Here is a 144,179-nt window from a genome sequence, read left to right on the forward strand (position 1 = left end):
AGCCAGTGCTGTGGGAAAGCCCAACCAACCCACACCCACACCCACTCTGACTTATGCATGTAACTGAGCCTTGTCTGCCCTCATCGCAATTCATGCTCTCTAGTGGAGTGGTGCTCCAGTAGGGGAGCCCTCCACAGGCCCCCTACAGGCTATGCCCCCACTTGTCTTGGTCTCATGTGTGCTGATTAGGTGCTGCAGTCCAGTCTGGCATGGCCAGCCTCACCTTGGCATTTGCCAGTGGGTGCTGTAACCTGGCCGGACCCAGCACATCCTAATTCCAACTCACACTGGTGGGGCCTATACCCTTGGCCAGCCTAGCTGACCCTGAGTCCTGTCCCTCATGTAAACTGGGTTGTATTGTGACCCAAACCAACCCAACCCATACTCCATTCTGGCACATGGATTCACCAGTGGGTGATATGAACTGGCCCAGCCTGGTTCACCCCTGGCCTATGCCATATATATGCCGGTGGGTACCTTTCCCTGGCCCAGTCTTGACTTTTCCGTATCATCGTTCTTGTGTTCACCTGCAGGGACTGTGTCGCCACAAAGGAGTTGGCCAAGCTCCTCCATCAGAACCTCTTTGATTGCCAGATCTCATGCCCATTGGTGAATTATTGGGTCAGCCCTACTTAGTCCACCTCCTATCCTAGCAGGAACAGTGGCTTTTCCTGCCTGGCCTTTACCAATTCTGGTTTTTACTGTTGGTTGTTACAGTCTAGTCAAGCCTGGTCCACACCCAGACACAGCTCACACGTAGCTCAGTAGGGGCAGAGACCTAGCCCATTCTACACCTGGTTCTCATGAGCACCAGTGGGTGCTAGAGTCTAGCTCAGTCTGTAACACCCCAGATCTAATCCACACTTGTGCTGAGAATCACTGAAACCATGTCCAGACCAGACAGCAGCCCCCAATCTGGCTTTCGCACTCACCAGTGAGACCCTCAACCTGTCTTGGCCTCTGCCTTTGGATGCTTTGGTCTGGCATGACCCAGCCTGTTCCAAGTCCCAAGTCTCGCTGGTCAGTGTTGAAACCTGGCCACGCTCAGTCTGCTTCCATCCCTGGCTCATGCAAACTGGTAGGTTTGACAGCTTACCCCAGCATGACCTGCAATCCAGCCTGGTTTCTGCTTTTGCCGGTGAGCTAATGTTTGCTCAGTCCTGTCCTATAACCAGATCTCATGGGCCAGTGGGTGCTAGGCCCTTTCCCGGCATAGCCTGTTTCTCCATCTAAGCCTTGTTTGAACTGGTTAATATTGTGCCCTGATCTGCCCCACGTCCTGTTTTAGGATGCACATGTGGGTGCTGCAGCCTGGACCTGCCCAGACTATTCTCAGTCCCTGTATCTGTGAGTGTGGCAGGTTCCATGGTCACACCTAGGTCAGTCCATCACCACCCCAACTGTTGAGCTAACCAGTGGGACTTGTATTTCCACAGGTTTTGGTCCCATATTCTCCACAGAATCTACCACCTGACCTGGTTTTCTCGAGTGCTGGTTGATGACATGACCCTCCCCTTTTCTGACATTCAGTCAGATACTGGGACCTATCCCTGTTATACAGACCCTCAGCCCTAGCTTACACATGGACTGGTGTGTGGTGGTCAGCAATATTCCATGCTAATAAGCCCAACCCAGTACTCCCATGTAGGCTGGTGCATCAGTCTGACCTATACGAATCTTATGGTTTCCCCCTCCAAACCATCAGATATCAGTCCTCTTGCTTACATTGGCTCTGTCATTTGCAGTCCCTCAGGATTCTTTCTTCACCTACATGTACAGTTGCTTTGTCCATGAATATCCCTAGGCAGTAATTCCACCCCCTCAGGAACCCAGAGCTCACTGCTGGGCAGCCAGGCAAGCCTCAGATTTTCCCACTGCTTGGCAGTGGTGGCTTGGGCTAGAGCTCCCAGCATTGAGTTCAACCTGGCTCATATGCCCCCAGCAGTTGCTATGCTGCAGGGAGACCTGTCCATCCAAGCCCTGAAGATGAACTCATCTGCCCCCCACAAGATGGCAACGGTGGGCGGAGCCAGGCATCCAGGCTGCCAAGTTCCTCTCACAGTGTATATGCTATGAAGGGAGAAAACTCTTCAACCCAGGCAAGCCCCAGATTTGCCCACCACTTGGCAGAGGTGGCTGGAGCTAGGGCCCCAAGCATTGAATCTAAGCTGGCTCAGATTCCCCCAGCAGCTGTGATGCTGCTGGGAGGTCTGTCCATTTAAATCCCAAGGATGAACTCACCTCTGCAACTTCAGTTTTTAAAGTATTTCTGTTGCAAACTCAGATTTTCAAAAAAGTTGTTTATTTTTATTTGAAAGGCAGGTTTATAGGAGGTGGTAGATGGAAAGATCTTCTATCCACTGGTTTATTTCCCAAATGGCCTCACAGGTCTTAGCTGAGCTGATTTGAAGTCATATACCAGAGGCCTTTTTTAGGTCTGCCACTTACATGCAGGGTCCTAAACAATTGGACCTCCCTCTCCTGCTTTCCCAGGCCACAGTCAGGCAAGTTGATGGGAAATGGAACAGCCAGACCACAAACCAGCACCCATGTGGGATGCCAGTGCTTGGCAGCAAAGTGTTAGCCAGTTGAACCATTGCTCAATAACATGGATGTTTTTATAAAGGGAGTCTTGTTAAAAGGTGAAATGATATGGCAATGCCTCTAAAGTTCAGACACATGCAACTCAGAAAATAATCATTTTCTATCTCTGTGTCTTTATGAAGATAACTAGTTATAAAGGAACAGGTAGTCTTAAAGATCTTCCTGGAGACATCTGTAAAGAATATTGGAGTACATGGACTTACTTCATGAAGTGATGTTGGCTCAAGCAATTTTGCCACTGCCAGCTACCTGGACCCCATTCCCAGCTTTGTCCCACTCAAAGACCAGCCATTGTGGGCATTTGGGGCAATAAACCAATGGATGAGAACCCTCTGTTAATCTATTAGTCTAAATGAAAAGAAAAAATACAGAATATACCAACATATTCCCTAGTTTCTTTCCCATAGTTTGAAAATGCCTTATTCTATGGATTTTTTATTTTGATTAGTATTTCTTATGGAAGATTCAAATCAGCATTCTCTAAGTCCATGTTCAAACATCCTATTTTTTTTCAAAATTAGTCAACTACTGTTAATGTTTCTTTGACAATTCGTTATACAAAACACTTAATAAGATTGAGATGTGGCCAGCAGCCCTGTGCTTGTTAATATATGGTGTTTAAGGGAATGTGACACCACCATTATTACTGGAAGTGGCAAGTATTACTGAAAACCGAGACAATTGGGTCAAGCATGAAATAAAGAGAAAATTTACGAAGCAAGACTGGAAAGTCATTGCCCTAAACCTACTAAAAGATTAATGAAGTCCTATAAAGAGATGGCTACAGTTGAGGTTTCTGAGTAATGGGACAATTTTTAAGAGATACTGTAGATGATATTAAAGGGCTACTTACACAAAGAAAGGTTACTCACAAATATAGGAAATCCAACAAGGACCAGAAAAGAAATAGAATGTTAACTTTGTCTAATGAAAGTGAAAGTCCTTCAAGATTTTCAGTGTAATTCAGACAAGCTTCTTATGGGTATCAGTGGGTTTTGTGTTTCTGTGTGTATGTTACATATGTTGTATCTGTGAGTGTGTGTGTGTGTGTGTGTGTGAGAGAGAGAGAGAGAGAGTGAGAATGTAGAAATTTATAATGAACAGCTTGAAAATTTGTATAAAAGCTTAAGACATTTCCTATTATAATCATTTTAATTTATTAACTAATCATGTTATGCTAATGAGTGCATGGTTTAATTATCCTTTATGTTTCAATCACTGGATAAAATACAAGGAAAAACTGACCTTGCCATTAAGGAGCTTAACATCTATTTGGCTATAAAATATAAAGCTTTTGTTTTTGATCATTTCCCTTTGTTATTCTAAAAAAGTAATTCATAGGAAACCTGAAAAGTAGGGAAATTCGTTTTCCTTTTAAATGCTTAAGGGGAATGTATAAAAATGCTTCCTTTATACAAAAAAAATTGGCTAAAGGACAATGCAGTATGTTTTATCATGCTATTAGAGTCAAATTTATTCATCCTCAATATGCTGTAATGTTATTCAGAACCTATTTTTATTCTGCTAGATATTTCAATCCTAAAATTCACATGACCCGAGGGAAAAGCACCCTGGGAATGTATCATCTTTTTTGCTCTGCAGTTAGGCTGCTCAAGTTCCAACAGCTGAATCGTGGGCCTACTTTGCATGATCTTGCTTTATCCCTTTGGCGCCCTTTAGACAGTTCTCATTCCCCAACCCTATTTGGAGAGAAGTTTGTAGCATCTGGGAGGTAAGACGTACATGTAACTTAGAAGTAGATTATTTTCATTGTTTCTTGTCATCAGCACTCTAGGACTTCTAGTGTGGTCTAATCATGTGAGGTTTGGTGTTATGGTTGGCAGTGGAGGTTTGTAGGTTGCTCAAGTAAAATTGAATGAGGTGGTATGGAACATGACAATTTTGATGAAGGTATTGAAATTGCTTCTGCCAGAGAGCAAAAAGTTTAAAATTGGGAATTATTATGATGTCTCTTATGGTTCCAGTAAATTCTAAGGAGTGTGAGGAAATAGCAGTCAACTTTTGTGTCCAAGATATTGGAAGTTCCATAACCTTGCTGAAACAGAAACTAGATGACTATCTATAATCTTGTAAAGTTGAAGAAGAGGGTGTTAGATGACAATGTAGGACTTGCATGATATTTGAGATAAGGATGGTGAATGGATTTAAGACCTGTGCAAAGGTTGATCAAATTGTAGAAGTCCCGTAAGTGTTGCAAGTCTGTGGATCTCAAAAACAAGGAAAATGTTCATATCTTTTTTTTTTCCTCTCTGGGAGATCTCTTCATTATGCTCTTCCCTGTTAACTTCTATGAAGCTAAATAAAACTTGTTACTACTGTTAGCTCAACATGTGTACTGTGCTCTGGTATTCAAATTACAACTTTTTATCCACATGCCATATTATTTTTTATTTTATATTTTATTTGAAAGGCAGAGTTCCAGAGAGGAGGAGAGACAGGGAGAGAAAAAGAATCTTTCTTTTGCTGGTTGATTCCCCAAATGGCCATGACAGCCTGGATTGGGCCACGAGCCCAGAGCTTCTTCTAGGTGTCACACATAGGTGTGCAGGTCCAAGGACTTCAGCCACTTTCCATTTTTTTCCCAGGCCCACTAACAGGGAGCTGCACCAGAGATGGGGCAAGCAGAACCCATACGCGATGCCAGAATCATAAGCAGAGGTTTTACCTTGCTTTGCCACAAAGATGGCCCCCATTTCTTGTTATTGTCCCTAAATTCTGGTAGTTTGTTACTCCTGGGTGGCTAAGTGGCCTTCTTTACTTGAACTTATAAGAATTTTGCTTTTTGACTTCATTAAATTTCCAGGAGACAGTCACATGCTATAACATAGTTTGGTTCCCATCCCCACCACTCCACTGAAATTGCCTCCGCCAGTGATGCCAAGAAAGTTGTCTATATTCCTAAAATCAAAGCACACTTGACAACTTAAACTGGTTTTGTTTTTGTCTCTTCCTCTGTGTTTTTTTCTGATAAACCTGTTTATTCCCCTAATTTTACACATTACTTTTTAGTAAACTTTACGCTGATCCAAGGACCAGAATAAAATTCACTTAAAGGGATGATCACTTATTTAATTTCATAGGTTTACATGTTATTCTTGTATGATAAATCCAAAATTTCTTATTTACAATTTGCAAATAACTTTAATTTTATGATCCTACATGATAACTTCCTTGAAGTTATTTCTCAATGATTCACAGGTATCTCAAATTTACCGCTCAAAATGGATTCTTGATCTACCCTCAAGTTTTTTCTCCCTGTCTTAATTTAATTACCCCACCAGTCAGCCAATTAATAAGCTAGAAGACTTAGTATTATTCTTGATTCTTTTCCTGCTCTTACCTTCCACTTCTTCATCATAAATATTCATGAACTGCAGTTTTAGTAATGGTTATCTTTGAGGTAATGTAAGGCAGTTAGATTTTGAATATATTTTGCAGGTAGATCCAGAACGATTTCTTAATAAATTTGATATGGCAAATGGGATATGAAAGAAAGATGTTAAATAATTGAAAAGCTTAAGGAATGAAGAACAAAATATTATGGGATTATCATCAAATGAGATGCAAAATATTGAGGAGGTTTAGAGGGAAGACCCTAAAGTTTTAGTTTGGTCATGTTAAGTTTGATATTCCTAGTAGACATCATAGTGAAAATTCTAATGCAACAGTGGGAAATGTATTTGTATATCTGTAAGAGCACTGACCTGGCAGCTGTCAGCAAATCAGTAGCATTTAAGTGCAGGTGACACCTGAATGAAATCATTAAAGGAATTAATTTTTCCAAGGGAAGTATTTTATTAATTTATTATTTTTTCTCATTGTATAAAACTTGTATGAAGAAATAAAAGTGGCAGAGACAAAAGCAATTTTGTCATGTTCTTAGAATTGTATCTACAGGGCCCGCTGCAGAAGCCTAGTGGCTAAATTCCTCTCCTAGCATGCGGCAAGATCCCATATGGGTGCCGGTTCATATCCTGGTTCATCCACTTCCCTTCCAGCTCTTTCTTGTGACCTGGGAAACCAGTAGATGACAACCAAAAGTCTTGGGACCCTGCACCCATATGGGAGACCTGGAAGATGCTCCTGGTTCCTGAGTTTGGATCAGCTCAGCTCCAGCTGTTGTGGCCACTTGGGGAGTCAACCAGCAAATGTAAGATCTTTCTTTCCATCTCTGCTTCTTTGTGTAAATCTGGCTTTTCAGTAAAAACAAGTAAATCTGAGAAAGAAAGAAAGAAAGAGAGAGAGAGAGAGAGAGAGAGAGAGAGGAAGAAAGAAAGAAAGAAAGAAAGAAAGAAAGAAAGAAAGAAAGAAAGAAAGAAAGAAAAAGAAAAGGAAAGAAATAAAATAAATGAATTGTATCTACAGGGCCAGTGGAACTCAGGTCAGCCCTTTCTGGGGGCTAGGGATTTTTGCGCTGCTCTGCCTCCCCTACTCCTGCTGCGTTTCTGCAGCCTAGGTGCCAATGGTGCCAGGCAAAGCCCTCGGGGTGCCTGGTGGCTTGCTCTAGGGAGTTGGTGGTATGGGTTTATAGGGAGTCTGGGGGATGGCACAAGTTGGGGTGAGCAGGGACCTGAGAGTTCATGTCCAGGTGAGGAATGGCATCTGAGAGACTTCCATGAACAATGCCACTGTATTTTCAAGGCTAGATCATGGAACCCACCAGTGAGAGTCGGAATAGAGACCAGGTATTGTGAGGCTGTGGCATGACACTATCCAGTACATGTGTGAATCAGGTCTGGAAAGTATGTGGGCTCATCCAGGTGGAATAGCAATCTCTGTGCAAGATCTGTGGCTGGGAGCATGGCTGGTTGGGGAACTAGGAGTATGCCTCAGCTAGGTTGGGGTTCTCACTGATGAGCACAAGAATTGGAATGGGGGCAGTGGACTGGGCTGGACATAGCTGAAGTCTCCGTTGTCATGGATGTGAACTGGGTCTGGGCAAGATTCCAGTATTCACTAGTTACTCACTAGTTACTTAACTAGCCAGGTTGGGTATAGAATGGGCTAGGCTATGTTTCAGCTCCTGCTGAACCACATGACAGCTTTGTCAGCATGGACCTGATATGGCCGGGCTACAACACAGCACTCAGTAGTAAGAGCTGGATTGGGTTATATGCTGATTGGGCAAGATCGTTTTTCCTGCCAGTGCAAGAGGTGTACGAAGCCAACCTGGACCAAGGACCCACTGGTGTGCACAAGATCTGCCACTGGGAGGAGATCTAGTAGAGGAACTTGGGGAAATTCTTTGCTAGAATGTAGTCCTGCAGGTGAGCACAAGAACCAAGGCTTGTAGCAGCCCATACCAGGCTAGGTTACAGTACCTGCGGGTATGCATGTAGTTTAGATTTGGGTGCAGGCCAGGCTGGCCCAGTTCAAAGCATTCACTGATTGATCTGAGAACCAGGAGGGGCCAGGTCAGGCTGCAGAACCATCCAGTTTATATTAGGGCTGGGACTGGGGGTTGACTGGGCTGGGTTGGGTGGCAGTACCCAGCAGCAGGAGCTAGAACTTGGGGCAGGCTCAACCAAGCCAGGCTGAAGTACCCGCTCGTGGATGCCAAGGTGAAGTGGGCTATGCCATTCTGGGTGCGGTGGGTTCTGGATCAGTGAGCCCCAGGGACGGGGGAAGGGAGGTGTGTTGGGGCCTAGGTCACCTGGCTTGGGTTCTGGATCTGCTTGTGAGAACTGAATCTCAGTGGAAAAGCAGAGTAGTGATGGTAGGCCTTGACGCACATAGAGGAGTTGGCAGCCCATTGGGGCCTACAGAGAACATTCGGTAGATAACAGAGGAATGAGAACAGAACAAAGTAGACAAATACCCCTGCCAAATCATGATAGAAAATATCTGGGCACATGGAAACTCTAAGGTCAACTATGTTAGTCAATGGACACATTGGAAGGATTTCCTCATGCATGCATACATCGGTGAGATTGAAAACATTTCAGAACTACTGCAACCACCTGAGCAGAACCCTCAGAGCGTGTGCCACATTAAGACCCTGGGTTAATATTGGGTGGCCATTCCCCATTCCCCAGTACTGGGACAGTTGGGAGGCTGGGTAAGGCTTTTCTCCTTATCTCCCCTTCTTCCCAGAAATAGGAAGAAGAAATAGAAAATTTGGAAACAATGATCACACCCACTTTTCCCTAACCTTGGATCCTTTCCATCCATATTGAATCTGTCAAAAATTAATTTAAAAAACCCTGAAAAGCGGAGAGAAATTAGAAGCAATCTTCTTCTCAGTTTGCATATTAGACTGAAGACCCAGCCTCTACTTTTATTGTAGTATTGTAGTCCTGGAAGAGATACTTCAAGGATGAAATCCCTTTTTAAGCCATGGGTAGATTCCTAACTCAAATTTTAATTTTTTTATTGGTAAAAAAAATGTCTTTTTGCTATTAGCCATTCTGTCTCCATCCCAGCCCACACTCTCCAGTGGAAGTAGCTGTCCGGCGAGGGGACCAGCCCCTTAATCCCCCTGCCAGCTCTGCCCCTGCCTTCCTGGATCTCACGTGTGCTGGTTGGGTGTTGCAGTCAAATCCAGTACAGGCAACCTCGCCCTGGCATTCCATAATGTGTACTGGTTTTGTTGCGACCAAACCCGGCTCATCCCACACTCTGTTCTGGTGTTCGGATTTGCCAGTGGATGACATGAACTGATTCAGCCTGGTCTGCCCCTGACCCATGCCGAATGTGTGCCAGTGGGAAACTTTCCATGGCCTATTCTGGGCTGTTTCCTATCATGCTTCTTGCGCTTACCTGCAGGGACTGTGTCCTGCCAGGCTATTAGCCATTCTAACAGGAAGTGAGGAGATACCACATTGTGGATTTGATTTATATTTCTATGCCAGACCCTGTATTAGCAAACACACACAAGAATCAGGTCTGGGATGGTGCCAGATGAGGTTTCTTGGATGATTCCCTACCAATTGAACTGCGTTTCTCTGAGGGCTAGAGATATTAACTCAACTCTTACATATCTGTTAGCTATTTGTATTTCTTCTTTTGTAAAGTGTTCATTCAGTTTGCTTCTTAACTGGACTGGTTGTTCTTTGCTGAAATTTTTGAGTTCCTGATACAGTCTGGGTATTAATCCTGTGTTGAATGAATACTGCAAATATTGTGTTTTCTTCCATTCATTCAAATGTCTCTTGAGTCTTGTTTCTTTCTTTAGCTTTGCAAAAGCTACTAAGTTTGATATAAATCCATTTACCTACTCTTAACATTTGTTGCCTGTGCTTTTGTGGTCTTTCAAAAGGTCACTGTCAACCTCAATGTACTGAAGTGTTTTCTATGCTTGCTTTTAGTAATTTCATAGTTTAATGTTTTAACTTTAAGCATTTGATGATCTTGAGTTGATATTTATTTGTGCTGAGAAGTAGGGATCAATCTAATTTTTCTCCTCTACACATGTATGTCTTGTTTCTCCAACATCATTTACTGAAAAGATTATTTTTCTAACTGTGTTCTTTGCACCTTTGTCAAAAATTAATTTAGTGTATATGTCTATAGGTTAAATTCTGTTATGTTCCATTAACGTATGTGGCAATTTTCAAGTCAGCATCATGCTATTTTAATTATTGTAGCTTTGCAGTGTGATTAGATTGCAATGCCTACAGCTTATCTTATATGTTTTGCCTAGAATCTCTCTCTCTCTCTTCTAAATTTTTTGTGATCCCATCTAGATTTCAAAATTGTCCTAATTCTGCAACTGCTTCATTGATATCTTGATGGGATTACATTGAATGTGAATGTTGCTTTAGGTAACATAGTTATCTTAATTATATTAATTCTTCAAGTCTGTGAGCAAAGAATATATTTATTTTTGTGCCTTTGATAATTTATTTCATTACCTTTTTGATTTTAATTGATGTTTTCACTTCTTGATTTAAATTAATTCTTAAGTGTTTAAAAATTTTAAGTAGTTGCTGTGATTCTGTTTTCCTTTTCAACAAATCATTATTGATATGTAATAATATTGCTTTTTTGTCTATTGATTTTGTACCTTGTGGCTTGGCTGCATTGATTCATTGATAAAAACAGCTTTTTGGTGGGATATCTAGATTTCTCTCTCTTTTTTTTCTGAAGATTTATTTATTTTTATTATAAAGTCAGATATACAGAGAGGAGATACAGAGAGGAAGATCTTCTGTTTGATGATTCACTCCCCAAGTGAGCTGCAGCGGCTGGTGCTGTGCCGATCTGAAGCCAGGAACCAGGAACCTCTTCCGGGTCTCCCACGCAGGTGCAGGGTCCCAAATTGGGCCGTCCTCGACTGCTTTCCCAGGCCACAAGCAGGGAGCTGGATGAGAAGTGGGGCTGCCGGGATTAGAACCGGCGCCCATATGGGATCCTGGGGCACGTTCAAGGCGAGGACTTTAGCCACTAGGCCATGCCGCCGGGCCCTAGATTTCTACATGTACAAAATCATGTCATCTGCACACATAGATATTTTGACTTCCTGATTTACAATTTTGATAGTATTTATTTCTCTGTCCTGCTTAACTCTTCTTGCTAATACTTCCAGTGCTATATTGAATAATGGCGTAGCCAAGTAAAAAATGATACTGACCAAAAGTCATTTGAGAAAGTTAAATTTAACAATAGTATCAAGGAGTTAGGGGGCCCTTAAAAAGGAGCAGTTTTGTTAGAAGGCTAACAGGAATGACTTGACTCTACTGTGTGGTTTGGAGAAAGGATCATCAAAGAAGTGTCACCAAGCGAGCAAACAAAAACAACTGCAGATATGTTTTCTGGATCAACATAATAGCTTTTAGGAAATGTATGTAAGAGAGGAAGGTACAATATGCAATAACCTAAATCCAGATGCTGGAAATTTTGACAAAGTAACTTGTTTCTTCCACAAGCACAAGAATGAAGGTGGGAACAATGGAGGAAGTAAAGCGATGTGAGATTCGACTAGATTTAGGATCAAAAGAGATTTTGTGGGCCCGGCGGCATGGCCTAGCAGCTAAAGTCCTCGCCTTGAACGTGCCCCGGGATCCCATATGGGCGCCGTTTCTAATCCCAGCAGCCCCACTTCCCATCCAGCTCCCTACTTGTGGCCTGGAAAGCAGTCGAGGACAGCCCAAAGCCTTGGGACCTTGCACCTGCGTGGGAAACCCAGAAGAGGTTCCTGGTTCCCTGCTGCGGATCGGCGCAGCACCACAGTTGTGGCTCACTTGGGGAGTGAATCATCAGATGGAAGATCTTCTTTTCTGTCTCTCCTCTCTGTATATCTGACTTTGTAATAAAAATAAATAAATCTTTTTTTAAAAAAGAGAGATTTGGTAATAAGCTCCCTGGTCTTCCACATAGCTACCAGGGCCCACGCACGTGGACCATCTTACTGCGCTTCTTGGACCATTAACAGGAGTTGGATTGGAAGTAGAGCAGTTGAGACTTTGAATAGGCATCCGTGTGGAATGTGAATGTCACTGACAGCAGTCGTATGCCACTATGACAGTCTTTTTTATTCTTTAAATATTTTTGCTGAGTTTAATAGTGAAATCATTTAGACATAATGGTTTTTTGGTTTCAAAAAATGTTTTTAGAGACAAACATCATCTTTTAAGTAAATATATAGCTATTCAGATTACATATTTCTTTTTGAATGAGATTTAAATTCTGTGTCTTGTAAGGACTTTTTAATTTCAACTAACTTGTTTTATCATTGAATTTGACATGTTTGAATAAGTTGTTCTGCTTTTCTTTTTAATATTTATAGAATCCAGACCTTTGGTTTGAATTTCCATTTTGTCAGTAGTGTCTTTTATAAAATAGATTTTATTGATGCATCATAGTTTATCATGTTTTTTTCTTTATGCACTATGCTTTTAGTATTGTATCTAGCGACATGCTTAATAAAAGGTCATAAAAATTTTATCTTGTGTTTTGCTATGGAATTTTTATGCTATACATTGTGATCTATGAGCCAAGAATACCAATATTGTGCATATTTCAAAGTCTAATGAAGTGTTTTGAGAGATGCTTTATAAAGAATTTTACTAATTTATACTGCCATCAGCCTCACATGACAATGTTTCAACAACTGCCAGGATACTGAGTATTACTCTGTTTAAAATATTTACATCTAAATTTTTTATTAATGGCAATGTGCTAGAAGTTTTTTTTTTTGGTAATTAATAATGTATCTTTGTCTTTTTTAGTTTTTAAATTGTGTCTTGGGTGTTGCTACATTTTTTCTGTATTGTATTCTTCATATTTTTCTTTTAAAACTGTAGTTTTAAAAATTTTTGTTTTTATTTTAATTTATTTCTCATTTTGCTTAATCAGATAAGACTATTTCCTCTCATCTAACAAGTTCAGTAATCAGATTGCCAGCTGGTACAGTACTCAAGGGCTACTTTCTTCATGCTTAGTTGATACTAATGTGTAATTTCTACCTTCTGTGGTTGAATGACCATCAACAGCAAAAATTTCACGTTTCAGGAAGAAATAGAGGAAGATTTGCAAGAGGTACATACTGAGAAATCCTTTATATAAGCCAAATGTGACTTCCCTGGAAGCCCCATTCAGAGAATGTCACTTAATTTTTTTTTTCCTTTGGCCAAACTTATTTCCATGTACATTAACATTACAGCAAGAGTAGAGAAAATAGTTGGCGTTTCTGCCTAAACACAATATGGGTTCTTCAAATAGCGAAACAAGAAAAAGTAAGCTTAGGATAGGCTTTCTGAAAATCTACCACGAGAATATGTTGTTCTTTGTCAGGCTCATGGTTGAAGAATCCTTTCACATTTATTTTTTTTTAAATGTGTGGCATTTTTGATATAGAAGCTTAGCACAAAGAAGATTTTAACCAATACATAAAAATTATGCATATTTTGGGATTACCATGTGGTGTTTCCATGTACGTACATATTATGTAATATCCACTCAAGGCAATAAACATATCTATTTCACCAAACATTTAACATTTTGTAAAAATAATTCCAATTCTTTCTTTTAGATTTTTTAAAATGTGGATATCTGCAGTATATAGTTTTGATTACTTGATCATCCTTCTGTGCAATAGAGCTTAACTTCTTATCTTACTACTCATTTAACAACCTAATATTTGTTAATTAAGGCTTCCTATTCCTTCATTCTCCTCCCTCTACTTTCTCTAACCTCTGATGATCAATGTGACATTTCTAACTTTTTGAGATCAAATTTTTAAATTCCACATATGAATGAGAATATGTGGTACTTTGTCTTTTGGTGGTTTCCTTATTTTAATTACCACAGTTATCTCCAATTTCACCATATTGTTAGAAAGGATAAAATTTCATCTTTTTTGTGAATGAGTAGCATTCCATTATGCATATGTAACATTTTTTCCTCCATTCATCGTTGCTAGACAATACTCAAACATATGAATACTGCAGTAAAAATGGGAGTGTGGATATCACTTCTACAGACTGATATAATTTCGCTTGGATATATATACTCAAAAAGGGAATTCTGAATTATGGTAGTTTTACTTTTATAGTATTGAGCAACCTCTATATTATTTTCCACATGGATTAACTAATCTATAATCCCACCAGCAGGTCTGAGGCAGAGAAATCCTTGCCTATTCCATTATCTTGAAGTATTTTTTTCTGTTTTCTTTCAGTATTTTCAAAGTTCAAATAAATTATATTGATTTTTTATTTGTAAACATAGGATATTCCCAATTTCGTTCACTCCCATATTTTTCATCAATGCTTTTTGATTGTCATCGTAGAGATCCTTCACATCTTTGATTAAATTTATTCTTCAGCATTTTTATTAGGTAGCTATTAGAAATAAGATTAATTTTGATATCTTTTTCAGGTATAACCATAATACTGATTTTTTGTTAACTTTGTAACCTGACATTTTGTTGAATTTGTTAGCTTTAGTCGTTTCTGTGAGTTGCCAGAATTTTCTGTATATAGAATCATGCCATTGTAAAAAGTGGCAGTTTGATTATATCCTTTCTGATTTAGATGATGTCTATTTGTTTCACTTGACTAATTGCCCTGACCAGGACTTCCAATATCATGTTGAATAAAAGTGAAAATGGGCATCTTTGTCTTGTTCCAGATTAAAATATGAGGACTTCATCTTCTGCCCTTTTAATAGGATAGCAGTTGTTGGCTTATTTTATATATCATTTAATATGTTGAGATCCATTTCATCCACATCTAATTTGTTCAGTGTTATCATGAAAGGATGTTAGGTTTTAATTAAATGCCTTTTCTATATTTATTGAAGTGGTCATAAGATTTTTATCCTTTAATCTGTTACTGTTGCATGTTATATTTATTGTTTTGCATTTATTGAAACAATCTTGTGTTGCTAGAATGAATTCTGCTTGATCATGCTGTGCAATCTTTTCAATGTGCTGTAGGATTCAGTTTGCAGCATTCTGGTAAAGGATTTTGCATCTGTATTCATCAAGGATATTGGCATTCTTTCTCCATAGCTTTCTTTTTCTGTTTTTTTCCTTGTCTGGCTCTGCTATAAGACAATGCTGTTCTTTGAAAAAAAAAATTGAAAGAATTATCTCCAATTATGTATTTATGTATATGTATGTATGTATGTATTCAATTTAATAGCTTACAAAGAATTGATGTTAATTCTCTTTTAAATGCTTGGTAGAGGGCCCACACAGTGGCCTCCTAATGGCTGGAGTCCTTGCATTGAACATGTTGGGATCCCATATGGGCACCGGATCTAATTCAGGCAGCCTCCCTTCCCATCCAGTTCCCTGCTTGTGACCTGGGAAAGCAGTGGAGGACAGCCCAAAGCCTTGTGACTCTGGGACTCTGCACTCGTGTGGGAGACTGGGAAGAGGTTTCTGTCTCCTAGCTTGGGATTGGCTCAGCTCCAGCTGTTGCGACTGCTTGGGAAGTGAATCAATGGATGGAACATCTTCCTCTCTATCTCTTCTCCTCTATATATATCTGAATTCATAATAAAAATAAAGAAATCTTTTTAAAAATGCTTGAAACAATAGTTGGTTAAGTCATGTGGTCCTGACTTGAGTATTTGTTATAGAAATTTGCATGATATATAGTCCAAATTACCTAAAGGAATAGTCAGATCTTAAAAAATGGTTTCATGTGACAGACTGAAATCTTCTAATTCTATATTGGAAAAACTCATTAAGGAATTGTCCTGCCGTAGCAACCATTCAGAGTGTATTATGAGAAGCAGTGGATAAAATCTGTCTGCCTCAAAGAGCAGCAGCATTGATACGGTGAAATCACAGGTTATGCTTACCTTTTTGCTTTTTGAAGAGGTATTTGAGGTCTTGCATTGGTTCACTGGAATAGACAGACTTATCTTTCATGTGCACCTTGCACAAAAGTCAGCAAAGATAGTTACCTAACTTGCAATGTCTGCAATGAGGCCAGGGGATACAATCTCTGGTCCCTGAGATTGGAGAGCCAGACGTATCTGAAGCCAACAGAAGATATAAGGCTGGCCTGCTTTCTGATGCCAAAGGCCATTGTTGGGATCAGCAGCAATTCTGATAAGGCTAAAGATTTCTGGAAGGCTCAGGTGACCAGCCTCCAGGACACAGAGGAAACACAGGGGACAATACCCTTCTCAGGCTTTTCCCAGGAAGGCATGACAGTACCAAGACAATCTTAGCCAATGGCTCAGGGAAATTTTCCATTTTCCTAGGTTTTAAAATTTACTGTTGTACATATTAGTCAACTTTTAATTACTTTAGGTGTTTGAGAGAAGTTTCTTAGAAAGCAAAGGTTTATTTGGAATTATAATTGGGATATTTAATGTTTAGGGTCCTGCATCCTTATTAGTCTGCTCTCTGATGGAAGCTGACAGTGGTGTATCATGTGCAGTGGAGTGTTAATACTTTGAGAGAGGAAGCAGAGAAAAGTAACTATGGAAAATTCATCTAAATAACCAATCCTGTAGTTAGAATCACTTTCTGGAAAATGTCTGTTGAATGTCCAGTGACCTAAAGACCATGCCAGGCCAATTTCTCAGATGTCATAATTAGATCAAGTCTTCTCACTTATCCATTCACCACTGACTTCAGAGATCAAATATCTGCTTAACCCATAACACCATTAAATTGCTCATAATAACATCTAATAATCATTTGAATTTCTCTGGCAATATTTATTTTTTATTTATCTATCTGAAAGACAGGCTCAGTGAGAAAGAAGAAGAGGGAAACAAAGAGATACAGATGTTCCATCCACACATTCTTTTAATAAATGACTGGGATGGCCCAAGTCAGGAACCAGGTGCATTTCAGGGGGCACAAGTTCGTGCAGAAGCCAGTAGGCCATGGTTTCACACGCTACACCACAGGGCCAGCCTCAATCATTTGTGTTTTTGTCACCAGATTTAATGTTTCTCTTTTTATCTTTGACTTTATTTGTATCTTCCTTTATTTTTTCCATCATCCTATCTAAGGGCTTCTGATTTAAAAAAAATCTTAATAAGATGGCCAAATAGGGAAAAGGTGTGCTTTTTGTGACGATGGAAAGCTAGCAAAAGAAATGCAATAAGTACTTTTACAATGGGAGAGTTGGAAAAATGTTTGCAGTGGAAATTCTACAGAAAGTGGAGAGATATCATGGAGAAGTGTGGACGACTAATCCTGCCGCAGTGAGCAGAAACACCATGAGAAGAGACTGGAGTATACAACAGATTCAGAGAAGGATTAGGGAAGACCTTCACCACCAGTCACTGGCGATGTTGCCTGATGTACAGTCCTTTAGACCACACTGATTCCGAGTTCACAATGGAGCCGGAGCTGGGGGAAAGGGTGGAGTTTCACAGGAGAGGAATAGCGTCCTTCTCTCATACCCTCACAAACAACCTAGACCAATGGGGAAATGAACCATTTTGAGGGGGCCTGCACCAGTCAGCAGAGACCACCATAGATCATGGTGGCTGAGACAGCTATAAACAAACATCTGGCGCTGGGCATTCAGTGTGTCCGACATCAGAGGCTAACAGATCTGTTTTCCTGAGGTGTATTAGTGCAGAGCTTGTGCTCACACAGAGAACTGGATCTTTTGTGTTATACACATACTGGCAGGAGTGAGGCTGTGGCCATCAGGGACTAGCCTTGGGAGAGCACCATGGAAGATAGGATGTAAAGCTGTGATTGTTCTGAGTGTCATGACCATTGTTTTCCCCACACTGGCAAAGAGTGCCTGGTTAAGGAGGAAAGAAATAAACTAGAGAAAAAATAAAACTGAAACAAAAAAAAAATCAATATAGGAGAGTGAATCAAAGAGCTTTTTTATTTAAAAAAATAATTAAAAATAGAGGGAGAAGATCCCAATTATCTCAGCATCTGGATTGATTTAATATCTTAACTATTGCGGATTGAGCTGCAATAGACATGAGTGTACAAATAATTCTCTCTTAGGCTGATTTCATTTTGTTTGGGTAAATTCCTTGGAGTGGGAAGGCTGTATTATGTCGTAGATGTATATTAAAATTTCTAAGGAATTTCCACTTGTCTTCCATAATTGTTGTACTAGTGTAAATTTCCACCTACACTGGATTAGAATTCTTTTTCTCCCAACATCCTCATCAGCATTTATTTTTTGAGTTTCAGATGACAGCTATTCTAAATGGGGTGAGGTAAGATCCCATTGTGTTTTTTGTTTGCATCCACAATTATTCATCTACCACTGTGAAGAATATGGAAGGTATTTTGATTGGGATCTCTTTGAATCTATAAATTGGTTTTAGTACATAGACATTTTGATGATATTAATTCTGTCAATCCACAAATATGGAAGATTTTTCTACTTTTTGGTATCTTATATGTTTTTTCTCTAAAGTTTTGTAACTTTCACAGTGGATATCTGTCACATTTATTAAATGGTATTTTTTTCTTTGCAGATACTGTGAACAGGTACTCTTTCTCAGCCATCCAATTGTTTGCAAGTACTAAGGCTACTGATTTTTGTGTGCTGATTGTATATCCTGCAACTTTATCAAGCCCTCTTTTGAGTTCCAGTAGTCTCTTATTGTAGCCTTTTGATTTCCCCAATATGTAGAATCATTTCATCTGCAAAGAGACATAACTTGATTTCCTCCTTTTCAGTTTTAATCCTTTGATTTCTTTGTCTTCCCTAAGAACTATGACTGAAATTTCCAGGTCTGTTTTGAATAGTGGTGGTGAGAGTGGGCAGCATTGTCTGGTTCTGGGTCTTAGTGGAAATGCTTCCAACTTTTTCCTTTCAGTATGTTGCTGGTCACAGGTTTGTCATATAGTGCCTTGATTGTGTTGAGGAATGTTCTTTTCCTAAAATACTGAAGATTTTTTTAAAAGATATTTTTACTGTTATTTGAAAAGAAGATTTACAGAATGAAGGACACACACATATATGAACACACACACAGAGGGAAGAGAGAGATACACCTTCTAACTGCCATTTGACTCCCCAAAATGATCACACTGGCCAGAGATGTGCTGATTCAAAACCAAGACACAGGAGCCTCTTTTGGTCTCCAATATAGGTGCAGGGTACCAAGGACTTGAGCCATCTTCTGCTGCTTTCCCAGTCAATAAGCAGGAAGCTGGATTCGAAGTTTAGCAGTTGGAAATAGAATTGGTGGCCATATAGCATATTGAGCCACCATGCTGAATCTATACTTAAGGATTTTATTGTGAAAGAATGTTGTGTTTTATTAAATGCTTTCTCTGCATATATTGCAACAGTCATATGGCTTTCATTCCTCACTTGTTAATGTGGTGTATCATATTTTTTTATTTGTATATGGTGGACTTTCCCTGCGTGGAAGGGATTAATTCCAGTTGGTACAGGTGAATGATCTTTCTGGTGTGCAGGTGGACTTAATTACTAAGTAGTTTGTTGAGGGTTCTTGCATCTGTGCACATCAGGAATATTGGCCTATTGTTTTCTTTCTGTGATGTATCTTTTCCTGATATCTAGATTAGGGTGATGCTGGCCTTATAAAGATAGTTTGAAAAGATTCCCTACCTTTCAGTTTTTTTCAATTTGAGAAGAATAGAAATTTTGGCTCCTTGAAAAGTTTGATAGAATTTAGCAGTGAAGCCAGGAGTCTTTTCTTTTCTTGTAGGGTCTTTATTCCTTATTATATCTCCATTTTAATTAGTGGCCTATTTAAGTTTTCTATGTCATTTTGACTTAATTTTGCTAGATTTTATGTGCCCTGAAATCCATCCATTTATTCTAGATGTTCCAATTTATTGGCATATAGCTGTTCTGTTAATACTAATTTCTAATGATTCTTTGTGTATCTATTGTGTCTGTTGTTAAATCTCTCTTTTCGCATCTGATTTTGTTGATTTTGGCTTCCCTCTCTTTTTTAAGGTTGGTTGATTCAATGTTGCATCAATTTTATATATTTTTTCAAAACTCAGGTGTTTTATTTTTTCCCATTTTCTTTATTGGGTTGTCATATAGATCTCTGAAATTCATTGATTAGATAATTCATTTTATGACTTTCTAGTTTCTTGATGTAGGCATTAAGGATGTAAGCTCTCTTGATACTGCTTTTGCTGTGTCCTATATGTTTTTTAATAGTTTATTTATTTATTTATTTATCATTTTATGATACAGTTCCATAGGCTCCTGGTATTTCCCTTATCCCAACCCCAATTCACCCCCCCCACCTAGTTCCTCTATATCATTACTAAAGTATAATTCTTCATACACAGTCATCTGTCCATCATTGGGGGAGAGAGTCCAGCATCCTATTGTAAAGATATAGTAAACAGTTTCATTCAAAGTCCATCTTTGTCTGGAAGTGGAAATGCATACTACATTGTATCCTCACACCCAGATATGTTAGTCTCCATCTCACAGCTACTGTAAATCCCATCAAATGAAAAGTCACAATAAAAATCGAAGATAGGTAGAAATTTACAATGTCATGAAGTTAAATAACATGTTACAGATATGACAGTCTCCATTACACAGCTACTATACATCCCCTTAAATGAAAAGTCACAAAACAAAATCGATACCAGAAAGAAAAAAGAAATTAGTAACACCATGAAGTTAAATAACATGTTACTAAATAACTAACATGTAGCTGAAGAAATGAAAATTACGAACCTTCTTGCAGAAAATGATGGTTCTGTATGATCTATGAGTTATTGAAGAGTTTAATCAGAAGTGTTTTGAAGAGGTAAAACTAACAGAAAACATTGAAACCCATGTGATATAGTTCCGCTGATCTTTGTTGGTGAACTGTGCCTCTTCTAGACAATAAACAGACGGATTTTGTTTTTTAATCCAGTCTACTAATCTATGACGTTTGGTTGAGCTTAAGCCATTTACATTCAGAGTTTGATATGTATGGGTGGTACTTTGGTCCTGTCATTTTAGGAATGGATGGTTCATTGGTTTAGTCTTCTGTTGTCATTTTAGTGGGATGTTCCTCCCGTTTGCCTTTGGTTTTGGTAGGTGCTACTCCTCTTCTCCGTCAAGAGAATGTATGGAAGTATCATTTGTAGGGCAGGTTTGAAAGAGGCAAATTCTTTTAGCTTTTCTTTACTGTGGAAGAATTTTATTTTATTTTCAAAGACACAAGAAAGCTTTGCTGGATATGTTATCCTAGGCTGACAATTTTTTTCTTTCAGAATCTGGAATATGTCACTCCATTCTCTTCTTGCCTGTGGAGTTTCCTGTGAGAGGTCTCCTGTGAGCTTAATTGGCATTCCTTTATATGTCAATTGATTTTTTTCACGTGCACACTTAAGGATCTTTTCCTCATGTTCAATTGAAGAGAGCTTGATGACCATGTGTCTTGGTGAAGATCGCTTTTGATCGAGCCTGTTGGGAGTTCTGTGCCCCTCCTGGATGTTGTTTCCCAATTCTTCCTCTAGATTAGGGAAATTTTCCTTTGTCATTTCATTAAATATATTTGTAAAACCGGTTTCTCTTTCTGCACCTTCTGGGACTCCCATAACTCTTATGTTAGACCTCTTAATAGTGTCTTTCAATTCTTGAATACTTTTTTTGGCCTGATCCAGCTCTGCTTCCAGCTTTTTGTTTGCTTCCCCCTGGTGACAGGAAATACCTTCCAATTGTGAGATTTTTTTCTTCTGCTTGCTTCATCCTATTTTGGAGACTCTCCACTGTATTTTTAATTTGCTCTACTGTGTTCTTAATTTCTGATATATCAGCTTTCATTTGATTCATTTCCAGTGTGACATATTCCTTAAATTCTTTGAACTCTTGTATGTGCTCCTCATTGTTGATTAGGAGCTTTAAAATGAGTTTTATGAATTCTGTATGCCCCATTTTCTCGATGTCTTCCTCAGTTAACTCTGAGAATGGCATAGGGTTCCTTTGCAGGGGAGTTTTCAGTAATATTCATGGTGCCTTTGTCTCTTCTTTTGCTCTTGATCATTGTACTTCCGGTTATCAGAGTCTTCTCCTTGGGGCAGGTTTCTAAGCTGTCACCCACAGGTCTACAATGCAGTTTTACTTATTGCAGTTGGTACACAACTTTTTGCTTGTAGCCACTTGTGCTACAACCTCCAGCGAGTTCTAGCTCTGGGTTCTTATGTCAGATTTCCACCGTGGTCTCCACAGCCCCAGCTCCTGGCTCACCACTCTGCACCTCCTGTAATACCGTGCTGAGGCTGCACCGTTGTCTGTACAACCTTTCTCCCACTTCCAGTTGGAGCAGGTCCCAGGAGTGGAGAGACAGAAAGTGTCCTATACAGCTAGGTTGTTGGTGGTGCTGATCATGCTGAACCTGCTGGCCGTTAGGTCTGGTTGCTACACGGACCCTATTTTGACCTGTACGATGCCACAACTGGTATTATTTCCTGTGAGAGCAGTGCAATCCACAGAACTCAGTGAGTTCTCACGAGCTCAGGACATGCGCAGTTCACTGTTGTCCCCTGCAGTCCTACATAAAACTTTTTTTAAAGATTTATTTATTTTTATTACAGTCAGATATACAGAGAGGAGAGACAAAGAGGAAGATCTTCCATCTGATGATTCACTCCCCCAGTGAGCGCAATGGCCGGTGCTGTGCCAATCTGAAGCCAGGAACCTGGAACCTCTTCCGCGTCTCTCACCCGGGTGCAGGGTTTCAAAGCTTTGGGCCATCCTCAACTGCTTTCCCAGGCCACAAGCAGGGAGCTGGATGGGAAGTAGAGCTGCTGGGATTAGAACCGGCGCCCATATGGGATCCTGGTGCATTCAAGGTGAGGACTTTAGCTGCTAGGCCATGCTGCTGGGCCCAGTCCTAAAACTTTTGCCACAGTGTGAAAAATGGCGCCTGAAGTGCTACCCAGACCTGTCTTGGGTGGAACATGTAGAATGCCACGCTGATGCAGTTCACTGTGTCAGAAATGAGTTCACTCCCAGCTCAGCAAATGCTCAGTCCTTTCCCTTGCCTTTTCCCCCTTACGCAAAATGGCGCCCAATTCGGCTCTAGGGGGCTGACTGGGCTGTGAAATCCACCCTGTTCTGGCACTGTCCATCTGGGATGTGCTGCTCTGTCTCTGCTCCTGGTCAAATCAAATGGACCAGCAGGATGGACAGTTCTTTGTCTGGGTTCACCTCCCAAGCTCCCAGTGAAAGTCCCTTCCCACGTGGTTGCTGGTGGCGTTCCAGCTGCTGGTGGAGTTCAGATAGCCATTAGCTGAATGCTGCTGGAGTATCAGTCACTGCAACACCACACTGCTGTGCCCGCTGCTTTCCTATGTCTGTCAGTCTCCGGGTACCCCTCTGCTATTGTTCTGTCCTCTCCTATTTCCTGGAATGTGTCCTCTCTGCTTCATCCTGATTAAATGTTTTTCCGTCTGTTTAAACATGTCCTTACCCTATTCCGCCCTCATGAGGACTCCTGTATTGTATATGTTTTGATATGCTATACTGTCAGTCTCATGCATTTCCAGGATTTGTTTTATTTTCCCTTTATAGTTCTTCTAGAACACACTGTTTTTTCAGTAGTATGTTACTCAGGTTGCATGTGCTTTCATATTTTTTATTTTCTTAAGTTGCTGATTTCAGGCTTCATTCCAGGTGGTCAAAAAAGACGCATGGTATGATTTAAGGTTTTTTAATTTGCTGAGGCTTACTTTATAACCTACTATATTGTCTATCCTATAGTAAATTCCATGTACTGATTAAAAAGATGTGTATTCTGCAACTATGGTATGAAAGATTGTATATTATTTAAATGTATTTTGTTCATGGAACAGACTAGTTTTGCTGTGCCTTTGCTCATCTTTTTCTAATTGATCTGTCTATTAATGAAAATCGGATGTTCAAGTTCCCCATTATTATTGTAGTGGGGGTCTATTTGTCCTTTTATATCTATCAACAATTGTCTTAAATTACCAGATACCATGACATTCTGTGCATATACATGAACTGTAGTCTTCAGGTTAGCTATAATTCTTCTGGTTGAATTTACCCCTTAATTATCATATAATGCCCTTTGTTTCTTTGTATTTATTTCTGTGTTAGGGACAATTTTCCTAATGGCAGCACCTATTCATCCTGTTTGTTAGAATGGAATATCCTTTTTTTAAAAAAAAATTCTTTCTTTTAGTCTGTGTGTCCTTGTTGGTGATAAGTGCTTCTTGTAAGCAGCATATGAGTTATTTTTTTAGCCCATCCAACCAGTCTGTGTCTTTGATTGGGACGTTAGGCCATTTGTGCTGAGTTATATTGAAAAGTAATGACTTGATTCTACTGTTTTTTTTCCTATAAATATTTTCATTCTTTTTTTTAGTTTCCTTTGTGTTTTTACTCGGAAATTTTCTACCATCATATTCTGTCACTATAGTGACTATGGTTTCCTATTTCTATGAGGCATTCACTGTTTAGTATCTTTTGTGGGACTGTGCCAGTGGTGGGAAATTCGTTCAATCTCTGTTTGTTGTGGAAGTTCTGTATTTTGTGTTCATTTGCACGATATGAAAATCTGCTGTGTCAATTTCTTTCTTTCAGGAACTTCACAATGTATTTCCATTCTCTCCTATCCTGTGGGGTTCCTGGTGAGAAATTAGCTGTTAGTCTGGTTGGGGAGCCTCTGGAGGAAACCTGTTTTGTTCCCTGTGCTCATTTTAGCACCTCTGTTTTACTACTTGAGCATCGACTATAACGTGTTGTCGTGAAGATGGTTTCTGATCATGGCTATTAGGAATTCTGTGCACTGATCATATTGGGATGTCTCTTTCTTTTTCCACATTAGGTTAATTATTTACTATTATATCATTGAATAGACCTTCTAATTGATTATTTTTCTGCACCACCAGGAATTCCTAGGCTATATCTGGTCATTTGATAGTGTCTTATGAATCTTGATCACCGTTTTGAATTTTTCTAATTGCTTCTTATTGTTTTCTGTTGGAATAACACATTTCCAGGGATTTGTCGTCTAGTTCAGATAGTCTGTCTTTTGCTTCACCAAGCCTGCTATTGAGACTGCACACCATAATTTCTTTCTTTTTTCTTTTTATTTTATAAAAAAAATATTTTTATTTAAAAGGCAGAATTACAGAAAAAAGAGAGACACTGATCTTCCATCTGCTGGTTCACTCCCGAAAAAGTCACAGTGGCTGGAGCTGAGCAAGTTTGAATCTAGGAGGCAGAGCTTGTTTTGGATTTCAAGGATTTGCACCTCCTTCCCTGCTTTTCCATGCCATAAGCAGGGAGCTGGATTGGAAAATGAGAAACAGGGACATCACATGCAGAGCTTTTGCGTATTATAGACAGTGCTAGCCTCTCCTACAGTAGTTTATTTTCTTTAAAAAGAAATCTCTTTGTTCATTTTGTTTTATTGGAAAGTCAGATACATATAGAGAGTAAGACTTTCTGTCCACTAATTCACTCACCAAAAGGCCGCAATGGCCATAACTGAGCCAATCCAAAGCCAGGAGCCAGAAGCTGCTTCTGAATCTCCCATTTGGGTACAGGGTCTCAAGTCTTTGTGCTGTCCTGACGTGCTCTCCTAGGCCACAAGCAGGGAGCTGGATGGGGAGTAGAGCAGCTAAGGTATAAACTGGTGCCCATATGGGATCCTAGCATGTGCAAGGTGAGGACTTTAGCCACCAAGCTACCACACCTGACCAATCCCACTGTATTTTCTATTTGACATATTGAAATGTTCATTTAAAATATTTCTCTTTGACTTCTCCTCAAAACCTCAATCTCTGCAAAATTTTTCATCTCTGTCCTGTATGTATTTATTTCAGTAATATGTTTGTGTGGTTTTGAGTACTGCTATGATTTTTTCATTCATTTTCAGGCATTTCATCAATTGCTTCATCTTTACATTCTAATATTGAAGAATCATATTCTCCTTTTGTGAGATCATAATGTCTTATTTGTTTCTGTTTCTTATATTTCTGAATTTACTTGTAGGTTTTCCTGGAAGCAATTGTTGATTTTCTCCCCTGATGGTTTTTACCTTTGAACTATGCTTCTATGGCTTTGTGGAGTGGCTCTACCATCCATGGATGTTCAGAAGTGTGTGCTGGGTGCAGCCAGTGTACTCAGGTCAGTGCTTAAATATGGAGCGACGCTCCAGTGTGACACTCAGCGTTGGTCATGATGAATCTCTTGTCAGCATCAGGAAGGCAATGGTCATGACTGTTCGCATAATCTCAGCCTTTAGCTCAATGTGTTTAATGCCTACAGTTAACCCACAATGGTTACAATCCTCAATTTGCCAGTATGTGTATCACACAAAAGATCTGTGCAGTTCTCTGTGTAAGCACAAAGTCCTGCAAAGATTCACCTCAGGCAAACATGGATCCCTTAGCTTTTGCTGTCACACACATTGAATGCCCAGAAAACAGTAGACACTACACACTAATGTGTAGTCACAGAATTCTTATATACTTGACATGCAACATCACAGGATGCTGAATATCGTTCAGCCTTGCAAGCCTGCTTCAGCCACAAAGACAGCAGAGTTGTTGTCAATGCCATTAATCTATGAGTGCTCCATCTTAGTGGATTGTACATCAGAGCCTATAGAGCAGTGGGGCTGTGTGTAAACCTCACAGATATGTGCATAGCCCTTTGCTAGGCCACGAGCCCAAACCCAAAGCAGGGCATAATGTAGATTTATCTCTTTGATAGAATGACATGATGATATGCACCCACTCAAAATCAGGTACACACCATAGCTGCCACAGCCAACATGATCCTTTGTTTATCTTAATATGGTAGCCTCTCCTGGCTGGTCCAGGCTCCCTTCAGTATGTGCCTTTTCCCCATGGTCCAGGCCCCTTGTGTGAGGACTGGAGAAGGAAGTATGCTCCTTCTGGTGATGATCTCCCAGGACACTTGTCCCAGTTGTGGTTCCAATGAACTCAGTGTGATGCGTTGGGTTCTACATAGGTATTTTTTTTGCCAGTGGCTTTGGCTGCCACAGGGTACTCTCACCTTTCTAGACCCACTATCTTCTCTGCTCTCTAGTGCTGAGTCTCTGTTCACTGATGAAGGTTTATGATGCTTACAATTCCTTTTTTTAAGTTTAAATTTTATTTGTTCCTATTTTGGTCATTATTTCTTGCCTCCGGCTGATTTTGAGTTTGCTTCATTTTTGTTTTTCTAAGTCTTCAACATAGATCACTAGATTTTTTTGTGTTTTTGTCTTTAGGATTCTGTCCTAGTTTTAGCTTTTGGAAATGATATGTCTTGGAAAGATTATTTTTTGGTTGAATCAGTTTGGCGTTCTTTGAGCTTCTGCCCAGTTCTCTTTCAAGACTAACTTGGGAAATTTTCAACTATTACTTCATTTGACTTAGCAGATTCCTAATGCCTTTTTTCTTTTATTTTTCTTCAGGAATATGTACAAATATGAATATCTGATTATTTACTGATATCTCATATTTTATGTAGAGCTTTCATTTCTTTTAAATGTTCTCTTTATTTTTTTTTTAGTTGGATTGCTCCAAAATTTTGTGCTCTAGTTCTGACATTCATTGCTATACTTTGTTTATTTTGCTGTCAAAATTCTCAGTATTATATTTTATTTCATTTATTGAAGATTTCATCTCTAAAGTTTCTGTTTGTTTCTTCTTAAGGAATTCTATCTCTTCAGTAATATTCTCTTTCACTCATTGATTTCCTGATCTGTATAATCTTTCTATTCTCTTGCAGTTCATTGAGTTTCCTTATAATCAATATTTTGAAGTGGTGTAATTTCGTAGATTTCCTTCAGTTAAGGATCTGTCTCTGAAGAATTGTGTTCATTTGGTGGTGCCACCCTACCTTGTTTCTTGTGTCCCTAAATTGACATGTGTGCATCTCTTATAATCATCCCTTCTTCTTTATCTAATAGGTTTTGTTGGGAAAGAGTGTATGGTTTTGCTGGAATGCAGGAGGGTCTCCCTTGTCTTGTTGATTTGACTGGGGTTCTAGGTATGCCCAGGAAAATAGCTCCTGAGTTATTTCTTTTATCTTATTCAGCGTCAATTGTGTTTAAGTGACATAGTGGTTAGACTTGCAGTTCATACAGGTTAAAACATTTATTATTCACTTGAAATCAAGGGGAACAGAGATATCATCCATTTGCTGCAGCCAGGGACATTAAACCCAATCTGGGTCTCCTACATGAGCAGGGGCCGAAGTATTTGGTTCATCCTTCAGTGATTTCCCAGGGTCAGCACCATGAAGCCACATTGGAAGCAAATATTTGCGTCATCCTTCAGTGATTTCCCAGGGTCGTCAGCATGAAGCCACATTGGAAGCAGAGTGTTGATTATTCAAACCAGCACCCCTATATGGAATATGGACATCTCAAGCAGTATCTTAATCTACTGTGCCACAGCACCCATCCTGTAGTTTCTTATTCTAAATTCTTAAGACTGAATTTATTGGATAATTGTTGTCTGACCAACATAGTAACCTCTTAAATGCATTATGAATTACACTGATTCTGTGATACATTTTGTCACATGTAAATGAGCACTTACAAAAAATCCCAGTCCAGCAGATCTCATCATATAATTACTTAAGAACACTTTCTCTTTCTAACATTTGAATCTGATTGCAGTTCAGTTTAGAAGTAGGCCATAAAAATGTCTTGAAGTGTTCTTTATGTATGCTATGGTTTTTTAAATAAAAATAAAACTAACAGAATATTCTTGCTGGTAAATGGACATATAACTTAACCTATTCAATAAGCTAATATATTGGCTCATGAACATGAAAAGTCTGGTTTCATTTGATTGAATGGTTTGATTTCAAAGGTCTCTAGGGGCTGTCAAATCTCTAGAATCACTTCTCTGTATGTCTTATGACTCTTTCCTTCCCCTCTTGGCTATTTTTACCCTTAGTCCAGGTTTTTTCTTAAAGTAAAACTAGACTTCATCATCTGAAGTCTTTCAATTTTACTTCATACTTTCTATTTGAAAATATTGTATTTCAGTAATGTCAGCAAAATATAGAGGGTTATTTCTTCTGAAAAACTCATGATGAGGCGAATGAATGGTGCTAACCAGCTTACAAATCAGGAATTTTCAAGCTAAGCATGCTTAAAGCTACAAAGATTGGTGGTATCCATTATTCATTCTGTGGCACACCCTTTCATGTATACTGCAAAATTTGCATAGTTAAGATAACTTCCTAGGGTGTTTTAAACAATATGTTTTTTTCAACAACTGGCATAGTGTTATATCAGGCTAATCTTCTGTCTGTGGTATCGGCATTCCATATTTGCGCCTGTTCAAGTCCTGATTGTTCCACTTCCGATCCAATTCCCTCCTTATGGACTGGGAAAGTAGCCGAGGATGGTCCAAGTGCTTGGGGCCTTGCACCTACATGGGAGACCAGGAAGAAGCCCTTAGACCCTGGCTTTGGATTGGCTCAGCTCTGGCCATTGCTGCTGTTTGGGGAATCAACCAGTGAATGGAAGATCTCTCTCTCTCTGTCTCTATCCTGTTTCTTTCTACAAATCTGCCTTTCAAATAACAATAAACACACATTTATATATTCTTCAAATAAAATTATGATTATAGCTATCTCTAAACGTAGACCCTGCATGTGTTAACGTTTGTCTACTGTCAGTTATACTCATTGATTTCCACAGATCAATGAGAATTTTGTCTGTCCTAATTTTTCTCTAAAGGTATCTGGATTCTTATGGTATTAATTAGGAAATTTTCACCTAAGCTTTCACTTTGTGCATCTTTCAGTTGAAGGATATTGATTAATGAATTTCAATGCTATTACTGTAGATATCCAGATTATAATTCCATGGAACCAAGATTTGATGTTAGGAATGCTGTTAGTTTAATAGTAGTTCACTTGGCTAACAAAAGTGTATGTTAAGCTCAGCAGGTGTTTTTCATGTAAACTTATAGACATGTGGCATAAATTATTCCTTAATATTAAAGCCAGTTACTTAGAAAGAAATGAACATTTTAATGTCATCATTATATATTCCTTTCTCATTTTCACTTCCAGAAATCCCAGAGTAAATACAGAACCCCAAATTTTATGAATTAAGCCTTGTTCAGTGCTATAGGAATGTGGCTCACCCTGTAACAGTTTTGCAACACATCTGGCTTCTAATTAAATGCTTGTATGTGTATATATAGTTCTTTATTTTGATAATGAACTTCAGAGAGGCAAAAATATATATTATATAGTATATAGTATATATATTTATATATATAGTCTATATATAGTATACATATATTTATTTACCTCTCTCAAGTTCTTTATGAAAATAGAGTAGAAATGTTGATACAGACACAAGTGACAAATATCCTAATACCTTTTCAATTGAAATGTTTTTTTTTTTCCTACTTTAAAGTATTTTGAGAGCTTATTGATAGATTCTAAGCTTCCAGTGGGTCTTGCTTCATGCTGTTCTTTTTCACTGTTTGGTCAGCAAAGCTCTGGCTTGGTGATTATAGGGATCAAATTAATTAGGTTACAGCTTCACAGAGCACAGCAGCTGCTGGGGATAAAGCCTCAGTGTGGGTAGGAACACACCAATCCTAAAAACCAAGAGCACTTCCTCACCAGAACATTTGCTTCTGGATTTGTCTTGTTTTCTGTCTTCACATCCTGGTGATGGGAAAAGGTAATGAGTCAATGTGTTTCTGTGCTCTTGTCTTTTCCATAGTCTTTTTGAACAGTATTTTTAGTCATTTGTTTTTATCTACAAAGATACTAGCAGATAGAATGCTTGTTCATCCCTCACGTAATTCTGTCCAACAGCTACTGAAGTGGAGAGCTTCCCAGGGGTGTGTTTGCAGGGCCAGCCAGTGAGCTGCGGTGCCTGGGGAGCTGCTGGGGAGTGAAGCTAAGATCTCCTTCACAGACTTGGCTGAAGTTCCTCTTTCATGATGACTAATCTGAGTTCTATAATGCTATATCAAATGAAGAAAACAAGCATAAAATGGCAACAACAGGAGTGCTACCTACTGACATCTAACTTCCATCATTTTTAAATGTACTTTTAAAATTTGAAGTTGCACTAAATAGTTTTTCTACTTTTAAAAACCAAAGCATTATAAATACAACCATTTTTTTAATTGATCTACTGCTTGGATTAGTTTCTTCTTGCTGCTGTGCCAAATTGCCACAGCAGTGATTTAAACATTCTGAATTTACAATCTTACAGTTTTAGAGTTCAGAAGTTTAAAATGGGTCTCAAGGAAGTGAAGCCAAAATTTGGATTGTGTTCCTTTGGAGGCTCAAAAGGAGAATTGGTTTCATCATCCCTTCCTTTTTACAGGGCCTGCTAACATTCGTTGACTTGTAGAACCTTCCTTCATATTCAAAGCCTATAACAGAGAGGCAAATATTCTCACATTAAAATCTCTGATAATCTCTTCTACCTTCTTTTTCCTCTGTTAAGGACCTTTACAATTACCTTGGGCACACCAGATAGTGGCATGTGATTTTACTATGCTAAATTCAGCTGATTTGCAATCTTAATTTCATCAAACTTTCTGCCATGTAGCCTTAATACTCACGGGTTCCAGAGATAAGTGCGTGGACATCAGGAAAGTACTGCTTTGTATTACAAACCCATCCTATTACTAGAAACAAATTTGTTATCCCTTTGGTATGTTTCTTACAGATCTTTTCCTTCACAGTTACAAAAAAATATGTATGCATCCAAACATTTATAAATATTTTTTGTTTGAATCTGTACCTTGCTTTGACTTCACAGTATGTCTTAGAAAAGATTAATTTACATCATATTTATTAAACTGTAATTTATTTTAACTGTTGCATTAAGATTACATAACATGGAGATACCCTGGCTTATTATTTATATTCCCTCATCTATAGACACTTATGTAATTTCTGATACTCTTAATCACAATCTCTTATGAGCCACATTGAATGCATCTTCTAGAGCAAGTGTAACTTCATCAGTGAGATACTGACAACTTGGATGTGGGATGTGAATTATTTTACATTTGAACAAATGCCGAAATTTTGCTTCTGAACAGGAGGTATCAATTTGCAAGTGTATGCTATTATTCATCTCACAGTTCTTAACAATACTGGGTAACAGCAATTTAATTTTTGACAGTTTGCCACATTGTTTTGATAGGCATTTCAGTGTTTGCTTGTAAGGTTGGGTACTGATTTTCTTTCAGGTGCATTATTGTTTATGCTTCTTGTTCCCTGAAGGGCTCATTTTTTTTGGAAGGAGTTCTCTGCCTTTTTCTCATTGAAATAGAAATATCATATATATTCAGGATACTAATTCTTAGGTTATCAGTCAGTTTATACTTTCTTTATGAAAAAAAAGTTGTTTTTATTGTTGGGGCTTTTCTTCTTGTGTTGTGTTGACAAAGTCCATCACTGACTCAAAGTCAGAAAGATATTTACATATATTTTCCTGACATATCAGAGAAACTATTTGCAGTTGGTAACTAAACTGGATTTGAGTCATTACCTTTATAATATTCTATATTTTCTCATTTACATACATGGTTATATTTCAAGATGCCCCACTGTACCTCACTGATTTATTTGTTCCTGTTTAAGTATGTTTCCTGTTGATTTTCTTTTTTAAAAAATTCTTTATTTTTCATGACACAGTTTCTTAGGCTCATGGATTCGCCCTTCCACATAGTTTAGTCCCTCAACAACAATCACAAGTCTATCATTCTCCTATTTAAGTGTATCCTGACATTGTAGGTACAGAGAATGTTATAAAGTCCAACACTCCTGTTGTCAGGATATATTTAACAGTTTCATTGGGATTCCATCTTTTATGCAGAAGTAGAGATACATAGCTGGAATGGAAGTCATTATGTTGAGTGAAATAAGCCAAGCATAGAAAGACAAATATTACATGTTCTCACTCATATAGAGTGTAAAATATAGGTAATGACATAATAATTCAAAATATAATGATTATCAAAGGCTAGGGCTACAAGTGGAGATGAAGGGTTCTTGGTGGATAGTAGAATACAGCTGGACCGAGATAAGAACTTCTAGAGTTCTTTTGTACTGTAGGGTGGCCATACATAATACAAATTATATATTTGCATTATATATGTGTATTGTATGTATATGTATATGTAAATGTATATGTATATGTATATGTATATGTATATGTATATGTATATGTGTATGTATATGTATATAAGGGCCAGGCTAAATCCTCATCTTGCAGATGCCAGGATCACAAATGGGCACTGCTTCATGTCCCGGCTGCCCCACTTCCTGTCCAGCTCCCTGAGTATGGCCTGGGAAAGCAGTGGAGGATGGCCCAAGTGTTTGGGGCCCTGCACCCCTTGTGGAAGCTCCTGGCTCCTGGCTTCGAATCAGCTCAGCTCCAGCCATTGCGGCTACTTGGGGAGTGAACCAGCAGATGGAAGATCTTTCTCCTTGTCTCTCCTTCTCTTCATAAATCTGATCTGTCTTTCCAATGAGAATAAAAACATCTTTTTTTTTTAGATTTATTTATTTTATTACAAAGTCAGATATACAGAGAGGAGGAGAGACAGAGAGGAAGATCTTCCGTCCAATGATTCACTCCCCCAGTGAGCGCAATGGCCGGTGCTGTGCCAATCCGAAGCCAAGAACCAGGAACCTCTTCCGGGTCTCCCACGTGGGTGCAGGGTCCCAAGGCTTTGGGCCATCCTCTACTGCTTTCCCAGGCCACAAGCGGGGAGCTGGATGGGAAGTAGAGCTGTTGGGATTAGAACCGGTGCCCATATGGGATCCCGGGGTGTTCAAGGCAAGGACTTTAGCTGCTAGGCCATGCTGCCGGGCCCCCCAAAAACATCTTTTTTTTAAAAAAAATCCCTTAAGACAGTACTTTGTATACCTTCATTGTAAAGAAATGTTGAATACTTGAAAAGATGTATGTATTTACCCTGACTTAAAATTTATGATGAATGCATGTAACAAAACATCACTTAATATCCCATAAATATGCAAAATGTTCATGTATTTCTTAGTTTTCATAAGAATAAAAATAACAGGAAACTTTCATTGTAAAAGGTTAAATCATGTCATTGTGATGTTTTAATATAAAAGTATTTGCCGAGAGACTGATAAATGATAACTGCATTAGGCATTTTTCATCTTTTTGTTACAATTCATGATTTTTTACTAAGTAACTGTCCTTTTCCAGGTATTTGTCTTATTCTGGTTTTAGTTTTAGTTTAGCCACTGATAACCACAAAATATGAGATAAAGATTCCATAAGTAAACAATTTATAAGTTTAAAATATCTGAGATTGATTATGTTTCAGTAAATTCATAAACTGATATTAGAATGATTTATATCATTCTAATATAGAATGTACTATCTATGAATGTGTTATATTTCTATTCACCAGATTTTCCTCTGCATATTTCATAAAATTTTCCAGTTTTCTCCATAAATGTCCTGTATTTTTCCAGTTTCATATATTCCTTGGAACCGATTAGTTTCTGTTGTTCTATGAATATGTTTGTCCTTTGATTCTCTTGCCTTTCTTAGGTTGTTTATTGAATTATACCTACAAAAACTGAGTTCTTAATCATTATTTACATCTTTGTACTTCTCTCATCTCTTTGCTTTTTCATTCATTTTTTTCCTGTCTTTGATCTTACTGTCTTAGTTATATTACAGTGTTAAATGGTGGGGTATCAGTGTCTTTCTATTTGTATCCTTGGCTTTAACGTAATGTCGTTAAAGTTTCACTGCAAAATGAATGTTTGCTAAAGTTCTTAATGATTATTTGGAATGAAGAAATTTGCTTTCATTTCCTAGCTTACCTTTTTTTTTTTTTGAAAAGTCAAAAAAAAGAGAGAGAAGGAGATACAGAAAAATCTTCCAACTGCTGGTTTACCCACAAGTGGCTGTAACAGCCAGAGCTGAGCCGATCCGAAGGCAGGAGCCAGGAGCCAGGAGCCAGGAGCTTCTTCTGGGTTTCCCATATGGAAGCAGGGTCCCAATGCTTTGGGTTGTCCTCGACTGCTTTCCCAGGCCACAAGCAGGGAGCTAGATGGGAAGTAGAGCAGCTGGGACACAAACCATGTGATCACAGCACATGCCTGGTGAGGACTTCAGTTGCTAGGCCACCATACCGGGTCCTACCATAATTTTTAAATTAAGATTTGGGTGTTATTCACTTAAAAACTATAACAATTTTATATATTTAAAAAAACTAATTTACTATAAACACGATATATTTTTAATGTGAAATTATCCCTGCATTTAAGGGCCGACCATTAGTTAGTTCTTTTTTATGATTGATTATTAACTTTTCAGTGTGTTAACATTTGATTTATAGATGTTTATATCTATATTCACAACCTTTGTCTTTCCTCGTGATTTTACTACTAGAATTATACTTGTCTTAGAAATGAGTTTAGGACCTTTTAGTATTATCATATACTTTTCAGGTAATGATTTTGTATTTTCTCTTTTTTGTTAACCAAATGAATTTTCTTAGAACTATTTTTCTCTCTCCTAGTTTAAAATGTTTACATGTTCTTTTAATTTCAAGAAAGCAGATTTTAATTCTCTTTGTTGTATTCATATAAAATACAGAAGTACAGGTTTATGGACAATGCATACTATGGAAAAACTAAGAATGGAATTCAGTACCTTTTGACACTGAATAAACAGCTTCCAGTTCTATTTTTTCCATTAACTTTTTCAAGTACTCACATACTTTGTTTGAACACAGCTTTTCCCTAGTTAAGGGCCATCTGTCCTTCTAAGTAAAGAACTTACTACCAATCCCTTCCTGCTTTGCAGTAGACCCAGTTCCCTTTTGTGCAGGGATTGTAAAACTTCCATCAATCAAGAGGGAGTGAAGACAGTTTCGGATTGAACAGATTATAGAAAGACCAGCTAAATGCAGCATCTCTTTCTTTTGCTCCACAAACATTGACCATTTTAGCAGCTCACCATTTAAATTAAAAACATTTCCCTGCTTCACTGACCTTGGGACACTTTATTCTTGTTCTTTGCAGTAGGAATGGTCTGTATAATCTCAGCAAGCAGTGGATTAGTGAATATGGAGCTATTGCAACAAAAGGAAAACAAAGTTATATTCCTATATGTCTTTACTCACAACATTTTCATCAACAGAAATCAGCTTTGTATTATTTTGGCTTGTCTGTCAATGCATATTAAAATAAATCTGTCTCATCAGGGTTGGAAACTATATAGACCATTACCTGTACAATGCAAAGTAATTACTAAAAATTTTTTTTTCTGAAGCTCCCTTGTCTACAAAACCTTTTATCTACAATCTCAACAATTTTTCACTCTATGCTTTTAAAATAAAATAGGTGAGCCTTCTGCCACCAGTTAAGAAGGTTTTATGATATCTTAAATTTGTGTCATGTGATCATAACTTTTGTTGGCTTTCACTCACAGAATTGCTGTGTACTGCGCTTTTTAAATTCAATTGTCGTCAATCAAAGGAAACCACGATTTTGTTATTTTCCATATTTATTTTATCTTTGTCATACACAGTAGATGTTCCTGTAGCACTTCTAGAGGAGCATAATGTTTTGGATAAACATACTATTGATTCATTAGCATTGAGTCCATGGCCTGTGTACTATAACTCATGCCTAAACGAATCTTATATAACAGATCAATTTCTCCATAAAACACATGACACGGTCTTCCTGTGATCAGAAACAGTGGATAGCAGTTAATGCTATGCTTGGAGGCTGCTTTGAGCAGAACAATCACCAAACAGAAATCACAACAATGTGAAAAATGTGGTGTCCAATAGGCTTCCAAAATGTCATTTATTTACAGAATGAGAGCTGAACCAAGAAGACAGATGATCTTCCCATTCTGCCTCAGGTGGGAATATGCACATCAGTAGAGTCGGATTTTCAATATTCTGCTCATTCCTGTGAAAGGGCAAGGACAGAATCTCAAACATTGATTTTGAGATTACACGTAAATTTTAGCCAGTGGGTTAATCTTGTGAAAACAGTGTCTGTGAATGGGAAATACAGTTTCCATCTCAATGTAGTCATTATATAAGACCCATTGCCACAACTCCCCATTATTCTTTGTATAATGAGTCTTTAAAGGATTGTTGCATCATTTAGCATCCATAAACCAAATGGATATTTTGGGAAACTTAGGACACAAAAGCCTTCACTAAAGGGAGAACACATTCAACTGCCCTCCCTCCCCAGTCTCTTAAAGAGAAGATAGCTGGGGGTAAAGGTATGTTGTGGGGTGCTTATAATAGATGAAAGGGACTTCTACTAGCATTCTTGTCATTTGTGAGTGTGCAGGGGAGAGAGACAACCTACTTGGGTGTCAGACAGTATGAGTTTAGGTAGTAACTATTTTCCGATATCTGTAAAATTTAGCAGCTCAGCATCTGGGAAGGTTGGGCATTGCAGGAAGCTAAAGACCCTTCTCCATGTGAATGAAAGTCGCTGGTCAAAAGGAATGGTTCATGTGTAGCCTTTCCACTGGGATAATGCAGGAATCCAAGGTTGCCACTAATCAGTGTATGTCCATGGTAATTTTTAAGTCAAATCTACTCATGGAAAGATTGGGGTAGGTGAATTGTTGTTTGTACCAAATTTTCAGATTTGAAAAATACCATTATTTTTAATGCATTTTTTGTTGTGAAGTTCTTAATTTTGCTTATGTTAGACTGAAAAATATAGAAGTAAATTGATCTCAGTAACCCAGCCTGATATATTACTTTATAGTGAATATTCTATATTGAAAACTGCTGTAGAGTACAATATTATCCAGGCTATGTTATTTAAGTTTGCTTGCATTTTAGCTAATAAATTAAACAATTTCCTTTAAAAATGGAAGTGAATACAAATGAATTTATTCCAACTGTCCCTATAGCAAACATCTATTCAGTTTTACAAATTAGCTAAAAGAAATCTTCAAATAAAGTTAACCTATATAACATTGTTGTATATTTCTGCATTTCTGCAATATTGTTCAAATTTAAGTTTTAAATTTTAATAGTTTATACTTTCAAAATAAAGGAACTTTCCATTGCTTTCACTGTAAATTTCCCCCAAATAATTACATTTTATTAGACAAGCTCAGTGGGGCGTGTCAGGACCACATATTAGCCAAAAATCCAGATTCCAGAGTTTCCAGTTCATTCCCACAAAACCGTAAATTTCCCACCAAAATTTTGGCCTTGACAAGTAATTCTTAGATAACTTTTGTTAATAATATAAAATCCTGAAATGATTTCTTCCTTTACTCATTTATTAAACTACTCTTGTTCCGAATAATCCTTTAAAACAAATTTAAGCCAAACATACACAAACAATTGTGGATTAAGGCTTTTCAATTTATGACAACAGGGCAACTCTTTAAGTTCATTTCAGTTCAGGATCCTTGGCAGCAATGGTTCTAGAAAATGAAATAAATAAATAAATAAAAAGCTCTTAAAGCCCTTATCAGCATAGCCTGAAGACAAACGATTCTACAGTTTTTTACAGCGAAATTTTAAAAGTACTTTGACAGTAGTTTGAACATTGAAAATGTTGTCTTTCTATTTAGAAACAATGAAATCATCGGTTTTACTAATCTTGGTTCTAATTTCCTGTACTTTAGTCATCTTCCTTAGAGGCTAGGCCTTGTCTCACTAAGCAAGATTTGAGCCACACTTATTTAAAAAGATAAAAGAGAATTAGTCAGTGTTTAAAATTTTGTCCTGTAACTAACACTGCACTTAGAGTTACAACTTTTTACTTTAAAGTACTTTACATGAATTCCGTCTTTGTTAGGTTATTCCTTCATGGAGGATCAATAAAGGTACGGTATTTTCTCATTCTCTCCTCTTCAACATTTGACGTTCATCCAATTTCCCTTGTTTTTAAACCTTTTTATTGCTGACAATTCCCAGAGATTCCTTTTAGTTCCTCTGAAGGTAGATCTCTCCTCCAAAAGGCAGGTTATCATCGGAGGTGTCTTCTAACCCTAGCCACCCCAACACTTGTTCTTGTTGAGGGCAGTCCAATAATTAGCATCCGTAGAGTCTGACAGTCCTCGCTGATGTACATTCTGTGGTTATGCTGGGACTTACAGGGACTCCAATGACACAGAGCCATGGGTGTGGATTTTCCAGTTGTATACAGCCATTGACAGCCACTCCCCTTCCTGTGGTTTAGGAAAAGAACATCCATTCCTTCTTTTGTGCTTGAAAGTCACATTTCTTCCTATTAACGTCTTCTCTGTCACTTCCAGTACCAAATGACCTGAAGTGTTTGCTGCAGTGATCTGTAAGAACTCCATAAGCTGTCTTTTGTCCCTGGGTCCTTTGGATTCACTCTTCACTTTGAGCAAGCCCTGCTTATTGAACCTCTGTTATTCCTGAGTATTTTTACCCTCACCAGCACTTCTGACAATGACTCTAATTCCGTTAAATCATGATTTTATCCACTGATTCTTTCAGGGCTATGAAGACATCTCTCAAATTTTGCATCTATCAAGATAGTGAGTAAAAGTTTTATGAATGTAGATGTTGCAACCCATTCTGACCATCCATCAGCAAAGAGTAGTCTATCCCTGTCTTCTTTTGCAGGTATTGTTCTGTTTTCTCTACATTTCCCTTAATGCAGGTCAAGTTGTAGTGCTAATTTTTCTTGCAGAGACCAGCTCATGCTGTGCCTATGTGATGATTTATTGTCTCCTTGAGAAATTCAAGTGGTAAACTGATATGATCATTTTAGTCCTCAGCCTAATTTAGATCACCAGAAGACTGAAGTTTAACTACCTGTCGGATGTGATAAGGAAATAAACACATAAATGAAAGAACTTACACTATATTCTGTTTTTTTTCTTTTTTAAGCAACAAGGCTGAGGAGAAGGCGGGGTAAGACATAAATGAATTGAAAGGAATGCCTGACATATTATCCACACTAAAAAGTATATATGGAGAAAGAAATTATATATTATTTCCTGATAATATCTTGATTTTATAAAGTAAAATAAGTGCATTTCACAACATATGATCCAAATTTCTTCCTTTAAAATCTGATTGTTGTCTTGGCGCAAACCTGTTTCAAATCTCTATCCAGAGCCCACAATGAGGTAAAGGCAACTAGATCACATATAGTCCCATTGCTAATTACAGTGTGTGTTTGCTCATGATTTTCCCCTTTTTGATGCTGGAGACAGAATGAAGGTGTCTAGGACTAGAAATACTGAGGATTTAGTCCCAGGTACCCACTGAGGTCCAATAGTATTGTTAGATGACCTCGGGGCATCTTCTGGTCACAGGTCTGTAGATCTCCTTCTGCTTCCCTCTTCTTTAAAATTTTGATCTATTCCTTCATTAAGTATTGCTGACCTATCCATATTCCTCAGAATTCACTTTACACATTTCATTTTTCCTGACTCTGACATTTTTTTCCTTCTAACATCATGGATTTTTTTCCCCTGATTCTCTTTCTGATGGATATTACTCATTTGACATAACTAAGGTGGTAAGTGCTTTCAATGATGTGTGAAGGAATTGCTCTGTGGAGTCAGAGCACAAATTATCGGTTGTGTAAGCAAAGAGAGAATTTGAGAAATTTCCTCGATAATTTAGCTTATGAGAAATATTTGCTGGCTGTACCCTGTAGGTTGTGAGGGGCCTGATGGACAGTAGGAGCAAGCACAGTGAGGTACAGATGAGGAGGGTTAGAGTGCAGCCAGACAGCAGTGAACTAAGGCAGAAGCGAAAGACCTCCAGCTCATGCTGAAGACTGCACTTCAATACCGTCAGGCTGCTAAGCAAGTTAGTAGCACCCGAAATATACAACCAGGCCTCAAAAAAGTTGAAAAGAACAAGCTATTTTAATGCCAAAAGTTTTGCAAATAGTGCATATGAAGGATATTCAGAAAGATCGGTTGTGAAAAAGCTGCGCACAATCCAGCTCCGTACAAATGTGTGGCTTCTGGCTGCTGTGACTTTGTCAGGAGTGAACCACTGGATGGAAGCGCTCTTCTCTCTTGCTGTAACTCTGCCTTTCAAACTAAATGAATGAGTGTTAATTTTTTTTTACCATTAGTACTATGGTAAATTATTTTAAGAAACACTGTATGTAGAACTTGCACAAATATTTTACACAAAATTAGCATGTTTAATTACAATTTCCACATACCTTTTTGAAGTTCTCTGATATGTATTAAAGACAAAATCCAGGGAGAAAGAAGGAAGATTGCTGGGTAAATGGAAGAGATTGGAGCCAAGAGATTGGTTAGGCAATCCTCATTCCCCAGAGCCATGTTTGCGGCTTCTCTCCTCTGCCTGTCTGTTTCATCTGCTGTAAAGCTCTGCCAGTCTTCAGGAGCAATGATGTGGGAAGAATGGATATGCATGGCTTCATATATATATATACATATATATATGTGTGTGTGTGTGTGTGTGTGTGTGTATATATGAATTTACAATTATATACAATTTCATATGTATATATAAAACATAAAGGCTGCTAATGAGCAGGGACTGAAAATTCAATTCTAGTTTTCTGTTACATGAAGTCTTCAATTGTTAAATCTAATTGCATTGTAAAATAAAGTTCATATATATGAATTCTTATGTATTAATATATACATATATTAACATATATTAATATATATGAATTATATATGTATATATTCATACATTCATTCATTCATTCATAGTCACATATACACATATATTCATACATATATAATTCATATATATTAATATATGTTAATATGCATATATGTATATATTCATATACACATATCTAATGTGTGTATGTGTATATGTGCATATGTATAATACAAATATGTCAAATTCATATATGTGTGAATTTACAACTATATACAATTACACATGTAATTGTATGTAATACACACACACACACATATATATATCTTGACTAGAGATCTGGCACTGGATCAGCTTTTATAGTGGGGATTTGCAGTTGCAATATCTATAAGGAATATAGTAGCTAACGTATCAGAAGATATGCTCAAAGATTTTATAGAATGAATGAGCAAATGGGAAGGAAAAATCCTTTGCTGGCATAATTACACCCACATTTTTCACACACCCCTGTGAAAAAAATTCCAAAGATTCCCCTCAAATCTACTTTCACTAAGCCATATTTCCTTGAGAATTGCCCACATCCTTCTTCTGTTTCAGACCACAGGTCCATTAGAAATAGCAGATTCAGGCCTGGATGACCAAGGTTCCGGTCCTCAATAATCATGCACACTTCAGTCCTGTGTGTATCCTGTTGAACCACTGTTTCCCAGTCTCCACCCCTTAGTGAACAGACTGGTAGGGAAGAAAAAGACTGCGTTTGTGATGCTTACCTCAGGACTTGGCTGAAGCTCAGCCAGAGGCACATGGATTACATGCACAGAGTGTTAAAGCAGAATTACATCAGGGTCACCGGCCATTGCACCTCTCTTTTTCTCCACTGCTGTCTTGAGCGTCTCCCCTCTTTGAGGCTAATGTGAATTTGACATGATCAGGCAGATTCTTTCCATATAGCAGGAAAATACCTCAGTTAAAAATTCAGTTGTGTGAGAGACAGTTACTTTATTTTACAATGCAATTAGATTTAACAATTGAAGACTTCATGTAAAGGAAAAGTAGAAATGGATTTTCAGTCAATGTGATGTCCCTGCTCATTAGCCGCCTTTATCTGTAATTGTATGGAAATCAAGGGCACATTGTTGGGAAAGCACATCTTTTCTGATAGGGTGACAGTTATTCACCATTAGCAATGGTTAGAATGACTTCATTCCTTTTTTGTCTTAGTGCTAATGACTGGGTACTTTCTTATTCTTACCCCATGCAGTCATTTTTTTGGGGTCATTTCATTTGGTTCTGAGAGCAAAGGAAGTATCCTGAGCCTTTTAATGAGCAGAGATCTTCTGTCCCACACAGCCATCTCTTCTGCTTGTACATGGGACCATGTGGGAACATGGGAGCTTTGTTGCTTTTCTGTGACTTCCCTAAAAACTGGGCATAGATTCCATACAAACCCTGCTGGATAGGGGTATGAAAAAGTCAGGTCTCAGCACTGGTGTTATGACATATGGGTTGAGCTGCTGTCTGTGATGTTGGCAACCCTGGTCATATGGCTATTGGGGAGCAAAGTAGCATATGGAAGATCTCTCTTCCCCATTATTTATTCCACCCCCTCTCTCACTGTAACTCCACCTTTGTAGTAAATAAGGCAAATATTTTTAAAAGTATTTATTCTATTTTTATTTGATAGGTAGAATAACAGAAAAAGGAGAAGAGAGATCTTCCATCTCTGGTTTACTCCCCAAATGGCCACAATAGCCAGAGCTGGGTCAGTTCAAAGTCAGGAGCCTGGAGCTTCTTCCAGGACTCCCATCTAGTTGCAACACACAAGGACTTGGGCTATCATTTGCTGCTTCCCCAGGTACTTAGCAAGGAGATGAATTAGATGTAGAACAACTGAGCTTCAAGCAGCACTGCAAGACGAGGTTTAGCCTACTATGCCATGGTGCCAACCCCAACATAAATCTCTCTTTTTTTAATATTGGAAAAGTGATTTATGTAGAAAAGGAGTGACAGAGAGAAAGTTGGAAAGGCACAATAACAGAGAGCAATGTCTAAATGGGATCCCAGAGCGTACAAGGCAAGGATTTAGTCACTATGCTACCACGCCAGGCCCAATAAAATAGAGCTTAAAAATAACTAAAAAGCACAGTCTCCTACCTCTAAGCAGGCTAATCCTAGGAACTCTCATTCTGCATCATCGTTTTCTCGACTTTTGGCTTTACAGATTGTTTCCTCATAATAATCACTTTTACTGGGGCAGAGCACAATGATGTAATTGGCCAATCCTCTTGCTTCAAGTGTCAGGATCCCATATGGGCTTTGGTTTGTGTCCCTGATGCTCTACTTCCCATACAGTCAGTCCCTGCTTGTGGTTTGGGAAAGTAGTAGAAGATGACCCAAAGCCTTGGGACCCTGCACCGTATGGGAAGCCTGGAAGAAGTTCCTGGCTCCTGGCTTCGGATCAGCTCAGCTCCAGCTCTTTCAGCAGTTGCCGCTATTTTCGGAAGTGAACCAGTGGATGGAAGATTCTTCTCTGTGTCTCTACTCCTCTGCACATCTGCTTGTCCAATAAAAATAAATAAACCTTTAAAAAAAATCATCACTTTGCTCTATTTTCAGAGTCTACATTTTTAAAACTTAAAAGCTTAAAATAAGACTTCTTTTCTTTTCAAGGCAAGGAATGCTTATGCTTCTGAATTAGGACTGGAGACCAGAGACAAGCAAATATTGAACCTTGTTATAGTAACGTCATTTGTTCCATTTTCTTTGGTTAAACTATCCCTCTTTATTTCTCCTACTCCAAAACATTTTACCATTTGGCATTATACATCATTGATTCATTTTCTCTTCATTGCCAGGGGAATTATTCCACCGTTGACCATGGTAAAGTAAGAAATACAAATCTAATCTTCAACATATCATGAAAATTGTTTTGAGTTAAGTTGATGAATATTCTAAAATTATATCATACGTGTTTTGGTGTGGACTGTGTCTTAAAAGACAAAAAGATATATTGAAACCCAGTCATCAAACATTTGATTTAAGGATAAGAATTTGGGTTCTTTTATTTTTTTGATCCAGTTGCCAAATAATAATATATTTTTTGCCAAAAATCCAAATAAAATTATGAAACCTGGACAAATGTCAGCATATTTTTCTTCTTAAAAAGGTCTCAATTTTAAGCTATATCTCCAAACATAGAATTTATTGGAAACTTGGCTTTTTCCATGCATTAATTTTGTTTATAAACCATTCTGTAACTGTATTTCATAAAAATATTTGAAAATTTAATTTATAGGACAAAAGTCAGAAAATCTTAAAATTTGATTTTCCCCAGAAATACTTTTAGTAAATAAGAACTAAGAAAAAGCTTAGAAAATGAATGAAATGAAGATTTTGGTACTTTTGTTAGATTATCATAATCATATGGTTCCTTTAGCAGAATAAAACAGCTTTGCCCAAAATAAGTCTGTCATGCCACCAATATATAAACTGAATATATGATGACTTGAAATGTAAATTTTTAGCACTAATTTTTGTTCACAGACAAAGGTCTTTCAATGTGATGTCTGAATTTATTTTAAAACTTACACATAATTTATTGTCAAACATGCCTTCTGGCAGTAAGATTGAACTTGAACTTGATGTTTTGCTTCAGATGCAGGTTAAGCTCTAATCTATGCTGATAGGTAGTTTATATCAAAGACTTAATGAATTCGGGAGTTTCTGCAGATCTCAATAGCTCCCACTCTTCATAAGGAAAACCTAAGAAAGACAAGTTAGTGCAGAAAAGTACAAGATTCTTTTATGAAATAGAACATTTAAATGTAGAGATATCTATTCATCTTTCATATAAAAATGATTAAAATGGGACATCAGTCTTTCCCTACCCAACACTTTTAGCACTAAGAAAATATTCCAGGAGCTAAAAAGTCAGAAAAGATTCACAATACAAAGACCTTAACCATCATTCAATCTAACTCCCTAGTTCCACAGTGTTAGAAATTAAGAGGTGTAACTAGATTAGCAGGGATTGCACAGTGTTTAAATCTGGGTGATCCAGGGTTGGGTCTGCTGTTCCTTGATTCCTAGACTGTGATCATCACAGCATTTTCATGCCTTGCTCCTTTCTGGATTTACATAGAATTATTTGCAGTTTAATTGTCTCACTCATGAGAAGTAGAAAAAGATAGCTACACAGTATTTTCACCCTTATAATTTTCACTATGATCCTGAGATCCCAAATAATCCCAAGTATAATACTTAACATGCTTTATCTCTTTTATTGATCATTGATATCTGCATTCAACTTGTATAAATAAAGTTACATTCTAACTTTTAGTTTTTTTATGAGCAGTGGCATATTTGAAGCCTGTTATTTGGCTTATTGAGTCCTGTAGACATTCTCTAAAGGAAATATTGGTTATTTTTTTAAAATAGTAAACTGCACAGTTCTTAGTTTTTAGTGTCCATGGTAAGCCTTATGGATGTTTGAAAAATTTGTAGACCTGGAAATGGTTTAAGATGGTAAGATTGGAATGTGACCTATTGTTTGAAACCAGACTGAATATCTCAGAGAAAAGTGTAACAAATCTATTTAATTACACACTGATTCACCTTTCCAATTCATTTCATCCATATTATTTTTGGCCAGCAGGTTGGGTTTTAGTGCCAAAACTTTCCTTGCAGTGAACCAAAATCATGGAAGAAAGATCGGAAAACCATTTTAAATAGAAATGTAAGAGCCTTTTCAAGATTTGATAAGCCATTCCTTATCCATCTCCTTGTTCTCCAGCTGTCAAGCTTACATACATAGTAAATGTTAAAAAAAAATGGAGCTGTATTTAGTTTGACACAGAGTGCCAAAGAATAAATCGAGAAAAAAAAATCCCAGAAAATTTTAAGCACTGCCTTTGTTATTTAATATGAAGCAATGTGGCTAAATGGGTAGGGATTTGTATTAAAAGCTTAGAAATTGAAATCTAAAGTTATTTTAGAGAAATCATAAATGTATTATAGTTGCTACTCTGCTAAAAGATTTCTACATTGTATCTCATCTAGGAGTGAAGAAATTGATGGCAGGGGAATTTTTGTGCTGTATTTGTTCTGTTTGTTTTACTACATTATATTAATCTTCAAATACGCCTGTGAGATGGATTTTACTATCTTTATTTCAAAGTTCAGGCGATGCTGAGATAAGTGAAATACTTTGTGGAAGACCACCAGTTTCTTAGCTACTTCTCTATCCTTGCCTTTTACCATTCTCTAATGCACCTGCTTCACATGATCATATCAGCATCTTTGTCCTTGGACATCCTGAAACATTTTCCTTCATGTGATTTTTGCCCTTGCTGCATCTTCTTCTCAGGGTTTTCTGCTCTCAGCTGGTAATTTGTTTGGTTCCTTCACTTTATTTGGGTTTCTGATTGCACGTTACTAGAGAAAGGCCAAATAGAAAATATCTTAGATCATATGCTACAAACTGCATACCCTTTATTCTTATCTCATATTTGTATGCTGTAATATTAAGGAAATAGTATTCCCAGGTAAAGCTTTGGAGGAGTGATTACATTATAAAGAGAGTTTTGATGAATGGAATTATTGCCATTATAAACCAGGTCCAAACAAGACTCATATCTCTTCCACTGGGTGGCGTGATAGTGAAGACAGCTGTTTATGAACCAGGCAGTGATTCCTCAACAGAATTGGCTAGTACCTTGATCATGGATTTCCTAGCCACCAGAACTGTAAGGTATAAATATCTGTGCATATAAATGACTCAGTTTGTCATATTTTGCTAGAGCAGCCTGTAAAATATTGCCCATCAATGTCATTGGCAATTTTGTAAGATACATCTTGACTTCAGAGTTTTAAAGCTCATGCATGAGTGTGTGTATAAGTATGAGTGTGTGTAGTTCTTAGAATTAAAATACAGTGCCACTGTCTGTATCTCTAGTGTTTCCTTGTTGCAGAGTATTTCTCCTTGCAGGGGTTGTCAATATAGAACATAACATTTTGTTTATTGCTATTTCCCTCTACAATAGATTTTATCAAAATAGGAACTTTGTTTTGTTCATGACTATTTGCAGACTCTTTCAGTTAGGAGTCACATTGTTACAAACTCCTGTACAAAAATATTATAGCTAGAAAGTGAAACAGTCGCCACTTACCCATATGCCTCACCAGGCCTTCTGTGGTAAATTCATATTTTCAATTCTTATTTACTCCTCTCTCTTTACTTATCTTCCAATCATAGAGTCAGTCACCAAACAGAAGAAACTCAAAGGTCAAAATGACAGTGATAATTTAAGCCACCCCCCATTATTCAGCTGCTGTGACTTTCTTTGGGTTGCAATGGAAGAGGGAAATACATATATATATTTTTAAACCACTAAAATTTAGACTTTGCTGTTGTAGCAGCTAAATTATTCTAATATATTGTTCTGTCTGCAATCCCCCAAACTATGCCTGGCACAATGTAAGCTTTTGATGGTTTATAAGAGTATGGAGAATAAACATCTTAGCAGTTTTGTGGAGAAAAATGGTTGATTTTGGTTGACGTAATGATACAGTTCTAATGTGAGTGAGAAAGCATGAGAACCAGTAGATCAGGTAAGTTTCAGTCTGAGTCTACATGTCTGAAAGCAGGAACAAAACCTAAAAAACAGACAGGCAGCTGGTGAGGTCTCCCTCCCTGAGCCTGCGGCGCTCTGCAGGCTTCAACCAATTGGCTCACAGTCACCAACATGAGGAGGACAATGTCCTTTTCTGAGTCTACTAATTTAGTTGTTAATTCCATGCTGTCAACTGAAAGCACTCACTTTTACATACCCAGAATGTTTTATCTAATATCTGGGCACAGAGTCAAGATGACACATAAAATTGCCCATATTAGACTGTGAGATGAACCATTCATGTGCATAATTCTCTCACAAAGCTTAGTGTTCAAAATGAATTTTCAATTCCTCTTTTTTATATAATAGTTTTGCAAATTTATGGGCTCTTGGTGATTGATAAGGTTTGTGTGTGTGTGTGTGTGTGTGTGTGTGTGTGTGTGTGTGTGTTACTGTGTGTCTGTGTCTGTGTGTGTGCATGTTTGGGTGTGCTACAGTGCAAAACAGCTTTATAAGCAGGTATAATCCTATCCAGAAAGCTGTTCAAGAAGTTTCCAGTGTTTCTCCTTAATTTACTTTTGTTTCTTTCTTACTGCTTGTTTTGGAGGAGGGAAAAAATTATGATGATGTCAAGAGGAGAAACTTTTATTTATTCCTAATATGCTCGGGAAATACTTACAAGATTGGGAAATTTCAAAGTCATAAAAATAGGATTAATTTCTTTTGTTCTCGTCTTGCAGAATTTAGTGTACATATGGTGCCTTCTGGGAAGTGCAACCAAGTCCCAAGGCTAGATTAAGTGCCTGCTCTGACATTATTCCAACATCCATTGCTTCTCCTCATAAAAGATGAGCTCACATCAGGGATCATAGAGTCAGAATACTTCTCTTCATTGATTCTCCATGAATAGGGATTGAGAAAATATCCAATAAACGTCTTATGTGCAAATGATTAAACGAGGCTGTTTCTGGACAGTAGAATCGTCACTGAAGAGAGTGATTAGGTCATGTCAAGTATTGCTAATCTGTTTTCAAAAGAAAAGGTTTTAACCAAAGCCAACTACTTGGACTTGAACATTTATTTCTAGTCAGATGTTCCTTTCTGTATTTTTGCATTATTTCCACCCTACTCAGTATGAGCTTATTGGAATCAGCTCCCTTCTAATTTGTAACACAGATTGAATAGACATTTGGCACAACTTCATTCTAATCCATTTTATCTGCTAAACTTGCAGATTTTATCATCTTTGGCTCTTCTTAGTTTTCTATCTAGTGCTTTGGGCTTCAGGCCATTGAAAAAGTTTCAGTTTTAAAGGGAAAGTTTGAGTTGTTTGCCATTCTGAGATAAAACTGCCTTGAGTTGGTATTTCAAACCTATTAAGTGCATTCCAATTGTGGTAGCTAGAGAAAATAACACTATATCCTTTATAAGAACTTAACTAAATGACAGCCTAAGGTCCTTTTATCTCTTCTGAGGCAGGGTGATAGGCCTAGGTTCATTGGACTAATCTATCAGGATTCTGGGTATGGGAGTAAAAATGTGGAGATATAAAATGGGATAGTAGGATGAACAGGAGAGAAGCAAAGTAGGTTGTTGAAAATATAGAGCACTAGGATTAGGAATCAGTGAAAGGGTAATCCTAAAAAAGAAAAGAAAATGAAAAGATTAACTGTTGCTCTTGCAAATAAAATAGATATATGAATGGAAAGAGCATACTTCTATATTTATATTTATAACATAAAGAGTATTTGCATACATATGAAGACTTTCATTTCAAAAATTACATAGAAAGAAGAGATGGGTTCATCTGAATGGTTCTGTAAATCAAGGTGCTGGGTACACTGTAACTCACAAGATGGCACAGGATCTAGTATATGTCAGCCTCTCAGAAAGCACTGGTTGGGTGCTTTTGTATTTTGATAAAGTGCATTTGGAGTTAGAAATAAGATAGGGAGAGATTTAAGGTGATTGAGTAGTGAAAAACTATACTGATCTTAGCTACAATCTCAGAAAAGCAAAAATTACCATGTTCCTGCAGAACTGAATGAGATACATTTTTAGTTGAGAACCTACAGAACAGAGCAGAGATTCAGGGAAACAGTGAGGAAAGGACAGCAGTGTCACACTGACTTTTGTCAGCCACCTCTGTATCTGCATGACTGACTCCCAGTTGGGAAATGCAATCTTACCAAGACAACTGGGAAAGAAACTACAATGGCTCTTCCAAAGGCAGCATTAACTGAGGGACAACTGCACTATGCCCACTGACTTCAAGTCCAATTTCAGGAAGTGTCAGGGGTCTGGGCAACTACTTTTCTTGGCAAATGGAAGCAATATTGCCTCCCTCTCCCACTAAAGTCCCAGAACTGATTTGCTGTGGTACAGTTGCTGTTGAACTCTTCCTCTCAGGGGACTGAAAGAAATCCCACTGCTACCAGCAGCCACCAGACTCAGAAACAGTGCAGTTTGCAAGGGGAATAACTGAACCTCTGCACTCTATGACTTTAGTGGTTCTACAATAAACCCCAGAGCTCATAATATCACAGGTTATAGTTAGATTTTTATGCACTCAACCCGTCTCACTGCAGAGATCAAGAGTTTGCTGAAGTGTGAGGACAGGTCTATTAGTGGAGTTAGGGAATGCATTACAGAGTGAGTCAGTGTACGGTGTACATGCCTGGGTGGGTGAAGTATTCTGGCACTGTGAACTCACCCTAAGCTGTGAGCTCACACTCGGAGAAAAGGTGGAACTTAAAAGAAATAAGTTGGCCCCAACTTCCATTGCCCCACCGACTAGCCAAAGGTGCTCCACCATGCTATCCTAAGTGTCACTGGCTCCACCACAAGGACTGCCTGGCTTCATCCAGCACACATATTTGAGCTCAAGTGTAAGCCTTGGTGCTCCACTGAGCTGCAGAGACAAATTTTCTGGAACAAAGTGTCCAATTAAAAAAAAAAAACTGTAGGTTCAGAACATGGCTTAGTGGGTAAAGCTGCTGCCTGAGATGCCATTATTGCATATGGGCAGCAATTCAGGTCTCACTTCTAATCCATTGCCTGTTAATGGCATAAGAAATTTTAAAAAGCAGGATTATCAATACATAGCAGAAAAGAAACATTAACACAAAAACTATGAAAAGGGAACCCTACTCCACTGCTGGTGGGGCTGCAGGCTGGTACAGCCTCTATGGAAATCAATATGGAGAACATTCAGACAACTCAAATTCAACATACCGTATGATCCAGCAATAGCACTCCTAGGAATATATCCAGAACACTTGTTCTATGAGAAACCAACATGCACTCCTATGTTCATAGCAGCACAATCAGTAATTGCAAAAACATGGAAGCAGCCAAAATGCCCATCAGCAGACAATTGGATAAGAAAGCTATGGTTCATCTACTCCATGGAATACTACTCAGCTATTAAAAAAAACAAAATGCAGTTCTTTGTGGCCAAATGGGCCAAACTGGAAACCATAATGCTAAGGGAAATGAGCCAATCCCAAAAGGTTAAATACCACATGTTTGCCTTAATTTAAGATGACACGATGTTATGTATAACATGTTATGTTAGGTTTGTTATACGTTGTGTATAAACTAAATTGAAATGTCAATGAGGTGGTCACAGAAGGTGGTTAAGAACTTGCATTTACTTTTACCATATTGGTTACTCATTACTGTGTCAATTAATTCCATATTGATGTAAATTTTTGCTGATGGTATGTTGGAGCTTTCAATTGATCGGGATGATACTCTGCTGGCTCTGTCTTCAGACCAGAGAGGGTCTGCCTAAGAAGCCGTTGAACTTGACTGGACAATAAGATGCTGGACTCTGTGTTTGGTATATGCTTGCAATGGGGGAATCTCAACTGAACTTGAACTGTGGTTATGCAACAAGGTGGAGGAATCCACCATGGTGGGAGGGTTTGGGGAGGGGTGGGGAGAATCCAAGTACCTATGAAACTGTGTTACATAATACAATGTAATTAATGAATTAAAAATAATAAATAAATTAAAAAAAGACAGACATCAAGTAATGATTAACAAATCAATTCAACAAGGACATGTGACTACAGTAAACCTATATGCACCAAGTGATAGGGAACATTATTGTTATGTTTTTTTTTAAGATTCCTACTTCACACTCATTTGAAAAACAGAATTACAGAAATAGAAGGAGAGACAGAGAGAGAATCTTCGTGTGCTGATTTTACTCTCCATCTGGGCACAATGTATAATGGCCATGGTTAGGATAGACCAAGGCCAGAGGTCAGGACTTCTTCTGGGTCTCCTATGAGGATGTAAGGACCCAGGAATTTTGGCTATCTCCTACTGCTTTCCTAGGTGTATTAGAGGTGAGCTGATTGGGAAGTGGAGAAGTTGAGATTCAAACTGGTGCCCATATGGAAGGCCAATGTTGTAGGCAAAGACTAATGCACAGCAGTGCTAGTTCAAGGTGCCCAGTTTTCCAAAACAAATGTTTATGGAGACATAAGCTTAAATATACTAATAATGGAAAGTTTCAATACGCATTTTAATCAGTGGACAGATTAACCAGATAAAAACCAACAGGTAAATAACAGATTATCTATATCATAAATTAAATGTACCTAGTAGCTATTTACCTAACACTCCATCCCACAGCTGAAGAATACACTCTATTCATTAGCTTATAGAGTATTTTTAAGATAGATCATACGGTAAGCCAAAAATGAGTGTCAACAATTTTTTTAAAAATGAAATATTATCTTGTATTTTTTCCAGGAATGTAATGGAAATTGTAGATTACCAACAAAAGAAATTTCTAAAAAAATACAAAAACATGGATCTTGACGAATATGCTCCTGAATGAACAATTAGTCATAGAAAAAGTAAAAAAGGGAATTAGAAACTCCTCATAGTGAATGAAAATGAAAACACTATTGTCAAAATTTATAGGATCTTTGGGGCGGGTACTGTGGTATAGTAACCTAGACCACACTTGTGGTGCCAGCATCCTGAATAGGGGCTCCTTTGTGTCCCAGCTGTTCTGCTTCCTATCCAGCTTCCTGCTAATGACCCTTGGGAGCAACAGAGGATGGCTCAAAACCCTAGGCCCCTGTACCCACCCAAGGGACCCAAAAAAGAAGCTCCTCGCTCTTGAACTTGTTTCAGCTCAGCTGTAGGTGTTGGAGCCACTTGGGGCAGTGAACCAATGCGTGAAAGATTCTCTCTCTCTCTGTCTCTCTTTATCTCTCTCTCCTTCTCATTCTCTCTGTAAAATCTGTCTTTCAATTAAAAATAAATAAATCTAAGAAAACCTTGTAGATCCAGTAAAAGCAGTATTAACCGAAAAGTTTAAAGCAATAAGAGTTTACATAAAAAAACTGGAACAGTATTAAATAAGTGATTTAACAGTATGTCTAAAGAATATGGAGAAACAAGAATAAATAAACATGAAATTAGTAGAACAGACATAATAAAAACTAGAGATGAATTAAAATTGAAATAATAAATTTAATACATTGACCAGTGAAATGAAGAGCTGTTTTATGAAAATTGAAGTAAAATGATAGACCATTTGTCCAGCTAACCAAAAAAAGGAGAAAAACAAAAGTTAATACAACCAGAGAAAAAAAAGAAGATATTACAGCTGATACCAAAAAATATAAAGAATCATTTGACATTATTCCAAATAACTATATGCCACCAAACTGGAAAAAAAATTCAGAAGGTATGGATAGACTTCTGGATACACAAAACTTACCAAAATTAAGGTAGGAAGACAGAAAACTTGAATGTGCCAATAACTAAGTATGGGGTTATATCAGTAATGAAGACCAAACTAACAAATCCCAAGACTGTATGGCTTTACTATTTACTTTACAAAACTTCTGAAGTTGAACTAATACAAACTTTTTTCCTCAAAGTATTAAAAAGCTACTGGAAGGAAGAGAACCTTTCCAAAATCATTCTAGGAAGCAAGTTTTACATTAAATAAATCCAGACAAAGTGCAACAGCAACAAAAACACTATATATAAATATCCCTGGTGAATACACATGCGAAAATCCTCCACAAAATACTAGCAAATCTCATCCAACAATACATAAAGAGCATCCACCCTGACCAACTGAGATTTATTTCAGGTTTGTAGAGATGTTTTAGCTCATGCAAATAAACAAATGCAATACATTAAATCAACCAAATCAGGGCAAAAACAATAGATTCAGAGAGCGCATTTGATAAAATATAATATCCATTCATGACAAAGGCATTTAAAAATTGGTTATAGAAGGAAGACATCTAAGCATAATTAAGGCAATGCATGACAAACCCACAAGAGAACATCAACTGAATGGGAAAAACCTGCAAGCATTTCCACTAAGATCTGGAACCAACAAGAATGCCCCATCTCACTATCTATTAGTCAATATTCTTACAGAAGTTTCAACCAGCCACATTGGACAAGAAAAACAAACAAATAAATACACAAATTAGAAAGAAGGAAGTAAAATTAACCCCTTTTGCAAATGATGCAATTTTTAAATCTAGGAGATCTAAAACACACCACTAAGAAACAGAACTCATAGGAGAATTCAGATTTGCAGGATATAAAATCAAGACAAAGTCAATGGCATTTTTATATACCAGAAATACTCTAAGAAAGAACTCACAAGATCATCTGAGGACAATAACTATAAAAATCAGATACATTAAAAATAAAGGAAGCAATTAAAAAGTGAAGAGGCAACTGAACTAATGGAAGAAAATTTTGTGAACTGTGCAACCTGTCAAGGATTAATATCCAGAAACTAAAGGAGTTTAAGATGTGAAATAATAAGAAAGCAAAGAATCCAGCTAAGAAATAGGCAAAACATACTCAGCCATTTTTCAAGTGATGAAATGCATATATCCTGTCACAGATGAAAATGCTCAGGCTGACTAGACATCAGGAAAATTCAAATATACATCACAATGAGATGCCATCCTGCTCCAGCTGGAATAACTATAAGCCAAAATAAATAAATAAATAAATAAATAAATAAATAAATAAATAAATAAATAAATAGTGGTAAGATTGTGAAGAAAAATATACTCTAATACATTGTTGATGGGAATGCAAGTTGATACAATCATTATGGAAAAGGACATGGAGATTCCTCAAAAAACTAAATAAGAATGTTATATGACCTAGCTGTTTAATTTCTGGGAATATATCCAAAGAAAACAAAATAGGCATATGAGAGAGTTAACTATACTCTCACATTTGTAGCAGCTCAATTCACAATAGCTAGATATGGAATTAACCTGTATGCCCATCAGCTGACAACTAGAAAAAAATGTAACTCATACACACAGTGGAATATATAGTCATAAAAGAAATTGAACCCTGACATTTGAAACACAGTAGATGCAACTTGTTGTGGAAGTTGATGGAATAGTTTTAAAATACAATAAGAGACAGAGAACGTCAGCCTGGAAAAGGAAGCGATCATAAGTCCGAGTGACTCAGAGCTTTACTAATATCTTAGAAATCAGTGAAGTGTGAGTTAAAAATTAGATGACTATAAATCCCAAAATTTTATGATTGATATTTTAAATGCAACTTATAGTTTTCCCAAGACCCACGCTGGCAGCCAGGTTGCCGGGTTGCTGTTTCCCAGGAGTGCCTGTTGGATGTTGAGCACTTGGTTAATACCAGTAACTGAAAATTGTGAGGCGAGTGATGACTGACAAGAGCACTAATATAGTTCATGGTGATCAAAATATATCTATTTCCTTAGTAATTCTAATTTAATTTAGCTGCTTTATTTTTCTTCAAGATAGCAGTGTTGCAGGCTGCATTTTACTATATGCCCTTTTTAAAAAGCTGAAGTTGCTGCTTAGAGGCGCAGATAATTGATTATTGGCTCAGTCAGAAAGATTTAATCATTATAAATCCTGGCCAGCCATCCTCCAATATTTTCAACTAAAACGTATCGGCTACAAACACTTCCTGCCAACACAACAACATTACACCAAACCATTTCTCTATGAAATTCCCAAGTCAGACTTTTAAAATATGTTTACTTTAGGATTTGCATCTTTGTGTTGTCCAAGCATTATACATAACATACAAGTTGCTGTAAGACCAAGGCACAGGCAGATGCTGTGGTGCAGTGGGAGAAGCCAGTGCTTGCAGATCTCTTGTATCAGAGTGCTATTTTGAGTCTCCAGTGCTTCTCTTTGGATCCAGCTTCTTGCTCCTGTCCCCGAAAAGAGTGTGGCCCAAGAACTTATGTGGGAGACCAGGGTGGAGTTCCAGCCCTGACTTTAGAGGGCATTTCAGGGATGAACCAGTAGATGAAACATTTCAATCTCTGTCTTTCTATCTCTGAATGTTGCATTGTTTTTCAAATAAGCAAATATTTAAAAAAGGATATAGAAAAACTAAACGCATTGCATAGCTGTAATAAACTATCCATAAATCAAGTGATACTTTTCCTTGTATATTTTTATTTTTCTCTTGAACTAAATCTCACAAAGCATTCACATTTAAATGAGATTCTTTGCAGTCATGTCCAGCTTGGTACGTGTTCAGGATGTGTAATTAACTGAATCAGTTTATCTGCAATCCCCTTTACATTTCTAGTTCCTTCTCACTAGCAACAGATTACTATTCATTAATAGATCATTTATGAGTATAATTTTACTTATATCTGAAAACTTTGATTGATGGATTATTAACATTGAACTTTGCTTCATGGATTTTTCAAATAATGAAATTTGATAAGATTGTAAAGTTAAATTGCAAAGAAATTTTTGGAAAGATCTTCCCTTTTGTTGTGAAGCAAGTACAGTTGAATAAAAGTATCTCAAATGAAGTGAAGGAGAACAAGTGGATTTAATGGAAACCATACATATTTCAAAAGCCAATGAAATATTTGAATAGGATTTTCCTGTAAATTTCTTTGCTTTCCCTGTGTCTCTTGGACTTATCACTATACAGACACAGATGCTGAGCAATTAATTCTTGTATTTCCTTCTTGTGGAAGATAGGCAAAAACTACCAACGTAATATTAAGCTATACAATATTTGACATTCTCCATGGTTTAAAGTTGAGAAAGCTAATAATTAGGCTCTAAATTCCTAGCGGTGGAGAAATTAAGGAAATGTTCCAAAATCATAATGAATGCCACAGTAATTATTACCTTAGCATTCACAAGTTCTTGGCTCTCACACACAAAACTCATCTATTTATTTATCTATTTATTTATTTATTTTTGTTTCAAAGTCCATTTCCACCATTCCTGGATGCTATTCTCCACACTGTGTAGTTTTCCTCAAAGAATTTTCTATTCTAATCTACTGATGAAAACACCCTATTTTAAAACTCAAAGTCCATTTCCTCAAGAGAGAAGTATTCTAATTAAGTTACAGAAACATTAAACATAGTTGTTTTAATAATAATAAGGCAAACTGCAGTTCTTTATCCACCTTTCCCTTTTTCTCTCATATTTTAGAGAAAGAGCTGCTGAAATTTGCTTCTAATTTTAAATTGTCTTCATCACTGGATGATGCCCTTTGCATGCAGATAATCTCAGATTTTTTGCCACTCGGAATGCAGCGGAACACACTTCCTTCTGCTTTGTTCTTAAACCACTTTCTGCCCTAGCAGTCCCTCCTTCATGGACTTGAAGAGCCTACCCGATGTTGTGCCTAGTCTGCCCAATCCATGTGCCCTTCAATTGCTTGAAATCTGGCCTGTGTTCCCTGTCACTTCACTGACAGAAGTCAACAAGGAATCAGTTATTTAAACATTAGCCACATTAAGTCACTTCTCCTGTTGTTTTTTTCTTTTCTGTAACATTCAACATCTCCAGTCACATGCTCATTTATTAACTTTGCTCCTCTGGCTTCATTCCTAACTGTATTTTGTTTGAGTCTCTCCTTAAAGAATGACCTCCACTCTTCCGTTTTGCATTGTTTAATGCCTCTAATAACACCTAAATTTCTATCATTTGTTCCTGCATTAACATTGAATGTAATTTCTTTAAAAACCTGCTTTTCAGCCAGTCCTGTATATAAACTAAAATTGGAATGTCAATGAGCTAATCATAGGTTGTGGTTAGGACTTGCTTTTTTTTTTTTTTTTTTTTTTTTAAACATACTGGTTACTTAAAACCATGTCAATTCCATAATATTGCAAATTGCTGTTAATGTTATATTGGGACTCTTAATTGACTGGGATGATATTCTACCAGCTCTAACTTCAGACCAGAAATGGTCTCCCCAAGAAACTGTTCAACCCATCTGGACAATAAGTAGCTGGACTCTATGCTTGGTATATGTTTGCAAGGAAAGAATCTTGATTGAATTTGAACTGTAATACTGCACCAAGGTGGAGGAATCCACCAGGAGGGAGGGGAGGGGGAGGGGTGGGGGGATTCCCAGAGCCTATGAAACTGTCACATAATGCAAAATAATTAATAAAAAAAAACATGCTTTTAACTGTTTAACTTGATATTGCTTAGTAGTCTCCATCTTTAACCTGTATATGACACAATTCATTGCTTATTTCCTGAAATTTCTTTTCTTCCTAGATCTATCTCTGTTAATGTTTATCAAACTCAAATGCTGGAGAATCACAAGATTCAGAGTCAGAATTCCTGGGATCTGTCTTGCTTCAGAATCATATATTAGGCTTATGATTTTGTGAGTTTCTTCACCAAGCCTTCCATTTCTCGTGTGAAACTTTATAATGATAATTCAGAGAGCTAAAAAAAAAATGAACATTGAAAATGAAATCACCTACAGGACATTTTACAACAGCCCGAGCAGGGCCAGGCTGTAGCAAGAAGCCTGAGACTTCTAGTCCTCCACCTAAGTGGCAGGGATTCGAGCACATTGGCTGCTACCTCTCACTTCCAAGGGTGCGCCATTAGCAGACTACTGGAATCAGATGTAAATCTGAAACTTGAACCCAGGCACTCTCACTTGGGATGTGGGATTCCCAAGCAGCCTGCTTCCCAGCAGGCAAAGATGTGGGCTATCTAAGCAACTAGATAAGATAAATGTGGTGGCTAATTAGTGGGGAACATGGACTAGCCAAGAGATGGAAGCTATACTGAATCCCACTATAATGTTTAATGTGATTTTTCATGTTTTATAGATCTTCCTAATTATAATATTTTAATAATACAATGTCATGACAGGAAATGACTGAAAATATCTATAGTACAACAACTCAGCAGAGTTGTTGCCTTTGAATGCTGGCCATTTTCAAGTTCTTATAAGAAAGCAAGTATTCTTAATTTGTTGAAATTTTCTGAAATTACAAGTGACTGCAAGAATATTAATTCTGTACAAAATAAAGTTAGCATATTCAATTTATCCATTTAGAGCAAATAAATTTTTAATAATAAATGGGAAAGTACCTTTTTCAAGTAGTGGAGTTTTCACATCATTATTATTTTATAAATTGGGATATTTTTGAATAAAATGTCTTTACTATATGTTGTAGACATCTCAATTCAGGGAAATTTCTTCCCTCATTTCTTTGGTGAATTCTTGTTTATCTTATCTAGACTTTGGTTCTGCATACGTTTAAGTCCTCCAAATCTTTTGTTTTTCCTTCATCATTTTTATCTTTTCATGTTTTGTCCATTTTAGACTTTTTTTTCCCAATTGAACATATAGTGTTTTTTTTTTAAGTTACTGATTGACTGTAAAATAAATTATGTTTATAGGAAAGACTAATATAATAAAATTTTGGGTTGTCATTATAGATTAAATAATATAATTGCACATAAATATATGTTAAATACTAAACAGTTAATATTAGGCAGAACTAGAAATTTGGTCTTGCTGCCTTCTGGACACATAGACAATGAGATCAGCTGACTATTATGTAAACTTTTTCTCAGCAAATTGAAATGTTACTGTATCATTTATGAAACTATTATGTATATTTAAAGAAGGGCATCTGGGAAAGAAGGGAAGTTTCCTGTATCCATTACTAAGGGAAAAGATAAAGCTTACAGAGTAATTGCATAGTAATGAACATTAGAATAGGAGTGAAATAGGAGATATGTTGACTACTTAATTTAACTTCAGATTTTCTATTTCTTTATAATTATAGCAAGCATGTATGTTATTATAAAATATATTAATTATATATATTAGCCATTAACACATTGATATAGTGTGATAGTTGTAGTTACTATGTTGCTACTATATTTTATAAAAGAAGATTATTTGTGACAATTTTTTCTTACACCCATAGAGTAATTGACTGCCACATTAAACACATGATTTAAGCAGCAGAGAAAAAGTCACTTTCTGATCCAATCAGATATAACTTGATGAATCTAATCTCTTCATTGCTTCACAGATGGAAATACAGATACTACCTTTAAATGGGTCAGTCTTATATGTACTAGTAGAGTCTGAACACATTATATATCATTTCAAAGGGCAAAACAGAAATTTTTACATTTTTCAATTTTGATGCAGTTTGAGTCTGAGAATCTTCTAGTTCTGTGACACCAAAGTGTAGCTTTGCCATTTTTTTAGCAAGTGTCTTAAAATATGGATTTTAAATTATTTTATCTCTTGCGTGTGACACTATACGTATATCATTCTGTAGGTCAAAAGTATCTCATATAAAGAGGCATTATGTTTATTATTTTTTGAAACAATGCTTGACTTTTTAAAAATCTTCAACCACTTCAGACAGTAGGGTCACAAAATGCTTGATTTTTTAAAAATTCATAATCCTTCTTAAACATTTGTCATTGACATTTTCTAACCCCCCCAATCATTCTCAATTAGAGGCTTAACTAATTAATTTTAGCTCAGCCCAAACTTTACCACAGAAATCTGCAAACTTGCTTTAAAACTTGCTCAGATGTCTCATTTTTATGTTCAGAATTTTGCATAAACCTAGAATTGGAATATTGGTTAAAGAGAGAAGTGACTTTGGTAAAACAACATGATTATTTAATGAATCAAATAAGCATAAAATAACTTTTGTATATTAAAAATCTCAATTATTCTCTTATTATTCAAAAGTAAATTGAATAACACTACATTAAAATTGCATCATAACCTCTAGATGTACAATGACCCATGAGATCTATTCCATTTTCTCCAGAAAACTCATGTTTTTTTTTTTCCCCGTAGAAGATAGTAAGACAAATAATCCAGCAGCAGCAGTTTAATAAGAGACAAATTCACTGCTAAGAGGAAGGATCATCACCTTGAACAGTGAAAGAATGTCTGAGAAGACACACTGAAAGAATACAGTTAAATACTTACAGGATAAGAATTGTTATGAAAGAGAAAAGAAAAACATTTAAGTATGTACAAAGGCAAGCAATTGTTAAAAACCTGTGGTGTGCTGTCGGAAATGACACTGGGTTATTGCTGCTGGAGTGTGAGGTTTAAGATGAGGTGTTAAGATGAGGAAATAAATCTGAATTGATATCGTGTAGTGAAATATGTAGATAATATGAGTGCAAAGGGATTTTCTTGGTAAAATTCACTCTTCAGAGGATTTTGGTGTAATGCAGATTCTTAAATATCAAACAAATCATATTTGGTTCATCTAAGCTGCTCTAATGTTTGGTAAAATGATGCCAATGCTTGTTACTTATTTCTTATGGTTTCTTTGAGAAATCACAGATAACTTATGAATATACAAATAAGAGGAAAGCAGTTCACATATGGATAAAGAAACTGCATTAAACGTGCAAGTAAAGCTAAAATCATTAGATATTAAGATGAGTAATTAAAATATTAATGCAGTGACAAAGTTAAATTTTGATTTTAAAATTCTGGTTTGGCAATTACATTTAATGCAAAATAATGGAAATAACTAAGTGTTCTAATACTTGGTCTAGTTGTTCCCCTCCCTCCTTCCCATTCAAGAGATAATGCCAGTGGATTGACAACAAAATTGGTTGAGCTATAGCAATCTGATCCACAAAATATAGCTATAAAATGTACTTAGAAAGTTGAAAATATTATCTTTTAATAAAAATAAAGTTCTTTAAGAGTTTATAGCATGTTAGGCTTATTTCATTTTGGGCTGGATGGCTTTTTCAGGGTTGTTGTCAAAAATACTGAGTGTACAATACAGAGCTTTGAGACTTGAAATTAATGGGCTATGATCAGGAAAAAAAAAAGCTGAAAGAAGCAATTGTGAGTAAGTGACAGAAATGTTGTCTGACGAACCATAATGTTGTTCAATTAGGCTCAGAACTCCTTAGAGAGCTGCAGCTGTGTTAGCCACAGTTTTCAAGACTGCAGTTTGCAGAAACTGAAATAGCTCAAGCGATAGGTAGATGTGTTGGTCTCCATAACTGAAAATCACATGTGGCTACATCCAAGGGTTAGGTGGTATCATTCCTCTCCTCTAACTTACACTGTCTTGAGAAAGCCGCTTTCTTTCAGAAATGGCCAGCATTTCCATGCACACATGCCACGTTCTTGACAGCGTTTGCACAAAGAAGACTTCTCTTCCGTAACTGCCCTGATAAATCACCCATGATTTGTTGCTTTCATACTGTGGTGCCAGAGTGTTCTCCTAACCAAGCACATTGAGAAATGAGTAGAAAGAATTCAAGAGACTAAACGATGGTGATGATATCACAGCAAAAGTACTTCTTGTGGATGCTCTGTGAGTGCAATGGAAGGACATTTTTTAAAGCATGTAAAGTAAGGTGTGAAAATTGAGGGCAAATGTGTCTAGCAGAAAATATAATTTCTAAATATTGTTGAAATGTAACTTCATTATTCTTTGGTAATTTAAATATGAAATTTCTGAACTGCTAAAATGTGGTAACCAGAGAAAGAAGGTTATATTACTCCCATTTCTTATAAAAAGCTTCAGTTGTTCCATTCATGAGTTTTGGGGTATTAATCTTAGGACATTTTTGTCTTTTACATTATGTATCAATGATGCAATTTTAGAAAAAAGAACAAAATAGCTGGAAAATATGTTTTAAAATAGACCATGAATAAGGCATTTTCTTCTCTCTCTCCCTCTCTTTCTTGCTCTTTTTAACTTATTTGTATTAGAAAGGCAGAGTTACAGAAAGAAGCAGAGACAGAGAAATATCTTCCACTGATTCACTCACCAAGTGGCCACAGTGGTTGGAGCTGAGCCGACCTGAAGCCAAGAGCCAGGGGATTCTTCAAGTCTCACACTCGGGTTCAGGGTCCCAGGGTTTGGGGCCATCTTCCACTGCTTTCCCAGGCCACAAAAAGAATGCTCAATAGTGTTTCAAAACTGGGAACTAGGTATTACACTGTGGTAACAGAGAGCCACCTAGTATATCCTGGGAAAAAATAGAATCTCAGCTAATACAGGCTACAGTTATTATTGGACCAATACCTGTAAAGGATGCCAGAATTACACATAGTGGCTCTACCCACTATGCTACAACAGCAGACCTGGAAATTGTATTAAATTGTGTTTCTTTTTATAGGCACTCATGAGTCTCCAAGGTCTCTGCATAGGGAATATGTATGTTTATAGGAAAGTGGAATGAAAATATTTATTTCGGTGCAAGCATTTTGAGACATAGTTTTTTTTTCATAATAAGCATTTTCTATTAACTTTTGAAGACCCTACATATTTTGGATTAGTATTTTAGAAAATATTGGCTAAGAATACTATGGACGATACATTGAGATGAGAAGAAAGACTTATTGAAAGAGAATCACAACAATTTCACTTACAAAAATAATGAAATACAAATAATGGAAATGCTCCAAAATAAGAAATTCAAAGAAAAATGCCAATTTGGATGGGTGGGCGAGATGGTGACTTTCACATCGTGTATGTGGAAAGAGAAGTAGAATATCTAAGTACAGTGGGATCATCATTGCTGTGTGCTTGGAATTATATATATATATATATATAATATATTAACACATTATAATAACATATTATATATATATATATATATGTTATAGTACATATATAAAAGGTACCAGAGAAGGTACCGTTATTGTACTGAAAGGTCAATGCTGTACACACTTCATTCTCTGCTCTTCAAACCAAGACTCTAAATAGCTGTTTCAATTTTGTATTATTGTTAAAATGCAAACAGAGAAGATAATGCATAATAATCTCCCTATTTATTTCTGCTTACTTTAAAAGTAAAACCAGGTGAATACCTTATATTTTACAGAATAAGAACTCTCCACTTGGGTAGGGATGTCAATGCCAGGATTTCATTCACTTATGAAAGTAAATGTTACAGAGAAAAATAATGAGAGTTATAGGTTTCAATTTGTATGTATTTTTCCTAAATTATTTCTCACCTAAATTATCCTCTGTAAGGTAAGTACAGAAGCTGCTGTTATCTTCACTTACAGGTGCTCAGTGTCTTTCAGACGTAGTTATTTCCAAATTAGTGAATTGGAAGCTGGTGGTGAGGACCACCAAGAGTGTAATGGAATTCTAGGAAATAACAAAAATTATGAAACACTACTTAAAAGAATTAGTGATGTGTTTTTCTAGCCATAAGATGAAAGGGCTGAACCGAAGTTATCTGAGGAGAAGGTTATATTAATCTACCAATTATCCCACTGGCAAATACTGTATCCACTATGTGCACAGCTCCTGTTGCCCAGAAATCTCATAAAACATTTCAGTCCATCAGGTGTTTTGCTCCCTTATTTATTACCGAGATAACTTTTGGGATTATCACATTAATTTCTTAATTCCTTGTATTACTCTTTCTTCATATAATGTATGCTTTGTGTTAGAATTAATTTTAATATTAACTTACAGATTAAAATATTCAGTTGTTAGTTGATGGCCTAATAACTGTAGCCTGTATTAACTGAGATTCTATTTTTCTCCCAGGATATGCTTGGTGGCTCTCTGTTACTACAGTGTAATACCTAGTTCACAGTTTTGAAAGCTTGCAGTCCAAAAGGGCAGTGCTCTTGGTTTGGGACTTGGTGAGAATATTCTTGCCAATGAAGTTCTGAGTCTGCTCAGAGTATCACATGCCCGTGTGAGCATATGTACTTGCCTTTATTGCTCCTTGTAAAGCCACTGTGATGTGATCACAGGAAACCCACCCCAACACTTAATCCAATCAAGACCCCAATAGCCCACCTGTGGAAAACATAGTCCAGTTGTTGCCACCCTTTCATTATTATCATTTACATAAGGTTTTGGGGACCATGAATCAGAGGAGCCTGTGAAGGAACCTCTCACTAAATTGCAAACAATAGCACAGGATATGTGGGCTGTATGTGTACTTTACAGCTTAATCATCCAGTAACACCAAAGATGGGTTATAGAGGTATTTTTATTGCATTTCATGGGTTAAGAAATTAATTTACTGAGAACTCCAGTCATGCGACGAGGAATGTATGGGCCAAAGTCATATCTAAAGCTAAGATCTGCAAATGTTTTTTGTCTGATCACTTCCTCACATAAAGCACAAATGAGATATGGGGGTGCTGAAAAACAGAAGAAAAGCAGGACAGCAGGAATTCCATTGCTACAGTACCCCATTTATATCTTCTGTGAGTTTTCTTTTACAAAGTGCAAAATATGAAACTATTTCAGTTAGAAGTTCTGTTCATCTGACAAATATAATATACAGAACCTGGAACAGTAGCCTAGTGCCTAAAGTCCTTCCCTTGCACTTGTCAGGATCCAATGTTGCGCTGATTCTAACCCCAGCTGCTCCACTTGTTATCCATCTCCCTACTTGTGGCCTGGGAAAGCAGTGGAGGATGGCCCAAGGCCTTGGAACCCTGCACCCGTGTGGGGAGACCCAGGAGAAGCTCCTGGCTCCTAGCCTCAGATTGGCACAGCTCAGCTGTTGTGGCCACTTGAGGAGTGAATCATGGGGTGGAAAATCTTCCTCCCTGTCTTTCCTCCTCTCTGTATATCTGCCTTTCCAATAAAAATAAATAAATGTTTAAAAAATAAATATATCATACATAATCTTTTACAAATGACATAAATCTATTTGCTAAAGATAGTAGGTAGCAATGGTCCATGTATCATAGAATATTTGTGGAAGATATAAAAGTATAAATTGATAAGTATATTTCTTGGGAGTTGTAAAATCTCCTGTATTGTTGTTTTTGATCAACCATTGGAATATTTTCAATTCATATGTTTTAAGTGTTTTTCTGTGTATTCCCATTTTCCTTATCTTCATTGAGACTCTGATTTCATATATTTTACATGGCTTGATGATGCCTTATATGCTTCTGTTTTTCTTGTGTTGGAGCTTGAATGATTTATTTATGTTGAACAAGATCTGAGTTCACTGATTTTTTCTTCTGTTGTGCCCAATCAAACATTTCTTATCAGGTATATTTTGCATTGTGTGCATGGTGTTTTTCACTTCTAGGACTTCCACTTCGTTATCTCAAGCAGCTTCTAAATTTCATTTATTATTATTATTATTATTATCATTTTATGATAAGAGTTCCACAGGCCCTGGGATTTTTCTTTCACCTTCCCCAAAATCCCTTCCCCTCCCACTGAGTTCCCCTATATTATTACTATAGTATAGTTCTTCATAAACAGTCATAAGTCCATCATTGCAGGCATGGACAAAGGCAGAGAGAAAGAGCCCGGCATCCTATTGCCAAGATATATTTAACAGTTTCATTGGGAGTCCATCTTTGATCTGGACATACGCATGCATACTGCATTGATATTCTCCATTACTATACTTCCCCTTAAATGAAAAGCCAGAAAACAAACAAAAAAAAAGCAGCAGGAAGAAACATAGCAATTAACAAGGCCATGAAGTTAAATAAAATGCTACTGAATGACTCATGTGTCGCTGAAGAAATGAAAAGAAAGTCATGAACCTTCTTGAAGAAAGTGATGCTGTGTGACTCCTAAGTCAGTGAAGAATTTAATGAGAAAAAAAAATTATGAAGAAGTGAAACAAAAAACAAAACCATCAAAATTCATGAGACACAGTTTGTGCTGATCTTTGTTGGTGAGATGTGTCTCCTGTAGGCAACAAATAGATGGGTTTTTTTAATCCAGTCAATTAATCTATGACATTTGATTGATGTGTTTAATCCATTTACATTCAAGGTTAATATGAATGGGTGGTAATTTGATCCTGTCATTTTACAAATGGGTTGCCTATTAATTTAGTCTTCTTTTGTTATTTTATTGAGATGTTTTTCACATTTGCCTTTGGTTTTGGTGGGTGCTAATCCTTATCTCTGTCAAGAGAACATCTTTATTATGTGTAGGACAGGTTTAGGAAGAAGCATATTCTTTGAAGTGTCCTTTACTGTGGAAGAACTTTATTTTATTTTCAAAGACAAAGGAAAGCTTTGCTGGGTACATTTTTCTGGTCAGACAATTTTTCCCTTAAGAATCTGATATATGTTGCTCCATTCTATCCTGGCCTATAGTTTCCAGTGAGAGGTCAGCTGTGAATCTAATTGCCATTCCTCTATAGATCAATTGATTTTTTCACATACATATTTAAGAATCTTTTCCTTACATTCACCCAAAGAGAGCTTGATTATCACATGTCATGGTGAAGATCACTTTCGGTTAACCCCTTTGAGAGTTCTGATGGCCCTCCTGGAAGTTGTTTCCCAATTCTTCTTCCCAAATAGGGCATTTTTTCTTTGCTATTTTGTTTAATACACCTTTAAACCCAGCTTTTTTTGCATCTACTGTGACTCCCATAATGTTTGTGTTTGGTCTTTTAACAGTGTCTCTTAATTCTTGAATACTTTTTTAAGCTTGAATTAGCTCTGCTTCCAGCTTTTTGATTGTTTCCCCATGGTGACAAGAATTATCTCACAAATCTGAGATTCTTTTTCCTGCATCCTTCATTCTATTTTCAGACTTTCCAGTGAATTTTTAGTTTGCTTTATTGCATCATTCATTTCCAATAATTCAGCATGATTTTGTTCCAGTGTTACTATTTCCTGTGTGACATACTACTTAAATTCCTTGAACTCGTGTATGGGCTTCTTATTGTTGATAAGAAGCTTTATAATGAGTTTTCTGAATTCTATAGCTCCCATTTACTCAATGTATTCCTTAGTTAACTCTGAAGTTGGCAAAGGCTTTGGCTCCTTTGCAAGGGAGTCTTCAGTAATGTTTATTGCACCTCTTTCTCTTCTTTTGATCTTGGTCATTGCTCTTCTGGTTGGCAGATTGTTCTCCTTAGGGCAGGTGTCTAAGCTGTGTCACTGACAGGTCTACAATTCAATTTTACGTATTGTTGTTGGTACCCAGTTCTTTGTTTGCAGTCACTTGTGCCATTCTCTGAAGTTAATTTTAGATGTGGGCTTTTTTTGTTAAACTTCCACCATAGTTTCCCCAGCTCCAGCTTCTGTCTAACCACTCTCCTTTCCTGTGATCCCATGTTGAGGCTGCACCATTGTCTGTACAACATTTCTCCCACTTCTGGTTCAAAGCAGGTCTCAGGATTAGGGAGACACCAGGTGTCCTAATTAGCTAGGTTGTTGTTGGTGCTCATCTTGACAGAACCTGCCAGTAGGACTGAGGGTCACATGGACTTATATTGATTTTTAAGATGCCAAAGATGCCATTTTCGATGTGGAACCAATGCAATGCACTGAGATCAGTGAGTTCAGTGAGTTCACTTCCAGCTAAGTACATTCACAGCACAGTGTTGTCCCTGCAGTTTCAAAGCCTTTGCCAGCCAGTACAAAGTAGTACCTGATGTGCCACTGCTGGAGTCCTGGATATGCAGGCTATTAGGTATTGGGACTACCCGGATCTGTTTTGTTGGAACCTGTAGGCTGCCTCATCGTTGCAGTGCACTGAAGCCAGAAGTGTGTTTGCTCCCAGCTTCGGGCCTGCATAGTCCTATCCCATTGTCTTTGCCTCCTTATACCAGATGGCACCTGACTCAGCTCTAGAGGGGGTCTGGGCTGTGAAATCCACCCTGTTTCTTTATTAGTTTGGGATCTTCTTTGTCTATGCTCTTGGTCAACTCAAACAAACCAGCAGGATGGGCACTTCTTTGTCTAGGTTTACCTCCTGAACTCCCAGTGAACTCCCCTTCCCACCGGGTTGCTGGTGGAACTTCGATTGTTGGTGGAGTTCATATCACCACTCAATTAGTGCCATTTGGGTATCTGGTCACTGCAACACCACACCATTGTCTCTGTTGCTTTCCCAAATCTATCGTACACCAGGTGCCCTTTCTGCCATTGGCTGTTTTGGAATGTGCCCTTTCTACATCACCATGGTCCATGTTTCTCTGTTTATGTGTGTTCTTACCCTATTCTGCCATATTGATTCTCCCTAAATTTCTAAACTCTGGTTGTTCTCCCTCTAAGTTCATTTCTTGTATGTGTTAACATTCTTGATGAGTATTTTAACATCTCTATTTGCTAGTAACAACTATGATTTTCTGTGGTTTTACCTTCTCTGACTTATTTTTCTTTGTTCTCTATGTTACATATTCTATTATTCATATATCTAGTCTTGTTTTTACATGCTCTAATCACATTACTGTGAATGGGTACTGGGTTTTGATATCTCGTGTTGGAAATTGTTGAATTTTCTTAGAACAATTAACTGAATACAAAGAGATTTTTTCCTTGTACTTTACACAGGAGGATATATTTAAGTTTTTTCCTTAATACTGGAACAGATATTTTAGCTCTGAAACTTATTTTGTACTCCTATATTGTGACCCTTCCGGATTATCCTTGGAAAAACCAAGGTTTTTTTAGTTTGTTTGTTTTTGGTTTGTTTTGTTTTCAACATCTCCAACTTGACAGAACTTTAAGCTTCAACTTTTTCTCCACTTTGGTGTCAGAAAATCAAACATTTGCTTTGATGTTTTAAACACATGACATGCTATCCAAGTGTGCTTTCTGCACATGCCATGTTCAGATCACATGCTGATGAAATGTATGCTTTCCCCTCCAGTCTGCTTCCTGGTTCAAGTATAGTTACTTGAGTTGCTCAAGAAGAGTGCTTTTCTTGGATGTGCTCCAAATTCTGTGGGTAGGCTGTGGTGGGCTTTAAGTACAATATATACATCAAGCACTTCCGTTTGTCCTATCCCTGGTTATGTGTCAGCTGTACTGAACTCCATTTTTTTCCACATCCATCTATAACCTTGCCTACTAATTTCCCCAGGGGTTCCTTTAAGTGTTTGGAGGAACTGAAGGCAGGCTATGCCCCAGAAATTCTGTTCAGTTCAACTTCTCTTGGGAACTTTTCTCTAATAGTGGCAATATTGACTTCTCTCATAGTATCAGATTTATTCTTGAAGCTAGTTGCTAAGTGGAAGAAATGTGCTTAAGAATGAGTGAAAACCTAAAAAAAAAAATAATGGAATTATCAGTTTGAATGATGATCTCTGTAGGAGAAAGAGATTGTGATGATAGAAAAACATTCAAGGACTTCTGAGGTACCAGGAATGTGTTGTGGGGGGATGGATATACAAAGGTCCTTCAAAAAGATCATGAAGAGTAGAATTTAAAAAAACAAATCTATTTTTAGTGTGAATTTTTTTAAAACATGTGTATTTTCTATAATACATATGTTCTGTGAACTTTTTGAAGACCTCTTATGTGTATACATACACTGTGTGTCACATGTGTATAATGTCTTTTAAAATGGAAAGTATCAATAACTACTAGCCTCAAATATTGTGTGCATTTGAGGAGTGAATGAGAAGGTGGCAACTCTTTGTCTTTATCTTCTATCTGTTTCTCTGCCTCTAAGAACAAAGATGCAATCAATTAAAGCAATCCTTTTTTCAATGGAAATAAAAAGTGGAGTTCGTAACTCCACTTTAGTAATTTTAATGGTAAAATTTCCTTGTATCCATCAATAGATTCTTCAAAATCATAAGAAGCCCCAAGAAATATTCTCTACCTAGACTGAGTTTTGGAGGAATACAGAAGATATTTCCTATAGGCTAGCAAAGACATTTAAAATCTCAGGAGGGGAAATCTACCTTTTTTTTTTTTTTCTAAAGTTAAGCTTACAGAAAGCCTTTTAGAAACTACACAAGAAAGGAACCATTAGCTAATGAAGTTATCACTTCTAATTAAATTTGACACCAAAAACAAGCTGAAGAGTATAAAGAGTCTATTTTTGGTCTTGTTTTCCAATATTTCATCATGAATAGGCATTTTCCTCAGAATAGAGGTTCATGTCCATATCCCTCACATAAACATAAAATAATAGTGATAGCATATCCTGTGATTAAACATGTATTTTTACATTTTTAGTGTAATAAGGGATTAAAATACTAAAAATGTGAGAGTTGAGAGTTAGGCAAAATATACTGAGCCCTGGAACAGCAAAAGTGGACCTTAAAAAAACAGATCCAGCTTTGAATCCAGGATCAATCATTCTCTGGCTTAACCATGTGAAATGAGACACTTGATTGCGCTCTGTTTCTATGTATTCTTCCAAAAGTGAAGGATTGCCATGGGACTCAAGGAGAAGGCACTTGTAAGAGGTTGGTGTGGTACTTCCTTCTTTCTGTAGGATCTAGATCGCAATAGGAGACTCACCTCAGGCATTCTGAGTCAGTCAGCATCCTGAGTCAATCCGGATTTCCTATTCCCCTCCAGTTTTCTGTTTTTTTCACCTGTCCCATTGGAAGGAGAAGAAATGCATTTCTCAGCCACAATTCCTTTCTCCAAGATCAAATTTCTCACCATCGGCGCTGCTCATACCATCTAGGCTTAGGAACACTGTTCCTCCAGAGATGTGGATCAGTCATGACATAGCTAAATATGACTCAGGGAAATTGCCCCAATTTTGCAATAACCTGGTGATCCCATTACTACTTTATTAATTATTTATTAATTGCCTATTGTGCCTAACTGCTGTTCTGCATGTAACAGAGGTGAAATCGGTAATTAACAGACACATTTACTCACAAAATATTTGCATTCTGGTATAGCCAAGGAAACATAGCGAAGGCTGAAGTGGCTGAGTGAAACTTGATGAACTGGCTTCTAAGTGAGATTTCCTAACTCTCCTTGTGCTGTGACCCACGACAGAATGCTCTCCCTTGATTTCTGTCTCAGTGCCATGAGAATCTGCTTTCTGGAAGTGTCTTTAACTTTGACTCTTCTCCTTCAATCCCAGACAAGAAGGGAATGAGATACAGAGAAATGTTTTCTAAAAAATATGTATATAGCCTTCTTGATTTTTCTTTCTGCAAATAGGAGGCCATCTTTTATTGTTCATAAGGATGTTGTCATTTCCCACTTTCTCATGGCATCACCATGATTGAAACACCCTCCAGTAAACAAACTGGGCATTTGTTCTAAAAAATGCTGCAGACACAGAGAGGGTGGGAAGAATAGGAAGTAGTTATTCACAGGTACTTTGACACAGACATGACAGTTTAGTTGCTAGGTTTATGCCAGGTGTCATCAGTGACTATATAAATGTATGAAAAAGACTGGCTTTCCTCTCACTGAATAAAGCATGAAAATTCATACATTCTGGTGTATATTGGAAATTGTAATGAAGATGATATGCATATTGATTACATGATCATTAACTTAGTTGGGTTCGTAACCATGTGGTCAGGATAACACCATCTACCCACTGAATTGAGTTAGACATGTGTTTTAATCGTACAAAGCACTTTTGTCATAAGTAAATCTTCCCTATACCTGCCATTTTTTAAAGATTTTATTTTATTTTTATTGCAAAGTCAGATATACAGAGAAGAGGAGAGACAGAGAGGAAGCTCTTCCGTCCGATGATTCACTCCCCAATCGGCCACAATAGCTGGAGCTGTGCTGACCCAAAGAGAGGAGCCCACAGCCTCTTTTGGGTCTCCCACAGGAGTGCAGGTTCCCAAGCAGTTCCTTGACTGCTTTCCCAGGCCACAGGCAAGAAGCTGAATGAGAAGTGGGGCCACTGGGACTAGAACCAGCGCCCATATGGGATCCCAATGCATGCAAGACGAGGACTTTAGCCGCTAGGCTACCACACCAGAAACTCCTACACATGCTATTTTGCCCTCAAGTTTCCTGAAGGATAACGTGGTTGTCATTTCTGTTCTATCATTGGCTGAAGTGTTGTTTGGCAGATGTCTTATACATAATTTAGAGAATTACATAGAAGGGATTGTTCCTTTAGTTGATAGAGAAGTGACCATTGTAGAGGTTCATTCTCTGGAAATCACTTCTCCAACTGCACTTTTCTTCTCATGCTCATTTTTTTCTTTTTTTAAAAATTTATATAAAGTGAGCTTATTTCACAATACAGATTTAGGAGCATGGTGACACTTCCCACTCTGCCTTCCCTCCTACCTGTATTTACCACCCACCCACCTTCATCCTGCTTTTTCCATTATTTTTTCCAGTTTCACTTCATAGTCATATACTTAACACTCCATTAAACTGAAAATTTTAGAAAAAATTACTGTTCACCAGGATTATAGACAAAGTCTGCAAACAATAAAATAAAAATGCCAGAATGTCACTTCTGCTCATGTAGATCACATTTGTTTTTGTACTTTGTGTGTTAGTTATCATAGATCAGGAGAAGCATGCTTGTTTGGGGAGACAGCCTTGTTTCACTAAACATAATGGTTTTCAGCTGCATCCATGTGGTAGCAAAAAGGAAGATTTCAATCTTATGCCTGTCTAGTGTTCCATAGTGTATGAATACCACATTCTCTTTATCCAGTCATTTGTTGATGAGATCTGGCTTAATTCCACATCCTAGCCATTGGGATTTGAGCTGCTATAAACTTGTTGATACAGATAAATTTTCTCATATGCTGATTTTATTTCATTTGGATAAATTCGCAGGAGTCGAGTGGCTGGATCCTATGGTATGTTTATTTTGAGTATCTGATGAATCTCCATGCTGACCTCCACAATGGTGGCGCTAGTTTACATTCCCACCTACAGTAGACTAGAATACCTTTTCCCCCACCTTCTCCAGCATTTATTGCTTTTTATTTCTGGATGATCGTCATTCCAACTAGGGGGTGGTAAAGCTTCATTCGGGTCTGTTTTCATTTCCCTAATGGCTAGTGAAGCTGAGTATTTTTTAGTATGTCTGTTGGCCATTTTAATTGTTCATGCCCTTGGCCATTTTTTAACTGGATCGTTTATTTTGCTGTAAGATGTCATTAAATATATTCCTGGCTCATCTATGCTAAGAATCAGGAATTTTAATGGCTTTGTATTTTATTTCTTATTTCTCTTTGGAGGTTACCTCCAATTGTTTGTCTACAAAAATTTTTCCCCTAATGTTTACAGAAGCATATTCTGGGGGAAAAATGCATGGATTTCAGAATTGTTTTTACGCCAATTATAGCTTACATTTGCTTCTTGTGTATATCATGAAGCGATAGCTAATTGTATAGGAAATACTTAAAGGCTGTGTTAACCAGATGGCATATATTAAGCAAATTGTGATTTCTCTGTGATTTCCATACAGGTAGGTGACATCAATGACTAATTCAAAACGGTACACAATGAGGGGTTATTCTATCATTTCTTACAAAAATGGCTATTTTGAGGGGTTTACTTTTTTTTGTAGTTAAATAGTACTTGGTAATATTATTTAGCTACAAAAAAACCCACACATGATAATGGATCTAAAGAGTACCATTATTTAGATTAAAATTTATCTGGAGTAGTATTTCACATGGATAATGGATGTTCATTATTAGCTCTTTGAAAAACAAAGCTTGAAATGATTCTTGGAATTATTTTATCTTGAATCAAGCACCAACATTTAGAGGCACATACAAAGCTACTTTTAAAGAAAATTTAACATTCCTTTATCATTCCTTTTCAAGTTCTCACAGGATATTAGCTACACAAGAATGTATGATTAAGTTCTTAAAATATTTTTTCTTCCTACTCTAAGATTCATTCATATTAGATTTCTCCAAATTTTTCTTGCATCTACATAAAAAAGTTTGAAAAAATAAAAAAAAATAGCATCAAAATTGATTCAATTTCTTTTTCAGAATAAGGAATTACAACTCTGGGAGTAATGCAGTTTTTCAAGATTATTTGTTAGAATAAAATGAAACTCTCTAGTTGTTACAATTTCCCCCCAATATTTATCTGTACAAATAGATCACACAAAATGCCTTTAAAGGAGTCTCATCCTTATCTTGTAGAAGAAAATATTGAGATTTTGGGTATCCATTTTTTTTGGCTTTATTTCCCATTAATCTCACAGAAAGACAAAGAGCTTTCCAGTCACTGCCAGCACCTGACTGACTGATTATTGCTAGTCTCAGAGCATAGAATTCCACTGAGAATAGTTGACTAATTGAAAAACTTTTCCATGAAGCAAGATTTTAATGCATGAGAAAGATGAAGTGTTTGAGATTCAAATAATGCCATTTTTCTCCAGTCTTTTGTCAAATAGAAGGACAAGTTGAGGGAAAGTCATCTTGTGCATGATCCCAAAATGCTCTTCAGCTCAACTGGTCCACTTTGTAGGAAACATAAAATCAGAGTTTGTCTTCATTTTTTACCAAAAATGAGGGACCTTTCTCATAACATATATGCATACATATGCATTAATTGCATGTACTAATATTAGCCCAGGCTATTATTATTTTTCTTATCCTTAACTTGCACACCATTTGGATTATCCAGATATACTTTGGTCTTAATATTTGAAGTTACATTTTGTGTCTGGCACCTTAAAATATTTTTGAAAATGGGGATATTTGAAAGCTAACGGTAGTACACATAACAAATGATTATGCTAACACTGCTGAAGCAATTTGTGTGTATTACTACATATAGTCAATGCTACCTTACATTGTACATTGGTAGTATTAGTAGCGTATCGTCTGGTTTTCCAAAGATGAAAGTGTGGTGCAGAAACAGTTGAGATACAATTGTTATCTCTTTTAACCAAAGTACGTAACATGTCATTACACTATATTATTTTGTCTGAAAAATTTAAAACAGTTTTTTATATTTTTGTCACCTTATAGAAGTATTATTAATTATATCAGTACAGCTATTTTAGTTTAAAGTATAGTTCATTTAATTTGTTCAGAAAACATTTGCAAAGAGCATCTGTCAGTTGTTAACAAGATAGCTGGGAGGTTAAGATGAGAGAGCAAGATTTTTCTAGTGAATACTTTGGGTAAATTAGGTAGAACAGGTAAACCTTGAGATAGATTTTATATGAAGTGAATCAAAAATAAACTTCACCTGTAAGGAAGCCCTTCCATTATTCTGGGAAGCTCTCAAACACTTAAGTACTCAAAAGTATTTGTAATTATTTTTAAAGCTTTATTTATTTTTATTGGAAAGGCAGATTTATAGAGAGAAGGAGAGACACAGAAAGAAAAATCTTCCACCTGCTAGTTCATTCCCCATATACCACAATGGCCAGAGTTGAGCTGATCTGAAACCAGGAGCCAGGAGCCTCTTCTAGGTCTCCCACATGAATGCAATTCCAGTTCAATAAATATGATGCTATTTATCCCTTTTTATTCTTCTTCTCCTCCCTAGATTACTTCTCCCTCTCTCCCTCCCTCCCTCCCACCCTTCCTTTTTTCATCACAATAACATATTTTTGATTTACATTGCAGTCAAGGGTTTAATGCTGTAAGAAATAAATAGTTCAACAAGTAAAAGCTAAAGAAACACTAGTTTTGTAAAGCTGTAGTGGGAAATCTCGTCACAAAATAAAGTCACTTTGGTTCAGGCCTGTGTAAGTTTGCTAACCTGCTCTTCATCCTTCTGCACAAAATGCTTTGCCAGCAATAACCCTCAGTTTCACAAATTAATATTATAATATTTGTTTTACCCATTGTTCTCATGGCTGTCTCCTGTGGCTGCTCAAACTCACCTGGCTTCCATGGCTGTATAACTCACTCTGTATTAAAAACCCATGTAACCCTCACCTTGGGGTCACTCTGAAGGAAGGGAAAGCTGATGCCAGCCAGTTGGACTGTTTACCTGCCTCCCCGATAAACTTTGATGCTTTGCAGAGTTGGCTGGACTGCACTTCTTAGGGAAAGGCTCAGGTTAGATGCAACAGTAGGAGAGGAAGATATGTACAATAATCAGATGGAAAGATGACCATTTACCCATATACATTAAATTTTAAAGTAAGTGCAGATCAATATAATTGCAGTTAACTATTGAGGTTATCTGCCTGTTTTATAGTTGCATTGATTTTTTTGTTGTTACTGTTGCTGGGTGATTTTTAAAGATTTATTTTTATTTAAAAGGCAGAGTTATACATATGGAGAAGAAACACACACACAAAGAGAGAGACACAAAGAGAGAGAGAGAGAGAGAGAGAGAGAGAGAGAGAGAAAGAGAAAGAGAGTTACTGGTTTACTCTTCAGCTGGTCACAATGGCTAGATCTGGAGTGGTCCAAAGCTAGGATCCAGGTCTCCCATGTGGGTTCAAGGGCAGAAGCACTTGGGTCATCTTCTTTTTTTTTATCAGGCACATTATTTTTTTTTATTATTTATTATTTTCAATTCATTAATTACCTTGTATTATGTGACACAGTTTCATAGGTACTTGGGTTCTCCCCACCCCTCCCCAAACCCTTCCACCATGGTGGATTCCTCCACCTTGTTGCATAACCACAGCTCAAGTTCAGTTGAGATTCCCCCATTGCAAGCGTATACCAAACATAGAGTCCAGCATCTTATTGTCCAGTCAAGTTCAACGGCTTCTTAGGTAGACCCTTTCTGGTCTGAAGACAGAGCCAGCAGAGTATCATCCCAGTCAATTGAAAGCTCCAACATACCATCAGCAAAAATTTACATCATTATGGAATTAATTGACATAGTAATGAGTAACCAATATGTTAAAAGTGAATGCGAGTTCCTAGCCACCTTCTGTGACCACCTCACCTACACTTCAATTTTAGTTTATACACAACATATAACATTCATAACATAACATGTCATACATAACATCATATCATCTTAAATTAAGGCAAACATGTGGTATTTAACCTTTTGGGATTGGCTCATTTCCCTTAGCATTCTGGTTTCCAGTTTGGCCCATTTGGCCACAAAGAACTGCATTTTGTTTTTTTTTTTTGATAGCTGAGTAGTATTCCATGGAGTAGATGAGCCATAGCTTTCTTATCCAATCCTCTGTTGATGGGCATTTTGGTTGTTTCCATGTTTTTGCAATTACTGATTGTGCTGCTATGAACATAGGAGTGCATGTTGGTTTCTCATAAAACAATTGTTCTGGATATATTCCTAGGAGAGTTATTGCTGGATCATACGGTATGTTGATTTTGAGTTGTTTGAATATTCTCCATACTGATTGCCATAGAGGCTGTACCAGCCTGCAGCCCCACCAGCAGTGGAGTAGGGTTCCCTTTTCCCCGCAACCTCGCCAACAAGTGTTGTTGGTGCTTTTATTCATGTGGGCCAGTCTTACTGGCGTTAGGTGGTACCTCATTGATGCTTTAATTTGGATTTCCCTTATTGCCAGGGAACTTGAGCATTTTTTCATATGTTTATTTGCCATTTGGGTTTGTTCCTTTGTGAAGTGTTTGCCCATTTCCCATGCCCATTTCTTGAGTGGCTTGTTTGTTTTGGTGTTTTGGTTGTTTTGTAGCTCTTTGTATATTCTGGAGATTAGCCCTCTATTACCTATGTCGTGTGCGAAGATCTTCTCCCATTCTGTGGGTTGCCTTTTTACTTTGTTGATTGTTTCTCTAGCTGTACAGAAGCTTCTTAGGCACATTATTAAGGAGCTGGATTAGTAGTGGAGCAGCGGCAAATTGAATAACTGTCCATAGGGGATGTCAGCATTGCAGGCTGAGGCATAGCTGCTCTGCCATTGTGCTAGCTCATGTTTTTCAGTTTTTACAGTCATATTCTGGATATTGATCCTTTGTCAGACAAGTAGCTCATAAATACTTTTTTCCATCCAAAGGCTGATTCATAATTCTGTTGATCATTTCCCACACTGTATGGAAGCTTCTGAGTTTAATATGTAATGTTTTTAGTTTTACTTGGGTTACTGTTTTTTGGGGTTCTTACCCAACAGGTGTTACGGATGCCAATATCTTAGAGAATGGTTTCAGTACTTATTCTTCCAAACACATCATATATACAGATCTTAAATTTTGGTCTTTGATACATCTTCAGTTGATTTTTTATATGATGAGGAGTATGGATCTAAGTACATTCTTCCAAATATATAATTCAGTTTTGCCAGTACCATTCGTTAAAGAGAATACCCGTACTCCTTTTTAAAAGTTCTCTTATTTTGGTAATCTTTACATAGCTGATTAAGGCACAAAGGGTCAAGGGCTATAGGAAAGTGTGTGAGATAATTGTTTCCAGATTAATATTATTTTTTGTCTGTATCCGGGATAAAGGCAGAGATAAAGGGAAAAACCCCACCCAACCTCTCACCCATCCCAGGTCCCTGACATGGGGCATGTTCCAAGGGTCCTGCTCATGCAATTTTGATAGTTCAACATTTCTGAATTGCTGCCAGTCTCGCCACTCCAGGTGCGATAAACTCTCTTCAGAATCCACTGGCTGAAATAGTCTCTTCATGGTTGGGGTTCTGAGATCAGCAGTTCAGTTGGAGGGATCACCAGAAAAACTTTATCTGAGGTGATCCCAGACCTGATTCTTGTGTGTGTTTGCCAGTGCAGGGTCCAGCACAGTCCATGTCTCCCCAATCAGTTTATGCATATGCTGGTCATTGCATTTGCTGGGTCAGTTCTGTTTCTAGCCCTATCTTCCACGTGAACTAATGGGTGTTGCAGTCCAGCCCGATCCTGCCCACTCAATACTGGGCCTCATGCAAACCAGTGGAAGCTGCAGTCTAGTCAGGGTGACTCCCCATAATTCTCACCAGGCCTGCTCCTACCCTGGTTCCCACACTTGCCAGTATGTACTACAGACTAGTCTAGTCTATCCCACATCCCATTTAGCTCTTGTACTTGTCAGTGGGCATTGAAGCCTAGTTCAACCCAACCAACCCTACTATCCAGCCTACACACACACTGTTGGGTGCCTTTCAGTCCAGCTACCCCTGCCCCAATCCTAGTTTTCATGCTCTTCAGTGGCAGTGGTAACCCAAGAGGGAGGCACCCACTATTTCCCTCCTAGACCACTCCCACTTCCAGATTATGTACTCTCCAGGTGGTTCTGCAGTATAACTGGACAGAATTAGCTCCACAGTGCAAGCCTCTGCCAGCTGATGTTGCAGCAAAGCCCAACCAACCTTCACCCACTCTAATTTATGCCTACACCAGTAGGAACAATCAGTCCTGCCTGGCTTTTCCCTGATCTAGCTCACATGAGGCACACAGGTGTTGTAGTCCTGCCCTGTCTGGTCTGCTCCCATCCCAACTCACACTCTCCAATGGGAGTGGCTGTCTAGCAGGGGAGCCCTCCACATTCCCCCGATCGGCTTTGCCCCCTCCCTCCCTGGTTCTAATGTTTGCTGGTTGGGCACTGCTGCCCAGTCTGGTACGGCCCAACTCACCTTGGCATTTGCCAGTGGGCATTTGTAACCTGGCTTGGCACGGCCCACTCCCAATTTCAGCTGACACTGGTGAGGGCTATAGCCCAGCCCAGCAGGCACCCAATCCCAGCCATAATGTGCACTGGTATGTGTTGCAACTGAACCTGGCCCGACCCACACTTTGTTCTGGTGCTCAGATTTGCCATTACATATATTTTAATTACTGAACTGGTTCAGCCTGGTCTGCCCCCAACCTATGCCAAATGTATGCTAGTGGGTACCTTTCCATGGCCTGGTCTGGGCTGCTCCCTATCATGGTTCTTGCACTCACTTTCAGGGGCTATATCCTGCCAGAGGAGTTGCCTACACTCCTCCATCAGAACCTTTCCCAATGCCAGATCTCGTGCATACCTGTGAGTCCTTGAGCCAGCCTTACTTAGTCCACCTCCTGTCCTAGCAGGAACAATGGCCTTTCCTGACTGGCCTTCAGTCAATTCTGGTTCTTACTGTTGGATATTTCAGCCCAGCCAAGGCTCATCCATACCCAGACACAGCTCACTCATGGCTCAGTAGGGGCAGAGACCTAGCCTATCCCATCCTACATTTACCCTGGTCCTCCAGAGCACCAGATGGTGCTGGAGCCTAGCCCGGCCTGGTGCATCCAGTCCCAGTCCACACTTGTGCCAAGGGAGACTGCAGCCATGTCCAGACCAGAATGTAGCCCCCAATCCAGATCCCACACTCACCAGTGGGAACTCCAACCCAGTTAGGGTGTCCTTTTAGCTCCCCACTAGGGCCTATTCCCAACCATAGATCATGTGGATGCCAGTGGTTGCTCTGACCCAGCTTGGCATAGCCCCTCACCTGTCTTGTCCTTTCCCTTCAATGCTGTGTCCTAATACCCCTGGCTCATGCAGACCAGTCGGTGTAAGAGCCTAGCTCGGCATGGCCTGTGCTCCATCCTGATTTCTGTTCTTCCTTGTGAGTTAAGGTTTGCTAAGCCCTGCTCGATCCACACCCTTCCAGTTGCAGCTCGGCCCACTACCCCACCCTGTTTTAGGATGTCCAGACTATTGTCGGTTCCTTTACTGATAAGTGATGGCAGATGCCATGGTCACACCTAGCACAGCCCATCACCACCCCAACTCGCGAGCCAACCAGTGGGACTTGTATTTCCACAGCGTTGGGCCCACACTTCCCCCAAGGAGTCTACCCCTGGATCTGGTTCTCTTATGTGTTGGTTAGTGTCTTGACCCTGCCAAATGTGACCCATTCCCCATTGTGCCATCCAGTCATGTACTGGTACCTAACCCTGCCTGGCTGGCCCCCCAGCCATAGCTTTCGTGTGAACTGGTTTGTGGCAGTCAATGATGCTCTATGCTAGCAGCCCATCTCAGGATTCCCATGTGGCTTGATGAATCAGTCTGGCCCAAATAAAATTTATGGACTTTCTCCTCCAAACCCTCAGATCTCAGTCACCATGCTTGCAAGCAAGTTCAGTAACTCCATCACTACGAATCACACAGAAGTCATCCCTCACTTACACTCACACTAGGGTTATCCCTGGATGTCCCTAAGCAGCAATTACATACCCTAAAAATCCTAGAGCTTGCCGTTGGCGGCCAGCAGGCAAAGCCTGACACCCAGCAGCCCAAAGCTTAGGACTTGCTTACCATGTGGCGATGGTGCCCATGGGCCAGGTCCCAGGCATTGGGTTGGACCTGGCCCAGGTACTCTCCGCAAATGGTTCACCACCACTGTGAAGGGCTGCTGGCACCCAAGCCGCCAAGGTTGAACTGAAAGAGAATATCCGTACTCCTACAAATGGCTTGGGCATTTTTGTCAAAAATCAATAGGTTGTATGAGTATGGATTAATTTCTGTACTCTGTTCTGTTCTGATATCAGTTTTTATGCCAGTACCATGCTATTTTAACTACTTTAATTTTATAGTATGGTTTGAGATCAGTATACTTTGTTTTCTCTTAAGATAAGTTTGGCTATTTTTGGTCTTTTGTGATTTCATATGATTTTTTATTACATATATTTTAATTACTTAATTATTTTATTATTTACTAATATCATTCAATACTTTAAATAATATTAATATTAAAATTTTAATTTAAATGCATAAATAAAACATAAAATGATAAGATATGCATTTTTCTGGTACATTTTAATTAAAGTAATTAATATTTAAAAAAACAACTCAATACAGTATTAGATATGTTAGACAATTATTTTATATATTTTTAAAATAGTGCAATAAAATATGGAAAAATAAAATGTAATATGCATTATGAGCAGGTGTGGCTTGTTTTAGTAATGCAAGACCGGTTAACTATTTAAAAAACAATGTAATAGATGACATCAAGAAGCTAAAAAGTGAAAATAAAATGATCTTGTAATAGACACAGAAAAAGTATTTGACAAAATCTAATACTTTCATCTTCAAAAGAAAGCCTTAACAAGCTAGGAATAGTAGTACATTCTTCAACTTGATAAATAATATCCATATTACATATAAGTTAATGCCCTAGTTCATAATGAAAAACCTTAAGATTTGCAGTTGGAAATGGGACAAGGATTCATTTCATACCACTCATTTTCTATATTGTAGTGAAAATCCCAGCAAATGTTACAAGAAAAGGAAATAAAATTTACGCAGATGAGAAACAAAGAAATCAAATTATTTTCATTTGTAAATTACTTAATCTTTGAATGAAATCAGTATATTTAAAAATTCTGTAACTAGAAAGAATTACAGCAGAATTGGAGGAGTCAACCTCAATAAACGTCAATCGTTTTCCTGTACACCAGCAATGAACAAATGAAATTGTGTTTGGGCCTGGCGTGACAGTGTAGCGGTTCAAGTCCTCATTTTGCACGCCCGGGATCCCATAAGGGTGTCGATTCTAATCTTGGCAGCCCCACTTCCCATCCAGCTCCCTACTTGTGGCCCAGGAAAGCAGTCAAGGACAGCCCAAAGCTTTGGGACCCTGCACCCACTGGGAGACCTGGAAGAAACTCCTGGCTTCTGGTTTCGGATCAGCTCAGCTCTGGAAGTTGCAGTCACTTGGGGGGTGAATAATCAGACAGATATTCCTCTCTGTCTCATGGTGCTGGCACTCTTGTGCCCTTTTGTAAAATCACTTTAATTCTACAGCTCCTTTCAGTCATTCCTGAAAGCCTTTAATACCACCACTTTAACAACTATGTTTCAGTATATGATCTTTGGGGCATTCAAATCATAGTGCCTTATAAGGAAAAACTTCTTTGGCTATTCATAATGCTTAAAGATTGAGCTGAACACTTGATACAGCAGCCTAAACTTCTAAGCTTGGGGTTTGCGAGCATTCAAGGATTTGACAAACAGACATCCTTGTTCAGCCAGTGAGAAGGAAATGGAATGCCGAAAAAGCATGTAAGGAGAACAATCTCTCTGTTTCATTTTTATTTGCATTGGTTTCCTTATTCTCTTTAGGCTTAAATGTTTGCATCAGGTTTTAGAGTGAGTTGATGTGTCAGATTGAAACATGCATATAGACATCATAACATCTTTGGAACCCTTATGACTTATCATGAATATAAGATCTTAATATATACTACCCAAAGTGGTAGTGAGATTAATGCCACAAGATTGATGTTATGACTATTCCCAGATGAAAACTGAAACACAGTTTTATTGACTCTTTCAAGGCCATGTGGCTAGTTCAGTGCCACACCTTGGGCCACAATACAAATTCTGCTTTAATCAAACACTATTCTGCTCCTCCTTTCATATGTGATTGCTGATGCTGTTTGCAATACTTCACCTGAGAATCTATTTAACTCAACTCTATTTAACTTAACTTCAGTCCTACACCACTTTGCATGTGCATTTAGTTCCACTTTTTTGTCTTTATTTTTACTACAGTTGAGATTTTTCCATTATAATTATAGGTTCCTAGAAATGGCACTGAGTGTCTTTTGTCTCTGTCATACATTTACATATTTTCAGACTAAAAGTGGATCCAGAATTAGGAAGGAATTTTCTGCTAAGGTCTTAACTTTTGAGCATTCTAAATGCAAGGTGAACAACACAGAGTGCTTCTAGTGGAGAGATCCGGCCAATAGCTTTTTTCAATCCGCATTTTGGATGGTAGTCTTCCCTGAAACCATAACCCACATTATTTTGTAGAGCTTGGATCTGGCTTAACGACAAGCCCAATTCCCCTCTCTGATAAGCATTGGAAAAGAGCCAAACCTTTGGCAGTCAAGCTACTTGTCCCACTGTTTCATCTGGTTAATAAACTCTGATAGCCTCAGTCTCAATGCTAGTTTTCTGTCTGTTTGGCCTGACATGAAAGGTTTAATCTACTGAAGATACTGATGCATCTTTGAGATACAAAATTCAGCAACCAATACATGCTACCTTTTCTGGCATTTCAAATTTGTGACCATCTTTTCAAGGCCTCTTGTGAGGACCTGTTCTTCAATGAGCTAGCTTTCTTTGTACAGAAAATGGTTCTCTTTGAAAATTTTTCTGCACAACACACTGAGGTGATCATTCTGGTGAACACTGCCCTCGCCTCCCACTCCTCCCTTCTTCACTCCTACCCATCCCCAAACTCCTCTCCTTTGCCTTCCTTTATATATTTGTTTGCATGTTATCATCTGAAATTTTAAGCTGAACCACAGGAAATTTTCATTTTTGTAAAGAAAAAATTGTCAAATATCAGTCATCTAATTTACTCATTGATTTTATTTATTGTGTATAACACCATAATGAGACAGTCTTTTGTCTGATTCCATCAGTAATTAATCTCCGGCCCTCTGTATCCATGTCCATCAGATACAGTAAGTCTGCTGAGTTAATTAGATCCTATTTAGAATTTGAATTTTCTCCAATACTAAGATATGATGAAGAGGCAGAATGATGACTGCCAAAAAGCTCACTGTTTAAGGCCTGCTATTCAGGTGCAATCTCATTGGACACAAATGCTCCTTTCCTCCTGCCTGCCTCATCCAACCCAGGCCTACCACATCAGTTCTTATCTCTCAGGTACATGCTTTCCTAAGTCATAGCATTTGTTCTCTTTTGTACTTAATGTTCTACACATAGAACCACTTGATAAAAAAAAAAGCTTTATTTGCAGTTGAACTGCTTTCCCTGTGAATATGGTATTACTGCTGTGGCAAGTTTATCAAACGGCTCTCTCTCACTTGTACCCCTTTTCCTAGAAGAAATAGAACAATGCAGTATGCTTCTGTGATGTTGACCACGTCTCTGTACTGAAATTCATACTGGGGGTATTACTGAGTACTCATTCTAGTGATGTGTAATTGATTTACTGAAAAGATGACTGCTTTTTGCTTGAAATTAATTTCTTTACCTTCACATACTGTCATAGCATGTGGTGCACTAATATAGGTGACTAGATCTCTAGTAGGAAAAAAATTCAGATTCCAGATTTTTAAAAAAGTTGTGTTAATTTTATTTACTTGAAAATTCAGAGACACAACCAGTTTTCATCTGCATATATGCTTCCCAAATGCCTGCAATATCAGGGTCTGAGCCAAACCAAAGATCCTCAAAGGACATCCTAGTCTGTCACAAGAGTGGTGAAGGCCCGAGCACCTGCACCAGCAACTTGCTGCCTTCCAGAGTGTGCATTAGCAGAAAGCTGGAATCGACCTGAACCCAGGAACTCTAATACGGGTACCCCAGGAGGCAGCTTAACTGCTGTGTTGATCAGTGATCTCTAGTTCAAATAAGCATACTCATTGGATCTGTGTCAGAACACATGCATATTCAATTTCCATATTTTCACTGGAATACTGTTTACATAGGTGGTGAACAGAAACAGTTGCTACCCTTTTGATTATTATATTTATACTTTTCTGAGACTATTTTAAGTCACTGATCTATTTTTGTAGATATTACACAATGTTATAGTGGTTCTGGAATGCCAACTGTGTGCAGCTGATCTGACAATTCATTAGCTAACTAGTTCATCTTGCTCACTTTGTAGGCATCCTCGATGCTCTTAAACATCATCCAAGGAAATATGTAATCTTCTAAGTTGAAAGCAGAAAGGGAGAAGGAAAAAGGTTGGAAGGGATATAGGGAAGGAGGAAAAGAGGAAGAGAGTGTCATTATGTTCTTAGAATTTTATGTTGAATCTGTTAAAAAAAACAGTTAAAATTAAAGTTAAAAGTAATAAAATAAAAAAGTTGTGTATATTTGATAAAATAAGCAATAGACTTGGCATTTAGCACAGCGAGTTAGACATTTCCTGGGTTTTGAGTCCTAGCTCCAGCTTCGTGCTAATGCATACCTTGGAAGACAAACAGATAGTGACTCAAGTGCCAGGGTTTGTGTTTCCACTTGGAAAACCCAGTTTGGTTCCTGGCTTCTGGGTTTGATCTGTCCAGCCTTGACTATTGTGGGCATTTGAAGGAGTTAACCAGCAAATGGAAATTATCTCTCGCTTTCAAGTATGTAAAAATAAAAATAAAATCTTAAAAGAAGCAAAATATTTTGGGAAGAATCTTGATTTATCTTACATTTAACCTATAAGGGGGGGAGAATGAGCGACTTTTTCCTCTGAAACTGTCATGATGGACTGTGGAACATTTGACAATATGCAGGCAGTCACATATTAATTGTGTAACAACATTCTTTTTGGAAGAGAGCCCTTCATTTACAGCGTTCACCAAATTTCATGATATAAATACATCCACTATGGCCAATTTTAAGCTACTTCTGGCTTTAAAAAATGCTAACTATGTTACAATTTGTTCTCACAACGCGAAATTGCATTAAACTGCCAGTGTGCCATTACAGGGGGAACGCAGCTCATCTCTGAGAGCCTCTGTCAAAGGGAATGGGACTGGGGCTCCCTTGTTTTAAGTGAGAACTGAATGGTGAGACCTCATTTACTTTAGTCTTGTGACACAAGTAAGCTTGTTAGATGCAACTTATTATAATTCAGCGGAGGGTCCCAGTTTGAGAACTGAAGGAAAACTTTACATTTAGAGACTGACTCTATTAAATATGTGAATTTAAATTAGAAAGCGACTGGAGCTTAAATACTTAAAACAAAATGCAAGGCAGATTTCTTTAAAACTGTGAAAAAAAATCACCATGTAGTGAGTCTGAGTTGCATTCTTCAGAAATGATTTTTCCTAATGCCAACACCTTCCCCCACGTCCTGTCTCTCAGAATTTGACCTTATCTAGAAATAGGCTCTTTGCATACATAATGAAGTAAGGATCTTAAGATGAAAAGATATGGATTTGGGACAAATCCTAAATGCAGTGACAACTGTCTTCAAAAAGAGAAAGTACAGTGCCACACAGGCACAGGGAAGGGCAGGACATGTGAAGATGAGGGTGGAACTTGAAGCTGCAGTGCTGCAGGCAAGGCCTACTGGGAAATCCAGGAGGCGGAAAGAGGCAAGGGAGGACCTCCCCTCAGAGTCTTCAGAGAGCAGGTGGTCCTGCTGGCTTCTTCGTTTCAGACAGAATAGATTTCCGTTGACTTTCAGCAACTAAGTTGGGCAATTTGTGTTTTGTTGTTGTCGTTTAATGCAGTTTATCAAGTTAGCAGTAAAACATGGAGAAGGACTAGCAGATTTCAGTTTTCAATTGAATCATGAAAAAAAATTTTTTTTTCTTTATTTTTCCTTTACATCAACCTCGTTCTGAACACTGTTTAGTATATGACAAATATTCAGCCTTTGTCAGGATCCATGTAACGATGAAGATCTTCTGTAACTGTAAGATTCTTGATCTATGTCTATCATAACTAGCTAACAAAATGTTTTTACGAGTTTATTTAGGAACAAATAAATGCTTACACCTACACCCATTTAGCAGGGAATTATTTAGCTGGATCTGGCACACAGCAGTGAGTGAAGAGGCCGCTAGAGAATTTAGGTATCCGTACCTTACATAAGAGGGAACTCACCCATCATGATGGAGAAATCGGCTACGCTAGTTACTCCAGCAGCTGCAAATGTGAATTACTATATCCTCCAATGTTTTCTGAGGAGAAGCCTAGAGTGCAGATTTTAATGTGTAGAATTTTCAGCATTGTCTCCAAAAATTAAAATAGTAACATTGAAGAGAAATAGTAACATTGAATAGTAACATTGAAGAGTCTGTGTCGTGCCCTTTATGTGATGCTATATTTCTAAAACTTTATGTAAATATACTTTTGGAATTCAGAATTTTTAAATAATTTCAACTGGTAGCAATTCTTCTCAATAAAGTATTTGAGCAATTTTCCATCCTTTATCATCCTAGTCAAAGCAATTAAATGCTTCATGTTCTAGGGAAGGGAAAAATTTCAACCGTGCTGGGATGTGGTTTTATAAAACTTTTTTAATTAAAAAATTCAGATCATGAAAATTATAATGTAAAACCTAATCTGTTTTTTAAATTTGATTTTTCATATGTTGCATTTGGAGAGATCAGACTGCTGTATGCAAAATAAAACTGATTATTCTGTGAGGATTTGTAACCTCCCATTTCATGTCAAATCTTTCTCTTCTTCAGAACTAGTTATCATGCCTTGAAAATGTCAACCATCCTAGCTAAAAGAAAGTCCATTTTCTCAATTGAATACCTCTATTTGGGGCATGTATTTTTAGCTTCAGGGACAAAGGTGAAGCAGCGTACTCTACCTGGTGACATGCTGTCTTTACATTTTGTACAGAAGAAGAAATTAGAGACAACTTTTGCACAATGTGCTGCAACACATGGAGGATGAGGTTAATTTGTTTTCCTTCGTTTTTGCTGGCTCACTGTGAGGGCACAATGGCTGGGTGACAGTTTGCCTTATCCAGAGGCACAGTCCTCAGCAGAGAATGAAAGACATAGTCATGGTACCCAGAGGTCAGTGCTCTCCATCCAGAGACGTTGAACAGTCCCACAGAATGCCACAGAAGTGAGACAGACAATGCCTGCCTGTACAGTCAGCAAACCAGCGATACGTGGCATGGTACTGACAAGTGAGAGGAGACTCCACAAATCAACCTTGCTGGTCAGGCTTGCTGAGGGAGACAGTAGTCCTTGTGACACAGGACAAAATTACAAGTATCTGAGTAAATAATGTCAATTAAAACATTAAAATATGTCTCTTAATAACTTTAACTATGTCATTTATATAAAGTGAACAAACCTGCAGAGGAAAATAAATGGGAACGTCACTCTGGCTGTGCTCCGGATAATCTTCAGTGCTCAGTGGCTTAAACATGGCTTGAGATGGCATTATCCATGGTTGCTAGTGGGTAGTTAAGAAAAATTGATTTACCTCTGCTACTTGTATATAAAACTTACCAGTTTTGTTACTGGGGTTCTTTTACACTGTTATCCTTTACTCAGGGAAGAACTTCTGAATAATTCTGTGTAACAACTACGACACATACACAATTTCAGAACATGGGGAGAACACTGAACTACTTTTACAACTCTTCTCTATCTTTTATTATTCAGGTTGGAATACAGTCTTGATGACAATTATGAAAACATACGTCTATATAACAGCGATATTTTAAAATTATGTAAGTATCTCGCACAACTTAATATCCCCAAATAAAAACACATAGACAAAAATAAGATTAATAAATTAAGCAAAGATCATGGACAGGTATTTCTCCAACAAAGGCATACATTGTCTGCAAGTATGTGAAGAGATGCTCCATATCAGATAAATTTGAATAAAAATCACAGTGAGATATCAGTACACACGTGTTAGAATGCCTACTATGAAGGGCTCGGTGCAATGTCTTATTGGCTGTACTTTCACCTTGCATGTGCCAGGATCCCATGAGTGCCAGTTTATGTCCTGGCTGCTCCACTTCCCGTCTAGCTCCTTGATTGTGGCCTGGAAAGGCAGTTGAGGATGGCCCAATGCCTTGGAGCCCCACAACCTTATGAGAGAACTGAAGGAGGATCCTGGCTCCTGGCTTCGGGTCAGCTCAGCAAACAAATCAGTGGAAGAGCTGGCATTGTGGTACAAGGGATGAACTGGTGCTTGGGTGCCAGCATTTCATATTAGAGTGACAGTTTGAGGCCTGGCTACCCTGTTTTCAATCCAACTGTATCCTAATACACCTAGGAAAGCAGGAAATGGTCACTTTGGGTCCCTGCAATCAATGTGGGAGACCCAGATGTCTCCTTGATTTTGACCTGGTCATCTCAACCACATGGGAAATGACCAGTGAATGGAAGACTCTCATCAATTTAAAAATACAACTACTGAGAATTAACAACCTTAGCAATGAGTATATACATAATTGAAATCAGGATCCCACTGAATTTTCTAAACTCCAATGTTTTTTTGCAGTATTACTCAGAATAGCCAATGTAAATAACTCAAAAGCTCATTAATAAATGGAGTAGATAAAGTAAATGTTATTTATACATACCTAATCTTCTTAAGGGATTTCTGACATATGTGACAACATGGGTGACCCTTTAGGACATTATTCTGAAGTAAATAAGCTAGATGCAAATGGACAAACATTGTGTGACTCTCCTGATATGAGGTATTCATAAAGGCTGAAATCCTACAGAGACTACAAGGCAGAGAATATAATAGTCATTTCCAGAAGCTGGAGAGTTGCGGGGAGTGGGAACTTGTTGTGCAATGGGTATGAAATGTCAATTATGCTAGATGAATAAATTCTAGAAATTTGCTATATGATATCTTTGGTCATTTGAGAATATCGTGAAGATTACCAAACATTAATTTCAGTTCTTGTTTTTTTTAAAAAATGTACTTGATTTTACTTTTGTCGAACTGAGATGTTTTATTTTTTTCTTGATTTTTTTATTATATTTTTGACAATCTTTACATAATTAATTATGGTAAAAAGGTTCAAGGACTATAGGGAAGTGGGCAAAACTATTATTTCCATATTGTTTCCTTCATGTATCTGAGGTAAAGGGGGATATTGAGGGAGAAGCCCCACCCAGTTTCCCACCCACCCCAAATCCTGGATGTGAGGCATGCTCCGAGATTCTTGCTTAAGTGGTTTGATAGTTCACCAGTTATGAATTGCTGCCAGTCTCGCCACTCTGAGCACATTGAAGAATCCACTGACTGACATAGTCCATCATAGAGTCTCCATTTGCCCAGTATTTCGCTGCCAACATATAGCTGAGGTGGTTGATTGACTTGTTCTGTTTTCTCTCTTTTGATGGTTAGGGTTCTGAGTCTGGCATTTCGATTGGGGAGATTGGGGAATCCCTAAAGAAACTTTGTCTGAGGTGTTCCCAGACCATATTCTTGTATGTTCTAGCAAGTACAGGGCCCAGCACAGTCCATCACCACGATCAGCTGGTGGTTGCAATTGCTGTCAGTTCTGTTTCCAGCCCTATCTTCCACTGGAACCAGTGGGTGTTGCATTCCAGCCTGGTTCTGCCCAGCACACACTAGGTCCTCACACAAACCAGTGGGAGCTGCAGCCCAGTTGGAGTGACCCACAATAACCATCTCCCAGGCCTGCCCCCTACCCTGGTCTGCCAGTATGTGTAGCAGACTAGTTCAGTCTGTCCCACATCCCATTTGGCTCTCGTACATGTCAATGGGTATTGAAGCTTAGTTCCATCTAACCAGCTCAACTATCCAGCCCTCACAGATGTTGTTGAGTGCCTCTGTCTTCCCACCCCAGCCCCTGTCCTAGTTTTCATGCCCTCCCACGGGAGTAGCAACCCAAGAGGGAAGAGCCCACTATTTCCCTCCCAAATCTCTCTCAATCCCAGTTTATGCACTCTTCGGGTGGTTCTGTGGTTTGACTTGACAGAATTAGCCCCCAGTGCCAGCTTCTGCCAGCTGATGCTGCGGCTAAGCCCTAACAACCCTCACCCACTCTAATTTATGCTTGCACCAGTAGGAATAATCAGCCCAGCCTGGCTTTTCCCTGATCTAGCTCACATGAGGCGCACAGGTGTTGTAGCCCTGCTTAGTCTGGTGTACCCCCATCCCAGCCCACGCGCTCCAGTGGGAGTAGCTGTCCGGCGAGGGGACCAGCCCCTAATCCCTCTGCCAGCTCTGCCCCCTCCCTTCCTGGTTCTCCCGCATGCTGGTTGGGTGCTGCGGTCACATCCAGTACAGGCAACCACGCCCTGGCATTCCATATTGTGCACTGGTTTTGTCGCGACTGAACCTGGCTCGACCCACACTCTGTTCTTGTGTTTGGATTTGCCAGTGGATGATGTGAACTGATTCAGCCTGGTCTTCCCCCGACCCATGCCAAATGTATGCCAGTGGGAAACTTTCCATGGCCTATTCTGGGCTGTTTCCTATCATACTTCTTGTGCTTACCTGCAGGGACTGTGTCCTGCCAGAGGAGTTGCCCAGGCTCCTCCATCAGAACCCCTCCCAATGCCAGATTTTGCGCATACCAGTGGGTCCATGAGCCAGCACTACTCAGTTCACCTCCTGTCCTAGCAGGAACAGTGGCTTTTCTTGGCTGGCTTTCAACCCATTCTGGTTCTTGTTGTTGGATGTTTCAGCCCAGCCATGGATCGTCCATACCCTCATACGGCTCACATGTGGCTCAGTAGGGGTTGAGACCTAGCCTAGTCCGTCCCACATCTACCCTGGTCCTCCAGGACACCAGACAGTGTTGGAGTCTGGCCTGGCCTGGTGCATCCAGTCCCAGTCCACGCTAGTGCCAAGGGAGACTACAACTGTTTGCTGGTTAGAACGTAGCCCCCATTCCAGCACATGCGCCCCTTGGTGGGAACCTCAACCCACTTAGGGTGTCCCCTTAGCTCCCCAACCAGGCCTGTTCCCAGCCATAGATCACGTGCATGCCAGTGGTTGCTCTGACTCAGCTTGGCTCAGTCCCTCACTTGTCCTGGCCTCTGCTTTATCCACTGTCCTGGCCTCTGCCTTAGCCACTGTGGCTTAGCGTCCTTGACTCACACAGACCAGTAGGTGCAAGAGCCTAGCTCAGCAGGACCTGTGCTCCATCCTGGTTTCTAGTTTCGCTTGTAGGCTAAGGTTTGCTCGGTCCTGCCTAGTACATCCCATTCCATTACCAATTTACACATTAGCCAACTCTTAGAGCTACTTTGCCCAGCTTGTCTGACCCCCAGGTCTGGACCACATGTTCACCAGCGGGAGCTATCATTTGCCAGGAGAGTTTCCCAAGTTCCTCCACTTGACCCACTCCCAGACCCAGTTCACATACATGCCATTGGGTTTTAGGCCAGTGCCCGGCGCAGTGTGACCTTCCATTTGGCCATATATGAGCTGGTGAATGTTGCAGCCCGGCCCACCCCACACCCTATTCCGGATGCACATTCGGCTGCTGCTGCCTTGACCAGTCCAGACTGTTGCGGGTTCCTTTACCTGTGATTGATGGCAGGCTCCTTGGTCACACCTAGCTTAGTCCATCACCACCCCAACTCTTGAGCCTAACCAGTGGGGCTAGAATTTCCACAGGGTGTGGCCCACACATCCCCCACAGAATCTACCCCCGGATATGGTTCTTGAGTACTAGTTAATGTTATGGCCCTGCCTAATGTGACTCGTCTGCTGATCCATCATCATGTCAGGTAATAGGATATCCTGCTGGACAAGCCCCAGCCCTTAGCTTTCACATGAACTGGTATTTGGTGCTCAGCTTTGTTAAGTGATTACAAGTTCTTCAAAGGAAGAGTTACTGTCATTGGGAATCTTTAGGATTGACTCATATCCCAGAAGCACAGTGGGATCAACCTGAGCTACCTAAGCAGTGATTCAAAGAACCAAAACCCCAGAGCTCCCTGGCCGGGCGGACAGCAGGCAGAGCCTGGTGCCAAATGGCGCACTGGCCACCCGGGGACAGCTCACCATGTGCATATGGTGGCTGGAGTTGGAATCCAAGCAAGACGCCCCATCCTGAGGCCCACCAGCAGCCGGGAGGCTGCTGGAAATTTAAACCCCCAGGCCCAAGGTTGCGCCCCTCTCCAATCCCAGTAACTGCCCAATGAGGGCGGTGGGTGGGCTCCGGACCTACCTAGTCACGGAGACTTCCCCCTAGATGTACTCACCCCGAAGGGAGCAACCCCCAAACCCAGGCAGGCCTGGGCACAGTTCACCACGTGCACATGGTGACTGGAGTTAGGATCTGAACAAGACGCCCTGTCTTGAGGCCCACCAGCAGCCAGGAGGCTGCTGGAAGTTTAAACCTCCAGGCCCAACTGAGATGTTTTAAAAGATTTGTCTTCAAGCTCAGATTTTCCTTCTTTTAACTTGCTGAGTCTTTTAGGATTCTCACTGTATTTTTAAAGATTATTTTTATGTGAAGGCAGGTTTTTATGGAGAGAAGAGAGACAGAGAAAAGGCCTTTCTTTCATTTGCTGCTTTACTCCCCAAAGGGACACAATGGACAGATCTGAGTTGATTCAAAGCTGGGAGCAAGGAGCCTCTTCAGTGTCTCCAACAAGGATACAGAGTCCCAAGCACTTGGGGCATCCTCTGCTGCTTTCCCAGGCCATAAGCAGAGAGTTGATTCAGAAGTAGAGCAGTTGGGACACAAGCTGGTTCACCACAGGTTGGAGGATTAGTCTGTTCTGCCACCACACCACCATGCCCATATTTTTATTGGAATTCTTCATGTCTACTATTTTATTTTGATGTTTCTTTAATATTTCTGTCTCTCAACAGTTTCTCATCCATGGCAATCACAGATTTCTTTAATTCATGCAATTGCTTTCCTGTGTTCTGAAAACATTACAATCATTTGCTGAACTGCATTTTGGGCAATTTTACTAATCTTTTCATCTTTACATTTTAATATTGAAGTACTATCTTGTTCCTTTTGGGGAGTCATATTTTCTTTCTTGTTTATATTTCAATGCCTATTTGTAATGCATCTGTGTAAGTGCTTGTTTTTATCTCCTAGGAAGTCTTTGGGGGAATGTATTTCTAGTCACAGTAGAATACTGGCACCTTCAATGGGTAAGCAGAATTGCGTGCTGAGTGGTACCAGGTAGTTCTGGGCAATGCTGTGGGTGTGGTGGCAAAGACCAAGCTAAGAGAAGATGCTCACTGTGGTAATGGGATTACTGCCTAAGCCCTTTCCTGTGCAAAAGTGACCCCCTCAGTGTTTTCACCACCTTCTCGTTCATGCACATTAACCACACAAAAAATCTGTTCACTCTGTTGTACAAATAGGGAACTCTTTTTGATTTTCATTCCCAGCTGTCAAGAAAAAACTCAGCTTCTTGAATTGAACTCTGTAATTGTCAGTAGACCCAGTCAGAGCCTATGCCTTTGTAAGTTTTCTGGCATGTCACATAATCACAGGATTTCCACAGTCAGAGGCTTCAGGTTCTCCACAGCCACAAATTGCAGGAGTTCCAATCTCTCTCTCCAATTTTCTATCGAGAGATCCAACCTGTCCCTAGGCACCTGCCTGGTACTCTAATCTGGCAAGCCAAATCCAGTACTTTTGTGGGAAGAGAGGAGAGAGCAACATGCCAAGTATAATCTCTCTACCCCCTATTTCCTATGGACTCTTCAAACCAGACTCTTCCTGCCTTATTTGGGTAATATGGCATTTTCTCTTCTGTGCCATGGTAGATGGTGGTGAAGGAAGTGAGATGCATTTCATCCACATAGCTACCTGAACTTGCCCACAACAGCTCATCTGCCTAGATTCAAACTTAGTGAGATTTCTTCCCCTGACAAAAACCTACTACAGTTGGATGGGATACTGCAGCATACATTTACATAATTCAATATAGATAGGGCCTCCTTTCTGGTCACCAGGCATCTGGTTGGGAGAGTGAAATAACGAGCCTTCTGTTTGAAGGGAAATGGCATTCTGGCCCCCACCAACTTGTCTGCCTGGACTCAAAGTCAATGTGAACCACAAAGTTCTCTCCTAGATCACATTACCAGTGCAGCATAGGCTTCTGCATTCCTCTAGTCTGGGAAGGTAGCATTCCCATCAACTGCCACAGGAGTTGCTGATAATGGCTTGTGAGTTGCATTGTGTTTGTGCAGTCTTTGCTGTCCACAGCCTCCCTTCTCTGTGGACTTTTCACCAGCTCTCTCCTACAAATGTGTATCCTCCCCTGATTTTCTGATATCGCCTGGTGACTAGAATCAGTGTATCTTTCCCATATTCAGCTATCTTGAAATCCCCAAGTAAGAAATATACTTTTCAAACAGCCTGATATTGAATTTACAGTTACCTTTTGCACTATTCAGTTTAGTACATTCAGCACATAAAAATTAGTTCTAGTAGTCTCTAAAATACTCTCACAATTCTCAAGTAGAGAACATATTTATGTAATTTAATGTTGTGAAACATTAAAATCTTATATTGCTAATGACTATAATTATTTACCATCCAGTATAAAGTGTTTTATTAGGTTAATTGAGGGATCATAAAAAAGGTAGAATAAGAAAGTTGCACACTACAATTTATCCGTAAATATGGACAAGCATAACACCATTTTCTTTCCCCCAAATAGATATTTTTTAAATATATTAAAGAGCTATTCTCATGTGAAGATGTGACCTTTATAGGATTATAAATGTCATAACATGCCCTTTTAACTCTCCAACTCTCTGACAAGAAAATGTCTAATTTATTTACTGTTAGCTTTTTTACTTTTGCGCTGTTCTTAGCTCTAAACTTGGTACTTGACACGTAGATGTGTAAAAAGTGTTAGTTGAGTTTAAATGAATTTTTTGGAAAAGTTCAGTCCTTAAATCAGAGACACTCCGCATTATCCCTGATACACCCTGTTTTTGTTTGTTTTTCAATTCCTTTGTTAAAGTAGAAGAAAGTTTTGTCAGTGAAACTACCTCAGAACAGTCTTGCAAAGTAAAAACTCAAACTGGTAAATAAAATGTTACTGAAAAAAGAACATGCATTTTCCAGCCTCTGAAACCACAGCAGTGGCAGAATTTCAATTGGCAAAGGTTTTTTTTTTAAGATTAAAAAAAATTTTTTTACAATATATTTTTATTGGAAAGTCAGATATACAGAGAGCAGGAGAGACAGAGAGGAAGATCTTCTGTCTGATGATTTGTTCCCCAAGTGGCAGCTAGGACTGGAGCTGCGCCGATCTGAAGCCATGAACCTGGAGCCTCTTCTGGGGTCTCCCACAGGGGTACAGGGTCCCAAGGCCTTGGGTCATCCTTGTTTTCCCAGGCCTCAAGAAGGGAGCTGGATGGGAAGTACAGCTGTCGGGATTAGAAAAGGTGGCCAAATGGAATCCCAGTTTGTGCAAGGTAAGGACTCTAGCCATTAGGCTACTGCCCTGGGCCCTGCCCAAATTTTAATCTCTAACATGTACTCTGCATTGCTTAAAAGGCATACACTGAAGCAAAGAGATGAAATAGGTAGGGGAAGAGAGGGAAACAGAGCTGATAGAGGTTCCATTATCTTTAGACTTTCCAATATCTAAACTTGGAGCTCTGAGACTCAGTGTGAAATGTGTGCCTTTGAGCCATTCCGTAGGGGTTTAGAGATGGGGGTATTAACATGTACCATCATGAATCATTGGTGGAGGAATGACTAGAAGTTGTCAATTCCCAGAAATTTCCAATCTGCCAATCAGAAAGTTAAAGCCAGCCAACAGAAAAATCTTTCAAAGGGAAGTGGATGCTGGCATTTGGAAAATAGTACCAATATGAACTGAAATGTTAACGAAAATGGGAAATGATGAATCAGAAACTATCTGACATAAATATTGTTCTCCAAAGAGAACCAGACACTCTAGAATGGCTTAGCCTAAGTTTTGAGATCAAAACAAATCATATACTTTTGGAAAAAAAATTATTGCATGTGAACAAGAAATGATCAAGGGTATTAGGTCCTGCTAAGTGGACAACGTAGTGATGATACAAGTATCAAAACAACGTTTATCATTGTGGTTAACTGGAATGAATTAGGTGTGTACAAGGCTATGGCTTCATGCTACTCTGGAATCCACAAAACATAGTTGTAACAAGAGTAAATGGAATAAGGCTATTTGATCATTTATTTTAATAAATAAGGAAATACTAATGTACTTGGGTGTGTATAATTACATCCAAACTCAGGAAATTTTGATATGGTTTTATTACAAGTAACAGCAACATCAAGGACTGGTCAGTGCTGGTGGTCTCTGGTGATATTCAGTAAAAAAGGAAATGGATCTGTGCATCAGATCAGATAGCACACTCAGCAACCAAGAAGGAAAGGAAACTGACAGTATACTCAAGATAACAGATGTGTCAACAGAGCTAAAGAAGAAAAGACTGTTGAGTCTCAGTCATTCTTCATCTCTTGGGAGACAAACTGTTATAAGACTTGTGTTTCTAAGAGTCATAGAAATGTCCTGAGCTCTAATGTTTTAATGCTAGCAGCTGATGGATTCCTGGTGAAGACTTGATCTAATTAGAGCGTCTGGCAGGTGGATTGGGTAGGATTCAGAGGATGTGGATTTCATGGCTGAACTGATTATTTGAGTTCAACTACGGCCTCAGTGCTGCTCTGTCTTTCTCACTCCTTCCTGCCTCACCCTGTGATTGCTCCTCTGTGCTCATAAAAAGTCACTTCCACAAATACAAGATTATGGTGATGCCCAATCCCAAACTGGAACTTCCAAGCTATGCACCTGCAGTAAACTTTATCTTTCTCATTAAGCCTTTTTTGAGAATTAGATTAATTAATGAAAGATACACTTATACACAGTTTCCAATTGACTCTACTTGAGGGAAACGTGGTTTTCTTCTTGGAACTGTACTTATGGAATGCATAAAACCTGTTATGTTACTATTAATAAAAAATAGAAAGACCTTATCACTCTGCACCAAAGAGGTGGCAATGGTATGGAATCAAATATTACATGGTATGTTATATGGGCTTTTCTTCTAACACAGTAACCCAAATAGCCTAAATTCAAAAATGATTATGAAAAAAAACAAAATTAAAATAGAGGAATTTAAAATTAAACTAAAACCAAAAAATAATGATAATATATAAGAATCTAATCATTCTAAAGACATGGTCAGTATCTTAGGACAAATGATATATCTTAGTTATGTTGCCATAATTTAAAAGTACATCATGTACTATAACCATCCAGAGAATATAATTATTGCAATTATATGCAAATATATATCTACAATTAATATACAAATATACAATTAATGCAAATATTTCACAGACCCTGCAGTGAAAAAAAACCGTGGCTTACAACCTGTATTTTCCTTGCTTTTAATATCAATGTCATTTTGAATAAATGCAAATTCCTGTATATCTAGGTTATAGGATAAAGCAACATTGTACATTGTTAGGAATTGGTATTTTCAGAGAGATCATGAGAAAGAAAGAAAATTAAAGATAAATCTTCATGCCTTTAAGTAGAAAATACTGGACAGATGTAATGATTTTCTTCTGCTTTACTGAAACCACTGATAAAGATGCTCCACTTTCAGTGATGCTGAGCGTTAACAGACGATCCAGGGATTGACCCGCTGGATTATGTTTACTGAAGTTCTCCTTAATATCTCCCCCCAAAAGTTCTAGCTTTCCACTTATCTTATCAGTGTTTGTAAAATGACAATTCTATAATCCTCTTATTGCTCTGGATTGATTAGTTAGAATTACATTACATTCATTTATTTACTAGGCTCATGTAATTATCTGACATAATAATCATAAAGAAATGATAAATTCTTGGAGCTTTCTTTGTAACTGTTAAAATTGATTAAAGCTGAGGAAACTTTGTTTCTTCATTCTTGCTTCTCTTCCTCTTAAATGACATAAGAAGCTCAATTTTTCAATATTCAATATATTATAATGATTTGTAATCTTAACTTTGACAATGAGTTGTAATCTTAACCTTGACTTTAATGTTGACCTCTACATTCTTTCAACAATCTCATTAGTCTTTGTCAGATTCCTTGTTATTAAAAACAGTTTATAAATTAAGGTGATAATAATTGAATACAGGCTTGAAATTAATCCCATCAAATTATGATTTTTTTTTGATGGTTGTTACCATCGTACTGAGTTTTTATATGATTGCTTACGCTTTTAGATATATACTAAATTGTTTAAGGGTGACATAACAAGATGATAGTTTTTTGTCAATGCTCAAGAGAAAAGGGAAGTTGTAACAAATAAAATAATTGTGGAAAATATTAATGGATGTTGAGGTAAATAATGGATACATGCAAAGTTAATTTGCTACATTTTGTTTGGACATTTTCACGATTAAATTTTTGTTTGCTTGTTTTAGGAAAAGACAAGTCATATAAAAGTAATGTCTGTGTTAAGAGTATGGGCTTTTTAGTTTGGATCTGAATTATTGAACCAAGCCAGCGAAAGTGTCAAAATAAGAAAAAATCCTGAGAAGATATTATGGAAACACAGCTAATCCTAACAAGGTGTAAACACAGCATGTGAAGAAATGAATTAAAGCTAGTGTTGAGATTTTAGGGTGAAGTGTATGCTTAGTAGCACATTTTGTAATATTTTTCTGTTTGTGATTTGTCTGGTGTTCAGGGATTTGTTGTACTCAAAATAATCAGTCATGAGAAACTATAATTACAATTTTGTACAGAAATAGTAACATTTATAATCGATATTTAGATGTTCAAGAAAATGTGTTTCCAAAATTTTGTTTATTAGATACAAGAATTTAATTAACTGAACACTAAATGACAAATAATTATAAGTCTTTTTAGATGCATAAAAGACCTTTTAGATTTTTTTTGAATTAATCATTATAAACTAATGGAAACACTGTTAGCATTTTTATTTTAAAGTTGTTTTTAAGGAGAAAAATATTCTTTACTATTAATATTGAGACAAGCTTAGTTTTATTTTACTCATCGGTTCTTTTTCATAGAATTGCATGCATTTGTTGCAATTCTGTTACTTTATACCCACAGATTGAAAAGGGCAGGAATTGGAACATTGCATTTTTTTTAGAATGACTTGTTCAAATTTATTTCATATTTCAGATCCGTATTTAAAATATATGAAATTGTGAGCATTTCTCTCTTGTGCATGACAATGGGAAATATAGTGAGGGATCAAATATATTTGCAACATGTATTATTGAATGTAGATAATGATGACAGTAACCAAGAAAGATACAGTTGAGCTGTATTGATGGACAGTGTATGTCATGATATGATGGAAGGGATGTATCTAAATTATTAGATTTAGTGGTAATATTTGAATTATGACAAGGTGAAAACACAGGTATTATTTGTTCTGTAATATTTTTTTTCTGAAAACCTCAGTGATATAATTGGGAGTTTTCTGTACAATACAAATGAATATACAGCTCTTATCATTGAGGTGTTTTACATTTCTAGAATCCCAAAAGTTGAATAGTGAAGCTGTCTTTATTTTACACTCAAAGATACTAACCAAGAGCTCTGTGTTCAAAAATAGACTAGTGTCTTCTTAATTCTCACAGCTATAACATCTTTTACTTTTTACGGGGAGTGCAAATCTCAGCAAAGATATAGCACTTGGATTGCTTTAATATGCTTCTGTCCCATGCAAACTGGTCACAATGTTTATGGCTTCCAAAATAAGTTGCCTTTTGAGTTTGGCATACATAAAAAGCTGCATCTAATAGGGTAAAGTACGTGTCCACAGTCTATGCCCTTCCCCTTCCTCTGGCATTGTATTTTTGTCCTAGAATGACATTCTTGCTTGTGTATTCTGTATTTTCCCTCATCCATTCGGTTCTCAGAAAATTATTGATTACCTACACATTTTCTATCAGAAATGTGACTATATTTTTTAGCACCACTACACAAAAGATTAAAATCTTGAAAAGTAGTATAAAATGAAGTGGTTGTAATTACTTCATGAATTTTGGGATAAAATATTTTATGTGCTACTGTTTCAAATAGAAAAATGTCTCCATAACTAGATTATTTATTCATTAAGGCAGGGCCACAGTCTTCATATTTGTAGTACCTACTATGCTGCTTTTCAACACAGATGTTAGTAAAGACTATTAGAGTAATTTGATAGTCTCAAAGGTGAAGAAATGAATAAAGCTAAAAAAATAAACAACAGCAACAAAACCTCTATTACCAAATTCCCATCAAAAGTAGAATGACCTGTAATTTATGGGCCCCACACTAGCAACACCAGCAACAAGACACATGAATTAGTTTCACAGAGATAAAAATTTCAAAATCAGTCAATATCATTTTTAGGAAAACACGGCATGAGTAGCTACCATTGGGTAATCTGGTTGTATACTCAAAATGAAAATACAGGGATCGTTGCTAAATACCCAATTTTGAAATCCTCTCCCTATATTTGGTTTTTAGAACTTTTACCCTCCTAGTGTCTACTTTGGGATGTGTTTACTTTAGCATCAGAAAGTATTTGATATTCATTGGCATCAACATGGTAGGAAACTAGAATCATAGAAGGAAGCTAATCCTTACACTAAGAAAGAATTTGGCAGAAACTAACAGCAGCTCAATGGGCTACATTTGGACTTTTATGCTACAGTTAAAAATAATTAATTACATTTTTACAGGCAGAGAGAAAGCTCCCATCCACTAGTTCACGCCCCACATTCCTGCAGTAGTCATGACTGGGCTAAGTCAAAGTGAGTACCTAGGGCTGCACCTGGGTTTCCCATGTGGTGAGCAGAGCCTCATGTAATGAGCCATCATTTCCTGCCTCCCTATGTTTGCATTAGTTAGATGCTAGAATCAGAGATGATTGAATCAAAGTGATCTGATATGGGACTAAAGGGTCTCAGGTGGAATCCTGAGCTGCTTAATCAAATGGCCACATTTGTCACTTTGTTTTTGTTTTTTAAGATCACTTATTTTTTCCTTATATGAAAAATGTCTGTCAAATTTTTGAAAGTATATAACTATCTCAGGCATTACTAAATAATAATTATTTCTGAATTCTAAACATAGCAACCAAAAGATGATGGAGTAGACCCAGGAGATGATCATCTGGGTGGGATACATAGGACCTGCATTAAGAAAATATTAAAGGCCCAATTAGGCAAAAATGAGTAGAACTCATTTTGGTTGATAAATTGTGTAAGTACAGAGAATTAGTTCAGAAAGAAAAGTTTTAAGTTCCATGATCCTTTTTTTAAAATTTTTTTTTTGATACTAGTTGATTATGGTGGGAAGGGTCAAGAATTAGGGGAAAGTAGGTAAGACCATTGTTTCCAAATTTTCTTTTTCTTCTTCCTGTATCTGGGGGAAGGAGAAGATAGGAGGAGAAGCTGCTCCCAGCCTGCAAACCACCTCAGTAGTGCCCAACATGGAATGGCCACCCGATGTCATACCAGGTCCTTGATGTGGAACTTGTTCTGAGGGATCTGTTCAAGTGATTTCGATAGTTCTGACATGCTGTTGATCACACAGATTCAAGGATGAGGAAATCCTTTCAAGGCCCATTGGCTGACATAATCCACCCAGAGTCTCCATTCACTCAGAAACTTGCTATCAAGCTTCGCTGGGGTAGTTGACCAATTTGTTCTGCCTTCCCTTTTATTCTGTGGTATCAGATGTCCTCCACAGGCTCTAATGAACTGCTAAGTCCTTCATGTGCATCTTGCTATGCATCTTCAATAACTGAAAATGTGCTCCATATGCACTCCACTGTCAGTTCACAGGTCCTGTCACTCTCCCCGTGGTTAGAGTTCTGAGTCCAGTGGTTCAATTGGAGGGACCCTTAAAGAAATCTCATCTGAAAGGATCCCAGACATCTTGTGTGTACCCACTAGCATGGGGTCTGGCTCATTGTATCACCCACATCAACCTATACACATACACTGATAGTTGCAATTGCTAGGTTAGATCTATCTCCAGCCCCATCTCTAATGCAAAGCAATGGGTGCCGTGGCCCAGCTCAAACCTGCCCTCCACACAATTGCCTTCAAGTGTACTATTGGGAATTGCAGCCAAATCAGAGCGAACCTCAACAACTCCCATTGGACCAGCCCCCATCCCTGGTTCCTATACCTGCCAGCATGTGCAGTGGACTGGTTCGGTCTGTCCCACGTTCCCTTCAGCTCTTGTACACATTATTGGGCATTGAAGCCTAACTCAACCCAACTGACTCTACCCTGCATATCTGACTCATGCCAGTGGGTGCCACCACCTGTCTAGCCAGGTTGGCCCCCAGTCCTGTTTTTCATGCTCACCAGTGGGAGCTACAGTCCACCAGAGAAGTACCCATAGTTTCCCTACTGCTCCATAGCCCAGATCTTATATGCTGCAGGTGGTTCTGCAGTTTAGCTTGACAGGATTTGCCCCAATCCCAGCACTTGCCAGCTGATGCTGTGTCAAAGACTGATGGCTTACTCTGGCTTATGCCTGCACCAGTGGATACAGTCAGCCCAGCCTGGCTTTCTCCTTAACCCAGTTCACATGCAGGCCAACAGGTGTTTTAGTCCTGCCCAGCCTGGTCTGCCCCCAGTCCTAGCTCTCATGTTCACCAGCAGGAGCAGTGTCCCAGCAGGGTAGTCCCATATCTCCCCTACAAACTCACATTCCACCCCAAGGGTTTCATGTGTGCTTGTGGTGCTGCAGCCCAGTTTGGCATGTCCTATCTCACCTTGGCATATGTTGGTGGATGCTTCAGCCTGTCCCAGTCTGGTCTGCCTCCAGTCCCAGCTTGTGCTGGCAGGTGCTGCCACCCAACCCAGTTTAGCAAGCCACCCATCCCTGACATAATGTGAACTGGCTGATATTGTGGTGCAACCGGGCCCATTCTGCACCCTGTCCTGGTTCTCAGATCTACCAGTGGGTATTATGAACTGGCCCAGCTCATCCCATCCCAAACCTGACCCACAGGTATGCCAGCAGGTACTGTAACCTGGGATGGTCTGGGCTACTCCTTGCTTTGGTTCTTGCATTCACCTGCAAAGACTATATCCTGGCAAAGAAGTTCCCCAAGCTCTTCTATCAGGTATGCTCCCAGTGGTAGATCTAGTGCACACCGCTAGGTCCTTGGTCCAGGCCGACTTGGTCCACCTTTTGTCCTGGCAGGAATAATGGCTTACCCAACTGGCCCATACTCATACCAGTTCTTATTGTTGGGTGTTACGGCCCAGCCACAACCTGGTCCGTGCCCAGACACATCTCTCTGGTTCAGAGGGACCTGAGACCTAGCCCAGATTATTCTATACCCACCCTGGCTCTCATAAGTACCAGTGTATGCTGGAATCAAGCCCAGTTTGATTCACCCAGACCCAGTCCACACCCATGCTGAGGGGCACTGCAGCCAGACCTCATGCTCACCAGTGGGAACCACAATCCAGCTGGGGTGTCCCCTTAACTTCTCAACCAGGCCTATTCCTATTGCCTGATCTTGTGTGTGCCAGTGGTTACTCTAACCAAGGTCACCACAGTCCTTCCCCAGTCTTAGCCTTTGCCATCAGATGCTGCATTCTAGCCTGGCCTGACCCTTCCCCAGTCCCAACTCCCCCTGTTGACTGCTCCAGCTTAGCCCTGCCCAGTCTGCTCCCACCCCTTACTCTTACCTGGCATGATCCACACTTCAACCTGAGTTCCACAATCCTTATACAGATTTTGCAAACAAGTAGTAAAGGTCTTCTAAGCAGGAAAATCATTTTCGAGCAAAAGCATTGTATATATTAAGAACTGGCAATAGTTCTGTCTATTGAGATACAGTGTTAATATAGAAGAGATACATAGAATGAAAGTGCAAAAATGAGTGTGATCATTTTGAGGGATTCATAAGACATGAAGGTATAGGGACTTTACACTCAGGAGATGTGAAAGGTCACTCACTGGGAACATAAGATCAGTAGAACAGCAGTATGAACAAAAGGCTGGACAGAGGCAGGGAGACTATCTAGGAAATGCCATTGAAATGTAAGCCTTTAGCCAGTATTTGCAATCAATAGAAGTGATTTTCTAAATTTTTAGCCATAATAGCACATACTGAGTTAAGTACTCTTAGAGCACACTCATATCGATCTTTCTATGCCTACACTATTTATTATCTATAAAAAACAAAAAGAATGACTTAGAATGTCATTCTAATAGAATTCCTCAGTTAATCACAATATCACCAAGAATAAAAATAGCACAACAGATCAGAACCACAAAATTATTGCAGAATTAGTGACTTAAAAGAAATTGAATGGTTATAATGCCAAACGTTTCAGCTTGATTGATATGCTTGGGCAGCAAAGAGAACTTCCAAAGGAATATATGCATTACATAGTCAAAAAATAAGAGTCATAATTATGGCCAATTACAGGGGTATTACTGCATGGTAGTTCCTTCCAGGCAGATTTTTAAAAATATTCAGCTCTTAAAAGAGCTGAATGACCAATTACAGTCATGGTAATACTGATTATAATGGTGGCACCATATAAGGTATAAACTTGATGTTTCATGTATATTATCGCATTTAAGCCATGTACATACAGATTCAGCTTTCCTTAACTGAAATGAATGGGAATAGACAGATTTTGGATTTCAAATTTTTGTTCACATTTTGGAAGGTGTGTGTAAAAATATATGAGATATTTGGGAATGAGATTCATGTCTAAACATGGGATTATTTTGTATTATGTATCTATTTTATATTAATTAACTGAAGATGATTCTGTATAATGTTTTTATGCCTATAATTTAACCATGAACTGTTCTAAGTTCATGGGTGACATTTTCTGACATATGGTGTTAGGTTAACACTCAAAAAGTTTCAGATTTGGGTGGGCCTGGCATAGTGGCATAGCAAGCTAATCCTTTAAAAAAACAAATAAAATGTAAATCAGAGCTCACATGACTGGTTTTTTAAAGAAAGATTTATTTATTTTTAATGGAAAGATTGATTTACAGAGAGAAGAAGAGACAGAAAAAGCTCTTCCATCCACCGATTGACTCCCCAGGTGACTGTAATGGTCTATGAGCCAATCTGAAGCTAGGAGCCAGGAACTTCTTCCAGGTCTCCCACATGCCACAGGGTCACAAGGCTTTGGGTCATTTTCTACTGCTTTCTCAGGCCACAAGCAGGTTGCTGGATGGGAAGTGGATCAGCTGGGACATGATCTGATGCCCATATGGAATCCAGGTATTTGCAAGACAAGTATTTAGCCATGGAACCATTGCGCTGTTCCCTCACATCATTAATTCTTATTTTATTTTAATTGAAAAGGCAGATATTTGCAGAACGAAGGATAGGCAGGAAGGTCTTCCATTCGTTGGTTTACTCTCCAAATGACCACAATGGCTGTAGCTGAGTAAATTCAACTTTTATAGCTGAAACGGATAGGAATAAAGGTATGATCAGTAGATTCACCAGGCATTAAAATGTGATTATCAATCTAGAAAATCTAAATTTAGAAGGGTATAAAAATCTGTATGATATGAGATTATTTTCAGATGGTTGTGAAACTAAGGTTATAAAGAAATATTAAACAAGAGTGTACTCAACCAATGAAAAACACAAGAGAAAAGGAAAAGAAAGAAGATTTGTACATGGTGGGGATTGTGACATGGCCTAAGCACTTGTCACAGGAAGTTCATCCATAATCTCACTCTTCCAAACCAAAATCAGTCCTATCATACTAGAACTTACATTTTATTTTAGCAACTTTTTACAAAAACCATAAAAACTCATGTGGAATAAGTCTATTTTCCCTATATTATTCAAGAAATGGTAACTATAATAAGTTATGTCTAAATCTCAGATACATAGGAAAAAAATTTAGTTATATCTCATATTATATAGGCCTGAACATTGGAGGAATTCTTCACAAAATCATTAAGATATCCAGACATTCAATTTGGTGCAACCACTATCCTCTCAGGTTTCAGAATCCTCCAATGGATTCTCCACATATAATCAAAAGGAAAAAATAGTGAGGATGTTCAAAGGAGGCATTAATGGCCATGTATAGAGGTAGTGTGCACTCTGTCTGTATTCTACTGGCCAAACTGAATTCCATGGACTAAGGTATAACTGTAAGTTAGCCCTAGTAGTACCTTTGCAGGTGCTAAAGAATATGAGAAAGGTTTGAGAATAATTAGTTTCCCACACTTCTCAACTGTATTGTTAATGCATAAGGGACATAAATAATGCTTTCATCGTGATTTTCATGTAATAGAAGTTTTGGTCCAAATAGGCTTGAACTAATTGTTGAGTGAATATCTGAAATTTCATGCTCTGTGGCCTACTCTTTGGATTTTAGACCACATACACTCTTTCATAGACTCTAGGCACTCTTAAGAGGCCCCAAATCTGTTAATATTAAACTATCAGGGTATAATCACATTTAGGTATAATTTGATAAAATATAATATTTCTAAATCTTTCTGATAAGATTTAGAAAATATTAAAAATTTCAATATTGAAGTTATTTATAATTTTAAGTTATAACATAAAAAGGAAGTTTTTGTGTTGGTGTCAAGAAGCATTTTGCATTTTAAAAATAAATTTTTAATTAACTTAAGGAAAGGTAAGTTGAAACTATATTGTTAACAGCATATAAAATATGGAGAAGGAAGTGTAGTATTCTTGCATCACAAGGGTAAACTAAGAACATAGTTGGATTTTGGTGAAATGGAAATTGATTGAATATCAATTTTAATTTCATACATTAATTTGGGTATTATGGACACTTAAAATTATCAATTCTTTTTTTAGGTTTATTTTATTTTTATTGCAAAGTCAGATACACAGAGAGGAAAACCCTGCATCCAATGATTCACTCCCCAAGTGAGCGCAACAGCCAGTGCTGCACCAATCTGTAGCCAGGAGCCAGAAGCTTCCTCTACATCTCCCACACAGGTGCACGGTCCCAAGGCTTTGGACCATCCTTGACTGCTTTCCCAGGCAATAGCAGAGGGTCAGATGGGAACTGGAGCTGCCGGGATCAGAACTGGCACCCATATAAGATCCTGGCTTGTACAGGCGAAGACTTTAGCTGCTAGGCCACTGCGCCAGGCTCTAAAACTATCAGTTCTTGCAATTTATGAACACAGGAACGTATTTCCATTTTTTGTTAATATGTCCTTTTTCTTTTCTTTTTTTGAAGATTTGTTTATTTTTATTGGAAGGCTGATTTACAGAGAGGAGAGACAGACAGATCTTCCAACAGTTGGTTCACTCTGCAGAATGCCACAACAGCGAAAGCTGAACCAATCTGAATCCAGGGGCCAGAGACCTCTTCTTGGTATCCTACATAGGTGCAAGGTCCCAAGCACTTGTGCCGTCCTCCCCTACTTTGCCAGGCCATATGCAAGGAGCTGGTTGGGAAGCAGAGCATCCAGGACACGAAATGGTGCCCATATGAGAGGTAAGCCTTGAAAGTAGTAGATAGCCAGTTGAGCCATTTCGCCAGCCACAAGGTGTGTGTCTTTGTCTTTTTCCATCAGTGTTTTGCAGTTTTCTGTGTAGACAGCAATGATTACGTAGATAAAATATTTATATATTTTTATAGCTATAGTGAAAGAGATTGCTTTTTTGATTTCTATTTTAGTATTATTGGTGTTTTAAAAACTAATGATTTCTACATATTGAATTTGTATCTTAAATATTTTCCAAATGCATTTATCAAATGTGATTGTTTTTATAGAGTCTATATAGCATTTTCTATAGTTACATCTCTTATAAGTACAAAATATTACTTCATTCCTTTGAAGTACTTATCTCCTTTAATTATTTTCTTATCTCATTATTGTAGCTGAGACTCCTGAAAGCTACATTGACAAAGAGTATTAGATTAAATAGCATTATCCCTAATCATGGAGTATGGAATTTCAGCTTTTCCCCATTCCATTCCATGTAGGCTGTGAATTTTCCATAAACAGTCTTAATTGTGTTGAAGTACATTTCTTTCATACCAGTTTTTTGAGAATTTTGATTGTGTATATTGAATTTTCTCAAATGGTTTATATGAATGCGGTGACGTGATCCTGTGGTTTTTATCCTTCATCCTAGTGATGTGATGGATATATTTATTTATTTTTATGTATTGAATCATCCTTGAACCACTGGCATATATATCAGTTGATCATGATGGTAATCTTTCATACCCATTGTTGCATTTGGTTTCTGTGTCTTAATACAACTTTTAAGAAGATTTGTTTTATTTTCATTTTAAATATAGAATTAAAGAGCACATACGGAACAGAGTTGTCATGTATACACTGCTTCACTCTCCAATGGCCACAAGTGCCAGAGCTGAACCAACCCAAAGTCAAGAGTGAGGGGCTTCTTCCAGGTTTCCCACATGAGTGTAGGGGGCCCAAGAATCTGGGTGTCCTCTGCTGCTTGCCCAGGCTGTAAACAGTGAGGTGGATAAAAAAGTGGATCAACTAGGGCATAAACTAGCGTCCATATTGGATGCTGACTCCTAGGTGGAGGCTTAGCCTAGTGTATTATGACATTGCCACTGAGAATTTTTTGGGCTTATGCTCTTTAGGAATATTGGCCTATAGATTTTATTATTGCTATTGTGTCATTTTATGGTTTTCAAATCGAAGCAATGCTAACCTCACAGAATGAATTTGAAGGCTTTCTCTCTTTTTTAATATTTTAGACAAATTTGAGGAAAGTTGATATTAATTCTTGTTCATCAGCAAAGCCATGCCATTCTGTCAGAAGTCTTTTCACTATTGATTAAATCTTGCTCTTTGTTATTGATCTGTTCAGACTCTCTTTGTCCTAATGGTTTACTTTTGTTATGTCACGTGTTTCAAAAACTTTCTCCATTTTGTTCAGGTTTTTTTTCAATGATTGATGTGTAACTGCTTTTTTTTTAACACTAAATGATTTATTGAATGCAATTCCTCTTAATATTCATAATAATCCTTGGTATTTTTGTGGTGTCGGCTGTCATGTCTCATTTTTCCACACTGGTTCCTTTGTTCCTATCTTCGTCTGTCCATCTTTCATTTCTGAAATGGATTTCTCTCAAATATTTCTTCGTGGCTGGCCTAACTATGATGAATTCCTTGAGTTTTTATTTGTCATGAAAAACATTTATTTCTCCTTCATTTCTAAGGAATAATTCTAAAGAATAGTTCTGCTGTGTATAGTCATCTTGGCTGAATATTTTATCTCATCATCCTGGCCTAAAGAATTTCTCTTGAAAAGCATTACTTTAATCAAGTGAGGATTCCATTATAATAGTGTTGACACACACACATACTCACATGCACACACACACATACACACACACGCACACACTGCTGTTGTTACAGTTCTGGCATTATTCTGGTTATTTGTTTGGAACATCCATGATATTAAGATTTGCTTGCTAGTTGGTGTCCCACAACCATTTTTCTTAAGGTTTTCTATTTTTAATTTGACAGGGTTATTTCAAAGATGTCTGTGGTCAGGCTCAGGTTTTTTCTCTTTCCAACTCTGTTGAGATGTAGCTGTTCTTTAATTAATTTATTTGAAAGATATATTGGTGGAGATGAGAAGAAGGAGAAAAAAAGGAGGAGCAGAAGGAGGAGGAGGAGGAGGAGAAGGAAAGAAGAAGGAGGAGGAGGAGGAGGTAGAGGGAGTAAGAGAGACACAGAGAAAGAGATCTTCCATATGCTGATTCACTCTCAAACTATCCAGAAACTGAGACTGGCTGATGGACTGGACTATAGCTTGGGATTAGAAGCTGAGTCCAGGTAAATGGCCAAGATAAATTTATTTGAGCCATACCTGCTATTTCTCAGGATCTTCATCAGCAGTAACCTGGAATCAGGAGTGGAAGAAGCATTGAATCCATTGAATTCAGGCATTCTGTTATGGAACATGGGTGTCTTAACCAATGTCCTAACCATCAGGTAAAATACATCCCCCTCTATTGTGCTTTAATTTCTTCTGTTGAGTTCATTATTGCCAAGATTCCCAATTGTCTTTTTATCGTCTGCCTCTTTTTGCTGAATTTCTCATTTGTCACACAAGGTATCATGCTAACGTTGCTGACTTTGTATCTGCATTCTCTTTGATTAAATTTCCTTAAAATGCATCGTTTAAATTATTTTGAATGTATCAACTTGATGTTCTTTATACACATAATAATTTATATAAAGGAAACCAATTTCATGTATTTCATAATACAAATATAGGCGCACAGTGCCACTTCATATCCTACGCTCCCTCGTAATTTGCTGATAGAATTACTGTGTTTTTATGGTGGCATCAAGTTAATATTGTCTCCTTTTCCTCCTCTTGTCTTCCCTTGATTTTTGCACATTTGCTAAGTCAGTTGGTCTCACCGGTTTTATACCAGTTTCACAACACATGAATTCCTGCTCATAAAGGCTTCTCTAATGTTGGCTGGATGTGGTGTAAGGACTTTGGTTCCAAGCAGGTGATTTAGTGTAGTATTTGGGGGCGGGGTTGTTTAACCACAATCAATATTGACAGTGCCTGTGGGTGTCTCAGTGTCTAGGTCTTTCCCTACCAAGCAGAGTCACCCTTAGTTTAACACTGATCTCAAGTGACAGAAGAGAAGATAGTGTGTGTTTAGTTCTCTCCTTTATGACACAGTCTTGTATCCTGTTCTCTGCAACACACAGTATTGCATTAAATTCCATCCTGGACTTCTCCACAGATGGAATCTCCCGTAATGCTGCCTGTGCTTGGATAAGGGAAATAGAGTCAGTCTGGCTGCCTGTCTAACGCTGTTTAAGGGGATCTGTCTGCTAGTACTTCTACAGACAGAGGTTATGACACTCTGCTTGCCACTGGGTATCACCATGGTGAGCCTCATATGAGGTTCAAGTTCTATAGGCATGTAATATCTCTCTTTCAACCTTTTTAAAGTGTTTTATATATATATAATTTGTGTTACAAAGGCAGTGTTACAAAGACAGAGAAGGAGAGAGATCTTCCATCCACTGTTTCACTCCCCAAATGTCCTCAGTGGGTAGAATTGTGCCAGTCCCAAGCCAGAAACCAAGAGCTTCTTCAGTGTCTCTCGTGTAGATGCAAGGGCCAAGAACTTGGGCCAGCCTCCACTGCTTTCCCAGGCACATACATTATCAGGGAGCTGGACTGGAAGTGGAACAGCTTGATTCCACCATAGGTACTGCTTTGCCTGCTATACAACAGAACCAACCACTCTTTCTGGTTCTTCGTTGTATTTATGTGAGGTGGCTCACAAGGACGATTTAACTCTTAAAATTCTTTAACGGCTGGAGCATGGCCAGAGTCAAAATCCAGAGGCAGGAAAACTGTATAGGTCCCCGACAAGCATAGTGAGAATCTGATTATCTGAATCACAAGAATTGCTTACTAGGGCTTGAAATCAAGAACCAGAATTGTAGATGGAACTAGATTCTCCATGTGGGATGTGAGCATCTTAACTGCTAGGGTCAAAGCCCACACTAAAAATTGTCCAAATGTCTGCCTGCTACACTGCTTCGAGTTAGTGAAGGAAAAGTCAGCGGTCAGCCTTATTTTAAACATTTTTTTTTATTATTATAGTAAAAGCAGACATGGCCTTTCACCTGAGTTCTCCAGTTCTTATAAAGATTTACTAGAGCGGCCGAAATTGTTGCTCTTTAGGAGACAATGGAGGATCTTAACTAAGTTACTGTCTTGCTCTGTTCAAAAAAGAAACGACCCATTATAAGAAAGAAGTCAATCATTAGTTTCCTTTCAACCCTGACTCTTTGACAAAATTTATTACTTTAAATTAGCAAATAAATGTCAGGAATCATTTATTAGGCATCTATGACATATTTCCTGGGTAACAAAACACAGAAATAATTCAGATTATCCAGTGCAAAAAAAAAAATAAAAAAAAGACATAAGAAATCAATTGAGGTTGCTCCACGTCCCGAATGGGTTTGAACAGATGTGTTTCTCCACTCAACTGCTATAAAAAACAGATGTTCTTGTTTGACAAATGATCAGAGCATTTTCAAGTTCATTTTAAAAGATAATGCTACCAATGTTGCTTTATCTTCAGTGGTTAAAGGCAAAAATAGAGCTTCTCACTTGGGAAGGCTATGAGATAGTTCCTGTGTATAAGTGTGAAATCAATTACTGACAAGGTAGTGGTGTAAATAATTTTTAACATGGGTCTGGAGTTATGTGACATCTAATTTGGATTCCTCAGATGCAGATTATGGGGTCAGTAACTGTATTAAATGTTTCCTTGTATAGTAAAAACGATAAACAAGAACAAAGTAGTTTGAAGAATGATGAGTGCCTTTCCCCAAAAGTTACAATTAATTAGGAAAACAATTAAAACAAAGTGATGTTTTTATCAAATGCTTTTCCTTTATCTATTGCTGCTAGATTCCAGCAGCTTTGTGCTATCCTTTTTCATACCTAAGTCAAATTATTGCTTATCGGTTGAATTATCTGCACTAATTTAAGTTCCCTTACAAAATTTTAACTACTAATGGAAACTGGTGAATTACTTTTGAAAAAGAACGCAAAAAGTAGTAAGATGATGTCCTGGGCAAGTGTGGGTCTTGAATAGAAAATTATGCCTTAACATCTCGGCCCTCAAAAATGGAAAGTCTGGGATAAAAATAGATGTTTATAGATCTCATTTTCTTACAAGTCTCATTAAATGACAGTCAACTTTCAGGAATTTTTTTTGTTTACTTACTGCAAGCAGAGAGACAGAATGACACACATACACAAAACACATTTGTCAAGGGCAGGAGGAAGAGACGTTGGGTGGAGAGAGAGAAGAGGGAAGGAGAGAGGTTAACAGAGAGAGACAGAAGGCAGATAAGAACAGAGGAAGGAGAGCTAGAACAGGAATTACAGAGAAGGGAATGAGTCAGAAGGTTTAAATAACATATTTTTCTCAAGCGTAACCCAGGACTAGGGTTAGAGAAGTAGTAAATGCAATTGTATGTGCAGAGAATACAAAGGATTTTATTTTCAAATCAGATTCTCATGCAGCAGCGATGCTGCTTAAAATAAGCTTTACTGCTAGTGTAAGAGATACAATCAATGGAGTATTAAATGAGACGTAAGTGAAGCAGGGATAAAGCTGGAATTTTCAGTTAATCTTGCTAAATCTTAATATGACCTTTCCCCACCTGTATAAGGATGTTTCCTGAGCCCAGATTAGCACACAAAGATTGCATGAGATGTGTGGCTAAGTCATTTAACAGAGGCATAGATGTCTGGGACATGAAATATCTCCATTTAATATTTAAATATTTATATGGCATTCCTAAGAAGCCACTTCTAAAACTTCATAGATTCCATGTATTTTTTTCTTATTGCAAGTGACCTTGCAACAGGAACATCATACTACAGCTGAGTACACTCATGCCAGCAAGTGCCATGAGCTTGTTTTGCAGGCAGTGTTACCCTTAGTATGCTTATAAACTGCTGTGTATATCATCATTTTTCCCCTGGAGGTTTCTCCTGTCATTTTAGAGAATGAATTGCAAGCCTTCTATTTAGTTATTTATCAGTTGTTGGAATTGAGCCAAATTTACTCTTTCCTGACATCTGGTTTACTTTTGGAACTTGACTTAGGGGTAGAACTAGCAAGTGGGAGGAATATAAAATAGTAGACATCTAAAAGAACTTGTGCTTATGCTATACACAATTAGTCAATAAATATATTTCAGATAATTAGAGCTTGAGTATCTTGGTAAAGGAAGATAAAATAAATTGTAACTGCTGCAGGCTTTGGGACATTCTTGGATTTCCTTCACAATTTTACAGTTTATCCCTGATTGTGATATGCTAATAATAAATTCCATCATGAGTGATGTGTTGTCCGTAAAGTTACGGTGTACTTGTCCCAAGTCCCAAATAGAATCATTCACTATAAGAGAAGATGTTCGTAGGTAGGTGGTTTCCATGTGCTCAGCAGATTCTACTTAATTTATTATTGATGCATGGCCTGTGTCAAGCCTAGAATCCTAAATAAATTCTCAAATCAGTTGGGAATAGTTTTTTTTTTTAAGATTTATTTATTTTATTGGAAAGTCGCATATACAGAGAGGAGGAGAGACAGAGAGGAAGATCTTCTGTTCGATAATTCACTCCCCAAGTGGCCACATGGCTGGAGCTAAGCCAATCTGAAGCCAGGAGCCAGGAACCTCTTCTGGGTTTCACATAAGGGTGCAGGGTCCCAAGGCTTTGGGCCATCCTCGACTGCTTTCCCAGGCCACAGGCAGGGAGCTGGATGGGAAGCGGAGCTGCCGAGATTAGAACCAGTGCCCATATGGGATCCTGGGCATGTGCAAGGCAAGAATTTTAACCATTATGCCATCGCGCCAGGCCCAGGAATAGTTTTAAAGTGATCATCGTTCTATTTTTATCATGCAGATATCTTTCCTGTTCAGACTTCAGCTGTAGATAGAAAACAAGTAAGAATTGGTGATTCTTGTCCAGATGAGGAATGACTTCTGAGAGACTTACATTAACAAGGACACTGTTCCTGCTGATCTGAGCCCCTCCATCTGAGCTTAGATGGAGCAGTGGATGGCATACCCAGATGCACATAGAAGATATGACAGTCCATTGTGGCCTGCAGAGGACACCTTCTAATATGGCTGAGGATGGAGGGCAGATTGCCCAGGGAAGGGGACGAGGAGATGTGTGGGAGGGAGTAAGGGTGAGAGAGTATGTTGCAAGGTGAGGAATGACTACTGAAGGATATTCACTGACAAGACTACTGTACTTGTAGGTAAGTGAGGGGGCTGAGACTGAATGATTTGGAGGGGGGAATGGGACAACCTTTCAGGGTCAGACTGAAGCACCAGCACATATAGGAAACCAGAGATGGGATAATTAACATTGGTCACTGCCAGATAACACTCACTGGTCACACTAAAGCTAGGGCTGGGGAACTACCAGGCAGAGCTAGATCACAGTACCCACCAGTGAGTGTCAGAACAGGGGATGGGTAATGTTATGCTGGGCCATAACACTACACAGCACTTAAGAGAATCAGGTCTGGGGGCAGATTCTATGCAGCGGTATGTGGGCCTACCCTTGTGGAACTGCAATTTCCAGTGGTTTATTTAAGAGCTTCGGGTGGTGATGGGCTGAGCTAGGCATGACCATGGAACCCTCTAGCACTGATGGTTACTGGGGTTGAGTACAGGCCAGGCTAGTCCAGGCTCCAGCACCCACAAGTACACCCAAGAATATGCTGTGGATGGGCAAGGCCTGTAACATCCACCAGCTCATACATAGGTAGAGATGAAGGGGGCAGAGTATGCTGGGTAAGGGCCAAGCATCTGCTGATACCACCCAGGCTATGCGAGATCAGGGTCTTGGAGTGGGCCTGGAGGGGAGCTTGGAAAACTCCCCTGGTGGACTGTAGCTTCCCGCTGTGAGCACATGGTTCAGGCCTGGGTGTTTGTCAGGCCGTACAGGGCAGCTCAATCCATCAGCAAGTGTGTGCTTTGGTTCTGGAGGGGATTGGACTTGGCAAGGCCAGGCCAGCCATAGCTCACTGGCAAGTGCAGGAGCCAGGCTGGAATGCTGGTCAAGTCAGGCAAGGCTATCACACCTACCAGTTTGCAAGAGTCAAGGATGGGAGCAGACAGCACAGGGTTAGGTTGCAGCACACACTAGGAAATCTTGGGACTGGGGGTAGATCAGATCAGGCCAGGCTGCAGCATCTGATGACAAAAGCTAACACTGGGAATTGGTTATGTTGAACTGCATCAGAGCAACCACTGGCATAGGCAAGATCATTGGTTGGGAACAGGCCTGGTTAGGAAGCTCAGGAGATGCCCCAGCTGGGTTGTGGCCTCCTCTGGTGAGTGCAAGGGACACAATTGTGGCTCCAATCTTGGCTGGACAGTACTGTAATATCCTTCAGCATGAATGTGGACTGGGTCTGGGGTAGACCAGACTAGGCTTGACTCTGGCACCCATTGGTGCTCATGGGTGTAGGACAGGCTGGACTAGGTCTTGGCTCTTGCTGAACCACATGCAGCTGTGTCTGAACATGGACCAGGTGTGGCTGGGCAGTGGCTCCAAACAGTAAGAACCAGAATGGGTGTGGGCCCAAGGTCACTGTTCCTGCCAGGGCAGGAGGTGGAATAAGTCAGCCAGGACTAAGGACCCACCAGTGTGTGCGAGTTCTGCCACTGGGAGAAGACCTGATAGATGAGCTTGGGGAACTCCTGCATGTGAGTATAAGAACCAAGACTTGGAGCAGCCCAAACCAGTCCAGGTTACAGTACCTGCTGGCATATGTGTGGCTAGGGTATGGAGGCGGGCCTGGCTGGACCAGTTCATAATGTCCACTGATAGATCTGAGAACCAGGAGAGAGTACAGAGCAGGCCAGGTTGGGCTACAGAATCAGCCAGTTTACATCAGGGCCAGGACTTGGGGATTGCTGGGCCAGGTTGGGCAGCAGCACCCACCAGTGCAAGCTGGAACTGAACAGATTGGACTGAGCCAGGCCACAGCACCCTTTGGGAAATGCTGATGTGAGGCACCCACCAGCACACATGAGACCCAGTGGTGTGAGCCAGGTAGCAGAGCTGCTGGGCCACTGCTCCTGCTAGTGAGCATGAAGCTGGGATTGGGAGCAGAGTAGGCCGAGCAGGGCTATAATAACTGTTGGCTGGCATGTGCACTGGGTTAGGGTAAGAACCAGACTGGGCTGTATCAACTGGCTGTACCCACTGGTGCAGGCATATGCCACAGTAAGGGCAGGTTTTGGGGCTGTGGTACAGCATCAACCAGTAAGTGCTGAGGCTGAGGGCAAGTGTTGTCAAACTAGACTGCAGAACCACCTGGAAAGTGCAAGATCCAGGGTAAGGAGTGCTAGAAGGGAAACTATGGATTCTATCCTTATCTCCCCCCTTCTTCCAGACACAGGAAGAAGAAAAAGAACATGTGAAAATGATAGTCTCACTCATATTCCCCAATCCTCAACTCTTCCCACCCTATTCAACTATGTAAACATTATCAAAAATATTTTTTAAAAGAATTGGTGGTTTTTCAATGTACGTTTTTGTATTTAGAAAGAGGCATATAGAGAAACTAAGGCAAACAAACATTAACATTATCCTTAACTAACAGGTGTTGCTCTGAGTTTGGCTAGTGCAACAATTTCTAGCATGATGGGCTTTAAAGACCCTGTGTCAAAAAAATTGAGCTGAACTGGTTAATGATGAGTCAAGAGATAATGAGAGCTGATGACATGATACAGTGGAAATGTGTATGGAAGGGCCTTATGCCTTCTCTTAGCATTGCTAAGTAATGTAAGCAATGTATCATGCACCTTAAAAAACTGAATCTATTATTGTCATGAAATCTTATTCACAGCAATTTTGTTTTATATTTTCTTGCTTATATTTTCCTATCCAACTGAATTATAAGTTTCAAGCATATGTGCACATTGCAAGTGCTCAATGTATGTTTCTTGACTTAATTTTCAGATCCAAGAGACCCAGGGGAAATATTTTAAAATTTAGTTCTGTGGTAACCCATGTCTGCTAAAGCATCTTTATAAATCTACAAATAAAAAGCAAGTACAGGGCCCTGCACAATAGCATACTGGTTAAAGTTCTCGCCTTGCATGCGCCCAGGATCCCATATGGATGCCGGTTCTAATTCCAGCAACCTCGCTTCCCATCCAGCTCCCTGCCTGTGGCCTGGGAAAGCAGTCGAGGATGGCCCAAAGCCTTGGGACCCTGCACCCACGTGGGAGACCAGGAAGAGCTCCTGGCTCCTGGGTTCGGATTGGCTCAGCTCCAGCCATTGTGGCTGCTTGGGGAGTGAATTATCGGACAGAAGATCTTCCTCTCTGCCTCTCCTCCTCTCTGTATATGCAACTTTCCAATAAAATAAATAAATCTTTAAAAAGGCAAGTACAATTTCTAAATGATAATTTAAATTTTGTATTGGTGATTATTCATGATTTCAAGCTTCATTTTGAGACTCTGCAGTAGTTCAAAAATAACATTAGGCTTGAAGCAAAAGAAGAATAAAGAATGTCATACAGTATTGAAAGAAAAATCAAACTGCAATCAAACAGAAGTTCTTGAATATACTTTAAAATAGATTATAAAAGAAATGTTTTAAAGCCTGTCAATCTTTTAACAGGTTTTAATTTTTTTACTCCTAATCTATTGTTGTATGTAGCTCAAAGAAAATTTTAGGTTGTTAACCAACATTACAAATATTGCCCCTTGAGGGTACTTCAAAATTTTTGCAGAAAAAAAAATGAATAAAAAGATAAGACTATCTTGCTGCAAAAGTATAGCCCTATGCATAGTTTTTTGTAATTCATATTTTCTATAAAAATTGTGAAATACGCCCTTATGAGACAAATTTCAGTTCGGAGAATGTCCTTCCTACTTTAAGTATTCTGACTGGAGCCTTAAAGTGGCTGCTTCTCAAGGGCGTGTGCAGTGATCTCTGCCTTTGCTCACACGGCACTGATATCTTCTCTCCCAGCTTCCTGACCCAGGCTCCTTATCAAGATCTGGCTCAAATAGCAAAGGATTCTGAGAATCATATTCTGGATTCTTACCTATGGTGCAGAAGGGTTGTTGAAAGATGGCAGACCACAATGACCAGAATACTTAGAACATCCTGTATGTGATGCACTCAGGAATAATTTTTTTCAAAGAGTTAAAAGAATTTTTAAAGGAATCCTCAGTGACAATGTATGTGTTAATAGTTGTGTATTCACCGAAAACTCTGGTGAAAATCCTCCTCAGATAGAAAAGAGGTGTATTGGGGCTGGTGTGATGGTTCAATGCCCAGACTCTAACTTTGCAAGTGCTGAGATCCCATATGGGCACTATTTCATGTCCAGCTGCTCCACTTCCCATCAAGGCCCCTGCTTATGGCCTAGGAAAGCTGTAGAGCATGGCCCAAAGCCCGGGACGCTATACCCATGTCGGTAACACGGAGGAGGCTCCTGGCTCCTGGCTTTGGATCAACTCAGTTCTGGCACTTGGGGCCATTTGGGTAGTGAACCAGCAGGTGAAATATCTTTCTGTCTCTCCTTCTCTCTGCAAATTGATCTGCCTATCTAATAAAAAAATAAGTCTTTAGTGAAATATACAAGAAAATTTATAAAGATTTCAAGTCTCACAATAACATCCTAGGGAAAAGCTTTTGCGATTTCTCTTTGTCATAAAATCCAATGTTGACCCTATAGAAGAACCAGTGGCTCATTATTTGTTTTTGCTTGATGAACCATGGAGAGCTATGTTTCATTCTATGGTGTCTCAAGCATGACTGCAATACAATAATGGAGGGTCCAACTTTGTTACCTTTTCTTTCTTGAGGAAGAGTTTAAAATGAGGGCTGTAAATAAATACTGCAATTAATGCCTCCATTGATGGATATTTAAGATTTAAAAAAATAGATTTTATTTATTTATTTGATTCAGGGTAACAAAGATAAAGAGAGAAGACATATGTCTTACATTCACTGGTTCACTTTCAAATGTTCACAAGACCCAAGTAGAGGTCAGGGCAAAACCAGACACCAGAAACTCCATCCAGGTCTCCCACATGGATGGCAGGAGCCTAAGTATTTTGGCCATCATCTCCTGTCTCCACAAAATTAGATCAGAGGAGCTGAGTAGCCAGAACTTAGACCAAGCACTCCTACATAGTGAGTGTCCCAGTCAGACACTTAGCCCATCGCATGTAACACCTTCCACTTAAGGACAATTAATAAACAGAATTTATAGTTGGTTTATGAACTTCTTTAGCAAAGCACACATTACTGTTATCATAAGTATAAATATTATTTTCTGACTTAAGAACTCTGTTCACATACTAGGCACAGTGTTTCACATGTATGTTTTTAAAATGATGCTCTGTGTCATGAATTAATAGCCCCAATTGATAGGTAAGGATGATTGGCTGATGTCACAGACATTGACTGCCATATCAAGAAATTGGACCTACCAAGCTCCTGATCTTAACTCCGTGAGCATTTATATTTAAGAGGAACTTACCAAGAACTGGATTACAGTGTGAACATTTTTATTGGAATAAATTAAGACCTGAAAAATTGAAGGATCTTGTCTTTGGCCACACAATTAATTGAAGTTGCAATCATGACCCACCTACAATAGGTAGATTAGGCTAAACAAGTCTGTCCTGAGAACCAGGCTGAAATCTCAGCCGTTGTAACATAACTAAGGTTTTTTTTTTTCTTTTTTTTTATTATTTTATTTTTTACATTGTATTTTTTTATTCATTAATTACACTGTATTAGTTTCATAGGTACTGGGATTTCCCCCACCCCTCCCCACACCCTCCCCCCATGGTGGATTGCTCCACTTTGTTACATGACCACAGGTTAAGTTCAGTTGAGATTCCCTCACTGCAAGCATATACCAAACATAGAGTCCAGCATCTTACTGTCCAGCCTACTTCAACGGTTTCTTAGGGAGACCCTTCCAATATACCATCAGCAAAAATTTACATCATTATGGAATTAATTGACATAGCAATGAGTAACCAATATGTTAAAAATAAATGCAGGTTCTCAACCACATTCTGTGACCACCTCATTGACATTTCAATTTTAGTTTATGCATAACATATAACATAATATTCTTTTATACACTCTGGAATCAGGCAGCCCCACTCTCCAGAACATATATCCCTCTAATCATTTTGAACTGCCTCAGACTGAAAGTGGCACATCAGATTTCATAAGAAGCAATCCCATGACCTCCATCTAAGTGCTGGCATGCCTGGGGAGATGGTCTCTCTGCAGAGGAAGCCAGCACAGACCTTTGTTCCCACAGTAGCAGGAGTTGTGATACCCTGGGTGATGCTCTTAAAATGACACTAGTCTGCTTCTCATCCCAGATGCTCTTCAGCTTTGAAGCCAGCTTGATGGTCTTCCATAACAACATCCTGAACTGCAGCATAATTGTGTCCCTAAAGCTACTTCATCTGTGCTTTTATTAACTGAGGATACTTGTAACAGAGGTGAGTTGTATTTTTTTTAAGATTTATTCATTTTATTACAGCCAGATATACACAGAGGAGGAGAGACAGAGAGGAAGATCTTCCGTCCGATGATTCACTCCCCAAGTGAGCTGCAACGGGTCGATGCGCGCCGATCCAAAGCCGGGAACCTGGAACCTCTTCCGGGTCTCCCACGCAGGTGCAGTGTGCCAATGCATTGGGCCGTCCTCGACTGCTTGCCCAGGCCATGGGAAGTGGAGCTGCCGGGACCAGAACCGGCGCCCATATGGGATCCCGGGGCGTTCAAGGCGAGGACTTTAGCCGCTAGGCTACGCTGCCGGGCCCAAGTTGTATTTTTTTTATTAATTACATTGCATTATGTGACACAGATTCATAGGCTCTGGGATTCCCCCATCCCCTCCCCGTGTCCTCCCCCCTTGGTGGATTCCTCCACCTAGTTGCAGTATTACAGTTCAAATTAAGTCTAGGCTCTTTCGTTGCAATCATAGAGTCCAGAATCTTATTGTCCATATAAATTCAACAGTTTCTTAGGGAGACCTTCTCTGGTCTGAAGGTACAGCTGGCAGAATATCATCCTGATCAAGTAGAAGCCCCAGCACAACATCAACAACAATTTACAACATTATAGAATTAATTGACATAGTATTGAGTAATCAATATGTTATAACAGTGCAAGTTCTTAACCACCTCCTGTGATTACTTCATTGACCCTTCAGTTTTTGTTTGTACTCAGCACCGGCTGCTATACACCTTAAAGTGGCTATAGGGTATTATTCAGCTGTCTGGTGTCTGTTTTCATTTTAGTATTTAGCAGTTTATTCTGTTGATGCATAATTTTGCTGAACTTGGTAGATTTTAGGATAGTCTTAAACTGGCTTATAAATCTAACCAGGTCTTTGTCTACAGTTGAAGTGCAGAACAGTTTAGGAGAGGTGTGCAGAGAAATCTTCCATACCCTAGTGAGGAGTAACTAATCTTTGTGTCCTATCTAGTAAGGTATGTAGATCCACTCTGATCATTTCCTGTTTGGTTCTAAGCTTTCCTTGTATTTCTCTATCTATCTTATTTTTTAATTTTTTTAAAAAAAATTTTTGGGGGGCTCCAGAGCGATCCTGATGATTATTGCAAGAGAGGGTGGGGATCCAAAGCTGGAACTAAGTAAGGACCAGAAGAAGCTCCTCTCCCTAGTCCTGAAGGAAGTTTGCTGTTCTTCTGTTTCTGCAGATCTCTCAGGGCTCCTGGCTGTTGTTCCGATGACCTTGGGTCCTGTGAGGAAATATTTGGGCCTCTTCAGGTGAGTTGTTTTTAAATCAGTTTTCACATCAAAAAAACAACAAAACAAAACTCAAAATATTAAGCTGGTCTTCAAATTGGCTAAGGGAGTGCCCGGCGGCCTGGCCTAGCAGCTGAAGTCCTCGCCTTGAACTCGCCCAGAATCCCATATGGGTGCCGGTTCTAATCCCGGCAGCTCTACTTCCCATCCAGCTCCCTGCTCATGGCCTGAGAAATCAGTCGAGGATGGCCCAAGGCTTTGGGACCCGCACCCATGTGGGAGACCTGGAAGAGGTTCCTGATTCCTGGCTTCGGATCGGTGCAGCACCGGCCGTTGCACTCACTTGGGGAGTGAACCATCGGACAGAAGATTTTCCTCTCTGTCTCTCCTCCTCTCTGTGTATCTGACTTTGTAATAAAAATAAATAAATCTTTGAAAAAAAGGAAAAAATTAGCTAAGGCGAAGATAAGGTGCAGTATGTATCTCTATTCCTGAATATAAGAGGATCCCCAATGAAATTGTTAAATCTGTTTTGACAATAGGATGCTGGTCTATTCTTACAATGTCATGGTACACTTAAATAGCAGAATGACGGACTTGTGTCTGTTGCTGAAGGACTGTATTATTGTAACAATATAGAAGAAAATTGTGTGGGGGGGAGGGTAACTGGGGAGGGTAGAACAGGAAATAACTGAATCTATGGAACTATATTGTGAAAATTAAAAATGTATATATGGGGGCTCAACTGGGCCTCAGAAGCAGCTCAGAATTCACATGGATTTCTTCTAGATTTGCAATGCAAATATGTACCGCAACCATCTCCCATCACCACTTTCTTGAAAAATGTCACTTCATAGCTCTACTGCACATTCTTAGGTAAAAAGTAACAACAGAAATGTCATTGTAGTAAATAAGAGAATTTGGCCTAGAATTGACATTCTTTATATTATCACACAGAAAAATGCCATAACAAAAGTGGACCAGCATATTGAGCATGTGAAATAGAATGATTAGAAGATACATAATGCAACAAAAACTTAAATGCTTACTTAATAATTATTATAAAAGGGAGAAGGTGTAGACTCTGTTCCATGATATCCAGAATCATAAAATACGGTGGGACAGTGAAATGTTACCAGGAACATTGTGCAGTTAAGGATTCACTCAGTAGGTATGACATGCTAACACTTGAAGCAAGGATTGATCCTACACCAGCTTCTGGAAGAGAACCCAACATCTTAGACTATTCTGGTCAGAGTGTCTTTGTGAATGACAGGTGAAACACCCCAGACAGCTTATGTTAATGAAATTCATGGCGGCTGTCTGCTTTTGTGGGGATCATTGTTAGGATCGCTCTTTTATTTGTCTGCAGGAACCTGGAACAGTGCTTCTATCATTTTGAGCTCTCAGAATTCCAGTGAGGAAGAATTGGAGATTAAACAGAAAGACATATGTATGCCATGCAGTGCTAGGTGAGTGACTTCAGTAGGGACACTGGGCACCTTGGTTCTCTCTAATGAACATCTCTGGCACTGTGCATTATGCAATACGGCTAGGAGTATGAAGTGCTGTCTATATCACCCCATCAGTAGAGACTAGGTAGAAGTTGGCTGGTTGTTTCTCATGGACTTGGTCTTATGTGTCTTTTGTTTTACTGGTTTCAATCTGTGTTCCCTTAATGCAATAGGTCTCAACTGTAACTATAGCATTTTCAGGGTGTGTGTGTGTCGTTTTGGTGAGACATGCAGAATGATCTTTGTACTACTAAACCACAAAGTGAATAAAACACCAATTAACAACTTTCCAAATGAGCCAGTAGATACTATGCGTCAGAATAACATTTCAAACATATTTAAACATTTTAATATTTATAAAACTTTTTCATAATTTACCCTATTTGTTACAAGTAACTTGGAGGGGGCATGAATAATTTTAAGCTACAGAATTCAAGAAACATTTTTGTGGAAAAGAGTGTAGTTGTGGAGTGAACTCTCAAAAGGTCTGAGAGGAGAGAAGGGTGAGAAAAATGCAATTCAGACTCAAAAGGCAACCTGAAGTTTTCTGTTGAAGTGTGAATTTTAGGATGGTTAGACAAAAAGTCAAGACAAGGTGTAGGCTGTGGCCACGATGCAGAAGATTCTGATGCTGGTTATTTACCAAAAGCTGAAAGATAAACTTTGAGGAAATTTAAGCTATCAAATTATGCAATTTCCCTATATTGAGAAGAGCCCTCCGTGGGAAATCTGTATATGCTTCAAATTCTAATTAAAAATGAGTCTTACTGCTAGCAAAAAGTTACTGTAATAATAACTTGCTAGGGTACCACACATGTCCTCTTATTGTGATGTCCACATCAAATTTGAGCAATCTATTCCTGCAGAAACATATTATCTTCAGCCACAAATTATATGCTCCACCTGTCATCTGAAAATCCAGCTGTGTTCTTTTGTATTAATGTAATATCATAGTAATACAGATTTTGCAGTCAGAATTTAGCTCGCTGTCTCTGAAGTGATTCATGACACAAAGCCATCTTCAGTAAAGCTTCCCTGTGGCTTCACTGGCCATGGAGCCCTCAAAACTGCTGTTGTCAGGAAAACACACTTGTATTCCTTTAGTTATTATCCGCTGTGTGCCCTACATACTCAGCGGATGCTAAATACTCAGTTCTCTTCGGAAGTCAGTTGTGGGGGATGAAGGAAATAGATCAAGTTTATATAAATATTTGGATTACACAGAACATTGGATGTTATTTAGTTGTTCCAAAAGTGGGCAGAAAAACCTACATTTTAAAAGCTTATTTTATTTTACTTTTTAAAAAACATTTATTTTTAAAAATATTTTTGAGGCTCTTTTTTTTTTAAATTTTGTGATACAGTTCTATATGCTCCTGGATTTACCTTCCCCAATCACCTAATTCTCCCCCTTGCCCACTAATTTCCCTCATGTCATTACAGTAATGTGGTCCTGTACAATCAGCCATGAGTCCATCATTCTGGTATTTATGTGTTTCCCCATATTGTAGGCATGGGCAATGACAAAAATCCAGCATACTACTGCTAAGGTACACTCAGCAGTTTCACTAGGAGTTCATCTTTGATTTTAGAATGGAGATCCACACTGCATTGTATCTTCACATCTGTATGTGATCGTCTCTACTACACAGTTACTATAATATCCCCGTAAATGAAAAGCCATAAAACAAAATCAACAACAAATAGAAAAATAGAAAATTTATAACAACATGAAATTAAATAGCATGCTACTAAATTTCCAATGTGTCATTGAAGAATTGTAAAAGAAAATCAAAGACCTTCCTGAAGCAATAGATGCTATTGTGTGATCTGTGAATCAGGGAGGAAATTAATCATAAAAAGCTTTTAAAAAATGGAAATAAAAACAAAAATACCAACCCCCCTCCCCGAGATGTAGCAAACAGCATTGGAAGGGCTATTGACCTCATATTTTGCATGAAGGTTGCCTTATATCAGAGATAGCAGACGATATTTGTCCTTTTGGGATTGATTTGTTTCACTTCGCATGATGGTCTCCAGTTGGGACCATTTGGTTGCAAATGGTATAATTTCATTCTTTTTAATGCCTGAGAAATTTTCCATGGATATATGTACTACATGTCTTTGTCTTTATCCATTCCTCTTTAGATGGGCATCTGGGCTGTTTCTGTGTCTTTTTTATTGTAGATTGTGCTGCTGTGAAGTTTATTTTATATATTTGAAAGTGCAGTGAGAGAGGTTAGGCTTCATCCATGTCTTTCACATAAGTGCAGGGGTACCCTTTGTTGCCTTGTAACAGAGAGTTGGATCAGAGTAGAGCAGCTGGGACTCAAGCTAATGCCTATATAAAATACCACTATAGAGCCAGTGTTGAAGGTAGTGGCCTCACCTATTACTTTAGAGTGCTAGCCCTACATATTTGCCTTTGTAACAGAATATACATCAGTCAGTTCACTTGATTTCCAGCTGTCTGCATGAAAACAAAGTGGTGAGAATAGCATGTGTTGTTTCGCTTCAAATGCGCTTCTTTCCATAGGTAACAGAGAACAAAGGGATTCTATATATGTTGGTCCTAGGTTTAGTTCAATTCAAAATCCCAGCCTTTCACTGAAACTATTTAGGCTAATTTTCTCTTAACTACATACTCTTTCATTAATAAACTTGTCATCCTCTTGTTTTTAGTATCCTGAACAATTTCTCCAGTAACCTCTCAATGTCGAATAGGCATGAACTTGTAATATGCGTGAAATTAAACCTCTTATTTTCCTTTCACTAAAATTATAAACTTTCCATGTATTCTCTATCCCTATGCCACTAGTATCCATCTATCCACATAAGTTAGACTTGAAATCATCTTGACTTTTCCCATGCCTGCATTATTTATTATCAATCAATCACAAAGTCCCAGCTAATTTACTGCCTGAAATAGTCTCTATTCTTATCCAATTTATTCGTATTCTTAACATTATTCCTTATTTAGTGCATTATTAATTCTCATGTGTATTATGGACATGACCTTTTGGCTGATGATTCTGTTTCTCACTTTCTGTGCTCTAAGCTTAATTTTGAAAATTTATCATGAGGTGGTACACCAAATTTTGGGGAGATATAGCAAGAACCATATCATGGTCAAGGAACGTTATTCCTGCTGCCTTCGCTCTCCACTCTATCCTGCACATGTCTGGAATAGGCCTGCACTTAGGAGACAGGAATGTTATTTCAGGTGGTATTTTGGAATAAAAGAGGAAACTCTGATACTGACATGCTAATAGAGGAGAGGTGCATTATGTATGGAGATATAGAGTAAGTAATTGAATCATGAATTTAATTTAAGGCTAGAAACATATTTGCATATACTCAAATATTCCTGGAATGAAAAAGTGTGATATTTGGGCCCCAAGTGGCAGCTGAGCGGCTAAAGTCCTCACCTTGCGTGCACTGGGATCCCATATGGGTGCCAGCCACACCACTTCCCATTCAGCTCCATGCTTGTAGCCTGGGAAAGCAGTCGAGGATGGCCCAGGGCCTTGGGACCCTGCACCTGCATGGGAGATCCGGAAGAGGCTCCAGGCTCCTGGCTTCAGATCAGCGCAGCTGCAGCCATTGTGGCCACTTGGGGACTGACTCATCGGATGGAAGATCTTCCTGTCTCTCCACCTCTCTGTATTTCTGGCTTTCCAATGAAAATAAAATAAATCTTTTAAAAAACTGTGATACTGTATAGGTGAATATGTTGGGGGAAAGGAGAGATACAAAGCATGAGATCCAAGATCCTTCAGTGTTTGGAATGACAATCTATAAGGGAAAGAAACAAGAGGTGATGGAGAAGGAGCTTCTGAAGAGGTAGAAGTAAATCCATGCCAGTGTGAGGCCCTGGACTCCAACAAAACTAGTGCTAAAGAGGAAGCTAGGTGAGAAATCAGAATTAACCATTATGTTTAGTGACATGAAAGCTATTGGTGACTTTTCGATTTTAGTAAAGTGTAGAGACAAAACAAAACAAAACAAAAACAGGTTAACATGGACTGTAGAGAGAATTGAGGGACAATCATGAAAGTACAGAAGTATAGGTATGGAGAGGTCTTTTTTCTCTAAAAGAAGCCAGAGGAGAGGAAGGGGGTGTATGCTGGAAGCAGAAGTGGATTTTAAGAAGATTCTTAAGATCAGATATGCTTACTTCCCACTGAGCAAGAGAAATTTGATGACACAGGAAAGGGACTGAAGTAATGTTCTTGAGTAAACAAGAAGAAATCGATTTGGTACCCAAGTGGAGGGCTTGGATTTATGTAAGTGCTTCAAGAATTCCTTCAAGTTCACAAGAAAGTGGGCAGAGTGAATAGTACAAATACTGATAGATAGCTGGATATAGCTTTGTAGAAGTTCTTTTCTAATTGTTCAGTTTTCTCAGGGGGATTAAAGGCAAGGTTATCACTTGAGAGGGCATTTAAAATCTTGGAATGTATTGTTCTCAATGATTTCTTCACAACCCAGGCTCCTTACACCAAAACTTACTTTGCTTACTTGTCATGTTTGGTGTCTTACCCTTTGTTGGGGTGCCTGACAATGCAGACAGCACGGCCCTGCGCTTCCTGCCTCTTCAGTCACCACTCAAGTTAACTGAATGCACAAAACCAGCTCCCAAGGACCAGCCTGCCTCCTGTGCCATTCAAGTTAATTGATGGCACAGAAATGGCTCCAGAGGCTCTAGGCACCTGCCTCCTCCTGCCTCCTATTGTTCTTGGCTAGGTTACTTAACTACAGAAAAATTTTAGGCTCTGCAGCTCCCTTCCTGCTTCCTGCAGTTAGTTAATTGAATGCACAGAAACTGTTTTGTATGGCTCTCAATCTGATTGGAGAATGGATGCTTAACCCTTGATTTTGGTGGCTTGGCTCAGTGGCTCCTGGAGTGTGGCAGGAGCTGCTGTCACCAAGCTTGAGCAATAAAGGCGCCCCCCAACATCTTACATTTGTGTCTGGTATGATCTTTTTCACAATCTGCAAAATCTCCCCACCATAGCATGGGCCCTTTTGAATAAACTGTGTGTGAGCCACTTACTGCTATAACCCAGAACCTAGAGCGCTATCAGATTAGTTTTATTCTGCTAATTAATGGAAACATTTTGCGATTGTTAGGAACAAGCTGATTATGCTTTTTAACACACAATCAGTATCCATTTTGCTATGTACAAGAAACTGGAACCCGAAACTTTGAGACTATTACAAGAAAATACAGGGAAAATATTTCAGGACATTGGAATGGGAAAGGATTTTCAAACTCAGATCGCAGAATATACAGAAAATTGAAGTCAAAATAGACAAATGAGATCATGAAACTAAAGAACTTCTGCACAGAAAAAGAGTTAACAAAATGAGGAGACAATCTACAGAATGAGAGAAAACATTTGGAAGTTACACCTGTGAAAAGAGGTTAATAAATATTCAGGATTATATCAGGAATGCAAAAAGCTTGCCAATAAAAGCAATAATCCAATTTCAAAATCAGCAGCAGCTCTGAACAGTTGTTTTTCAACGGAAGAAACAGAAATGATCTAAAGGTACATGGAAAAAATGCCTAGCATCACTTAATGCAATTGAAACCGCAACATTGTATCACTATATACCAGTAAGATAGGCTATTATCAAGAAGACAAAAATAACAAGGATTAGCCAGGATGTGAATTCAAACGAACCTTTGCACACCATTTTTGGGAATACAGATTAGTATGGCATTATGGAAAACATTATAAAGATTTCTCAAAAACTAAAAATGGGGGATGGCATTGTGGTGCTTGTACGTCATCTGGGGAATCCCACATTCCATATCAGAGTGCTGGTTTAAGTCTTGCCTGCTGTTCACTTCTGATCCAGCTTCTTGCTAATGTTCTGGGAGGCGTCAGATGATCACTCAGGTACTTGTGTTCCTGCCACTCTGATGGAAGATCCAGACTGAGATTTTGTTTCTTGGCTTGGTGTAGTCGATCCCTGGCTGTTGTGGGCACTGGGGGAGTGGATCAGATGAGAGATCTCTCTATCTCTTCCATTTTCTCTAAAAGTCTGTCTTTTAAATGAATACGTTGTCTTATAGCGTTAAAAAGGCAACTACCACATGATCCAGCAAACTCGCCCATATATTTATCCAAGGTAAATGAAGTAAATCTGTCAAAGAGACTCCTACATCCCCATATTTATTATAGCACTGCGGCCAATAACGAAGAAATAGATAAAAGTGTTACATATATACAGTGGAATAATACTTAGTCATAAGAAGAATGAAATATTTGCTCTTGCAAAAGCATGGATGGAATTTGTGGTTACCATGTTAAGAGAAATATGCACAGAAACACAAACATCACGTGATATAACCCATGTGTGGAGTTCAAAAAATAGGTACTATCATAGAAGTTAGAAATATTAAGATACTTAATCAGAGACTGGGAAGGGATGTAGAGTGGGGAATGTGAAAAATGTTTATTGACAGACAGCTAGAGAAGAGCAATAAGCCCTGAGTTTCTACTTAAAAATAGAAGATAGCAGATAATACCAATGGAGTGTTTATTTCTCTACTACAAACCCAGAAGTGAGATTTTGGATGCTTTCACCATAAAGGAATGTTAAATGCTTCAAAGGATACATGTATTTAACTTGAACATATATCTTACAATGTATACATGTAATGAAACATCACATGGCATAAAACCTACAGGACTGGGGTCAGTGTGGTGGCCTAGCAAGTTAATCCTCTGTCTGCAGTACTGTGTCCCACATGGGTGCCAGTTCATGTCCCAGTTGCTCTTCCTCTGATCCAGCTTGTTGGCAATGCCCGCGTCACCACGTAATCCGAGCCGAGCGGAGGGACTAGGGTTACACAAAAGACAATACTCAGAGAGACAACACAAGGCAACACGCAGTACACAGAATGCCGATCGATGACAGATTGATCTTTATTGCAACTCCAGGCTTTCTTTTTTATACTCTGCCTAGTTCCTCCCAGTGTTCATCCAATCCTCTAGTGGCCACCCTAAATCCCTTGAGTTCCTCCCTTGTTTATCCAATCCCTTGGCAGATAACTTGACGAATAGGAAGCAGGAACTTGCGGTTAAGCCAGTGGCTAGATGTATCAGGCCAAAATTACCAATCCTTTTACGCTCTGAGAAACAAGCTAAGCTGTGGAGTTAATCCTTGGGAGACCGGGGCCTGCACCAGCTCTTTGCTAATAACCTTGGAAAGCAGAAGAATATGGATCAAGTCCTTGGAGGCCTTGCACCATGTGGGAGACCTGGAGGAGCTTCCGGGTTTCTGGCTTCAAACAGGCCCAGCTCTGGCTGATGTGGCCATTTGGGGGTAAACCAGGAAAGATCTTTCTCTTTCACTCACTCTCTCTGATGTTCACTCTGAATTCAAAAAAATGAATCTTAAAAAAGAAACAAGCAAAAACTACAGAATTTATAAGATGTATCATCTCAAGAATGAGAATGAAATATGTTGTAAGGATTTGAAGACAAGGAGGAAATGTTTGGTTTCCTGTGGATTTCCCTACTGAGTCCAGCCTGTCCTCATGCATTGGTTAATAATAGTCCACTAGTGTCAGAAAAAGCAGCACATTCACATACTGGAGAGCTCTCTAAACCCTGGAGAAAACTGGGCTGCATGAGAGTTAGATAATTATGCATCTTGAGTCTCCTACTTTTTACAACATGGTGAAATTTCAGATTCAGCAAGTGATACGGTGGCACATTGCAAGATTGGTGGTCAAAGGAAAACAGACCTTAATAAAAACATTAAAATTCACAGTTATGTGCCGTAATTTCTGCAACTCTTATGCATCTCTGCCAAATCCAGCCCACACCAAAAGAACAAACTTATACAAAAACATGTTTTGAATGTAGCTGTGTCAATAATAGCTTCCAGTTCTGTAAAGCTGTTCTATTTTGCAAAAAAAAAAAAAAAAAAAACCACCAAAAAACAAAATACACAAGAAATTTAAAATGTGATAGGATATCAAATAATCAGGGTACATATGGAGTCAGAAATGGAAATTGTCATATGTTGAAAAAAATGTTGCTTTTTTTTTGGCCATGTGTTACCATGGATCAATAGAAGGAAGTTGTCATGGAAACCAGACTTTACTTGAATCTATTAATCAGGAAAAGAGGAAATAATCCAAGTATTTTCTCTTTTTTCTCCTTCCTTATTTTTGTATAACTATAGAGTTTCAATGCAGAAAATTGTTTACTCCGTTGATGACAATGCTGAGAAGCTAATTGGAAGGTGAGAGGGGTAGGCAGTTCGGGGACTAGAAGAATCAAGAAGCAACTAGAAATCTTAGGCCTTCGCAGAGAAAAGGAAATGTATTACCAGTCCCAGAGCTGAGGTCATCTAAACTAGACCCATTAAACCTGGAGCGAGTGGACATATGGAGCCATTTCTGGAAATGTTAGTCCAGGAAGAGCAAAAAGGAGAGAATATCAAGTCTGCTTTTCCCCATCTCCAGCAGGTCACTGCCTTCTTATCCCCTGGACACAATGGCAGAGGAACTTGGGAGCTGCAGCTGTCCCAAAGCTCAGCAGAAAAGATACACAACAAAGCATGCACCTTAAAGCCAGCAAATACCTGAGAAACCCCGTTCAGACTTTTATCAGGATGAATCTTTGAGTGATTGTTTTAATAGTGGCTGAGTTTCTTATTGGTAATGTAAGAAAAGGCATGCCTACCTCACCAGCGGTTTTATAACCCAAACACAATAATGTGTGTTCAGTACCTGGTATAGAGAAGGAGTGTAAGGCTTGTTCTCCAAGCTTTGATTTCTTAATATGATTAAGTGGTTTATGATTCTGAGGATAATTTGACCAGAAAATCTTTTCTTCAGCAGTACCTTAGTTTCATCAAAGCAGTAAAGAATAAAAAAATGACTCAAAAGAGCAACCACTGAAAGTATACCCCTGATAATATAGTGTTCGTAGTAACATCCACAAAAATCAATGAACCAATGTTCCAGAGAGGATAAAAGTCAATAGCCCTTAATCTTATTGCTTAAATAGGATGTGATGTTCCATAGATCTGCAAAGGGAGGGTGTCTGATGACTTCAATAAAATCTTGAGCAAAATGTTTCTTGGTACTAGGCTCTGCGTTCATTGTTCAGAAAAATGTTTACATACATCCATGGGGACAGGACATTGGGTACAGCGTTAAAATGCTGCTTAGAATTTCATCTTCTTTTGGAGTGCCTTGAATTTCAGCTCCACTGCGAACTCCATCTTCCTGCTAACGCAGATTGGGAGGTAAGAGGTGATGACCCAAGCACTTGGATCCCTGCCAACCTGGTGGGAGAGGCAGATGGTGTTCCAGCTCCTGGCCTGGCCCAGCCTCACCTGTTGAAACCATCTTGGGAGTAAACCCGTGAATGGGAGATCTCTATTTCTGTCTGTCTCTCCTCTCAAGTAAGTAAGTGAAAATAAAGAAAAAAAAAAAAAACCTTACTTTGAAACTTGGCCTTAGATTTAAATACCTGCTTAAAAATCTAATGATTTCAATCTCGCAGGGTTTTTTTAAAGATTTATTTTATTTTTATTAGACAGTCAGATATACAGAGAGAAGGAGAGACAGAGAAGATCTTTGGTCGGATGATTCACTCTCTAAGAGACCACAGCGGCCAGAGCTGCACCGATCTGAAGCCAGGAGTCAGGAGCTTCTTCCGGGTCTCCCATGCGGGTGCAGGGTCCCAAGACTTTGGGCCATCCTCTACTGCTTTTCCAAGACACAAGCAGGGAGCTGGGTGGTAAATGGAGCTTCCAGGACATGAACCGGCACCTGTATGATATCTTGGCACTTTCAAGGCGAGGACTTTAGCCACTAGGCTACTGCGCCGGGCCCTCAATCTCCCAGACTTTAACTGAGCCCCTAAAGCTGCTTTGATATAGTACTGGATTCAGGCTGAAAATTCATAACACCTACTAAGAGTCTTCAAAAAGTTCATGGAAAATGTGTATTCAGAAAAAAATAGGCATCAGCTTTAAAAAGTAGCACAGCTGAGACATAAATGAAACATGCCAATACAAATGCCCACACTGAAAGCAACAACTTGACTTGCTGTGCCACTACACTGATCCTAACGTCCACAAGCCAGTTAAAAACATCTGATTAGGCACACCAAAGTGAGTACATCAGTCAGGTTTATAATGTTTTCAGAGGTTTACCTTTGAAGATGAAAAATAATGGATATTACTTTTGCTTTGTTTAAATAAAATATTTCACAAAATATGCTTGGTGACATCTGAGTTTCTTTTTGGCAAATTGTTTTTGAAGGAACAAATGTTTTTATTTTCTTTCGGTAAATATTTCTTAAGAATTTTCCATGCGCCACACATGAGAACAACAAGAGTTAGGTGACCAGATATGAATAAAATACAATCCTTATCAACAAGGAATTATAAATAGCAAAGGAGAGAAGGAAAAGGCCAGTGCCCTAAGCTCAACAATAGAAATAGAGAAGATCCGCAATTATAAAACTCTGGAAGCTCTCAAAGGACAACTAAGTTTCCATCGAGACAATTAAGGAAAGGGCTTCCCAGTGAAGATATTGAAGGGCATGCAGAAAGTCTGCATGTTGGGAGAATCAGGCCTGTAGGTATGAGAAGTAGAACAACTGCTGGATGATAAAAGGATTTGAGAAAGGATAGAGTGGGGAGAGATGAAGGTCGCAAGAGGGAAACGTTCAACAGGTCTAGGTGTGTTTTATGCTAAGCAGGGTGATTTGACCCAAATGATGACACACAGTTATTGATGCTGGCCTTTTTAATAGTTTAATAGTTTCTAATGTCACAGCTCAATATGAAGATGGCAATTTGAGCTTTTTAAATACCCCATCTGTAAGCCAGAACAATCTGTTTATACATTTGCTATGCTAAACATGGTATGGAGAAACCAACACTGATTATGTGATGTTACCTTGGAGACGTGAATGTTATTTTAGGAAATAGACTGATTGCCTTGTCCGTAGCACAATCCCACCAGGGCCCAATTATTTTCCTGATATCATACACATCTTTCATCTACATAGATCTGGGGAACTGTGACATTTCTCATGTAACTCAAAATTATTTGTGTTTTAATACTGTATAATTTTTACTTTTAACAGATTCAACATCTTTATCTTACTGAGTCATTGCACACCATTTAATTGAAAGATGTAATTAAACCATACAACACTTTTTCAATGCTAAGGGTTGAAAGCATAGATTTTAATTTGGTAACCAAATATCACCTTCTGTATGAAAGTCAAGGAATCCCAAAAGGCTTCAGACCAAACCATGGAGGGATCTTCTCTCAAATAGTAGTCCTGTCAACACTGCAAACAGTCATATTTGTTATGTGAGCCTGGATGCCAAAAGGGTGGATAATTGTTTATGTGGCAACTGAGGTCATGTTGCTTTCACATACGTGCCTTTCAAAAATAAACTTACTAAGATGCACCATATACACCGAAAAAAGCAAATATTTGTAAAGATATAATTAGGTGAGTTACAAAATAAACACCACTCACATCCAAAAATAAAGTAGTACCAGCACCATCTCAAAAAAACTCACTCATATATCCTACTCTCCAGTCACTGACTTCTTCTACTGGTAGATAAATACAATTCTCATTTTTTTAAAGATAACTTTAAAAAACTTTAATTATGTTGATTTTAAAGAATTACAGAGAGAGAAGTAAAGATAGAGTCCCTCTCTCCACTGGTTTATTTCCTAGATGTTCACAATGCCTGCCGCTGGGCTGGTCCAAAGTCAGAGTCCAGAAGTGCCTTCTGAGATTCCCACATAGACACAGAGGCTCAAAGACCTGGCCATCTTCTGCTGCTTTCCTAAGCGATCATCCCAGAGCTGGTTCCTACATTGTGCAACCAGACTCAAGCCAGTGCCCATATGGATGTCAGCTTCAGGCTGAGGTTTAACCTACATACCATGACACCAACCCCAATTCTCACTTGTGTCATCATAGAGTGTTGTCTCTATTTTACATTATTTTGGTACTGTTGTTTTGTCTTATTTCCTTCACGACATGAGTATATCTCCTCCTTTGTTCTTTATTGTTTTTTTCCCAATAGCAGAATATCAATTCACTTTATACTCACACATTCAATGTTTCTCTAAATAAAGAATTCAAAAATAAAAGGTAGAAGGGCCACTGTTCTTAACGAATGTAAGCACAGGATATAAAAATAGTCAAAACACAATATATCAGTTTCTAGCATATACATTAAATTTATTATTTTTTTACTCCAAAGATTAGATACCATAAGTCAAAAAAATATCATTTGTCTTTTTGGTGTGACTTACTTTATTAAGTGTAATTGTGTCCAGCGGATCCATTCCACTGTAAATGACTGGATTTCATCTTTTATGTACTGCATCATGTATATCTAACACATTTTATTTAACTAGTCATCAGCTGATGAATATCTGGATTGATTATATATTTAGCTGAGATCAAGTCAATTTTGTTAAACATAGAAATACAGATAAGTCTTCCTTATGATGATTTCATTCCCTTTGGATAATTCTCAGGAGTGGATGGCCGGATCCTATAACACAAAGTTTCAGATTTTTTGAGGAATCTCTGCCCTGTCTTCCATAATAGCTCTAGTAGTTTAGTGTAGCTTTTACTCATTGCCAGCATTCATTTTATATTTTTGGATAATTGCCTGTCTAACCAGGATGACTTAAAACACCATTGTGAGTGGTGTGTGTGTGTGTGTGTGTGATTTATTTGTTTATTTGAAAGTCAGGGAAAGACAGGGGAGGAAGAGGGTAACGTTCCAGAACTGAGTGGGAACCCTGCACCCACCAGCTGTGAGTACTGCATGGTCCTTCCTCAGACAAGATCACCAGTGGCCAGTGTCTCACTGCAACCTTCTGCCTTCTTGCTCACAAAGATGCTGTCTCCCTTTCAGCTGCCAGTTAGGGTTCTGCAGCTTCTATGTCTCTGTACGCTGTATTTTCTGCTTCAGTATCTTTCTTCTGTATACTTTCCATTGAAAACTTCTCTCCAGCTGTATCCTGGAACATGCTCCCTCCCCTGCACTTCAGGTATCCTCTCATGTGACAATCATGTGTCCTTTTCTGCCCAGCCATGTTGGGACTCCCCCCGCCCTTCCCCTCTGCAAGTGTTCAACTTATCACAAATTTCAAATTTACTTCACATTTCATGGAATTTGGGGATGTTTTGGTTTGGGAGTATTATAAACGAAAATGTTTCTGCATGATTTTTGGTGTGCATACAGCTTTATATGCACTTCCGTTCAAATAAATTAGAAACATAATTGCATATTTACTATGTACTTGTGTTTAACTTAAGTGAATACTACCAAGTAACACTTTCAGTCAATTGTAAATGATGGTTTCTAGCAGTGTAGGTATCTGCACTACCTCCTGACCAACACATGGCATTGCCACCCCTTTTTATATTTTAATTTTATTTATATAAGGTGAGCCAATTTCATGTATTTTACAATGCAGATTTAGGAACATAGTGATTCTTCCCTGCCTCCTTACCCTCATTCCCAAACCACCCTCCTCTTGCTTCTTTCTTTTTTTCTTTTAATTTTACACTGGCATACTTTCAGTTCACAATCACTGGCTTAACATTCCATTAGCTAAAGAATTCAACACATAGCAAGTGGAAAACCAAAGTACCATTTCTCTAAATATAGACAAAGGTTGTAAATAATAATCAAATCTAAAATGACAGTTTTGTTTATAAAGATTACATTTGTTTAGTTGTAAATCTCATGTTCATAAATCCGTGGCATATCATTTGGTTTAACTTCACATTTCTCTGATGCCTAATTAAGTTGATCATTTAAAAATACATTTGTTGATTCTGTAGATATTCTGTTTAGTGAAATGTCTACTCACTTTCTCAAATTTCATCATTTATCTTTCATATAAGGAAGCAATGAAGGTTTTTTACTTTTTCAGGACATGAGCCTTTTGCAACTTGCATATTTTACAAAGATCTTCCAGAGTGTCGTCACCATTTCAGTCTCTTTGGTGTAATTAAATAAACCAAAACTTAATTTTAATGTAGCTCATATTATTACTGTTCATTACAGTTAGCATTTTTTACTTGTATATTGTAAGAAATCTTCTCATAGCTTATCTGTGTGCTTCACAAGCAAGTATTGAATGGCTTTTATTTTTTTCCTCCTCGGATAGTTTATTTTTTAAATTATTGGCAACCATTGGAAGATTCACATAAGCCAGGCACTTTTAGGGATACTGAGACTTTTAGGTCTGCACCAGTTGGACTGATTTTTATCCTTGAACAATGTTTTATTTTTTGTCAGTATTTTTGAGAACCAAGCACTTTTGTAGAGATTTAGTCCATCATTGCCAGTTTTTCAACTTGAAGCTTAAGGAAATAAGTCAGAAATACCTGACTTCTAATCTTTACTCTTGAAAAAGGAGAGGGAGAAGAGGTTTTTCTTGTGAAGAAGAAATCCCGTATTGAAATCACCTCACTTTCTGTCATAGTGGATTCCATGACACGGGTACCAAATTCTGAAATCATCCAGGACAGAATATCAAGTATATCATCCTGGAAGCACAACTGCTTGTATCTTCAGGGAAAGTGAGTTGGGAATTGAGGATCAGAAAACATCCTGAAGTACTGGAAGGTAACTTGGACCAATTCAGGAGACACTGGGCTTAAAAGGTTTCTTGAGCAGGTCAGATGAATGGAATACCAGCATAGAACATATCTAGAAATACTAATTGTCAGAAAGTTTTCCTTATATATTGTTTTTATTTACAATTTTAGGTATTTTGATAGCAATAAATACTAAAAGGATTTAGTATACTCTAATGTTTCTGAGAGACGTGTTTATATCAAGCTGGCACAAGTAGGAGGCTGACCTTGTGTTATTGCGGACAAAGCCAGCACCTATAATGCTGGCATCCCATGTCAGTGCTGGTTGTTAGCTGGCTTCTCCACTTCCTATCTAATCACTGTTAATGTCCTGGGAAAAGTAGAGGATGACCTAAGTGTTTGGGTTCCTGCCACCCACATGAGAGACCTGAATTAAACACCTTGCTCTTGTCTTTGGCCTTGCGCAGCCCTGACCATTGCAGCCATGTGAAGAGAGGGAGATCTCTTCACCAATGGGAGAATTCTCTTTTTCTCTTTCTCTTTGTCCCCCTCTCTACCCTCGTTTCTCTTTCTCACTGTGTACCTTTAACTTCTAAATAAATAAATCAGTCTTTTAAAATGAGAGCATCAGCTTTGTATTCCCCTATGTAAAGCAAGGAAATGTGTGAGTCTTTTTTTTTACATCTTTATTAGAAATTATTATTAGAATTTACTTATTAGACATTATTAGAATAGTGTTTCTGGACTACTGATAAGAACACTTGACACAGAGTAGAAAGCAAAGCTTTCTCAAATATCTCTGTCTTTCCCTGGTCTCAGCAGGCTGGTTTGTAGAGGTTGAGGCTGTTATCACCAACGTAGCTCTCTCAGGTGTTACAGACTCAGCATTGGGCCTGGCATACATTGCTGCAACTGTGGGACTCCCATCCATTTCTAAGTTTGTGAGTGTGCAGGCACCGCTGTGAGCCAAGTTGAATGTATATAGCATGCTCCGTAGTGGAGTAGGGTGCTTGTCACTATTCGTCAGCTGTGCTAAAACTATGCCAAAACTGTGCCTACATTATCCCTGATAGCATAACAGGGATACACATAACTTCAGAGGTTCACTGACTGGCTCAGAGAGGTCTGGGGCGAAGAGTGGTGAGCACAGCAGCTTCTCAGGGCCTCAGTGGACTAGGTGTCTTAAAAAATAGGCTGTGAAAATGTCTGACCAGAGCACACATCAGTTACTTAGGGAAACAGTTCCTAACGGTGTTCTTTTGCTCATGTTATGCAAAGCAGGGAGCTTTACTACATCTGTTAGTAAAGACAAGCCACCCAGGTGAATAGTATGCAGTTGCAGGGTGGATCTAAGCTGGAACCAGAGAGCAAAACGACACAGCCTTGCACAGCAGTGGTTCCCCCAGAAACAGACATGCAGGTGCCAGAATTGGTTCAGGTTTGCTCTGAGAGGAAGACTGTTCCCCCTTGGATATCCAACATTTACCTAATAGAAATAAAGAGATACTAATGACCTTTTAGTAAAACTTATATACCCAAAGGAGTTGCACACAAATATTTCTCCCCACTGAAGCAGAATCAGATCACATCTTCTGAAACTAGAGAAATGCATATCCATTTGCTCTTTCTCCCCTTTCTCTCTCTTGCCTCTCTCAGTTTTTGAACCAAAAATTACACTGAAGGATTTCACAGTTGGAAAATAAAATATATCAAGTGTTCACTCTCATTAGCCTTGTGTTATGCATTGCTTAATTTCAGAAATTTTAGCCACTATTGCTGATTTTAGACTCCAGTATTTCAACCAAACAGACAAGCATCATCAGGCAGGGTTGTTTTTATATCGTCTTGGCAGAGTATGCCAGCTTGCATTTTGAAAATCAAGTGCAAGTGGAAACCTTAGTTAAGCAGCACCTGTTTCTAATTTATTCTGTTGCTGTCTTAGCCCTTTTTAAGACAATGCCTCGGCAGCTGTCTGCTTGGCATGCCCATTAAGATACTTGTAACTGAGTCAAAGTTGTAGAATTGCAAAAAACAGACAGAAAACAGAAACCTATGTGAAATACCCAGAGGGAAATCCACAGAGAACTGGGCGCTGAGTTCTCTCCATGTAGGTGTTTTTGCCTGAGGCCTGACAGGGATGTGCACTTCTCTACAAGTATATCTTCAGGATAAAATCTGATATGAGCCTGGGACAAAAATTCAGAGTCTTCAACTAAACAACAATAAAGGGATAATATAATTTCTTTCTCTTTCAATTCCATTTTGTTTGACAATTATGACAGCCAATATATTTATTGGCATCTATGGTATATTAAGCACTATCCTAAAAACAGATGAGAAATGAAAACGTTTCACTGTCGTAAAATGAGTCACTATTGAATTTAAATTTCAAGTGAAAGTTGCAATATTGTTTTTTAAGATTTATTTGCATATTTATTTTTATTCGAAAGGCAGATACACAGAGAGTAGATAGAAAGATCCATCTGCTGGTTCACTCCCCAATGGCTACAATGGCTGGAGATGAACCAATCTGAAGCCAGGAGCTTCCTCTGGGTCTCTCCCAAGGCTGTGGGTTGTCCTCCTTTGCTTTCCCAGGCCACAATCAGGGAGCTGGATAGGAAGTGGAACAGCAGACATATGAAACTGCTCCCATGTGGGATCCTGGCACGTGCAAGTAGCCACCAGTCTACCATGCTGGATCCTAGTGGCAATAATTTAATGAAAATAAAACACTGTTGATGGCATAACACACTCAAGTTAAATATGAGGGCACTTGAAAAACTCTTTGAAAAGTGAAATTAAGTTCTGGTACAAAAATTTGAAACATGTGTACAGTTTTTTCATGTCATTTTTGAAAGACACTTTTTTGCATGCTTATATTAAATTTAGTAATACAATCCTTTATTAGCCTTTAGCTACAAGCAAAAGGATTAAAAGGATGTAGGCCCACTCAGTATTCTAAAAATGAAAAATAATATATCATATTTTAAGAAGTGAATCGCCAGCAGTTTTCTACAACTCAGCTGACAGTCAACACACAAGTACATTTATTAGAACTCAGGAAACTGTTATAACTGGAGGGAAACCAAATCAAAGCTGCACACATTCCAACTTGAGAAATGTCAGTTTATTACTGAAATTCCTGGGCATACTTTTAAAAAACGTATTTGCACAAAACTGATTGTGACTGTATTGGGTCAGTCAGAGAGAAAGGATGGTTGCATCACAAATAAAGTTAGGAAGCAGAACATCTTCAG

The sequence above is a fragment of the Ochotona princeps genome, chromosome 3, assembly GCF_030435755.1.
Source record: "Ochotona princeps isolate mOchPri1 chromosome 3, mOchPri1.hap1, whole genome shotgun sequence".
In the NCBI taxonomy this organism is placed as follows: Eukaryota; Metazoa; Chordata; class Mammalia; order Lagomorpha; family Ochotonidae; genus Ochotona; species Ochotona princeps.